At 37.6% G+C, this 144,179-nt stretch overlaps 1 protein-coding gene across 7 annotated transcripts; it reads left to right on the top strand.

The window, feature by feature from the left end:
- Window positions 1–34,205: 34,205 nt before the first annotated feature.
- STXBP6 (syntaxin binding protein 6) lies at window positions 34,206–137,860 on the top strand. Of its 7 annotated transcripts, none has more exons than XM_030452625.1 (6): window positions 34,206–34,275; window positions 71,585–71,770; window positions 113,199–113,329; window positions 115,032–115,197; window positions 131,035–131,192; window positions 134,706–137,860. In XM_030452625.1, the coding sequence occupies exons 2-6, from the start codon at window positions 71,617–71,619 to the stop codon at window positions 134,727–134,729; spliced, it is 633 nt and encodes a 210-aa protein (XP_030308485.1). In that variant the 5' UTR covers window positions 34,206–34,275; window positions 71,585–71,616; the 3' UTR covers window positions 134,730–137,860. The 7 variants fall into 7 exon arrangements, with proteins under 7 accessions (XP_030308485.1, XP_030308484.1, XP_030308489.1 ...); XM_030452624.1 differs by lacking the exon at window positions 34,206–34,275 and adding an exon at window positions 34,827–34,927; XM_030452629.1 differs by lacking the exon at window positions 34,206–34,275 and adding an exon at window positions 34,867–34,927 and having other exon boundaries at window positions 115,119–115,197.
- Window positions 137,861–144,179: the final 6,319 nt, after the last annotated feature.

Raw genomic sequence — 144,179 nt, 5'->3', positions numbered from 1 at the left:
CTAAGTTATATTGTTAAGCTTTCATTATATAATTACTATTACAGTAAATAATATTTGTATGTAGTTATAAGAAGCAAAATTTATGTGAAGAGAAGAAACTACAATATAAGCAATATTAATAACTCATCACCTTCAGTCTACAGCATCTGGCCTGACATGATATTCACTAGTGGTCAACTCAACTAAGAATCAATTACTACATGATATCAAGTTATAAATTCATTCTGGCTGCATATTTGCATTTTATTTTACTATAACTAAATACACGTGGCCTTTTTTTCCACATGAGGCTTCTGCTTCTTTTTGGAGGGGGGCAGGGAAAGGCTGCTCTGCATGCCCATTGCATCTATGGTGTGGCTATGGAGAGAGGAGTAGTTCTGGGAGAAAAAAAGCAAAAAAAATGTAAGTTGCCTTGATTTCCTGAATCGAGGAATCAGCTGCAGCTCTGAAAACCCCAGAAGCCAGATGCCTTATTTTGGAGACAAGACCAGCTGTCTAACCTTCCATAATTACCATGGACATAAGAACATATAAGCTTCAGTTCAAATATAAGCCTAAATTAACTTAGCATAGAACTAAAGAGAACATATCATATTTAAAAATCCAAGAGGGAAATTTGAGTCCAAAATTTTTATGCCTTTTTTCAGCAGTGCAGAGCAGAACAAAATATTATCTTCAGAAGTTATCCACTTTGAGGAATACTTCCTTTTAGCTCATTTAATCATCTCATCTTGAAATTCCTGTCTCACCAAAAAGGAACTGTAAGGCAACACATCTGACTGAAATGTGTTGCAGGCCGTGTTTCATTCAGTGACACTTCTGACGGCAAATAAGACTCAACATGCTGCAAGCAACTTGTTCATTTTCAGACTACACTTGCTGGAGAAAGGGGAAAAACAAATCCACATGAATCTCCACAAATTGAGGTTCCCACATTTAAACAGAAGAGGGAAGTAGAGAGCCAATGTCAGCCCGGCTTCAACCACTTCAGTTATTTTCAAATTGCGGTAATATTTCAAATTATCTGGAAATTAATGTTGGTTTCTGTGCAGCAAAGGTTGCCCAAGCAAGACTGAAGTGAATTTGAATTAGGTAGGTGATAGGGCAGAATAGAACAAATGCTTTAAAAAAACAAAGTAACGTCCCCTGCCTGTCCATCAGATACGAGAGGGCAATCAAGAGTGATTGTTTAAAGCATTCTTGGGGTTGACATCAAGCAGCCATAAGATATTTAGCAAGTACTAATGTAACATCTACAGTACATATTATGTAGAATATGATGCCAGTCTCAAGACAGCACTTTTAGGGGTTTTATAAAAGACCAAAAACTGAGAATTCATTGTATCAGAATCAAGGTGGTAGACAAACCACTTGGTGCCATTACCTGTCACAGTCACACAGTATAGAGTGATGCCAGACACTGCGTAATTATGTAACCAACACTGATTCCTTCCTCATCATGTTTCCAATCTTCAGTATAAAAGGCAAATGGGAAGTGCAAGGCAGAGAATGACAATCACAATGTCAGCACAATGGGCATCACACTAAGTAACCTGATAGCTGTCAGTTTTGAAAGGTGTCTGTGAGCTTTTTACAGACTACCAATTTATGTTGTCCTCTGAGTACTGAACACCTACTAAGGAAATATCAATGAAAGAGTCTGACTTTGAAAATAAGAATGGCAGAGAAAGGCTGAGGGCAAAATTCTCAAGTTGGCTTTTTCAAACACTGGATAGTAGAAATTGCACAGAAGAAAGTATCTTTCCCTTCTGTTAGGGATCTCCAAGCTACAGAGCCTGTGCTTCAAAAATGAAAGCAGGGAACAGTTACTTGAAGTATTCAGAGGTAATTTTTTTTGCTTATTGACAGAAGTCTTTTTTTGCTACTTAGACCCATTACATTATTTTTTAACCAATCTTTGTGGAGTGTTCTGTGGTTTTCCTGTTTACTTGTCTTCAGTGACTTTTCTGGAGTGTGGAAATACAGCTGGCATACCATTTTATTGATATTTAAAATCAAATATATATAGGTAACTTTTTCCTCATTGCATGGGCTGTAGAATTTTTAAACCTTTTTTACTGAGTTTCTCAGCATGAAAAGATGTAGACTGTGGGAACTGAGCTTTCAGCCTAATTTGAGAAAAGGCAACAACAGCAAAAAAAAATTACAAGAGCCAGCAAACTCCTTAGTCTAAGCAGTTAAACTACAGCAGCAGCAAGTGCAGTCCCTGCTGTGAAGGGAGCTTTCTTGTTTATTCTTTTCTTGAGTCTTGTCTGCAACTGAATGGTGGTGTTATTCCCTATTTGATTTACAAAAAAAAACTCGATACAATTGGACCAGCAGCCTAAAAATAAACCCCTAGGTTTCATTTTTTTAAAAAATCTTATTTAATCACTGCTCCATACCCACACTGACTTTATGACTTAAGATGAAGATTTAGGAATTTCAGACTTAAGTTTCTTCCCAAAATTATCCTTTTGATTTTTGCACCACGATTACTCCTAATAAAGTGCCACTGACAGTGCAGGAGTAAGGGGGAAATACTGAAGTCCACTGTCCTGAGACTGCAAAGACCAATCAGTCTCTCATTCCTGAATATGGAGGTGCAAAAAACTGCCCTTTCTTATTCACAGGCTATTTATATGATACTAAATCACATATATTGCCTATTGTTCCTTGTATACTTCTAAGGTTTTCAATACTTCTATTTACATCTATCCTTAAGCTTTTGAAGCATAAAGCATTTGAGGTGAAATAAAGGTTGATTGGGTCATACATGCTGTTTCCAGAGACTGCTCTGAGGTCATCATCTTCTTAAATCTCTGTTGCATAAGGCACACAGATATGAATAAATGCATCTTCTAGAAAACTTTCTGTGGAGACCCCCCCCCCCCCAGCAAAAAAAGCCCTAGAGCCACAGAGAACAAACTGTGGTAGCAACACTTGTTACAATGATCTATACCCTTTCCAGAGTGTGAATTTAAAGAGAAGAATATACCTTATTAAACCAAATAACAAAAAAGGGAAAAAATAGACACTTCTGGATGGATAAATCTCCTACATGTCCCTGCAAAGCTTCTCCCTAAAAAAAAATAAAAAGGGCTTGTCCCAAAGCCTAATAAAAATATTACCTTTTCCACAGTCTTAAGTTGGATGATAAATACTGTAGCAAAAAACCCTAACTTTATTTACGTAGTGTAGACAAAAAAATCCAAGCAATCAACTTTTTCTTTTAATTAAAATATAATGAATAGCTTTCTCCCAGATTTCACTGCTAAATTACATCCTCTCCCACTCATTACTTGCTATATGTGTAATGATAGTTACTTTGCAGGTTAAGAAAAATACTCAGCTGGTTTTCACACTAACAATTTCTAACATTAAGACCTGGTTCTGCAATAGATCTGTCAGGATGGTTTCATGTAGATGGGCTCAGTGTATTGACATTGGATTACTTCTACAGATAAAGAAAATGAGGCAGGCTCCTATTTCAAAATAACTCAAATGAAGGATTTTTGAAACAGTACATAGAGAAAAGAGGAGCTGAGTCTCTAATTAAATGCCTTTTATTTCATTATTTCTATTTATTTGAATTCTTTTTCTGAATTAAATGCATGATTAACTCTACATGTTAGCACACACTTATGAAATTAGCAAGGATTTTCTTCTATTATTTAAGTACCTTCTTCCAACTTTAGAAACAGATGTAATTTACTAAAATGTCTTTCTCCTTGATTTTAAAATCAAATAGACAGAACTAATTCCTCTCTGGAAAGAGAATGACATGGCTACTGTGACACAAAACAGGGAAAACTTCACATGGTGCAAAAGGAATGGCCACAGGCATTTCTGCTCATCTGTCCCTTCCCATCACCACACCATTCCTTGCTTTCTTCTGCAAGTGGAGAAGAAACCTCCAATCCTCCTGCAAATTTCCATACTGTGGAAGCTGGACATGAAAGGCTCCCACAGCCCCCGGTCTGGCATACAGGTGGTACCTACAGGGAGAATATAACCTATGGTAGAAAGAGACCTACTGAGAAAGGACATAGGCCAGGAAACTGGACTGGATAGCACGTTCTCTCCAGAACCAAAGACACCATGCAAAAAACAATTCCTCTTTATAAAGTGCACATGAAAATAACATCCCAGCCAATGGAACCCTGAACCCCTTTGCTAAACAAAACAAAAATACTGCTGCTTCACCTGCCTCTGGGTTGTGATGGCATCAGGGTGCTTGACTGAAGCTAGGGACAGGTGGCACCAGTGCTGTCACTCTGGGCACAGAAAGTCATGACCAAAGTGACTCCATCCCTGTCACATGTCACAGTTGCAGTCAATAACTGGGTGGCAGATGCTCTCTGTTATCCTTCCCACTACCATCAGATGGGAAGACAAAACGGAGAACAAGTGAGACAGACTTTAAGTTTGAAAAAAAAAAAACTAGACTAGGTTTAATAAAACGAAAAATAGTAATAATGATGATGGTGAGTTACAGCAAAATGCATATAAATATGTAAACACGGAATCCATATTCCTCAGTTGGTAATTACTGCCCATCCAGAGGCGCCCCAACCTCAATTCAGCATCAGATGAGGGTGCATGACTCAAGAGTCCCAGGAGGCAAAAGCCTTGGAGCAGCCAATCCAGTCCTCAGGGATGCAGGAAACCTGTCTTGATGACCAATGCTCTCTGGTAAGAAAACAGGATTCAGGAGCAGCAGAGGAAGCAATAGCTGACAAACAGTATCCAATCCAACCTGCACACCAACCACAAAAAGCAAAAGAGGGCTCTCTTAGGAGCTATTTTATAGTGAGCACCATGTGAAGGAATACTACGACTGGTCCATTTTGAGTCAACTGACCCATCCTCTCCTCCCCACTGGCACAGCTGCTCCCTCCATTGTGACTGTCACATCAACAGGTGACAACCTGGGGCATTCTTAGAAGGTGCTAAGTTAGTAGGCCTATAAGAAATTTTTTTCCTGGTTCTCTCAAACCAGGACACCATACCAGCCAGGCCTTGAATTACAGGCTAGCTCTGATCCCAAAGGGTAAAGATGACACCTCCAGCCTTAAGTTCAGTGGGATCACATCAAGTAAGCTGCCAGCTAGATAGAAAACCTGCCAGGTCTGCAGCCAGGCTAAAGGGATCCCTGAGCTCAACCTTACCCCTCAGCAACAGGAATGTCTGTACAAAGGAGGTTTCTAACTTTCAGTTTGGTCTCTTGTCCTCTGGGACCTGCAAATCTATATTTGAAATTCGGGTTTTAATTTTTTTTTGTTTAATCAAAACTCATTCATATTGCTTCTTTCATGAATCTCAGAAAAATAGTTTATATTGATTGTAAAAAGCCAAAATGCATTTTCCTTGTCAACAGAACTGTGCAGAGCATTTATGGCAGTTTCAGCAACATGATAGGCTTTGTTGAGATGTACATAACTCCAAACCTAACACAAATAATATTCTTATCTCTATAGCAAAATTGGATTAACATTTCTCATAATGTCTTTTCTCTTCTTTGGATAATTTTGATGCATTTTCTAGAAGAGGGTGTTTTGTCACTGAAATTGAGGGGGTTTTGTTGAGTCCTCAAGCAAGTCTTGGTCCTACATGCTCAGATCTCCTGTTTGGTAGCCAGCTTGACCTCTCTAACGCTAAGCAGCTGAGGTTCTTCCCTTTAAGGGTAAAAAATGTCAATTTTCCATACCCCTCTGTGTCCTAATATCTCAGCAGAGTTACTGTCCACATGATTAAACTCTCTAATGTCAGGCTATATTCTGCTCTAGTGGTCTGTACTGTTGGGTTCTCAGGAGAAAAGGTATTCTAGCAATGGTTTTATTATTTAACTTAGCTGTCTGGTACAAACCTGTTTCATGCTCTGTTCTTTTTCCAACTGATAATATGGATATTTGTTCTGAGTAATACTATGCATTTTAATCTTCTGGAGCTTAAAGAAAAGATAATTAATCAAAGCAAAAGCTTACAGATGTTTTTAAAATTATTCACAGGTATTTGAGTAGAAAAAAAATGCAAATGTAACCAAGAAATTTCTTTTATAAGCATAAGCCTCCAATTCTGAGAGCTGGACAAGGGCATCTATAAAAGCCTTTCTTGGCAGTTCTGTTTTCAGTAATTAGTCCTTTCAGATAGAAAGAAACCAAATATCATGCACCGAAAGTGCATGTTCTTGTGTTATCACCACCACAAGTGTTGGTCCTAGGTTTCAAAGAGAAGGCTTCTAAAGCTGCACAGAACCCACTGTAAGTCTGTAAGGTTTTTGTGTAACATCAAGTATCCAGAGATCTCCATCATTTGCTGTAGGAAAAGCCACATGAAATAGGTGACAGTGACGGGACTGAAAACTGATGTGATGATAAAAGGGTGGGCTATGAAAAAGCCAAGGTCAAGGGCAAAATATTTGAGAAAACCTTTTTTACATACACTTTGCATATTTTACATACTATTCTATATCTGCTAATTCTCCTCTTACACTGTCATTTTTTCCCAGCAACAGAAAATAGACGTTGGCATTAAGAAACCATTCTCAGACTGGGTAATAGTTATGCTGCTGATGTGCTAATAATTCTGTGAAGCAGTTCAGTGAAAACTAATTGTTATGGGTACTGTGGGTACTGCAAGAGGACGTGCTTCTAATGCTATTTTATGATTTCACTTTGTTTCCTTACACTTTGGAAAACTTCAAATAACATCAAGCTGTATTTAGCTATGTTCTTGCTGGGAAAGCGATGCTGGGCTTTCATGTAGCCATGAGACTACATCACACATTGACTCTGGACTGACACTGTCTGCTATATTTGCAAGTATTTAATTGCTTCTGAGAGAATTAATGCCTTTAACTGATTAACAAAATAGTATGTAATGAAGTAGTTTCTTAGATTTCATTCTAATAATGAGGGAGCAGCAGTCTTGGACAAGCTCTCCATCCCATATCTGATGTGTATCTTTTCATATGCAAAATACAGGCCACTGTCCAAGCTGTTGTTCTGAACATGAATTAGACTTTTCCAGTTTGGAATGGTAGGTAATTTGCTTGCCAAATCCCCTTCTTATCAGGGAAAAAATTGAATCAGGAAAGTCTAGCTTCTAAGGCCTAATGCATTCAAACTGCTATTTAAATATTAAGTAGTAATCACAATTATTTATTTTCACTGAAGTATAAGAATACGTTTTGCAGTCTGCTTAAAAGGGGGAAAGTTCAGGCTAAAAACGAGATGAATTTTTCAGAAGTTACTTTTTTATTTAGTATAATATTGTATTTTGTTATGTAAATTATATTAATTTATTTTATTATATCAAGTTTTGGAGTGAATTCATATGGGAAGAAGCAGCACTGAAATCTGAACAATTTATGATATTCACAGAGATCTTCAATTCTAACTAGTTAAGAAAAGCAGTGCTTTTAATCTGTGACAGAACATCTGCTTAAAGAGGTTGTTAGATAGCTTTCTCAGCATCTCAGCATTAACATTCTTTCAGCATAATTACTTCTTATGTTTTGTTTCTATTAGACTAAACTACTGGGTTCTTTAAAGAATATTCTTTTCTTGACAAATAGTCTCAATGATATGTCATATAATTTTAAGTGAAAAATTTACCAGAAGTCTATAGAAAGAAGAGAGCATAAAAGAAGATTGCACAGTGATTTCATCAAACAAGAAAAGTAAGAATAATTTTCAAGATCATTAACTCCTTTATATACTTTTCTTTCTCTTTTTTTTTCAGTTTAGTCCAATCAAATTATTTGTGTCTATCTCAGAAGAAGCATGTGTTGTTGATAGAAATTAATAATAAAGTCAAATTTCTTTCTCCAAAGACCAAATAAATCTACTATCTTTTACAGCTACTATATTAAAATGAAAACTAGTACAGTAAATATACCTCTTGAAAGCCATCCTTGGATTGATCCCTCCTTTCCATCTTTGGAAATATTAAAAAGCTGTTTCAATATAGTTCTGGACAACATAATATCCATGAACTCACTTGACCACATCAGTGGAGGTTTTAATCCTTACGTATTTAGGATTTTTTTTAAGCCAACACACCAAGAGTACATTTTAGTAAACTTCTGGGTTTTGACAAAACTTTCTTGGTTGTGAACTTTGAACTTAAACAACTGACTGGAGCTTGAATTAAGTTGTAATAAAATGAACCAAAATAAAGTAAAGTGAAAACTTCTCAGAATGCTGTATCATATTTCAGAGTATCACTTATGTCAGATTCTATGCAAAGGAGTGTCTCAGAAAATGTCAGCAACATACCATATTTTTTTTTGTTCCATTTAACAGAAAATGCCTTACAATCCTGCAGTCACTGAAGTCAAATTTATTACAGTTGAAAGGAACACATAATCCTCCAAACCACTTTAAATTCTTGCACGAGCATTATAGGGTATAATATATAAAGGTATAAAAGCATATAAAATTGCTTTTAAGAGCTGAGATGTAAATTCAAGGTTCTGTAGATCGATAATTCAATTTCATTACTATTCTTAAATAAGACTAAGAGAATATATGGCCCTAAATAATTCAGAAACTAAGAAACAAATCCCACCAAATTTAAGGAGGGGCTTTGGGCAGGCTCTGCAGTGTGACTGTAAGCTGCAAAATTACTACATCTGATTATTACTACTACAACTGTGGTTTTCTTTTTTTTTTTTTTTTATTTTATTTTCAGACATTATGAAAGCACTAATGCTGCAAATGTTGCTTAACATCTGTTTCAATTTAAACCTTCATGGATGTGATCTCATTGCTTGTTTCTTCTCCACAGTTAATTATTTTTAAACCAACAAGAATCTTAGAGTTTCTGAGAAGGCATTTTGTATTCATGTGAGGAAAACACTAAGAAGATAAAAGGAAGAGAAACAGGTAATACTTATCAGTTGCCTGAATGCTTTTTTTCAAGCTGGTAGACATATCATGTTTGCTCAAACACATGTAATATTTGTAATATATCAACTTGAATTGCTTTACATGAAAACTTGCTTGTTTTCCACAGTTTCACGCACTGAAATCTAAGCCAAGGCTGATTAAAAATATGGTGAATCCTCACTTCCAGAATGTTCATATCCTGAAAATTCCACATTCTGTATTTCTATACTCTGAAAGAATATTCTGAAGATTATTTTCAACTCTAATGCTAAGAGAATTATTCATGCCTGTTTCAAAAAAATTTGCAATAGAAAGATTTGTAGCTTCCTATATTTTTGTTATTTAAAAGGCCTGTGAAACATTTCTCCTTGAAATGAACCTCTCATACTGCAAGTTCTTAAATATTCAGTTGTTTCCTAGATGTACCTCTAATTTTTAGTAAAATGCAGTTGTAAAAACTCTTAGATGTCTTGATAATTATGAGATTTAATTTCAAATAATTAACAAAATCATTTTAATAAAGTTTAACACAAGAGGTGAAAAAACAAACAAACAAACAAACAAACAAAAAAAAAAGAAAACCACATTCTGTTAAGTAAAAAGTAAGGATAAGTATGCCTAGGGGCTCTGAGGAGCAGTGAGGAAAATGTGAGTGACTGGTGATTATGTAGGTGTCTGGAGTTCTATTTTGGTATAAGTGGAGAAAATGTTCTGGGAATCAGCCAGATATAATAGCCATGAGGTTTTTGCTTTGCTGTCAGTCTTTCTCAGCTCTGAGGTGGGTAGAATTTTCTCTTTCACTCTGCAATATTTTGTAGTGAAAAACTAAAAAATTACTCTCAGTGTTTCTGGACAAGCAGAAGCATGATGTCATCCTGGGGGCTTAAAAATATAAACTTTTAAATGCTACTTTAGATACCGTCTGAGCACTGTTTTTTATTGTTATCCTGTAGAAACCCCCAGTGAGCAAAGTCTTACTTTGCTGGCAATGAATGTAGCCCTGCCACAACAGTCCCACCTCAGGAATCTGATGTCCTCAACCTGACTTGTGCTTTTCAAGTCTTCACTAATGCAGGTTTAAGGATCAGATCTTTATCTGATCAAATCAACTACATTCTTGAGAAATAAATACCTTATTTTCTTTTATATCAGAAGAAAACACTGCTTTGTGCAAAGAGAACTAGAAAAGAGGGTAAAGGATCTAGTTTAAAGAATGTCAAATGTGGTTACAGTTGCAGATACATTTGCAACAGAGTTTCTCATGGATTTAAACTTCATTTACAGGTGGAAGATCTAAATTTATGCTATTTTTTGTCAGAAAAATAGAGTTGATCTGATTGTGAGGATACTGTACAAGCTACAGCATTAGCAAAAATCCCCTGATCCAAAGCAGTAAGTAGCAATTTGGACAACATTCTTTCCATTCCTTGGACTTTCTTTATGTAGAGATTTATCTGAGTCATTTTTGGACATTTTCCAGAAGCACAATTACACAGACTTTCTAATTTCCATCTGAAGAATAGTATCAGTAATTCCAATACACATCTCATATTTTAAACACATTCACTATTCCCCAAATTTTAATGGTGATTAGTGAAACTGACTACAAATTAATTTGCTCGACCTGATTGCAGAAGGTGTTAATGTTAAAGTTGGAAACCACAAATCTTTCATTTATTGAGCATTTATAAGTGTGGAGCATGAGTTTCCTATTCATTGCATTCACTGCTAAATATTAAAAATATTTTTATTGGATAATAACACATCTTTGCTACCAAGAAAAGTGACCCAGAGTGGAAAGGTTCTTATTTGACAGAATAAATTTTCCAGCTTTAAACTATCTTTGAAAGTCAACACCAAAGGATTAGTGTTTCTCATTCTAGGCTATTTCCAGTGCATTACTGAATCAAATCTGTAGGAAATAAAACATTAGATTCTTCTAAGTAAATAAGCAGGACTAATTGGTACAGATTAAATTGTTTCTTTTAGAGACCTAACCCATGGAAAAAAATAATTTAAATTACATTTTAAATTAACTTCCTTGCTCTGTTTCCTAATGAGTTACTGGAACTGCAGTTACAACTCACATCAGGGTACCACCCAGTTTGGCATTAGCCTCTATTTCAACTTTTAACAGACAAGAGGGCAGCACCATTTCAGAAATTAAAATTAAAGTGCTGCAGCTGGGGCACACAGAAGGATGCCTGAATACTTCCAGAATTCATACAGAATTCTGTATTCAGTCTTTCATTTTCACAAGGTGTAGGAACCAGTAGCACTAATTCAGTTAGGATGATAGAAACAGTGGGATAAATATTTTAGGAGAACCCAAAGAACTTCAGAACTTTGATGAAACTTTCACCCCCCTAATCCTTTCAATTAGCTGGAACTGCTACTGGCCAGCTGTATCACCAGATTCTCATGCAGCCACATGTGTGACAGCTTGTGCCTACACTGCAGGTGTAATTATTTGTGTAAAATGTTATCAACAGCTTCTCAGCCTCATGTCCTGTCAATAAATACTAATTCCACCCATACCCAGTTTTTGTGTGAATCTGTGGCTGTAAAGGTGATGGGCTGCATGGATGTGTCCCCCAGAGCCCATGGTTGGTAGCAGGTGGACTCCAATGTAATTCATGCATAAGGTAAACCAGTGCCTGGAGTTGCTATTGCAGATTTCTAAGCACTGTGTCTGGTTTTTCTTTGATCTTTTACTCGCCAGCCACTTCATTGGTTCAGCACTAGACAATTGCTCTGGACACTTAAATATGCATATAGCTCACCCATACCTATGAGGCTTTGAAGCAGGATTGATGACTTTCCAATATGCTGAAGAAAAGTTTCTTGATATATTGCTTTCTGTAGGTATGGCTCTGGCCTTGTTTAAGTAATGCATATAAACAGGAATTCTGTTCAGTAACATGGCAGATCTTTCATTTTCTTATCACCTGCTTGCAGGCCTGTAATCTGTAATACACGGTTCAATTTTCATAGAAAAGGTAAGAGTAAGTTTTTAATAACAGCAACTAACAGGTCTTTTTAGTAATAATTATCAAAATACTTTTTGTCCCACTATGGAATGGAGCACACTCTTTAGTAGAGAGGCAAGGTGACTTGGACTGTGCCATACAGAGATATGCATACACCAGTGCTATCTTATGCAACATACTTTCCTATGCTAAATAAAAAAAAAGATAAATACAACTACTTTTATTTCTAGATAAATAATTTTTCTCTAGAAGTGTAAATGCTATTTCTCATCTTCACTTATCTTTCTAAAATGAAAGTCAGTTCTTCCCTTATTGGTCATAAATAGTTGTATGGAACAATTTTCTTTTTTAAAGGGCAGTACCCAGATTTCAATAATCAGTAGAAACTAATTTTATTTACATGCACAAAGCACACTTCCTACCTATGTGATCAAGCCCAAATTAAAAATCATGTATTTATTTTATAACTCAAACACAGTTCAATATTCAATGTTCAAAAATTCTTTCTCAAGAACTGGCTGTGCTCATAAAATAAAGCAGAATATAAGCCTTCTTTCACTTCTTTCACTGCTTCCTCTCTGAGCATTGTCTGCACATATTTCTCTAAAATAAACCAAAAAATACATTAAAAGTATGTGCAATAATACCACACGTGAATTCCCACCATAATACACAATCAGCATTAGCTTTCCATTGTCTCTATAAAAGAAATTATTTAAAGAAGGGTACAGTGATGAAAAATACAGGATATCAATCTTTATACCTAGCTCTAATTGCAGTTAATGAATCAACAGATTTAGTAAGCCAATAAAAACTCTACAGAAAAATTTAATGAAGCCATGCAACAACAGAGAGTTTTATTTCTAATGCTATGATATATTTTTTCAAAAGTTTGGTAAGGAACTGTGATGATTCAGATGGTATTAAGAAGCAGAACTGTTAAGAAATTTGAAATCTGCATTTTTAATTGGGTTTCCTGTGGTGAGTTAACCCTGGATAAGGGTCAGACTTCCACTTAGCTGCTCATTTTCTCCTGCTACTCAGCAGGACAGGGGGAGAAAACAGGGTAAGAAAGATTGTGATTTGGAATAAAGACAGGGACATCCCTTACCAATGACTGACTGGGGAAAAATTAATTGTATTTATTTTTCATTAAAAGATATTCAAGTAGTGGGAAACAAAGACAAATACTAAAACAACACGCATTTCTCATACTCAGCTTTTTCACTTTGAATATGAGCTGTGGAAAGTTTAAAGCATCTCAGTTCAAAGAAAGAAGCCTTCTTCTGTAATGCTAATAACTCATTTTTTGTTTATTGCATATCTTTCAGTAACTGCTTCTCTACCACATGATCTTCATCTTACAAATGTTGGGGTTTGTTTTTCCCCATTCAAGGTTGATATTTTTCTAGGCTTCATCAAACTTTAAGGAGTTTTGCACATTATACTGAACTTAGAAATTCAAGTGCATAGCTAACTGCAATAAATGGAGCTCTGTAAATAGAGTTACTGAGAAAGCAGAACAGTTAAGCTACAGACCAGATGGTATCTGAAATTCTGTACTCATTGTGCTGGTTACCAGCAATTTTATACTCTTTTTCCAGATATAATAATACCAAAGTGTATGTAAAATTACAGTTTTGTGATTTATGTTGACATCTACATTATCTAGCAGGCTCTGGGATTTTTTAAGTCTATAGAATTTAGCATCTGTGTTAACTTGGAACCTCAGTTTTTGTGGCATAAGTATGATTCTTGTTCTCATTACTTCAGTGAAAAACTTCAGAACCTGACCCCATAAAAGCTAAATAAAAAAACGAAGAGACAGAACCCCATCTGGAACTGAAACTGACTTGTAAGCCGATTTAGTAGCTTTAGAAAGCTTTGGGATTGGTAATGCTAGATTCAGGCTTCTACAGTACAGATGTTGCTTTGCTTTTTTTGCTTTTTTTTGTTTTTTGTTTTTCCCTGGCTTGTTTGTTTGGGGGAGGAGTTATGACTTTGCCTGAATTAAGACATGTTATGCAGAAAAAAGCACTTCTGAAACTTGAATAGCCATTCAAGTTAAATAACAGTGCTGATAGCAGACATTGAGAAGGGTAAATGTTTGAAAAGATCAGTGAAAGACATCTCTAGAACAGTTACTCTCCAAGGAGGTTCAGAAGGTAATGTCAGATAGAAAAGAAAGATTTTTTTCAAGTAACAGAATAAAAGCCCTGGTAGGGCTTCCAAGTAGGAAGAAATTGCTTGCTATTGCAAAATAGGGCAAAATATAGGTCACATATATTTCTCTACAGTCAGTTGTATATTAAAATATATGGTACATTTTAGTTTAAATATATGGATAATATTTAACCAATTTTGTGTTTTTTATAATTTTTAAGACTTTTGACCAAAATATCCCTGAAAAACGTATATGAGCACAAAGCCAAAGCACTAATTAAATTTTAGATCAAATTTATTAGTCACCTAGGCTGTTCAATAAGTGCATTCAGTAAGGACAAACTGGCACAGATATTGGAAAAGCATTCTTGTTTATTGTTAAAGACATGGTCGTCTCTTCATTCCTCCTATCCCTCATACCAGCAGAATGTGTGTTTATACAGTGAACTGGGTCAGAGAGCTGAGCCAGATAAAAATGGAAAGGAGGTAGAAGGAGTGAGGAATCATTTTCCTGTCAGATAAGATTCTGCATCTGACTCACTGCTTTGACACATGAACCATTTTCTGACAAAACTGCACCTTGAGAACAGCCAGCACAGAGGTAAGGAGTGTGCAGGACTTCTTTAGGTGGAAGTGGTGACCCCTAATGGCTCAAATGGCCTCTGAGAAATTCCCACCTCCAAAGTGCCAGATGTGGATTGTTGTATGAGCTCACTCTGATGGTTCAAATATATTCTAAAATAATTGACAAGCTGATGTTTATTAGCAGTATTTGTTTGTAGCAGGATTATCTAAGCAAGTAAAACAGACAAACATCCAGCAAGGTTCAGGACCAATAAACTAACATAAACATTTCTATCTTACTGATAGATTGGGTTTTGCTCTGTGACAAGTTTCATTTTAGTCTGGATTTCACCATTTAAGATCTTTTAACTTTCTTAAGTATATGCAGGTTACCAGCCTGGTCAGCTAATGAACCCAGACATACTGTTGGTCATCATATTTATTTACCACTTATACACCAGTTCAGAATCCACTGTTGTGAGTAATTAACTATGGTGAATCTTCTTCAAAAGATATGTATCAAATGAAAAGCAATGTTTGATTTCTAGTCACTCCTACTGGATTGTTGGACAGGTAACAATTGTATGTCAGTTCTTTGACATGACTTATTTCTGGCAGCTGCAGAACCTGGAGGAACAGATCATGAGGGCAATTTGTGCTCTGTGTGTAGCTGACAAATATAGGTTGCTGCTTCTAAGGAAAAATAGCTTCTCTTTCCTTTTCCTCTCTCTTTTTGTAACATTTTCAATAGGAAATTCTTCTTTCTAGCAGTGCCAACTCCAATAGCAAAATACAATTTCTACAGGCCAGTGCACACTCTATAAAATTATTTAACTGAAACCTTAGTTTTTTTCTTCTGTTAATTTAATCCGGCATTAGCTTCCTTTAGGAAGGGAAAATATTTTTCTTCAGACAGCAATTTCATACTGTTTATCTGCTCCTTTATTGTCTGCAACCTTGTATGGATAAATAAAACCAAGCATATTTTGAGCCTCATGTGACAATAACTGATCACAATAAAATATAACCTGTTACAGACACATGCTCAGATATCCTGAAGCATTGACGAGGAAGAAAGGTGCTGTTGAACTTCACATAACAGGATCTTATTCTTTGTACATGAGAGTAGAACTGGTAACTGGATATCTGGTTCCATCTTAAAACTGATTTGAGAATCTTGCTGTTGCATGTACTGGAAAACAAGGCACAATGTGGAGGCCTTCACAGGCCAGAAAATGGCATACAAACAATGGTGTACATCAGAGTTCTCCAAATATTATATTATTTATTTTTGGAAAAATGGACAAAATATGCAATGTAGCATGTTCAGGGCTCCTCTGTAGTCTTCTGTTCTCTGTCACACAGTTTGATTATGGGACCTTTGTAGTCCCAGGTTAGAATAATTTATCATTAATCACTTTTACTAGAAAGAATCATAGAATCATAGAATCATAGAATCATAGAATCCTAGGGGTTGGAAGGGACCTCGAAAGATCATCTAGTCCAACCCCCCCTGCCAGAGCAGGGCCACCTAGAGTACATCGCGCAGGAACGTGTCCAAGCGGGTTTTGAATGTCTCCAGTGAAGGAGACTCCACGACCCCCCTGGGCAGCCTGTTCCAGGGCTCTGTCACCCTTACAGTAAAAAAATTTTTTCGAATATTCAACTTGAACCTCCTATGCTCCAATTTACACCCATTACCCCTTGTCCTATCACTGGTAATCACTGAGAAAAGCCTAACTCCATCTCCCTGACACTCGCTCCTTACATATTTGAAAACATTGATGAGGTCACCCCTCAGTCTCCTTTTCTCCAAACTAAAGAGACCCAGCTCCCTCAGCCTTTCCTCATAAGGGAGATGTTCCACTCCCTTAATCATCTTCGTAGCTCTGCGCTGGACTCTTTCAAGCACTTCCCTGTCCTTCTTGAACTGAGGGGCCCAGAACTGGACACAATACTCCAGGTGTGGCCTCACCAATGCAGAATAGAGGGGGAGGAGAACCTCTCTTGACCTACTAACCACACCCTTCCTAATGCACAAATAATAAGAACTTCATGAAGCTGGGTCTGATTTATGCATATTTGGGTTCTTTCACAGCTTATGAAAGCTTTTATTTGTTATGAGAAATGGGTAGCTGCTGGAATGGGCACTGACATTTTAGTGCCAGAACTGACCTGTTCTTCCACATTTCCTTCCCAGCAGGAGAAGCACTGCTCCATCCCATTCCCCTGACTGCTGTAATTTGGTCATTTCTCACAGCAAATCACAAGATCATTTAGGTTGAAAGGCATCTCTGTTGGCATCCAGCCCAACCCCCTGTTCAGAGGAGGTCTAATTTTATCAGATTTCTCCAGGCCAAGCCCAGTCTTGATCACTTTGTAGTGATCAGCAGTGATCCTCTGTAGTGATCTTGATCACTGTAGCCAAAGCTTCCAAAATATCTTTCAGGCCCTTTGTCTTCTTTATACAAAATAGTCCAAGAAAATTGGCTTATAATTGAAACTCTGCAGCCAATATTTTGTAGGGTTTCTAGTTTTTTAAAAAAAGTTAATAGTGTGCCAGGTTCTCTACATACATACACATAAAGGTTTTTCCCAGAGGAAAGAGAAAAATATGAAAAATAGATGATGAAAAATTTTCCAGTGCTAGGAAAAAAAATATCAAGAATTCCTTTTTTCCCCCTATTTTTACCTGCAGTTTTTTGGTTGGTTGGTTGTTTTGGGGTTTTTTTTCTGCCATTTTCTCAAGGTGGAAAAACTTTGTTCCCTAAATGAATAATATTTAACAGGACTTTTTATCTTTAGCAACATCAAGAGGAAAAAGCTTCCCTTTTACAGACAAATCCAGGAATGATGGCAGACCATGAAAACGAATGACATTCAATTTTATTTTATTTTTTTTTAAAGAAAACACCCAATCTGAGGCACAGGTTTGGAAAGTGAAGATGAGGTTACAGAAGGTGGCACTGTTTCCACTGGTGAGTTTAAATGCTACTGTGGTGTATAGAGCAGGGCACAGATGACATTCCATGGATTTGTATGAACTCCTTCACCATCCATTAATGCACAGGACAAGGAAAAATGCTTTTCTTATTGCTTACTGATATGAGTCAAGTTATACCCTATTAAAATTCCAGTTATGTCTCTTACCTGCCTCTCTGTGCTTATATATGTAAAATAACCTCTGTTTCACATTACAGAAACACAGACTATAGAATTTCATTTTTAATACCTTTTTTAATTGTTTTTGTCATGGTCAGGCATCTGTGATCTGTCCATTATGTTTGTTCTGCCCCCAAATATACACCAACCTCAGTAAAGAGAGTATCTCCTAACTACCTCTTATCTCACCCTAAACCATTTTACTATTGCTTTCTCCAACAAGAAAAAGACTATTTACAGTTTTCAGTAGTTTTTTCAGAAAAAAAAAAATAATCCACTTTCTAGCTGTAATGCATTAACTGAAAAACAGTAAAGTAACAGATGTCAGTGCAGATTGGATTTATTTTTCCAATATGCTTTTAAATGAATGAATGTGAAACTGTTAATACTTGTTGTATCTCAGAAAGTTGGTTATATTTATATGATTTTAATATCTGCTTTTTAATGTTAGAACTACAGTCACATATGTGGGAGGTAACTGATGTTTGCCAGTTTCCAAAAAAAACCTGGCTGCTATGAGCTTGTCATTTAGGATGACAGCCATCCTTTCTTTCCTATTTAGTTTGTGATTTCAGAAATCAAATCTTTTTTTTTTCCTAGTTAAATACTGAATGCAGTATTTCTACTCACAGTACAGCTGAATAGTCAAAGAAATATTCCAACAATACTGTATGGACAAATGAAGAAGGTCACGTTTTTCCTGGAAAAAGGACATTCTGGCCTCCTAAAGCAGCTGTGTGTTGTCATCAGAGCTGTACAGAGATATTTTCTCCTTGATACAGATAGAGGAATACCTGCTGTTTCATTACCCGTAGGCATCTTGAGGATCTGATAAAATGGTATCCCATAATAAGCTAACTTGTAGAGGTTATGATCAGGAAAAATAACAATGTTAAGAGTGATGTCCTAGTACACTGAATCTATATCTTGGAATGCTGTGGAGTCAGATATACCTACTTTAATGCCAAAGACAACCTTTTTCTGTTCTTTTTTTGTCATATCAATACAGTTATGGAAGAATGAGTTGGACTGCAGCTTTCCCTCTACATCATCCAAATTGTCAGCTTAGCCCTGCCTGCAGAGTCCTCATTAGAAAGCAGAGTGGAAGGAATGAACAGCTTGCTCTTTTCAGAATCCAGATGGAGTTTGTAATTCTGACAGGTGGGGAAGAGAAATGAGTGGGAAAGAAAAATTTTCATACTTTTGAAATGACAAGAATCTGTCTAGAAAGCCTTGAGAAAATGAATATTTCACAAACCAGAATTGTACTCCATGTCTTTCTTGAGTACAACAGCATTCGAGGGGTTAATAATTACAAAATGCTTGTAATAACACTCAGTCTGCAATTGGATATGTATCAGATGAATACAAGCTGAGATCCTTTTCCATGAACAGATACTTTGCATGAAGACTTGTGCTATTAGGTATTTTATTTGAACATCATTTTCCTGTATCCTCCATGTTTGAACCCTTCCCCTGCTATAGAAATCTGAATCCCACAGATAGAGCTTACTTGCTCATTTTTAAAATTGAACCATCTAATGTGTTTTCAAGGATCAAATAACTGTACAAGGAATATATTTTTTACTTTGGTTCACACAAATATTTCAGATTTCACATAACTTTTCATATATTGGGTTCCTTTTTAAGCTTGCAAGCATGAGGCTTGGATTTTCCAGATATGGGTATCAGACTGCAGTGTACAGGTATCTAAGTAGGCATCCCTCTTGCTTTGACTCAATACTTACCTGCTTGCCTACTTCACATCTAACTGTTCCACTTATCTTGAAATTAACTGGACTTAAATAAATACAGTGGTTAGTTTATATAAATCATACTTTCTGTCTTACACATTTGCAGATATAGGAGGCAATGGAAAGGTAATTAAGTTGAAAGCTTAAAAGCTAAGCTTTGTATTACAAGCCACTCAATTTCTCAGTTTCTGTATTTCCCAAATGTATTCGAAAGCAAAAGGTAAGGAAAGAGCACAGAAAAAAAATGAAACGAGTGTGTGATAGTGAAATATGTAAGACTGGAAGCCAAATTTCCTTTAACAGTTTTTGAATAAACATGTGGGTCTGTCTGTTTGCTCCAAGCAACCAGCTATATCCAAGTTAAGCAGTCATGCAACCCTACAGGCAGCAGCAGGTAGAGATGAGGTATATGGAAGCCTATGGGGCCTTGTGGAACAGGTTTGTGGAGGAGCTGTTGAGCTCTGAATCAAAACTTTGCTGTCTGGCTATCATTGTAGGAACACAAATCAGATTATACATGTGGTACCTTCCAGTCCTGTTTGGGAACAATGACAGTGAAATCCCTGACCCTCCTGAAGTATTTCTATTCATTTGAACATGCCTGGATTTAAATTTAATTTACTTCAATTTTCCAGGCAGTCTGTTGTATTTTCATCTTCGGATTTGCCTATTTATTTATATACACATATATTCACACTATATATAAAAATATATTCTATAGTGCCTATCTATATGTATGGTATGCACAAATATCTCTGCTTCCAGTTTGTAGTGTGCCATTCTGCTGCCTATAGCTGGCTCACAAGCTTCTCCAGAGCATACCTAGGTAAAATAAAGAGCTGTGTGTCACTGTGTTGAGCTCTCCAGTCGTTTATGGCATTTGAAGAGTCACAGCACAAGTAACTCAGGAAAATTCTTTCCAATCATTTATGATCCCAAACCCTGACCTTCATAAGAAGTGGCATACAAAAAATATTTTAATTTGATTGAAAGGAAATGTAATATGATTATCTTGAAACTAAGCAAGCTAATCCTGCATGATAGTATGTGCCTCTATAGAATTATTTCAAGATACTAGGAAAGAAAATTTACTGTCTGTTCAGCCTAACACATCTGTATTACACCATTAAAATGGAATTTAAAAAAAATCTAATTTCCTTTTCAAATTGATCATAGTTTTCCAGTTTTGTATACCACCGATTTTGAAATAATTTATAAGCTTTATATTTTCTCATTCTGAGTTTTCTTATTTCACTTGAGTTCTCATCCAGGACCTGCAAATAGCTAACAGTGGAACCATCTTCCAAAAATTATCTTCTCCTATTTTCTTTTAATTTATCAAAAAGATTTGTGTTTATTTTTTACTTACAGTGCTTTACCCTTAAGCCTTTGTGTTAGAGACTGAATCAAGATGACTGCACTTTTCCCTAAAAGAATGGCCCCAGAAGCTGTGAATCCATCAAATGATGTCAAAGCACCTAGAAAAGCTAAAGCAGAAAAAGCTATTTCTATAGTCCAAAATGGGCTTTTGGCAGGGCTTCAGAATCTGGATATAAATTCCTTCTGACCACAGAAAGCCTGCTTCTGGGTCACAGAAGAGCAAACTCTTTCAAGGAATATGAGATTCACAGTTTTGCTCCCAGTGGAGTGTAAAGTGCTGAAGGCTGCAAGCCTGCAGCCTGTGTTCAGCAAGAACCCTGGGCCCTTTGTATTCACAGAGGAATATCAAACTCTTAGAAATCCCCCGGGGAAAGAAGCTATATTCTGGGAAAATAAAGGTCCTGCCTCTGCCACAGGAAAGTATTATACTGATGCTTTTACAAACTGTGGAAGGATATTTGTGACCTGCTGTGCTGTGTTGTACACCATAAATTCTTCATTTTTCAGTTAGAGGCTGTTATTTTGACTTTAGTTGGATTTGGGAAGGAAAATACCTTGTAAGCAGTGCACAGAAAACCCCCGATTGTTTACTGGTTGACTGAAAGAATTCTAATTTCATTTGCCATTTTGTATCTTTATGCCTTAATCAAAGCTCTTCAGGAAAGAGCCATAATATTTATTCTCGCAGAGGCTCTAGGCAGAGATTTATTAGCAACATGCCTCTGGATACTTCAAAATAGTATATGACTGAAATGCAAAGTGCCCTTACTGATTATAGGAACTGCAGCCTATATAGCCAGGATAAAGCATTTTTCATAAACTTCAGCTGGAATGAAATGTCACTGCATCTTTATCCAGAGCATGTATCAGACACAGGTGGCAGGAGCTACCAGACTTTCATTAATTTGGTTTCCAACCAAAAAGCCACATATTCTAAAAATATACTTAAAATGTTACTTGGGCAGCCTCTAAGAGTGCTTGGCTTCAAATTAGTCATCAAGTACTGTGTGATAATTATAGCCCCGTAGCAGAGTGAGTGTGAGGAATTGTGGTTCTTGTTGATGAAGCAGAGACAATTGCTGTGAACAGCCTCTCCACCCTGGCCATTCTATAAGCACCTGTTTTGGCAGAGTGGTGAAGAGGCTGCTTAGCTTATTTCTGCAAAAACCCGTCCATGCATGGTTAGTTTGCTGCATTAAGAGGAAATTTGTTTTAGTTTAAATCTGTGGTAATTTTGGTGTCTTCCTCAATAGCTGTGTCTTAATCTGCCATGCTACCAAAAGCTTGAATGTGCTCATCAGTCCCTTCCCCTGCTGCTAGTAGCCTCCAGGTATCAGATAATACCTGATTTCTGCAGAAGGATCCACAAAGCCTCATGACCTCCTCATCACACTTCTCTCTCTTTCCATTTCAGTCCCAGCTACACTTCCAGGCTCCAAATAAGCCACACAAGAGCAGGATGAAAACCAACCCTCTCCTTGCTGGCCCAACACCCATGTTTCAGGTATCTAACAGTTGATGGGGATGAACAGGCTTTTATTCAGGCTATAAGTAACTATATCCAAACTCAGCAGCAAATTCCCAATTCACCTGTATTTTTCCGAAAAAGTCACACAGTGTGTTGGGGACAGGTTGAAAGTGATACCTCAGCAGTCTCTCTGTCTTCTCTACACTGGTGGCCCACAGTGGAACTCCTGCCATACAGAGAGGGATTTAACATCCAGAAGCAACTCTGGCTAGCACAAAAGTCTCAAAAAATGTATTAACAACTAAAAAATTCCAGAGTAGAAAGTCAGACGTGATGCCTCAGAGCAGAACACTCAAAGCCCCTCTGCTGTGAGTACAGCCCCCATTTCAGACATCCATGCTGGGAGTTTCCAACATGGCAAGAAAGTCAGCTAGAAGCTTGTGCAGAGCTCATTATTCTGGCACGTGTCTGCTAGGACAGACACAACAGATTAGCAGTTTTAGACTAAGAAAAGAAAAACCAGAACTTTCCTTTTTCTTTTTTGCTTATATTTCTTTGCCTTTCCTTCTTCTGTAGAGGAGCAGCCAGCATAAACATGATGTCTGCTTAACAAACCTGAATCTTCAGCTATCTAACAGACAAGCATCTAAGCTTTCTCATTGGAAATAAAAATGCACCTCTATAATCCTCTATCATCATCTAAGGCAATGGAAGAGATGTTTTCAAAGACATTGCTTTTGTGCCAGATGCATTAGCCTATGATGACATTTAAAAAACCCTAGATCTTATTTAAAATACTCTTCATTTATCTGAATTTAGCTTTTTGTTCTGTGATTTAAAAATCACATAAAATATTCTGGTTTTAGACTTGCCTACCGCTGAAAACTGTGAAACTGCATTCCTGTCTCATTCTTCATTTGCTCATGAAAGTCTTTGTTCTTTATTGTAAACACTGTGTTTTTCAAGAAATTGTATTTTATTTTCAGGCTTCTACATTTCTGAAGCAGAGCAAAACACACGTTTTAGAACTCTTTTTTTGCACATTAAGCAAATCGTTTTTATCATTTGAGAAGGGCTTTCATATGCGATGAAAAGTCAACAAGTATTTTCTTAGCCCAGTTCACAAAATTGGATCCTAATGGAATTAATTATTCCTCACATTAGAATCAGATGCTGGTAATGTGGCATCTTAGTTAGCAGAAGCATCATTTTAAACATGATTTTGGTATCCTTGTTAACATAAAAATCACAGTATGTCATATATATTATCTATATACAATTCTTCTTCCCAGATGAATTGTCATAATACAAAACATCAATTCCCAAGTGTTAAAAACACGACTGATCTGTTTATATTTTAAATATTTGTTTTCTGGCAATGACATTATGAAAAAGATGCTTTGGGGAGTAGTTTTAAGTGCCAGTCAATGTAATGTGTTTCTCATGTTGATTTTTCACCTGAAGACAAGCAACTACCTTGAAATCTTCACACTTTTTTCTCTACTGATCCTTTAAATATTTTGTGCACACTGCAAAGTAAGAGGATATTTTTAAGAAATTATTATTGTTGTCCTTTGTCACTATGTCCTGTCTGAAAAGTTCTGTAAACAGAAACTACAAAAAAATCAAGAGTTTTGAGGATTTTTCTTCCTTTTTTCTAGTGATTATCCAAAAGCACTGGCATCGTTATCAGTACCATTTATGTAAATTATTTCAACAATTTTAGCTTAAGAGAACATACCTGTTCTTACACTTAATCACTAACTTTGCTTCAGGCTGTCAGGATGAGTTGCTCTTCAAGAGACTTGTCAGAACTATAACAAACAATATTTGAGTTACTGTCTTGGTGAGTTGTTAGGTTTTGAGCAAGTGGTTCATCCTCTTCCGGATGCTCATTGGTGAAGATCTGAGAACTAAGAACAGATACTATGGGCAGCATCATGTACATAACCCAGGTATTTCTAGGGGGAGAATACACAAGGGATGAGCCCTTCTGTATTTGCCCCTCACAGACATGACATGCAAGAGCTGTCAAACTGGTGAATACCACCTCCTGCATGATTCTGTCAGACAATAGCCAACAGTAGACTTGCTGGCTGTCAGAAATGTCAGTTGTCTTCTTCAGCAGCTAAAGGGTGAAACCAGCACAGATTTATGTGTGTGGGCATGGAATCTTTCATCTGGAAGCTGTCTCTCCACTGATCACCACTCTCTAGCACTCAGTCAGCATCTTCCTCAGGGTCCAGACACTATCTGGTGTAGGTGTCTGGATGCTGATGAGACAGACATCTGGCAGGCAGAGGCACGAGTTGCACTGCCAGCTCTGCTCCCTGCCTCCCACTCTGCAGTTTTCAGGGAACAGAGCAGAGGGCTCCCCATTCAGTGACTGCACAACTCCATTTCCAGTACTGGGCTCGGGCTGCTGCCAGGCTGCAGATCTGGAAGGCTCCTAACAAGCACTCTGGAAATTACTGGGCTGAAAGGTAATGGCATTCTGATAGTGATGTGCTTCTCTATTGGGGGCTATTGTGCAGGGCTGAGTTTAGGAACAGGAGAGCCTAGGAACCAGCTGCCAAAAGCCTCCTCAATGCACCATGCAGATAAGCATAGGAAAAACACCAGGAAATCTGGAATAGCAGCCCACATGCCTACAGAGCATGCAGATGTAATTGCCATAGCAAGTGCTCTCCTTATTCATACCTGGTCCTATTCAACTTAGTGTTCTGAGGCCATAGGGATCCCCTTCAAACGAACACGGATGAAAGGCCCTATGTATTTATCTCCTAAAAGGTTTCCCTTCGTTAATTTAGCTTTTTGTTATGGTAGACACTCATTCTACCTCTAATTCCCTGACTCAGAGTTCTTATTACTCACACCTGAGAACAAAATCACAAATCATGGAGTATTTTTAGGTCAAATGTGTTCTGAAAAATATAGAGAAATCCATGAAGTTTTCAATTTACTTCTTTTAAAATACCTTAACCTCTTAAAGGACACGGTGTGGTTATCTGTGTATCATACTATGTATTATTGCAGTGTACTCTTTATTATCTTGAGCAGAAGGCTTTATTATCATAAGTACTTGCTTCTGCATTGTTGCACAGAATACTAAGGACATCCACATAAAAGATACCAGCTGAAAAGAAAATGTCTTTTGGATTTGGTCTACAGGCTGTAAGCAGTTTGGTTTTATATGTTTAGGTTTTTTTGTTTGTTTGTATTTATTTGGTATTTATTTTATTTTTGTTTTTTAATTCTGTGTATGTATGAAAAACTTCAGCTGAACAAAAAATGCTTTTCCAGTCTTAAAAATATTTTTACTGGTACACTGGTACATTTACTTTATCGAAAGGAAAATCAACAGAAAATGTTTGGAGCATTACAATATGAATGAAGAAGTAATCTCATTGAAATTAGCTCAGTAGAAAAGCACAGCAAAGTCAAAGTGAGCATTTCAGAGCACACCCTGTGAATATTTATCCCTGCTATTGATCATAAAAGTCAGAGGCAGTGATATACTCACTCAAGGAACTCTAATGTTTAAAATTAGCATTGGGATATTAACAGGAGTGTATCATTTCATAATTTTTCTCTTCCTCAACTGTCTTTTTTATTTTAGGAATTTTTGGCCTGACTACTTTCTTCTTCTACTTCCCCTTACAGAGAATCAAGTCTTAAGAGACAGAAGTTGCACAACAGGAATATTTTCTGTATTTTGTTTTCCTAACTTATTAAAAGTTTTTATTAAAAATAAAAAAGCCAAAAAATACAATAGCTATCCAAAATTTCTTTCACTTAGACAATGTGGTGTCAGTGAAAGCTAATTTATCCTAACTGTTTGCCAGAGATATACAGGTTAAAAATAGCATAGTAGTGAAACAAAACAAACTATGACAATGTGCCAGATGACAACTAAATGGCCTAGAAATACAATATAAATAAATTAAATAAATCAAATTAATTCTATGTACAATCACTTTTTTTCACATGTCCTCATTTTCTACATATATTTTCTTTTCTCAGTTATCCTGTGCTATGGCATAAGACTGAAAAGTGGAATAAGTAAAAGAATGCTGCTGAGATTTGCTAATAGATCTGGGGTTTGTGTTTGGTTGGTGAGAGAGATTCTTAAATTGGAAAAAAAAATTTGGATTTTATTAGTGACCAGTATTTGTCATTATTTCTCTTCAACAGATTATCAAAAAAGGCCACTCTAATATTTTGTATATCATTAGTTAAAATTTGTCACAAGGAATTTTTCTACTAACAATACTGAATGTACTTTGAGAAATTAATATATTTAGTAGATTTTTTGGTTTTCATATTTAGTTATCTTTTTTCTTTCCTAGGAAGAGAGTGTTTTACCATGTTTTTTCCTCCCATAGTTCACAGAAAGTAAAATGTAACTAAGAAAAATTGACCTAGAATCCATTTTTAAATTTTTTTATTATTATCAGAAGTGTTAACAATAAAGCCTAATGAGGACAAAGCTTAACTTGCAAAGGGGGTCTATCTAATTTATCCTAAGAAATGTTTATAAGCAACATAAATAGTGGCATGAAAGGAAGTTAGTTTGATTATTTTTATTATCATACAGAGAATGACAGCTTTTCAGAATGAACAACATTAAAATTTATCTCTGAGCACTGCTCAAGCTTTGAGTGCTTGGGAAGTTTACAGTCCTCCTTGGGAAGTTAACATCTCTGGCCATATATAGGTCTGTGGTGAAAGTAATTTTTTCATATGATGGAAAAGTCACTTATCCTTTTTTAAATCCTCAAGACTGTTAATTTTCAAAACACCTTTCCATAATATATGCTCAAATGCTTCAAAAGCTCTACTGTAAGTATATTCACTTCCTCCCCCTCCCGCCCAATATTATCTCTCTGTATATTGACTACAGCTTTCAAATCAGCATTTTCAGTATCTAAAGAAACCTGATAGTGCTATCAATTGTATTATTTGGTAAGAGAATTTAGGTCAAAAAAGATAGTATGGATAGACTTCAGTTTTGCAAGAAATAAAGAAACTGAACATCTATTGTTTAACCTTTCTATAAATATATATGTGTGTATAAATATCTGTGTGTGTTTGAGTATACATATCTGCATAGCTACTTATTTTGACAAAGAAGGTTTGACTAGTTCCCTCAGGGAATAGTGCCATTAATGAGCTAATCATGAGTGCAGAATTGCCCACTGGGTATTTCATTTGCTGTCAGAATATACAAAGCTATTTCATTTCCCCTAGTTGATTTTTTAAATGATTGGAGAGGCTGGGTACTATGCTCCGTATGGGTTGAAAATTATTTTCTTAAATACAAAATGAAATTCAAAAGATATTAAATATGCATGCTTGCTCTTGTCCTTTGCTGTATGCAGTGAGAACCATCAAAACTTTGAGATGTTTACAGTGCTGGATCTGACTTGAACCCACAGCTTTTCTCTCTGAAGTAACAATTGTGAGCCCAATTGCTCCTGACAGTCTTGGTGGGCACCAGAAAGCCCATGCCATGAGTACGTACACAGCTTTGCATTCCTTAGGGCTCACTGCACAAAGCTGTTTCACCTCTGTTGCAGAAATTGTCAGGACATTTGTACTGAGTCTTTGAGGATTTGGATGATTCCAGTAAAGTGGTAATGTTAAGCAGGATCTCCACAGGTACGTATCTATCTACACTTATATCTAGGATATAGATGCAGATATACCTAAAACCATTTAAAAACATATATTCACCTATTAATTGTTTTCTTAACACCATCAATTTGATTCTTTCTGCCTTTGAAGACAAGATTTAATTTGCCATTAAAGTGGGCATGTATCTTACAGCTTTCATGTTGTAACTGGAATCCAAACTAATAATCCTCACTGTTCTGCAAAAAAACATTCTCCCACTTACATACATTCCTGTCCAAGCAACCTGTCCATAAGGACTGTACCTAATATAATTTCAGCACAACCTCCAGCACTGGCAATTGGTGAACCTCTTTCAGTGAACTCCTTAACAGAGCCTGTGGTTGATTTTACAAGAAGCAGATTCAAATCTAGCCCTGAAATTTTTATTGTATATATTAAGTCTATGATACAGAGAACTGTGAAACTATTTTCAACTTGATGTGTCCTCACAAAATGCAGAGAGATGGTCAGTGGAAGACAAAAAAAAAAAAAAAAAATCAAAAAATCCCCCCCAAACCCAGAACAAAACACAGGAAATCTAATGTTATTACAGATTCGTGTTAAAAAAACTAAACAAAACTTAACACTGCTCAGTTGTTTCTGGGACCAATTTTCAGGCCTGCTTTATTGTGTCTTTGTCAAGACTGGCTGCAGACATAAAAGTTCATTAGAAAAATATATCTGAATTTCAGAGAAAACAAAGTTTGGAAAGATGTTGAAGCTCCTCTGAGATTTATGTTCTTTCAATTGTTGACTGATGCTGAATCAACTGCTCTGGAGATATGGATTTTCTGTTTTAAGTGTAAGCAGCAATTTTGGTGAGTGAAAATTTTCAGTAGATCAGTGTATATGTCAAAAGCATTACTTATTGTGCCCTGCCTACGGTAATTCTTTTATAAGCAGAGGTTTCTTACCACAATCCTGGTTTACCTCCTCATGCACACCCCTGGCACCATGTCAGGATAAAACCTTCCCAGGAAGGTTTTGAATTTCTGTGCTGGCCTTAAGCAAAGAATCCTTCCTGGTTTTCTTTCAACTTTAGAAAAGTATAAGGTCTTGTCCTATTTTTTGAGTTATAATCAAACATGAAGTATGTGATGCTCTCTTTTCAGTTACAATGTGTTATAACACAAGGATCCCATCACATTGCCAGTTTGCTGTAAGGATTTCTCTTTGTAACCTTGAGTCTCTCATAGGATTACAGTTTTCTTCAAAGCGTCTGGCTAACAATTTTTTACAGAAAACTGTGATTGAGGGTGTTTGAATGTTTCTGTGTGTGCACATCTGTAATTAGTTGTGCTTCCAGACAAGTGCACACACAAGTGTCAGGACTCAGCCATCTTTCACAGTCAACTGAAAGTGAGGGTAGTTTGACTTCACTTTTGTTATTTGCATATGCAAAAACAGAGGTCAGATAGAGCAGCTTTTGAAAACTTTGCATTTTCATAAACTATTGTGAAATCAGCATCATAATATTTATAAAAATACTACAATTTTTTTATATGTCCTTTCATTACTTCCTCCAGCACATAGTATATCTTCAGTTATCTATCTACTTGTTTTTAGAACCCCCCTCATAAGAATTGTCAGGCTCTTTCAAACACAATGTTTATTTTGTGGGAAATATTATTTTAATTTACATTTTATATTTTAAATATAAAACCATATAGTGGCTTACATCTGAAACAAAACTGGGGCCTATAGCTACTGCAGTATTACAAAAATCAAACATTGAATGCTTTTCTGGGAGAACAAAGCTTTTCCAAGACAATCAGATTTATAATTTTTTTTATTATTCACAACCACAAGTTAAATTGAAAAAGAACTTGTTTCTAAGGAAGGAACATATCTGTATCAGCTAATCCGGGACATGATCTACTACAGAGCTAATAAAACATTACGCTAGCGCTTTGTACAGGCAGCACAGTAAATTATCTTCTGCTGTCTGCTTTTTCTCTACTTTACTATGAAGGGAGTTTTTCAAATAATTGCTATAAACTTTCAAAGTACTCTTGACTCCAAGGAAAAATGGTTCTCAGTTGTAAAATTTTTTAGATTAACTGTTACAAAATCATGTTTCTAACCTTCCTTAAGTCCTTGAATTTCTTACTCAACCCCATGACCTTTAGCACGAGTCTCCACATGGCTGTGCTACTAACCACTTAGTGATGATAAACAGAAAGGCACGTAGTGTAAATGATATATAATTTTATGGTGCATTCCATATTACAAATCACACTAGAATTTCTGTGGTCAAGTCATACACTCTTTGTCAGGCCAGGCAGCCTGTGACGTCACTCCCCTGGTAATCATAAACATTATGCAGAGATTTTTATCTGCTGTTCAAAGAGGAACCTGTAATTAGTGACTAAGCCAACCAGATCTAATAAAAGCCTCCAGTCTTCCCAGTCCTTTAAGCACACACTAATCAAACCCCTTTAATGCTTCCACTGATGCCTAACCCACAGGATGGCTTGTCAGAAAAGTGCATCTTTGTCAGAAAATTTAGGAAAATGTCACAAATGGTTCCAAGACATATGAGGCTCACTTATGCTCCATACTGCCTTCCTGTGTGTCTGGAAGGTTTCCAAGATATCACCAGTCATGGGTGACACTTTGTCATCTAATTATTATGGAGCTGTTTTTAAACCCGTCTGTGACAACAAGAGGTTCCAGTACACTCATTTTAGGAAGCTGGACAGTTCTGATGTATCCCAGTAACTTGGGATTTGGGTTTTCCACGCACAGAGATACATATATAAAGAGAGAGAAGGAGAGAGAGATAATAATCTTGATGTTATCTTAATTAAAATGGGATTAGAGCTATTTCTTTTGGACAGTGTTCATACTTAATTAAACATTTTAATTAGCAATTGGAAATGTGGCTTCGAGGAGACCTGAGTTTGCAGTTAGGGATATTACTCTTAGCTTAAACAGGAAATAAATAAAAATTAGAAAATACCAATGAAGAAAGAGGTGAAAAACTACAACAAAATATTATTCTTCTTTTTGCAGTTCTTCATTTTGTCTGTTATTTCTTTTTATCAAGAAAGATAAAAAAAAATCTTGTAGAACATTATCCTCCACATGCAGGACTATTATTGATAATTTGAAGTATTGAAACTTCCTGATCCTGTTTTATGGTTCTGTTAGATGGGTGTCCCTTGATTAAATACTTGCTTTGCTTTGCATATCTTATAGATCCTGCCATAGAATATCCTAAGTGTCCAAGGTGTTTCTACAAAATGTTTTTAGTCCAATCTGACCTATTTCCCAGCCTCAATCCTTTTGGTTGATCTTTCAGCCTTATAGAAGTAAGTATTTAGGAGGCTCTTTATTATGTGGGAAAGGAAGAGTCAAAAAGAGCAGAGAGAAGGAATGTCTCCTTTGCTACCTGTCAGTAACTTCTGCTGCTCAAAGAAGTACAGAATTCCTGAATTCTCCCTCCATGGGTGGTGGCAGGCCTTTGTTAAATGACCTTATTATCATCCAGAAGTCTGTATCTATTAATATAAATTTATCTGTGTTGCAGTGCATAGATATCTCCTGCTTTTTTTTCAAACATTATTAAATTCTATTCATTCTGCGAGGTGGATTGGATTGTAGCAAATCTCCTTTTATTAAGCAAAACTTGCTACTACTGAGAATTCAGAAAATTTGACTCAGCAAGGGTTATGGGAAGCATAGTTTTATATCCAAAACTTATTTGTACCTTTAAAAAAAAAACCAACAAACAGATGCAATTTTGTCCATTTACTTTCTTACATATGGATGCATCATTCATCATTAGAAAAAGCTATACTGTTTATTTCATTCAGAAGCAAAAACAGTAACAGTCCTTCAGATGAAACATGGGGGATGTGCTGTAGTTTTGCAGCATATATACCTGTTCATTACAGATTACAGTTTCTTTTACCTACGTTGCACCTCCTGCTGTCAGCTCCCCACAAATTGACCTCTTGACTCTTTGAGGCTGGCTGCCTTCCCACTAGGCAACAGGAACACCAGCTTCCCTAGAGCCTGCCCAGGCCATCCAAGTCCCCTGGCTCACCTCATTACTTTTAATTACAGGCTTGGATTTCCCAAGTGGGATTTTCTGATCTGAGGGCTTGAACAATTAGCAAGAGGAGAACCCTGCACAGATGACAGCATTATTTCTGGCTCTTGTTGCACTGCAGCCTGAGAAATCCAAAGTCCAGGACACAGCTCCTCTCTCCATATGGTTCATTAACACATTAAGCTCTGCCTCTTGCCCAGAGATTGCTTCACGGAATGTTTAAGTTAGAGGTGTGGTTAGTTTGTGCTGAGATAACAGACTCTGAGTTGGAGTAGAAGAGACACAAACACATGTCCTGTTCTACTATAAAGATGGTAAACTCTTTGAATGAGTCTGGCATACTGCTGTGGGTATTAATCTTTCAAATATATTAATTTAAATGCACCAAATATTACTTGCAGAACCCTTAGGCACTCAAATATTTTTTCTTGGTTGTCCAAGAGATTTTTCTTGTGCTGTTTAGGGCTGCTAAACAAGTGGTGTGAACCCACTTGCTTGCCTAGATCCACTTGGCATGAAGGCTGAAGTCTGATGGACACAGTTTGGTGTGCTAAATCTGTCCAACTAATAAATTTATCCAGTTGTAGGAGCAGAACAATGGATGAGCACAAGCATGTCACTCAGCCTGACAACTCCAGGGATACTGAAGAAGACATTTTAGAAGAGCAGTACAAGTCACTGTGAATGACAGGCTACACGCTTAAATATAAACCAAAGCCCATCAATAGAATTTAGCGTCTCAAGCAGTCAATTTACCAAACTCAAATAATATCAGTCCAAAAGCAAAAACGAGACACATTTGAAAGGTCTGAGTAGCTGCAAAAATAAAAGCTGGACTTTAATTTCTACTCTTATCTGAAATATGTAACATACAGGAGAAGAAAAAATCAGGGCATAAAGCCCAAACAATTAAATCCCACTAAGTACACTAGAACTCAAAGAAGAGAAAGGGATAATTATAAAAGGGTTGAAAAGTGTAATTGTTAGTGTTTCTGAATGCATACTCTTTCTGTCTTCTTGGTTTCTAGAATCAGGCAATTAAACAACCATCTTGGCTTCAGTGTTACCAGGCTGTATGGCTGCAGAGAAGTTTGAAAATAACATTTTAAAAGACTTGGTATTTAGTTAGTAGATAAAAATGGATCACATATCTGGATGTTCCTAAGTTTATCTTTCTATAAAAGGTAGTGATGAACTCTTTGAGGGTCTCAATGTTCAGTTTCCAACTACCTCTACTACGTACATGAAAAAGTAACTTTGCCTTTCAGAACTGTGTCCTGCATTCCCTGTTTTCTTGTCATGGCTGTGCAGATGTCAAAAGTACATAATGATGGAGTTGTTGAACTCAATTGGCAACCAGACTCAAACAAGGGAGCTATCTTTTGGGAAAAAAATGTAATATATAGGGATAACTAAAGGTCACCGGGAGCCAAACTTCTCTGCATATAAGATGGGAACGGAGGCTGCTGCCTACAACAAAAGTAGATTGGCCTGTTTCCACGACAGCTACGCAAAATTTATTGAAATTAATGAGTCATTGAAAGGATTTTAGAGATTTTTTAAGAGCTCTAGAGATGCAGTAATACAGCTAAGTGTAAAAAACCTGAGACAGTAGTGAACAACCACCACTGTGTAACATCAACAACCATTACATTAAATTATGGGATCAAAATGCACACACAGCAAGCAAACAATCAACTTACATTTCCATTAATTAACGGAAACCGTAGTAAGTACAATTCATGTTGACAGTCATAGAAAAATGCAACCTTATAAATTAAACATTGTAAAATTAAGTACAAAAATATTTTGGTATGCCAGGAATGTTTATTTTCTTACTAACCAACTTATTGTTTTCAAGCATCACATTCCCAGTATTGCTCTGGCGAGCACGCAGCAGCTCCAGTAATGTGCTGCTGACACTGGACACCTCGCTAATATCCAGAGAAGTACAGTAGCAGGATTTGTTTCCAGATCACCCTCTGAGCACGGATTAACAGCCGATATTCACTTGAAGCCTAATGCTTCCCCGTGGGCCTAAGCATCCCTGCTCACCCCAGGGACCCAGCACTCTCCAGCCCCTGGATGAAGCTGATTTATCTTCGGGCCAGTCGGGAACGCCAGAACCGACTCCTCCACTGCGGGCTTTCTGTGACACGGGGGGAAGGTACTTGTGTTTCCTTCAGCACATTCAGCGCTGCCAAACTCCCGAGTGGGCTAAAATGACGCTTTACACATTAATTTTGGAGGTTCGCTCGCCTAAACTCTTTCAACCCAGGTGCCGGGCGCCTCCGCCCGCTCAGCGCCGCGGAGCTCCGGCCTCGGCGGAATCCCGCCCCCGTGGGGCCCGCCCCGGCCGCCCTCCACTCCCGCCGTGCGGTGCTGCCGCCGCCACTCCCGGCTCCGCAGCAGCCCCGCGGGCGCGGAAGCGGCGCCCAGCCCGCGATCAGCAGGGTTTGGGGTTTTTTTGTTCCCTCCCCTCCAGCGATCCCAAACTCCCGTCCCAACGCGCTTATTTCCTCCCGCCTCCCCAACCAGCTTCCTGCGCTCCCTGCCACCGCTTCTCCACGGCCGCCCGCCGACCCCCGCGCTCGCCACGCCGCGGGTTTCGCGGGCGGCCCGGGACGGTGGCGGCGGCGGGGGCGGGGGGCGGCCCGCGGGCGGCCCCGATTGGCGCAGCCGGCGCACGTGGGGCCGCCCTCACGCCTCGGCGCTGGCAGCGCGGCGGCCGCCGCCGCGGGGCACGGCACTCGGCGCATCGCCCGCGCCGCCGCGGCGAAGAGGGGAGCGGGGCCGAGCTGAGCCGAGCCGGCGGGAAGGTAGGTGCGAGGGCAGGAGCCCCTGTGTTGCGGGTCGCGGTCGCCGTGGGGCGGGCGGCGTTGTGCCTACCGGCTCCCGCGGTGGTGGCGGCGCCGCGCCCGTCCCGTTGGGGCTGACGGGGCGCCCGCGCGAGGAGCTCTCTGAGGGAGCGGGGCAGCGAAGTGACCACGAGCTACACCGTGGCGTTCCGCCGCCTCCACCCCTGCCCCGGGATCGCCGGCAGTGCCCGGCGGGGTGCCAGGCCGGGTCCGCCTGGTCTGCTCCCTCGAGGGAAGGCGGCTCTTCCCGAGCCGCACGGCGGGGCGGGCGCAGACCGGAGCCCGCGGGGCTCCGCAGCCGCAGAACGTGGTTGGCGGGGCGGTTGGGGTGAGGCGAGCGGCGCGTCTGGCAGCGCAGCCCTCTCTTCCCTCGCCGTCGGAGCGGGATGGCGGGGTGGGTCCCGGCCCTGCAGCCACCCCTACAGCCCCCCCCGTCCAGCAGGAGGCTGGTCTGACACCCACCCAAATGTCCGCCTGCTGCCGGGAGCCTGGGGTGCACCTCGGCGGTGGTCCTGCCCCATAGTTCCTCCATGGGGCGGGCTGTCCGGAGGGTGAAGAGCGGCTCCAAACCGGCCAGACGTTAAGGGGATCTTGTCTCTTTCCAGCACAGTGTTTTAGGAGTAACCTTGACAGTCCAGTGAAACGGCCACCGCTGCCTTCCCTGCAGTCGGTTTGAAGGAGCTTTGCTAATGGAAAAGTAAAACTTAGAACATCTGTCTTCTTTATCCTCTCATTTCGCACCGATGCTGCTGAAGTCGGAAGCTCAAGGAAATATTTACCATTATTTGCAGAAATGTGTTATCCTTTTTCTTCTTATTTTGCCCTCTGTCAAATGAAGGAGTTTACAGTTTAGGCATTACATCACTTGCAAATCCCTCTATCTTTCTCTAAATATAAGCTATCTGAAAAGGATGTCTTCAGCTTGGCTGCTTTCCTATTGTGAGTCAGAACTGGTATTTCTGCTTTTCGTTACTTGAACGGGCTCCACAGACCCATGACACCTCTCTTAAGAGTTCTAAGAATTGTTGGGGGATCATCTGGCATCTCTTTGTCCTTAATGTTACTGGGGCAGACAGGGCCCTAACCTTTTCCTTCCTGAAGTACTGGAAGATGACAATATAGTACCTTGATTCTCCTTGATTATATCCAGGGAAAGCTGCAGATCTGACTGCAGTTTTAAACTTAAAGAGCATAGGTTTAGGTTAGATATTAGCAGAGAAATTCGCTAGTGTAAGGATGGTGAGACACTGGAACAGGTTGCCCAGAGATACTGTGAATGTCCCCTCCCTGGAAGTGTTCATGGCCAGGGTGGGCAGGACTTGGAGCAACCTGGGCAAGTGGGAAGTGTCCCTGTCCATGACAGGGAGTTGGAACGAGGTGATGCAACCAGAAACCATTCTGTGATTCTGTAACTGTAGAGAAGGTCTCTGACCTGCTGTCTGTAAGAGGAACAAGCAGAGGGCGGGGAAGTTGGACCTTGCTATCAATGCATTCACACATCATAGGTTTCTTTTCCACGACTTTAGTTCTCAAACAATCTCTAACTCCTGAATTTTTCTGTAAGCGTATTTAGCTATTTTAGTGAGGCCTTTAGAACTGCAAATTTTGGTGTTTTTTCAAGTAATGCACACAAAAGAAGTAACTGCAGTAGTTTTTGAGGGTGCATAATCATGATGGTGACTAGGGATATTTTTTCTTTCACCTTCTGTGAAATATAATTGTACAGTTTCTTGCCCCTAGGAAGAATGATCCCCCGGGGGTTAATGATAGTCCGCTTGATAGATTCCTTGAGAAAGGGATCTTTCAGTGAAATGTTTTAGGCCCTTTCTGCCTGGGGGAGTGCACTTATATTGTAGTCAGGCCACACTAATTTGCCTGCATTCTCCTGATGTTCTTTAAGTATAAGCCCTAGAAGTTGGGTGGCACCTTTAAAAATGAACTAAGATAAATCAATGAAAATTATCAGAGATATATTTTATTTTTTGTTTCACTTTTATGTTTAGATCATCTAATTTGTGTGCATTTGGGATTTTTAGGCTCTGAAGATAATATAAAAAGAATCTGTTTGCAAAACCTTTAGTACAAAGGATTACCCCCCCGTATCCCAGCTGTCTGTTTTTTTCTTCACACTACTTCATGCTTACACTGGAAGTTCATTTCTTAGTTAAGGTTGCTAATCAATACATGCTTTTTGCATTTGTACTGTTGTTAGTAGATTAAAGCATACATTTTAGAGAACTTAATACCTTTTAAAAAAATTGCATTTTTTAAAAAACTGTTTGGGATAAGATGGCTTCTGTTTTATTTTGAACAAAATTCTGTGAAATGCTGAATCGGTTCTGTTTTGGGGGGAGGTGAACTGTCTAAATAGTGCGTTTGTTCTTTCTCTTCCTTTGTTCTTTCTCTTTTCTTCTCTGGTAACTTAATGTTTCCAGTGTACAGCTGGTAAGTTAACATTGCCAAGGTTGTATAAAAAAGTGTTTTAATCACAGTTTTGGAAGCCTGTGTTTGGATAACATGATGGTAAGACAAATTGATTCCTCCTGTTTTTAGCCAAACAGGAATGCTGTAGCTAATGTGTGTACAGAGACAAATCAGGCCCTTCAAGAGACACTTAATTTGCTAAGTCCTTGATTGGCAGTCTCTAGTGATGTTGAGGATTTGAAAAATGGATGAACTAATAAAAAGCCTTGGCAATAATTTGTATTGTAGTAAGACAAGCCAGCAAATTCATTAATACACATTTGCATATGACTGCAGCAGGCAGCGCTGTGTTACCTGTATAGAAAGGTGTTTAAATTTAGGCTTTTGGTTTGACAATTATTGTTCTGAGTCAGTACCCACACAGGCTGGGGTAAATCCAGTATCAGTGCTAATGCATGTCACCTGATTGTTTCTGGTTGCTTCTTGTGTAGTATTCCTTGGTTACACAAATCTTTAACAGGGAACAACTAAACTAGTTGGTGTTTAGTTTTTCAGGTTGTTGTTTGTTTGATTTTTTTTTTTTTGGTTGTTTGTTTGTTCTGTGTTTTTTTTTTTTAATCCCAGAAAAATATGTTAACAACAGAAGAACTGTTGTATTTCCTGCCTAAGTGGTAATTGAATGTTTAGACTGTGATGGGAAGGGGGAACCTCTGGTTTGTGTGATGGAAGAGAGGACTCTTAGTGCCCTTTCCCCCCTCACCTCTGAATAAGCTGCTGTCACAGAAATGAATGTTGGTTTCTCTGGAAGCAAATGCATTTCTGAGGCTATGTATAGCAGAAATAAACTCGTGAAATATACTCACTGGGTAATTGAGGGGAGAAAAGAGACCAGACCGTTTCTCAAAATCACCTTTATCAAACTCTTTCAAAACTCCCTCCATCCTAAAAAAATAAGTTCTGGTAGTCCATTTTCTTTCTCCAGTATGCATTTGCTAGAGGTCGAATTGACTTGTTATTTGTTGTTCCTTGTGACACTAGGGCTCACAGTTGGAACATTAAGGTTGCTTTTTTGCCTGAAGCTTAGGCAGACTGCCCTGCACCTGAGGTCTGTGATACAGATCCTCTGTGGAGGCTTCTTTTTCATAACAGATACTAGTTCCTTTGCAAATGGAATTGTGTGTCTGTAGGTTAGCTCAAGAATATTATGTGCTCCTTTAATAATTCTTCTGTGGCAGATAGTGTTGGGAAAGGATTCCTGGGTGTGCTGGAGTGCTGCAGGTCTGGGAACAGTTTGGACCATAATGTTCCAGGAAAGGTGGGGCTGTGTTCTTTACAAGATAGTGCTCATACTGGATTTCTGATGCTTGGAAGAGCTAGGTTTATATACGTGTGTGCCTAATGTTGTGAGCTTCTGATGTTTATGTGTAGGTCAGAGTTAGTGGAAATGAAATGACAGTAGCCCCAAGAGAAAAAATCTAGACCTTTCTGAGCTGTAGTGTTTTGGTTTCCTTAATAAAACAGGAGTGTTATGAGTGTTTAAGATTGCTTAGCTAGGCAATGGTGGTTATGAACATGAGTTATTAAAAGTTATGAACATGAGTTATTAATAAGCTGATATGGATTAATGTGCAGCACTGAAAGCCAAACTTTCTCTTTCTTGGTTCTACTCTTGCTGTAGACATGAGAGCAGTGCTGGCCCCAAGATTCTCTTCCCTCCCCCTCATTGACCATCTTATGTGGCAAACTTCACATACTTTCCACCGATTTTCTTCTCTTGGGCACTGAGTGTGATTTTTAGATCTGTGATGTTTCCAAATACCATAAAACTCAGGTGTTGTAATTACAAGCTGATCTGTTAATAACTGGGAAAGATCCCAAATTATATATATATGTATGAAACACTTTGGAAGGAGAGACTTTGGAAAAGAGGTTTCAGGGTAGGTTCAGGGTGTAAAACCCTTCAGTTAAACCTTCATTGATAATAAATAACAAACTTGTTTTGAATTAGATTTCAGCACAGGAAGTTAGCTTACTCCTACTCCAGTTATACTTAACCAAAACAAACCTGCTTTAATAATGAATAAAATTGTAATGCTGTGGAAATAATCCCTTTTGTTTGAAGCAGCACCATAATGTAAGATCAGCAATACAACTTCTATAAAATTCGGTGCTTGACAGCAGTTCGCCTGCAAAAACCATCTTGGGAGTACTTAAAATTTCTTCTTGGAACTGTGCTGGCCAACAAGTTTGTTATTTATGCACTTCAGTTTTGGGTCTCCTTTACTTAGGCAATTCTGTGCTATCCATACAGTTTGTTTTAGGAAATGCTGTCTTATATCTTGCAATAATTTGCTCACAGAACCAAAACTAATTCCCTGAATTTGCTCAGGCATTTTTTAGGATTGTTGAAGTGCGAACTTGGAAATCGTTTCATTTCCATTTCTACCTTTTCTCTTGCTGGTGTATTTTGGAGGAAGAACAAACAGTTGGCCATATCTGACCCACACTTGCAAACTCCCTCTTGGTAATTAGAAGTTCTAGGATGTTCACAAGCTTCCTCTTGAATTGTTTGCACTTGTGGGCCATTACCTGAGCATATCAACTTTCTCTATTCATTTAAAGAGACACAGTGCTAAGGTCATCATTGTTAGTCATGTGTAGAAAGAAAGAATATGATCAATTATTGACAGATTAGTATTACACTGTTTGAGTGAGTTCCTGGTAGTGCAGTTTGTTTTCTTGAGCTTGTATGGCAGGTTCTTGATACTAATAAAGTGTCCAAATGTTCTGAGATACCCAGAGATTAATGAATGACTGGTCTGACTTTAATTTATATTAAACACTTCAGCTAATTTTGTGCAGTCAGAATTTGTTCACTGTAGCTTAATTAACAGCCCTACCTTCTGAGAGCAGACTGAGCTGTTCTGTAGGACTTGGTGTCAGGCATGAGCCTTTCTGGCAGCATGCTCTGGAGAAGGGATGGATGCTCAGAGATGTGCTCCACTTGTGTCTGGAAATGCAGTGTGACATTTTACTGGCTTGCTGGTGGCTGTCAGATCCTTGTTGATTTGCAGCTCTGCAGCTGGGCTCTGTACCTGTGGCCTTTGCCACTTCCCTTCATTGAATGCAAGTTAGGAGATGCGCAGAGCCAAAAAAGTGTCTGGTGTCACTTTACAAACAAAAGAACTTAGATTCAGCTGCCCTCAATCTCTCAAAGACAGGTAAGTGGTAGGTGTTGAAATACAGAATTCACAACTTAATTTTGTAATTTTAAAATTTATAGCTACTTAGAAGTTATTACATGAAGAAAGAAATCTGACTTCAAAATTATAAAGAACAGAAGATCACAGAATCACAGAACAGTTGAGGTTGGATGGGACCTATTCAGGTCCCTTTTTCAGGTTTATTATACCTGTCTCATTAGAAGAAAAGCTGTTAAGAATAGTTTTTAATTGTTCGGTTTTGAGATGTAAGAATGAAATGGCTCTTGGTAAATTCAGATGTTCAGTAGTTAAGAAAGAATATCTAACAGGTTTTGTTTTGTTCTTTTCCCTTGTTTTGTAAACAGACATCTAAGTGAGGTCAGGGAGGCATTCTCAAGGGGAACAGATTTCTTGTTTTCTAGACCTGAAATTTTCTGAGCTTTTTTCTGAGCCATCTTAAAGTGGGACCCTTCAGTATTCTGTTGGCATCTTTCAGAAAAGTTAATGTTTTAATTCCCTTCTTTTTCCTTCTGGCTTCTCACCTTACTGCCTTGCTCTCTGTGGTGCGTTGGTCCAGGTTGGATGTCAGGTGCCCACCAGAGCCACTCTGTCGCTTCCCTCCTCAGCTGGACAGGGTAGAGGCAATGTAATAAAAGGCTTCTGGGTTAAGGTGAAGGTGGATATCTGCTCCATTGTGAACCTCTCTGGGCTGCAGCCTGCCTTAGAGTGGTCATCACCACAAGCAGCAGGGCAATCTCTTCTTGGGTGCCTGGAGCACCTCCTGCCCCTTCTTCTTCCCTGACCTTGGTGTCTGCAAGAGTTTTTGATCTCACATATTCTCGCTCCTCTCTCTGGCTACAATTGCACAGTTTCTTTCCTTCTTCTTAAACATGTTATCAGAGAGGCTCTACCACCCTTGCTGATGGGCTCGGCCTTATCCAGCAGTGGGTCCCTCTGGAGCTGGCTGGCTTTGGCTCTGTCAGACACAGGGAAAGCTTTTTGCAGCTTCTCACAGAAGCCACCCCTGTGCCCCACCACCCAGCTACCAGACCTTGCTACACAAGCTCAATGTACTCTCCTGTTTTTAGCAGGTCACGTTAAAGGTCCATACTGTATTAAAAATAGGGGAAGGATTATTTCATTTCTAGGCAGAAGGAATTGAGTTCTTCATTACTAGATCTGAAAAGTTTTAAGCCAGAACTATTAATTTTTGTCTTGATCAGCACAGAAATTCAGTAAATGTACTATCAGTGCTTTATTTGGGGAAGGATTATTCTTGCCTGGTTTTAATAAAACCCCACTTTAGGAGAATAGAAATCGTGCCAATTGTTCATTTAACTTTTGAAAACATCAGTTTTACTGTAGTCTTTGTGCATTTTCAGCTGTCAGAGAAGCAAAGAATGATTCGCCAGCATATGAAGTACCAATTGGCACATGATTGGTACTGTAGCAAGATACTTATTTGAAGAATGTGACTAAGGCTGAATATTTATATGTTTTTAATAATTTTTCTGCATGACCAACTACTTTGACTATGTTAGCAGACAGAGGTTACTTTAAGGTAGGGTATTTAGATCACTTTCAACTTGCCAGTGCCTAACATAGGCATACAGAAATTTAAAATTGAAGTGTGTTTTTTGAAGATTCTGACTTAATTTAACTCCTGTGGGAAGTAAAGAAAAGGCTGTAGTTGACTTCACTGGGACTTACAAAGAGAAGCTAGGCATGTTTTGTCCCATGGAGTTGCTTTACTGTTCTATATACTGTGTATTTAGGTAGCTTTTAGACATTTCTTTAATATATAGTTATGGGACTAGTTGACATACATTTCTCAGATGCTAAGCCTATAGTTACAGTATATACTCCATTCTCAAAATTCCCAAATCCGAGATGAAGAATTTTATTTATGATGACTGGTTGTATCTTACAAAGCTGTTAATTACCCTGCAGTTTGGCACAGATTGCATTTGTGCATCAATCTGAACTTAAAAGTAGAGTCTTTTCTCTTTCTCCAAGTCAGACCTTGTGCTGGTCCTTGTGAGCATGTGCTGTCTGCTCCAGGCTGCTGACGAGGCCCTGACCTGAGGCATCCCTGTTTCCTGTCTAGTCAGTGGAAAGAGTTTGAAGCCCTGAAAGCATGAATTGGAGCACTGTAGTGTTTCACAAAATAGGAATGTTATTACTTCAGTAAGCAGTAGAAAGCATGACCAGAAATAGCTTTTATGTGAGATGGGAATGAAGCACTACAGTTTTGTGACTGTACACGTTATGTGATGCAAGCTGTGATTGTTGGGTTATGTCCCATTTACACATCTTAACAGTTCACTGTCCCTGCATGCCTCAGCTTACCAAGGTAATACTGAGCTGTGGGTGGTTCCTGTCCCCAGCCCAGGGGATCAGTTGCATGTGGGTGTCACTTGGGAAAGCTTTGTGAAGGTAAGAGGACTCATTGATCTGTCAAGTTTGTCAGGATGAAGTTGGAATCTGTAAATTACATTACTGTTAATTCTTTGATGGGATCTTAAATATGACATTCAGCATCTTAAAAGTGAAACCTGTGTGTCCAGTGTCATATTTTATGTCAGATCCCTTATCTAACAGAAGATTAATATGCCAGCATTACTCTTAAGTTACTACTTGAAGCATTACTACTTAAAGGGAGTTAGATTCCAAAATGCCTGTACCTGGAATAAGGAATCCAGTATATGTGAGCAATATATAGGGCACCTTCACATCCCCAGAACAACACAAAAGACAACCAGTTTTGGGCTCTGTTCAGTTGCTAGACAATCTTTCAACTTAGGGGACAAGAAATTAAAATATTTTAAACTCTGATAGCTTTCTGTGGGTTTTTTTGTCATTAAAATCATGCATGTTAATCTCCTACAGAGAAAACTTCAAAGGTAATCTCTGTCAGCTAAGAACTTCTTTGATTCTGTTTACTTTTTTTGCAAAACTAAAAAGTGTATGTGTATATATATATATATAATATTATGTGAACATAAACATACATATTGGACTTAGTCATGTAAATGACTGTAAAATAAACCTTTTTTTTTTTTGGTGGATATTCTTGTGAAAGAGGCAGTGATGCTTTGGAGTAGGAGAGTAAGTGGTTATCATGGGGCTTGTAAACTCTTTTATCATGGTCCCGAATGTCTCTGGTCCAGTCCTTCACCTAGTTACTTGTGTATAAATCTTCTAGTTTATTTTTCTTATAGAATTGAATGCTTATGCATGAGAGTATTCATGTACAACATCCTGTTGTACTTAGTGCACTGACAGTACTTCTGCATTGCTGTTAGGGGAGTGATAGGAACTTATTTGCAACTCTGCTTCTCTTGACACCAGTAATTTACTGGGGTTTTCTTGGATGTTTGTGTAAGAAAACCCCTAAGAATTCTCCAATGGTAATGGACACTTGTTTGTGTTATGTTTGTCCCCTATGGAAGCTGTTCAAGCAGTGCATAGTAAAGATGTTGAAATAGCTTGCTGTTAGGTTCTTGTTTCAAATAATAGCAGCTGATGTCTTCAAATAACTTATCTGAAACCTTGGAATACTTTAAATATTGACTGTTTTGTGTGTGTGAAAGTACTCTTGATATTAATTCAAAAGCCAACTCTGTTCGACTGGGGATTTGTTCTTTCTACTGTGTGGTTACTGGGCAAAGTACAGGAATGTGTTGTTTTTCCCAGTAACCCAGGCACCTCTTTGAATGCTAAGTGAGGGTTCCTTTAAGCCCCCCGTCAGAGAGTGATTGGGCTGAGGTGGCAGCTGGGTGACCCTGTGGCACTGACCTTGTGTTCAGCAGCACCTGGCACCCCATGTCCCACGAGCTCTTGCCAGATGCTGGGCCCTTCCCTACATCTGTGAGCTGGGTGTGATGAACCCTCATTTGCTGCTGAACTAGCTGACCTTAAGTGAGCTGATTAAGGTTATGTTGTACTTCCAAAGTAAAACTGTGATAATATTCTGTCTTTCTGTTCTTGGTTTTATAGATTGCCAAGGTATGAGTCTTTTTCCTGTAAGCAATTCAGTAAGACTTGAAGTCCTTTCAGTGTGCATTCCAAGTCCCTTGTTATTTTGTGTATTTATACCATGGCAAATCTTTCCCAGTTGATAAGATGAACTTATTACCCTTTCCAGTTTATATCAAACCAGTTACCAACTTCGAGAGTAAAATAGGCAATGGCTTATATGGACTATTACCCTTTCTGCCATCTTCTTTATGCATCTGTTATGTCTTCCTCTGTAGTCTGACATAGTTTGTGCACCTACTCTGTCTCTGCATCAGAAGGAAATGAAATTTCACAGGTGGAGCAAGAAAAGCCACCCATGTGAAGGTGTAAGTATCATCTGGCTGTTTAGTAGGGACCTAGTTTGGCAACCAGTTACACCACTGCATTTGCTTAGTTCCTGCTGGTGACAAAGCAGTTAATCCAGGGCCATTTTTCTTTGTTATCTCTACTGTGTGGATTTATTTAATGTTCTTACAGTACAGACTTACATGAGCTTCATATAAGACATGCCCTGCTTTTACATGGGTGCTTATATTCATTTTTGCCTGATTATTTCAACCTTTCACCCCCCCTTCTAAAAGGGTGGTTAGTATGAGATAGAGGTGACAATTTATGCCTGTAAAACTTTGAAAGGGAGTCTTGTTCTTCTGAAAGATGAGTAAATGCATAATTTTGCTGGCAGTAACAGAAATACCTTTTTTATTTCATTCAGTGATTGGGGGCTGTGAATATTCCCAGTGAATACTGGGAGGGGAGTGAGGGTGATGAGGGGTGGCAGGAGAGTATCAGGTATCAGGAAAATGAACCCAAACCGTTGTATAATGCATTGTAATAAGCTGTACTGAATAAATTCTTCTGAAAATGGAAAAGGGATACTAAAAGTGCAGAAGTCTTCCTCAAAGCATGTCTGAAACAGGAGGAAGTGAGGCTGCAGTGCCACTGAAATATGGGGAGATGCAATCTGTAGCTTTCTTAACACCAAGGTGTGGAAGCTGTTAGAGGTGTTTATCTGATCAATGAACCAGTAGCACTAGTTCAGCATATCCTCCCATGGCCTGGTCTCTGCTGTGAGTTACTAAGTCTGATCTTGCTCTTTATAATTTTGTATATTCTTCTGTCAAGTCTCATCTTTTTGTCCTTTTTATGATCCTAATCATCAGGATGCTCTCTTTCAAACCTCATTTGATGGTTCCCTGGAGCTCCTCAGGGAGTAAGTGTCTGTTTCCTTATCATGCCTCACCATAAACATCCATTTGCATCATTGGGCAAAAATTTTTACTAGATGGATTCCCTCAGTTCTCACCTTTCTTAATTTTCTTATTTCCTTATCAAAATAATCAGTCTTTTCCAGCTTTTGTTGAAAACAAAGTATCTTTTGGGGTCAGTAACAAGTGGCATTTCTTTTCTAGCTTCCATTTATCTCAACTTTTCATTTTTCTTCCCTTTCACAAAGTTTCTTCTGTCATTCTAGTGACAGATGCCTACTAGGACAATGAAGTTAGTGATGATAAGGGGTAACTCTGGGGTATGTTCTGGGTCTTTCCAGCTATGTTGTTACACACTGTGACAGGAGGATTTGAAATAGTTCACACACGTTGAGAAAATTATAGCTGTTAGGAATAAATGCTCTTGAATTAGAAGAGCTGGATAGATTGTTCCAGAAAATCTTCATACAAAAAGCTGGAAAAAGTGTGGGTACAGTTGGGAGTTGAATGGGGGGATAGCCCTGGAATTCTATTAGGTAACTAAATCATAGAATCATAGAATTGGCTGGGTTGGAAGGGACCTCAGAGATCATTGAGTCCAACCCTTGAACCACCGTTGAGGTTGCTAGACTATGGCACTGAGTGCCACATCCAGTCTCTTTTTAAATATCTCCAGGGACGGAGAATCCACTACTTCCCTGGGCAGCCCATTCCAATGCCTGATCATCCTCTCCGTAAAGAAATTCTTTCTAATATCTAACCTAAACTTCACCTGGCACAACTTAAGACCATGCCCTCTTGTCTTGTTGAAAGTCGTCTGGCAAAAGAGACCAACGCCCACCTGGCTACAACCTCCTTTCAGGGAGTTGTAGAGAGTGATGAGGTCTCCCCTGAGCCGCCTCTTCTTTAGGCTGAACAGCCCCAGCTCCCTCAGCCTCTCCTCATAGGGTCTGGGCTCGAGTCTCTTCACCAGCCTGGTTGCCCTCCTTTGGACCTGCTCCAGGACCTCAGTATCCTTCCTGAACTGAGGGGCCCAGAACTGGACACAGTACTCGAGGTGTGGCCTCACCAGTGCTGAGTACAGGGGCAGAATCACTTCCTTGGACCTGCTGGCCACGCTGTTCCTGATACAGGCCAGGATGCCATTGGCCTTCTTGGCCACCTGGGCACACTGCTGGCTCATGTTCAGCTTCCTGTCAATCCAGACTCCCAGGTCCCTTTCTGTCTGGCTGCTCTCAGCCACTCTGTCCCCAGCCTGGAGCTCCCCATGGGGTTGTTGTGTCCAAAGTGCAGGACCCGGCACTTGGCCGTGTTGAACCTCATCCCGTTGGAATCAGCCCAACTCTCCAGTCTGTCCAGGTCCCTCTGCAGAGCCCTCCTGCCTTCCAGCTGATCCACACTCCCCCCCAGCTTAGTGTCGTCTGCGAATTTGCTGATGATGGACTCAATCCCTTCATCTAAATCATCAGTGAAGATATTAAACAGAACTGGGCCCAACACTGATCCCTGGGGGACACCACTAGTGACCAGCTGCCAACTGGATGCAGCCCTGTTCAGCATCACTCTCTGGGCCTGGCCCTCCAGCCAGTTCCTAATCCAGCACAGGGTGCTCCTGTCCAAGCTGTGGGCTGACATCTTTTTCAGGAGGATGCTGTGGGAGACGGTGTCAAAGGCTTTGCTGAAGTCCAGGTAGACCACATCCACAGCCTTCCCCTCATCCACCAGTCGGGTCACCTGATCATAAAAGGAGATCAGGTTGGTCAGACAGGACCTGCCCTTCCTAAACCCGTGCTGGCTGGGTCTAATCCCTTGCCCATCCTGCAGGTGCTGTGTGATTGCACTGAGGATGATCTGTTCCATGACCCTGCCAGGCACTGAGGTCAGGCTGACGGGCCTGTAGTTTCCTGGGTCCTCTTTCTGGCCCTTTTTGTGGATTGGCGTGACATTCGCCAACTTCCAATCATCTGGGAAGTCCCCCGTGAGCCAGGACTGTTGGTAGATGATAGAGAGAGGCTTGGCGAGCTCTTCTGCCAGCTCGCTCATCACCCTTGGGTGGATCCCATCCGGTCCCATAGACTGATCTCTCCTTATGCTATAGTGGAGCAAAATAAGCCAATGCCATGCTAGTAGTGAAAGGAGAAATTAGGAATGGTCACTAAAAATAAGAAAAAGACAAGTTTCAGATGGGTAGTGGTTGTTTGACTTGGAATAGGGTGGTGGCAAGCCTTATATATATATATATATCTTAATACTGCACAGAATATTCTGTATGTAATAAAGCTTAAAATTATAGTGATGTATGTTCAAAGGCAAGAGAACCAGGTCTGTTGTCTTCTAATCTTTTATTAAAAGGAGCAATTGATTTCAGTGTAGGATTATCTGTATAACAAGATACAGGACATTGAGGGGCTGTCTCTTCTTCTGGTTGGTGTTTTTCCAAAGTTCTATAACAGTTTGAACACTAAAAATGCTGGAAACATTTATCAAGGGTTATATTTAGGAAACATAATTATTATATTCCGTATATGTATAACTAGATATCTACCTATATTTGAGACCTCTGCTTTTTAAGAGATGAAGTTGTATCTTTGTGTATCCATAATATGCAGGTTTGTTGTTTGATGTTTGATATTAGTTTAGAAGTGGGACATAAACATTAGGTGTGTAAACTTCAGGTATCAGTAAAAATCTGCTCTTGTATAGAGTATGAAGCTGAATAAAACCAATTGTCTGTTTGCAGGGCTTCATTTTATTACCAGTATTCAGAAGGCCTTAGAATGGAAGTAGTCTGAGTACTATTAAGTTTTGGATTGATAATGTAAATCCTTGTAGTTTCTTTATTGGTCAGTCGTGTTGATAGAATTATTATTGTTTTTTTTTACTTTGCACTGAATTATTCTTATATGTATATAATAGATATTATACTGTTTATTAACAGTAGATCCTTGCCTGATTGCAGATGGAACTCCTTCAGTTCTCTTTATGATTCCTGTGAAATTGTTCTTTCCTACAGTAAGCAAATAGTCTCTCTCTCAAGTATATAAATGATGCTAGAATTGTCAAGCTGAGTGAGCAACTAAAAATAATGAATTGCCAAGAATTCAGTGTATGCATCTGGCTATTAGGGCTATACCCACATCCTTATATAAAAAACCTCTTGCTTTTTTCACTTGCTGTGCAGATGGCCATACAAAAGATTGCTATGTGAAAAAAGAGTGAAACATCACTTGACATCATAGCGAAAAGCACAAAATGCACTTAACTCTGCCCTTCTCAATTTCAGAACCTTTCTTGTGGATTTAGAAGCAGCTCTCATAATGTATCTCTTGACAAATTGGTATCCTTGTAAAAATGAAATTAAAGCCTTTTGAGAAGTTGTGAGAATATTTGTATTATGTGTGCCTTCACCCACGTCTCTTGTGTTACAGATGCTGATTTTTCCAGAGTTGCCTCTCTGATCTTTCAGTACTTCTGTATGAAATTTTCTTGGAGAGACAGAAGGTTCTCAAATAGTAATGGATCCTGTAGCCCTGATGTATTCTTTGAAAAATTAAATGCTTGTTACTCTCTTCAGGCAAACAGTGTAACATGTAGGGGTTTCTGGTTTGGCTGGTTTTGCTTCTCCTAAGGGTTTGTTTCTCCCAGAGCATTTTGGGAGAATAACTTTGAAAAATCATTAAACTCCTATTTTTTATTTTTTTTTTTTTAGCCTTTCTAACATATAAAGAGAAATAATAAAGATTAAGAACCTTGATGGTATCCCACTTTTTTAAAAAGCATTTCTTGTTACTGGAATCTTGATGAAAATATCTGAAGTTCATATTCAGCTACTGTAGCTCAAAATAACCAGAGGAAAGCAAGTGTAGATGTATGTGAGTACCCGCTGTGGATCAGATCTTTTTAAGGATGATATTTAGTTGTTCTCTTTTTTTGAAACTTCTTTGTCTGTATGTTTGTGCTGTGATTCATCAGTGCCCTCTGTACCTGTTATGCTGGATATACTTTATACTTTGTCTCAGCATCATTCCTCAAATACATAATATACATCTGCATTGAACATAAACATTGTAATTCAAAAACAAACCAAAACATTTTAATTCTTCTTATAGCTGCCAAGGCTTGAATTCAGCCTTTGAGTTTATGGGTCTTTTTTTGCTATGGCTTGGAATGAGGGTCCTGCTTTGATCTGAGGTTCATTTCAATGTTGATGAAAATGGAACCAAGTTCCTTAAGCCGAGTCTGTTTTAAAGAATAGAACTTTCCCTCTTCAAGTCTCAAAATTAGAGCTCTGGTAACAAAGTAGCTGATCATACCAGAGAAGGAATGCAAATACTGTTTGTACCGCAAACATCTCAGAAATCGATTGAGTCTGCCTTATCTTGGTGAGGTATGGGTATTTTTTTGTTTGCTTGGATTTCTTTGTTTCTGTCTTTTGTTTATATAGTGTTTAATGTATTATATTATTGCTGATGTCTGTTAAAAAGTGTATGGCTGAATCTTCCTTGCATATTGGGAGGGCTTCTGGAGGAGTTGCTAAATATAAACAATTATCTTTGCAGCTTGAACTGCCTGTCCTGAAGATCTCTCTGGTATTTCTGCAGTTGTTGAACATAATGAGCACAGAACATCATTAACTTTAAAGATACTTGTGTACAGAACAGGATCCTGGCTCTCCATTGAATGTGTGACATTTATGGGTTTTCTTCTTCTCTCTTAAGTCTACCCTGTCCCTGTTGCAGGCTTGTTTTAGTATGAAAAGTAACAGCACTCCTTTCCTTCTCAGCTTTCTTCTTTTCCTGCTGTCATGTATATGTCTTGCTTTGCTTTTATCTCCTGTTCCTTCCCTTTATCAAATTTCCACCAAACTGCAAGTGGTTAAAAGACAAGTTGCAGCAGGATGCCTGCTCAGGTTATGTTTATGATTGGTGTGAATGTTTAATGTTAAACGGAGAAGACTTTAAAGGAAGGAAAAAATGTTAAGCTACCAGCAAGAATGTATGAAATCTTTATGTTTAGAAAGATGGGGAATACCATGCACATTGCAGTGAAGAGTACTCATCACAAAGGTATATCAATAACAGTAATCTGAATAAGATTTTAACAATTCCAGGACAAGTTTCTAGTTGATTAAAATTTGGTTAAAAATACTTTCTTTTTTAACTTCAGCATACATTCTCACAGCTCTCTTCCCTTCCCACTGTATCTTAACAGGGCTCTAAAACATCAACTTAAGCCAATTCTCTTTCCTTTCAAAAATGATCAGAGTAGAGAATTGTCTGGCTGGTGAAGGCAGCTCTGGAGCTGTGCATGAGCAAATATTAGACCTGAATTGTTCTTATTGCAGTTGTGAAAAAGCACCAGAGCAGTAAATCTGTTGTTCAGCAGCAAAGACAGCTTAAGGACTGCTAACATTTGGGTTTGATCTTGAATCTGATATATATATACACATAGTTTATTTAACAAGGCTACCTGCTTTTAGATTAGAAGGGCAGGAACGTGTGACAGCTACAAGGGAGTAGTGATTTGAGTTTCCATGTATGCAGTCCTCAGGGCTTTGTAGCTGGGACTTTGTGGGTGTCACTTACCTTGAAGCAGTTAACATGTTTGCAAAAGCTAGAAGGAATACTGCACACACCTGAATGCTCAGCAAACATTTGCCCTTTATTTTAGGCAGTCTCACAGGTGCCAAAGTAAAGTTACAAAGCACCAAATGTGCTGGTTTACCGAAAGCACTTCCACAGCTGTACAAGCTGGCTTTTTGACTACTGGGAAATAAGATCCTGAGAAGGGTGAGTTGTCCTAACAAAAGGCAGAGAAAACCTGGCAGTGTTTGAAGGACCTTGTTCTTTCATTCTGGCTGTGAAGCATGGCTTGCATCACCTTTGCAGTGCAGCGGAGGAGAGAAGCAGACAAACTTCTTGTAAGAGTTTCTGAGGCTGTGTTGACTGGGTTTGAGAACATTCCATGAAAATCTCCTGCAGTCTGCTGGCAAAGCAATGGTATAGCCAGGGAGTAGGGCTGAAGTCCACTCTTTGTCTATTTGGAGTGTTGACTAATACGAGGATGAAGGGAAGGTGACCTTAATCTGATTTCATTGTCACTGAGGATGGCAGCAGTAATGGGAATAACCTGTTGTTTTCAAGCAAGCTGTTCAATGTTGATGTAAAAGCCCCTAAAGAAGTGCTCAAAAAAGAAGTTTACTAATATATTTGAACTGGAAGAAAGAGGTTCCAAGAACTGGTGATTTCAAGCATTTTTTTGGAAGTTATGTAAGAATTGCAAGTTGGTCACTTTTCTGTTATTTTCCTCCTTTACAAAGCACACTCAGAAAGTCAATAAATGCAGATTTGTGTGGGTTGGAGTAGGTAATGTTCCAAGGTTATGGCATTTTCTTCCTGCACCTGCACAGTGCTTCCTCCACCCCCTTCATAAAAAAAAAAAAAAGCCAAAAAAAAAAAAACCACCAAAAAACCCTGAAAAACAAAACCACACACACAGAAAAATCCCCAAGACAGTAACACAAAAAAACTTTACATACTGAAGATCCATCAGTTGGGGAATTTGAGAAATAATTTAGTTTCCTGTATTAGCTAACACCATTAGCTTTTCTGTATATTCAAGCTATGGAATGTTATTTGGGGCTTTGAATTGCTTATGGCATTCCTCAAAAGTGCATCCAAACAGTAGGGACAGGAGATCCAGCTTAACCGAGTTGGAGTAGAGGTAGTTGAACAGATTGCAGTGCTCTGGTGAAAAAACCCAGTATTTTCTTTGTGTGTGGAGTGTCAGAATAATGTTAAAGGATGTTGGTGCTGATTTAGCATGGAGACAAACTTTTTTCTTAAACTGCATAATAGAGAAAATGTTGCAGTAACATCTAAGAGAGAGAGTCCCTGGCAGTCACCAGAAAGAATTATAAATATATTGGTAATGTCTGTCATATGATTTTTTTTATTTTTTTTTCCCCATTTATGAGGTGGAGGTGGTAGATTTTTGAGATCTTCTATTGCATGTACAACAGTGAGAGCTAGGAAATTGTTCTGTAAGGCTGCAGTGTCTTAAGGCAACTGAACACTTCATTGCAAGCAGATGTTTTAATCTATCAGTAGTAGGCATCAGCACTGTGGGATTTGAGCTCATTATTGTTTAAATTTTAAAAGAGCAGCATTGCTGTCATACTGAAGAATGCATAATGCCAATGTTTGTTGATTAATGCAGATTATTTCTATGAGCTACTCTGGACTTCATTGGTAGTGCAGATGTTACACATCACCTTCTGGAAACAGAAATGATCCTCTCTTCTGCATTGTTTTCCATATCCTAATTTCAGAGTAACAAGAAAGTTCATTTGACTACCATTTTCCACCAGTGGCCACAGGAATGCTCCTTGGTCATTTCCAGCTTAGCAGAACAAGTTTATGAGGGTCATCGAAGAAAGACCATTATGAAATATCACAGGAGGAGAAAGGGAGTCTTCCTCTATGGATACCACCATGGCCCAAGTGAAAACAGCTTGAAAATTTGATGTTTGTGTACAGATCTTCCCTATTTTCCTTTTTTTTTTTTTTCCTTGTTTGTTTAATAGTGTGGGTATACTGGAATCGAACCATATAACCACCTGTCATCATATGTGGAAATGCTGTCACAGAAGAAAAATGGGGAAAACTTATGTTGGTCTGCAGAAAGATACCACTAATGAAGGTGATTGCCAAATCTAGTGTTTCTTTCAGTGTATTTTCAGTTTCCAGGCATTTATTTACTTGGAACAGAGTTACCACTGATTACTTTTAATTAAGATTGACCTTTCCATTTTTCTTTCTTATTATATCTTTTGCTTCTTTAGCCTAAAGAAGATGTGCTTTCATATGCTTTTCTGTGATTGTGATAGAAGGTGATAACTGGCACCATGCTTTTTAGTACAAGTTAAGAATGCTTTTTAATTTCCTGTGCTGTTTTTTAAGGTAATTAAATCAGTAATTCCAAAGAAGGTGAAAGGAAGCTAAATGAAATGTTACATGGCTCTTTCCCTTTAGGCAGTGTGCTAAGTAAGCCTGTTTCATCATCCCAGAAATTCTGTGCAGTCTAAGGCTAACTTTGAAAAAGAAGGAAAACCATTCCCTGCTTCTGTCTTAAGCTTTCTTGCTACAGAGCAGAAACTTTGTAACTGTAGGAACTCGCATTATTTTTGTTTGAGGAATTTAGTAAACATCAGGAAAATCTAATAGGGGTTGAAATCTTAACTTTTCCATTTGGTTTTGACTGTCATGGGAGAGTCACGCGCTTAATCTTAATGCTTCACCTGACTACTCTTTATGAATATGATTCTTCTGACCATGTCTCTGGTCTCCTTCTCCTTTTGGATATTTGATGACCTCATTATGTACTTTCAGTTTAGTGAAAAAATCAGCTTCAGTATAAATGACAATTTTATAATCCACTTTCACATAGACACATAAGAATTTTATTTGATTTCTTGTGGGTTGCATTAATTCTCTTGCACTGCTTTTGATTGGTTTGTGGGATCTCTTCAGGAGTCTGTCTTATAACACGTCAGCATCATCATTTATCAATGACAATTTTTTAATCCACTTTCACATAGACAAGCATTTTATTTGATTTCTCGTGGGTTGCATTAATTCTCTTGCAATGCTTTTGATTGGTTTGTGGGATCTCTTCAGGAGTCTGTTTTGTAACACATGTCAGCATCAGCATTTATAGTTTGCACAGTGTGCCATCTCCTGCTTGCTGCTGAAGTGCTGAGCTCTTCCAGCAGGGATCCTTGTGACCTGGGAGTCTGCTGCATGCCTTTCCCTCTGCATAAGCACTGCAGTCCCCTCATGCTGATGTGTCACAAGTATGGGCACTAGCCTGGTGTGTAATACAGAATATGATGTAATAAAGGCATGCTTGGCAGCCTGAGGTAATGAAGCATGATGCAAACAGGACATGTATCTGTCAGACATGAGCTGTATTCTCTGTGTATGCATATAATGAGTATAAATGGCTGTCGTTTGGAAGGAGAGATGTCGAGTGTTTTGGTCTGTCAGGTGCTAGATGACATGATTATCAAGTACTAACTAGAAAGCTCTTAATTTTTTTAGGATTTAAGTGTGGGTTTAGAAGACTGAGGTTTGTATTTCTTTTAATGCTGTTCAAACTAATTTTACATTGACACGTGGACAGTAGTTTCTGGTTTTAAAGTGCCAGGTTCCTAGTTTTAATATTACTTTTTAAGATGCCTGTGCACTGCTTGTAAGCTGACAACTTGGTTGGGTTTTGTGAGTTTGAACTATTATGTAGAAGTAACTGAGGTCTGAATGGCAGGAATTACTTCAGTACTAAGTAGGTTAACAGAATACTAAAAGAAGCCAAGGAATAGCTTGTTCCCTTTTTTTCCATCTAATATGCACAAAGTGAGGAATTCTCTTTGGTTTAGTTTGATTTAGGAATGACATTTCCTGGTTTCAGCTCCTGGAAGGAAGAAATGACCTCTGGAAGGAGCTTACCTTGAGATGGCATTAAAAATATCTTACAGGAATACCAGTTGTAAATGTGTGCTGGAACTGTCTCCAAGGGGGGAGTGGAGCTTCTGAAATACTTTCCAGACTTATTTTCTGAGTTTCAATATGAACTGAATTTCTTTCAGAATGAAAGAAATTTTAAGCTGTTAGTTTGCCTGGCAGTAGTGCTAGTTTATTAGTTTTACTGCTGTTTTCTCTTTCAGATCTCAAAACATTATCTCATGCAACAGAGAAGGCTGAGAAGAATCTGATTTATTAATAAGCAATTAAGAATGCTTGTTTACAATGGGTAGTTATTCTTTTTGTTTCTTACATCCACTGACCAAAAGTGGAGAAAACCTGTGGGAAATAATGAAACATTTGAAATTCACCTTGGGTTGTTATGACATAAGACTTCAACATTTCTCATAACTGTTCAGGGAGAAGTTGTAGTCTCTTATTTTATAAATACACAGCATTTGAGAAGTAGACTTCCATAAAATATTAAAGTTTGTAGCCAATGCTTACCAGGTGTTACAAGTAACACCTACTTGTAATCTGTGAAAGTTTTAACTCTTTCTGAACACCTGCACAGATCACTCAAAAATCTGATTTTAAATGTTAATCTCAGTGCTTCACTTACACATTAACAACATTAGCTGTTTGAACTTTTTTTCTTCTTTCTGTTTAAACACCCTTATAGGTTCAAGGATTTACTTATCTTTTTAATTTAAGTTTACAGACTAGATTTCCCCTGACATTTAGAAGGCTGCCCATTGCTAACATGAATGGAAAAGGAATTGTGTTGAGCCATGGAGCAAGACCATTGAATGAATAATTCTCCCTTCTGTCCTGCTCTGTTTTTCTCACTAAAATGGGTTTATGCACCCAAGATGTTGATTACCATTGATAAGGACCATTTCTGGTGTGAGCAGTTATTTCTGTTATGCATGAATTGTTGTGTTTGAAGAAGTAATTTTTATTGACACCACTCTATTGTGCTGTTGATAGAGTTATTATCTTGTCTTGGCTTAGAGTGGAGGAACTGGCAAGTCTTGGCAAGTCCTTTGCCTCCCAATTTGAATTTCTTGCCAAGGTCACCAAACCAGTTTTTAATACGCTCTTATTAGATTAGAATTGCTCATTATTTTTCATTCCCACTAAAACTCGGCTCGGAGCTTGTCAGAAGGGCAGAGTATAGCCCAGTGATGCTGGTGAGTGTTTCGAAGAACATCATTAGTCACTGGGGCTCTGGGCATTGGGGCTGCCTGCAGGAGGCATGGTGACTAAGGGAGGTGGTGTAGCCTTTCTAGATCAAATCTAAGTCAAATCAGGCTGCTGCTGTCCTTCTGCAGAACTTTTGCAGCCCTGCCTCTGAAATTCTCCATCTGGAGTCCTTGCTGCCCTTCCTAACTAGAAATAAGCACAAAGGTTTTGACTCAGTGGTATAGAATTCATGTGCTGTCTTCCTTGCCACTGCTGAGCAGTCTTGAGTAATTACCTTTTCTTCAAAAAATATCTCAGGCTGGCTACTGCTGCTGAGCTGGAGATACTGCTGTGTGCAAGTAGTGGTTTGGTGTTTCTAACCATCTCCCTCCCTCTGCTTCCCTGCTCTCATAGGTTGGCTGTCCTTTACTGGCACCTTCTCTACAGCCATCTCTCTCATGATTTGCAGTCCATAACTAAAAATGTTCTGAAAGAAGCAAAAATCGATTTTGTTTGTTCAGTCCCTTTGCTTTTTCCTTTTCCTTGTCACAGTGAGACTTGGAACAACTGTAATAGCAAAAGGCTTGAGTTAGTGCAGACTTTGGATCCTGCGTGCTGCTTAGTACATGTACTCAAGCTGTTGTTGATATATTCCTTGTGCAAATAGTTGCTGATGGTCTTGAGCTGCTCTTTTGTTTCTCTTGTTTTTGTTGGTTAAGCCTGCTTAGGTGGCTCTGGGCACCCGGAGTGGCTCTCCAGGGCTAGGGGCAGCCCTGTCCTGGAGCTGTGGGCACCTCCCTGAGGATGAGAAGAAGCCAAGGCCAGACCAGGACATCAGCTCCCCTGGAGGGGGAGGGCAGGATCAGGCCTGGAGAGCTGAGCAGTTGTCAGGCAGGGCTGTAGGGACAGGCCTGGACTTGGCTGGGGTATGGGTGGGCCCAGCTTGATGGGGCCCAAAGCCAAACAGGGATGAGTTGTGGAGACTCTGGAGCTGGAAATTGTCCCTGCTGCAGCATCACTGGAGCAGGGGATGGTGACCTTGGGGGTCTGACATGGGGTGTCATAGGCTGTAAGCAGCATGGGGGGAGCCCTGAGTGGGACTAGGTGGGACCAGTAGGGCATGGCAGGGTCCTGACAAAGCCCATGCAAGGTTTTAGTTAATTTAAAATACCTAATAAAACAGTTTAAAGTGCCTATTTAAATATGAGAGGGGTTTACAATAAAAAAGTAGAATATAGCAGAAGCACTCGTGGTTCTCAGGTGTGCAGAATGCTGGACTGAGGATATTTTCTAGCACAGAAAGATCATGAACGTATTTGCAGTCTTTTTTGACACCATGAAACATAGCTTTTAAAAAAATTGGCTATTTCTTTGACGTGCTTACTGTAAATCTCTTTTCTATAGCAATAAAATAGCAATTTTAATATTTCTACTTCCAACGTACAATTTTGGGGTTTGGTCAGATTGAATGTTGTGGAAATAACAGCTTGTCATCACTTGTTTGCAAATGTCTTCTTGCACAATTTTAGTCCATGTTTAAACCTTGGCTGAAGAAGATTACTTTTACTATTCCCTTTTCAATCTGTCTTTTCTTTCTTCTTTATGCTAAGTAAGAATTAGTACATGAAGAACTTCGTTAATCTAATTGTGCTACAGATCATATGGTTTACAGTAACAATTTAGGTATTACACCATATTAAGTAAAGTTAGACTGTTTCTTGCTATAGTCTGTATGTAAATATCTGAAGTTACTAGTGCTTTTATCTTACTATGGGTGCTGTGTAAAGTAAATGGGTTTATGAGGGTATTTTCTCTGTTACACCACAACCACCTGTTCCATTTGGGATAAATTTACTTGCTGATTTCCCTTAAGGTAAAGGGCAGACAAAAAGTGGGATGATTCCAGTATTGCTGTACATAGCTCTGAAACTCGATTAGCCTGAGATTTACCGGGAAGAATGCAATGGGAGTGTGACAAAATCACTTTAAACCCAGCAGTTCTCTGGCTATGTGACAATGACAGCTGATGGACAAGTTTGTGTATTGAACTTGGTAGGATATAGCTCACCTCTAGGCTTTTATATCTGTGCTTTTGTGTTCTTTGTCAAGTAGTTGGCAATGCCTTTAACAGACCTTAGTTTAGCAGTTAAATATTACTTGCTTTGTTGAAAAGTAGAAGATCAGTAGAAAGTGATTATTGGGGTGTTGTGGGTTTTTTTAGTTGTTGTTTGTGGGGTTTTTTTATATTGAAATAAGCATAGAGGTTGCTAAGGAACTGGTAACATGCATCATACCGTGGTACTAAACTCATATCTAAACAGCTCAAGTTCCAGCTGTTTCTGAGGGTCATTATTCTTAGCTTGGGCTACATCTGTAGCTCAGATGAGTAGAGACACACATTTGTTGGGTATTTGCCATAGGCTTTTTTCAGGTTGTTAACATTTCAGCTGCATAGATGCATTTCTCTTCTTGCATTTGGATTGAAAGCTGTGAGAAAGATCTTCCTTCTCCAATATTAAGCAGTATCTAGGATGTTGAATGAAAACCAGATATCCCCTTAAATGCAAGTGAAATAAATGATATTTAAGCATAAATAAAACAATTGGAAGTGAGGTGTGCAAACACAGTGAAATGTTTGCAGCTGGTTTCCAGTCCCATGGATTTCACTGAAGTATGGATACTTAGTTTCCATTAATGTTTTGGAGTTCTAAGTTTTCTTTACCGTCATGCAAATTAGATGCACCTTAGAGTAGTGTTACAACAGAAACCGGATAGGAAGGAGGAAGTATTAATGGTAGAAAACAATGAGCCATGTGCAGAGGAGGATACGGTGATGACAGATGGTAGGGGAGGAGAACACAGGTGTGCAATGTAAGTAAATTTATCTACGTTGAATGGGTTAATTAAGTGGGATTCTGTGCATTTTAGGGGTAGAGAAAAATAAACATGTTATTCACAGGGAGAAGAGACAAACGTTGTGTAGTGGTGAGTGTAACTCCACCGATAATCAGGTGTGTGGTAGGAATGACTTAAAAAATTAGTGAAGTAACAGAACTTCTTAAATCAAAGCACTCTGCTGTTTTGAGGTTTAATATCAAACTGAGCAATGCTGAAAGTTATTTCTGTCGATTTCATTATCTGTTAGTAAACTGTACTTGGGCCTTAGCTTATTTTCATGTCTTAAGAAAGAAATAATAATATTTCGTGCTGCGTGAGATCCACAGAAGTAAACTTTTAGACCAGAAATTTGAATATTGAGAAGTTACATATTTTTTACAGGTCATAATTGGGAAATCAAATTTTAGTGGCAAGATTGTGTTTTCTTTTTCCTAAATAATTTGTTCAAGCATTGGAAGCATCCATGCCATTTCAGTTTAACATAGAAGTGTTTCAGAAACAGTAAGGCAGGAGGATGACTGTAATGCTTTATTTTTTGCATACAAAGTGAAGCCTGATCTTTTTTATGAGCAAGACATGCTGAAGAAATTAATTAATCATAAACAAAACATCTGGCTCTCCCGCCTTTTTAGTTTGCTGGGATTGGAATGAGTCATAGGTTTGGAAACTATGCTGGTCTCAATGCAGTGAGATCACCAGAAAAAAAATATTAAAAATATATTAAGTTAAAATATTGAAGATAAAACATTAACATATTAAATATTAAAAATTTAAAATATTAAAATATGTTAAGTCAGTATAACTTTTTTTTTTATACTTGCACACATCCTTCTACTTTTGAGCCTTTACGGTACTAGGAATTCTCTTCCAAGAGAGTTTTCCTTTTCTTCCTCATTAAATGAATTGGAAGGGACCTGCACAAACTTTATATACTAGGAAAAGTAAGAATCTGAATGCAGTGAGAGAGAAGGAAGAATATAGCAAGAGTTGTGAGGAACAGCTTGTAGTTTCCAGTTCAGTATTGGCCTAGGTTTGTGTATGGGTAAATAACATCATTGAGGAAAAAACTTTGAGTGGCTGCCAAAGGTAGTAGAGAAATGTTTCAAAGAAAATCAGATTTTAAACACAAACTAGATGAAAAGCAGTTATAGCACTCCTAGACAGAAAATGGTTGTTGAAAATGAAGCTGTTCTTTCCTCTTGCTTTTTCTGAGGTTTTATTTGTGAAGCTTATTTATCTAGTTGAAGAACAATGTATTTCAAGTAGAAATTGAGGTGATTCAGTACTTCATTCTTTCTAACTTTTGTAGGAGATATAGTGGGTTTTGAAATACAGCATGTCCTTGCTAGACAGTAACTCTGTTCTCCAGATTTGGTGCTGTAGTTCATAAGGTGAAAACAGCAACTTTTTTTGGCAGAAATATCTGCAGGTGGGCTAGCATAATTACATGGCACGGGAGCTTTCCTTTCTAACATTTTATAAAATCTCTGAATTTGATATATATGGAAACTGATCCAGCCCCTTAAAATAATCTGCTTTATAACTCAACTGCTGGATCCCAGGCGTTTCCCAAGATCTTTTGTTACCATGGTCTGTAATCCTGGTTCTCATGCATGTATTCCCACATATAGATTCTCTGTGCAGCAGTCTCACCAAGCAATGAGCAATGATATGCAAATCCTGCACTCCAGCCTCTAATCATAGGGCTGGACATGGTCTTATTTTCTCTTTAGCATCTGATTTTTGTTGAGAGTTTGAAAAATGAAAGTTTTTTTTATTTACATTATTATTTCTTAGAGAGAGCTGTGTAGAAATTGAGGAAGGAGGCTTATCCAAAGACTTGTAAAGCATGATCAAATTCTTTTTGTAATTGGCAAGACCACTGGGGCACAAAAGTCTCATCACTGAGCTGCTTCTCCTGTCTTTGTGTCATCCCCTTGTCTAGCCAGCCAGCAGCATAGCGGTTGCCCAGGCTGGTGAAGCCCAAGCCTGGATTTCACAGCATCCTAATCACACTCCATTTCTGTGGAGGCTTGGCCTTCTCTAGCTCCTGTTCTTCTGCAGTAAGAGACTTGAAGCCATAGCTTGGCTTTCCTTAGACACAGCAAGTTTATAAAAAGAAATAATTCTTACGCTCTCAAAGTCTAGGTTTGGCATTTTATAAATTCAGTTTAGTGTTGGAGAGGGAACAGCTGTTTTTCCAGGTATTCTTTCAGATATTGTAAACCTAGTTAGAGATGGTGCCACCTTCTTCCACAACCCTATTTAATATCCATTGCCAGAGAAGCTGAACTGTCTTTCCTGGCATCTTTTGCAGGTGGTGTGTTTTGCTGGAGTCCTTAGGAGAAGCTGCCTTTTCCTGGCTTTGAGCAGGATTGCACTCAGATGGGAAAATTGTACCTCTTTGCATTTTCTTAGCCTGGGGGTGAGGTAGAGGGAGGGGAAAAAATATTTTCATGTTCTTGTACTTGGATAGAAAGCAAGGACACTTCTTTCCCTGCACAAAAGAGACCTTTTTGCGTAGAATCCATTTGAAGTCAATAGCCTTGAAACAATGGATTAACTTTTTTACTGGGAAGTTGCAGAGTGAGGATGATGACCCTCAGTGAAGTTCTCTACTTTGCAGCCACTGCTGTCTGAAAATGGCAAATTACTCTTTCTGAAAGAAGGTGGTGTGTACCTGTACACAGACATTTCCTGAACTGTCAGGAGTGCAGAGTTAAGCAGTTGTACATAGTGGGGGAATAAAAGCCATGGAAGGCATTTTTAATAATTTGTGAGATGACAACATCCCTTGAACAAGACACTGGAGCAGTCCAGTTTGGTTTTTTTTTTTTTTGTTTGTACCTTCAAATTGCAGGACTTCTTGTGGTTATGCAAGTTTTATTGGGATCACCCATTTTACAATTCCTAGGAAGCAGTATGCAGCCTATCAGGAATAAGTCCAACTTGTGTTATTTGCCAGAAAGAAAACTGTATTTAGTTACCTACTAGAAAATGTCAGGACACTACCAAGAAATGGCTTAACCCTTTTTTTACACGGTTCTTGTTTTCCCCCAAATAAGGCATTGGTCTAATACTTTATAGAAGGTGTCTCTGCTTTTAGAGATTCTGATACCCCCAGCAGCTGATATTTTCCATTCTTAAAAGACTTAAGCATTTTTCTAGTAGGTGATTTTGCTCAGATGTTTGGAGTGTTTGAAAAATATAGTTACTGGAGAAAGTTGATACATCTTGGATGGATGAATGAGAATATTTTGATCCGTTGATGTTATATCTTATCCCATTTTATCATTGTATTAGTCTCCTTCTGTATTCTTCCACAGCATTAAAGGAGCAGTTCAGAAAATTGGGAATCTTCAGTGTGAAAGACCTGGGTTTGTTCCCTGCTTCTCTTTTGGAATGTTCTGTTTAACAGATGACTACTGTGCAGAAATTTGTAGTTTTACCAGTGCGAGTTATGTGAGGTGGAATGGAAATGGAGCTGTGAGGATTTGGAAAATGTTTTAAGAGCTTAGTGAGGTATACTAGTAGGAGTAAGTCAGTGGCAAGAGTAAGATGTACTAGCTCTTAGCTGAAGCAGTTTTGTGGTTTTTTTCTTAAAAACACCTTCAACTACTACTGTAGTAAAACCTTATGTCTGGCAACTTGAATTATGATCCATTTTAAATGTTGGGGTTTTTTCAGTGATCAGACCTTAGTATTTGCAGACTTTGTCCTTATGCATTATCTGTGATTGTTCATGCTAATAAGGCAAAATCAGGTTCCTCCGAGATGCCTTGCCAGAGTAGCTGCTGTGACTTAGTGTGTTCTAGTTATATAGGACATACTGCAATAATAGCAATGCATAACATTCTGTATATCCTTGTATACATCTAGGTGTCATTTAGTGCAGAAATGCCACTACATGATAACAGAGCCTAACTTCCAGCCTGTCTTTTTGCTATGCCTCTCTTTAAAAAATAACAAAGTCAGTATATCAAGAAATTTGCTCCTGTCTTAACATGTTTGCTCTTAGTGAGGAAGCCTCATGTGGACTTCTCTTTTTTACAGTTTTTTACAGTTTCTTTTTTATTCAGTTTGGTTCTACATTACAAGTTCTGGTTTTGAAAAAATTTATCTTGATTGCCTCCATGCCATCTTTTCAGTCAGCCAGTTTCACTACTTGATGACCACTTCAGGTTCTGTCTTTTAACTCCAGTTTCATGATCCTTGTGAACTAATGCTCCTGGTGCCTAAGACAGACCTAATCTTACCCCTGCTCTTCCTTTCCATGTGCTGGCACACATCTGTGGAGTGAGCAGAGTCAGGAAGCTGAGCTGATTAAAACAAAACTAATCACTGTTTTTCTTCTTTTAAACTGGATTAAACCTGGATTAACTCTCTTGCATAGTTCATTGCACTACTGCATAAGCATTTGTGCTATCATAAGGAAGAAAAGTGGAATATCAGTCATTTCTCCCAACACAAGTGCATGAGGTGGGCATAAATTAAATGTGAAGCAACACAAAGTGCTGGAAGAAACTGCATGCTCCAAACTGCAGTCTTTCAAACCAGTTCTTTATTCCCTGAGGAATGTGGGCTGCTGCTTCTCACCAGAATTCTTTAACTTCACTTTTTGTTATTTTTCTTTGCCAAAATATTGAACAGTGGAACAGAGAGAGAACCCCAAACCAAAATAACACATACAACACCCCTTCCCCCCCTAAAAAAGAGCAAACAAAAAACTCCCAAGAAAACCAACACCAAAAAACACAAATAAACCAGAATTTGTTTCTGTGATAAAGTATTGGGCCATATGATTAAGATGGAACTGGTGGATAATATCTCAGCTTTAATGGTGCCTTTGATAACTGTCTTGTGATATTAGTCATGAGTGCACTAAGAAAATGAGGTTATATGGAAGTACCATAAGATGTAGGAACACAAAGTTTTATTGAAGTGTGTTCAGAGTTGGTATCTCTCTAGTTCTAATTGAATGAGCGAAGGTATTATGTGTTAGGTCTCAAACAATTTCAGCTGAGTAAAGTGATGAAACAAAATGTACATCCTGAGTTTTGGTGCATGTCAATCTCTACAGACTTGCGTGTGCTGAGGGACAGGGTTGGAATTTTAAATACAGTATTGGAGAAATAGACTGAAGTTAGTAAGTACAAAAGGCCACTATTAAGTGGGACTAATCAGTTACTTGAACATCAAATGTTTTGGGTTTTTTCAGAAAAATGATTGAAGAGCATGATAGATGTTAAACTGAAGCACTTGTCTTTTGCTCACTACTTGAAAAAGATCCACATATGGCAGCAGCCATATAAGCAGAAGTTTTCACTCTGTAAGGTGTATAAAGTATTGTAGAATATCTTGAGTTAAAAGGACCCAGAAGGATCACAGAGTCCAACTCCCTGCTCCTTGCAGGTTTACCATTGTCCAGATTCTCCTTGAACTCTTCACAGGTTTTGTTCCATGAGCTCTTCTCTGGGTCATTTGGATGGTGCTACTTAATGTGGTGTTGTCCATCCTTATTTTCAAATTAATACATTCTCAAACAATAATGACTTTCAGATGTCAAGACTCTTCTGATGAGAACCTCTCTCTCCAAGTGTGTTCCCATCTGTTTCTCTTCACTCAGAGAAGCCCCTAAAAGAATTTTACCACCTTCTACTAAGGTGCCTTTCGCTCTCTGGGGCATCCATCTCCCAGAAGCACACCCGTGTGTCCATACAGCATCTGGGAGGAGGCATGTTTAGGGAACACTGCTGCTTTTGACTGTTAAGAAAATGCTTAAAGAAAGAAATGTCCATGACTCCTGTATTAGTATTTTGTAATTTCTTATTGGTATTTTCTTGATCCAGAATGCTAAGGAAGCAAAAGCAGCAATTTTTCCTTCATATCTGTTTAGTCTACTCTCTGAAAGCTGTTCACACACAGAATTACAGTACAGAAATGTTACATCTCTTCTATTTGTGTTAAACTTTTCCAGCTTGAAGTTCTAGATTGCCCTTCAGAATTGACATGCTCTTGTGAGCAGAGTTTAGCTGGAAGCTGCCTTACTGTTTACTAGGACATGAGCTGCCAGATCTGGAATTGCTGCTTTCTTGTCAGAACAAGAAAAAATTGTTTTACCTGCAATATACTATAACCATCTATCAGTATGCCTCTTGTGTGCCTTCTTGTACCACCTCCTGTTTAACTTTATGTACTTCTTGGGGAGAGTCTGGGGGCTCAGTCTTGAGAATCAAGTGATCTTGTTTTGCTCCCATCTGGTTTGAGAAAGTATTGGTTACCATCATGCTGTCTGTGCCTCTCACCCTCTCAGCAGCAGTGCACTTTTACTAGAGCCAAGTGCAGGAATGGAAACAGCTGCTCAGCCTTCTGCATGGCAGAGGGACTGGTTCTCATTCACCCACTTGTGGGATTTCTGTGATGTCCCTGTTAATCTGTCATTGTAAGTAGAGTTTGGGTGTTTTGGGGGCTGATGGAGGAAGGTAAACAAAATTTCTAGGTGAACTTAATTTTTTTTAAAAAGGATTGTGCTATGGTATGCCAAATGGAGACACTGCATGGTACAAACTTTCTGCAACCCATTTTTTGATCGCTTTCTAAGAAACACATACTCTTACATTAGTACTTAGGTACTTAACTGCCTCTGTCTGACTTGAATGTATTACTGCTGTGTGCTTTGCCCCTCTTCCTTTCTATTTCGTGACTAAACCCATCACATGTTCTCAGGCCACAAAGTGTGGTTGCCAGTATATCCTTTCCCAATCCTTTTGCTGATTCTTAGAGTCTCTGAGAAATTCATTGAATCGTTCCAACCAGGCTGCTTTAAACAATGCCAGAACATTATTAAATCCCTGTAACCAGACCACAGCTTGATTAAAAACAATGTTAAGAAGGTTTTAATTTCTTACAGTACATTCTGCCAAACATTAGTCTTGGATCAGGTGGGTTATAGTGCAAAGCCTCTGTGGGCTCCACTTAAAAAAAAAGTCGCTTTATCACAAAAGACTTGAGTCTGTTTTAGGAGCCACTGCTCTTTGAAGTCTGCTTATGTCCAGTTCAGCTGGATTGACAGCTTACCTTGTAATTATAGATGTAAATGAAACCATATTTCTCATTTCTATTTTAAGTTGCCACAGGTATATTTCCATTATAATAATTTTCATATTTTAGAATTAATATTTAATTCAAATGAGCCAGTCATTTGAAAAAGTGAATTGGAATATGACTGCCTCTACAAATAAGTCCCAAGAGAGATTTTCTGCCCCACCCCCAGGAAATGCTTAGCAATGTTGTCAACTTGTGCTAGAAGGATGTGATATTTTGTAGGATATTTTATCTGGCCTCTGGACAGTAGCTGCTGCTATTATAACAACTTCAATGAAAATCTCTCAAGCAAAGTTAGATTTTGCAAACAGAATGATGACAAAGTTTTCCTATCTTCCAGTTATGTCCAAGCCTTTTGAAGATTTTTGCCTCAACTGTTTTAAGTAAGGTTGATCTACTCATGTTATCCTTGTTTGCAGAGATTGTTACACTTGGATGTTAGCTTCTAGGGCAGCATAAAGCTTCATAAGTCTATTACAGAACAACTCTAGAAATTGTATGTTCTCATATTTGCTTTTTGGGGATTTATACATTTGCCTTGGTTTAGCAATGATTTTCTGCTTCTCCAAAGTTGTGCTAGCTAATTGCTTGAGATGGCAACAAATACAAAATTCTGATAAATGGTAATATTAGATCAGACATGTAGTCTCAACACTTCCAGCAAGTAAATACCAGGCAATTACCACAAGACTTTCACACTGCAGGCAGCATTTCAGTGGTTAGCCTGTGCTGTGAGCCCATCCCTGTTTGTGATTAGACTAAAGATCCTTGAAAACAGAGAGACTTAACATACTGAACATTTTTTCTTTTATTGGAAAACATTACTTGCTCTGTGTTGTCTTTCTTCTTGTTACTTTTCTCCTTGGTAATTTAGTACTATTTATATTCTGCATGCTGAGGATTAGTTTTCCCAATTCCATCTATGTACCAGTACCTCAAGGAAGACACTGTAAATCTCCTTTTTACCCCACAACTTACTTGCATGGTCCTTGCATGGTCTCTTTACATCTACGTGTAAAGAGAAGTCGGCCATTTGCTGTCTGCCTGCCCAAAACCAGCTTGATATTTTGGCTGACCAGAAAACTGTCCCACGTTTTTTTGTTACTAGAAAGTGTGGGATCGTTGAAGGTATCAACATAAGTGTCTTGGGTTTATTTTAATTTTATTGTAGGGATTACCTCTAATCCCTGTCCTCTCACACGCACATGTGGAGGAATGGTCAGCTGTTCCAAGGGGAATTTTTTGTGACAGAAATATCATGGAAAATTGCAGCAGAGAAAGATTTGAGGAGGTGCAAACAAGCAGTGCATTGCAGGCAGTAATTCAAATCTCACAGGAATTTTCTCTTGGGCGTTTCTTTGGAGTGCTAGGGATGTAACTGCTGACATCATCTCCCATAACACTGTCGTGACTGGAGTGGAAAAATATGGGAGGAAGATGGAATTTTCTCCATTCAGTTACAAGCATGGTTGTAATCATTTGAGCAGAATTAAGCACATGGGAGAAAACTGCTGCTTGAGGCAGGAAATGTGGGCTCTCTATGGAGACTCTTACTTTTAATCAATTGTTTAGATCTCTCTTGCCACAGAAGGGTAACTGTTAGGAACAGTAATGCACTGTCTCAGAGTGCTCAGACATGCTACAGTAAAAGTTTCCACTTTTATGGTATTTTATATTCCAGCGTGGAGGAAGCTGTTTGCTATCTGAAGTGAGTGAATCCACATGGACCATAAATGGAAACTGCTGGGGGTTTGAATTTATCCAGGAAATTGTGCCAAGAACAAACATTACTGTGTAAAGAAATCTGCATGTACTACATGAAGTTTTGCATGATGCCCAGCATTTTTTATTAGGTGAAAAGAGGTGGTTTTTTTTGGAGAATAGGAAAAAAAAATAAAACTTATTCATGTTCCCTGAGCAAAGTTTTGATATTTTTAGTAACACTAATAAAAAGATTATATTACCCCTGCTTTGAAAAAGAATGCTGGAATGTTATACTTTAATATAGCCCTTGCTTTTCATGGAATTGGAGTATCTCAAGTTGAAAAGAACCCATAAGGGTCATCAAGTTCAGTTTCCATAGATAGAAATCTTGCTTATTTAAACCCAGATGCTGATTTTTCTTTGATCTATGAGAAACAACTCCACTCAGACTCCTGACAGCTCAGTCTCAGAAGTCTCTTTGCACACAGGCACAGGGAGTCTCTTTCAGTTTTAAATAAACAGGCTTCTGGGGTTTCTGAGCGTGTCAGTTTCCACATTAGATTCATCAGTAATATCAAGTATACTACAGTCAGATTAATTGCTTAATTCTGGCACCTGAGGCTGAGGAAATCCAAGTACTGGGAACAGAAGGATCACAACCTTCTAGGCACTGAGTTGCGTGCTTTAGTCAGAGGTTCTTGTTACAGCGTTTCATGTCTGCTCTGTGTACAGTTTCTGGTGGATGTAAGAAAACTGACTTAATTGCAAATATTAAGTCAGATAACAGCATGCAGCAGTAAAGGCAGTGTTTGATTTTTCTCTGTCGTGTCTTCTGGGGTCTCTACTGAAACAGGATATTTAATTTGTCTTGTATTGAGCTAGGCTTTATTTAAAGGTGGATTTGTATGTTGTATATGTATAAAAGTACTTGAATTGGAGATACAGACATGACACATAGAGATGTTAATTTAAGCCTCCTACATTTTGTATTTTTCATTTGTTGTGTATGTGGCAGTCATTCTAGTTCCATGCTGTAAGTTGTAGTGCACTTAAGAGGCAAAAGGATTTGGGAAATCTTTAAAATAAGATTTGGGTAATGTCTCTTTTTGTTTGGTTTACATCCTGTTCAGCAGAGTCTTACCAAAAGCAGCTGTATACAGTGAACCTATTGTTTGTAATATCCTTAAAGTAAATTTTGAAATACTATACGAGAATTTTGAAGCAATAAGCCAGTAACATTTTCTACTACATTGAAGTATTGTTAAGGGAAATTTATATCCTATCTAAATACAGGAAGCCTTTACATCACTGTCTGGTTTTGAAGCCATACTCAAACAAAGTGTTTGTGTGTGAACCTCAGGAAAATGTAGTGTAACGAGGCAACCAGGCACCACTAATTGCCAGGGAGTGAGCATGAGCTTGTGTCAAGCCCACCTGTGCCTTTTATTGGCCCCCTGGTCCTGCTCATGCGCAGTGGGGGCCCACCCTAATTGGGCACAGGTGGGCTTAACACAAGCTCATGCTCGCTCCCTGGCAATTAGTGGCACCTGGTTGCCTTGTTACACTACAGGAAAACATCTGAGAACATTGAACACCTCAGTTGCAGAGTTAACAGTAATAGGTAATTGCAAACTGGAGAGCAGTTTTTGAGTTGGATGTAACTCAAGTATATTTTTCTAACAGCATACGTGTGATTTTTCAAGTTAACTCTTTACTGAAATTCTAAATCATGTGAAGATCTGAGACTTAAGTTGCTTCTGCAAAGATTAACAATCTTTATGTCAGTCAGAGGAAGGTCTATGTGAATAAATCATACTCATTTATAGTGGCCTTGACTTTGAAAAAAATACCAAACAACAGAACTGACAGAAAACCAACCTCCCAGGAAAAAACAAAAACAAACAAAACCAACCCACCAAACCAAGCCAGTAGTCATAATGTGCCCACAGCTTACCTGCTGGTATAGGATATACTGTAAGTATTTTGATAACACAGAAAAGGAGAAAATTGATATAATAACAAGATGAAAACAACCTTCTCTGAGTAACTAGCAGGTATAAACTTATTATTTTAATTCCTTTTTTCATGTTGATACATTTTTTGCTAAAAGATAGGTAATTTACACGGCAGGAGTTGGCAAATAGTGTATTTTCAGGAGCTGCACGTTTTGTCCTTTTGAAATTGATTTTGATTATTTTTTTTTTAATATGGGGTCATTGTTTGATTGCAACTGACTTTTGTAAATCAATACTTAATTCTGAAACTAGAAACTAGGTATAATTTGCATACCTCTATACTGGCTAACTGCTGTATACTATTACAGATTATTTTGGCAGAGGATTCTCTTTGCATCCCGAGATAAATAGGTGGTGAATTTGATTTGGTGAATTGTGGTTTCTCACACTCCCATGAATGCAAAAGCTTTTTTTTTTGTTCTTTTCCTTTCTTTTTCTGTTTTCTCTCTCTCTTTATTTTTTGTTTGCTTGGTTGGTTTTGTTCTCTGGTGCTGTTTCCCTGAAGAGCCTGTTAATACCCTGAGTTCTCTCTCCCTTAGGCTCCACTGCAAGCTGTGCTCAGACCTTTCTTTTCCTGGATATGCCTGAATAAGCAGCTTCCATCCATTTCCTCCCTTTTCTCTGCATTTTCTTTTCTTTCCAAATGCCTCTCAAGTTGATGCTGTTTACTGATGAAATGCATTGAGTTAAAATTACTTAGGAGTTGTGGTTTTGTCTGCTTTAACTCTCAGTGATTTCTGTATGGACTGACCAGCTGCCCAGTTGTTAATTACAGAGGAATTAAGGGGATGAGGTGCTAAAACTGCGAGAGGTGCAGGAGCTTCTTAATCAAGCCCTGGCATCAAGAGCAGTGCTCCTGAAGGAACAGCCTTACCCAGCTTGAAGCTTTCTCTATCTCCTGTGAGCACACCTTTTCTGCCAGCACAGCCACAGTCAGAGGGGACAATGTGCAACTCAACCACAGAGTTCCTTCCATGAGCCCTTGCCATGTTTTCCTTTCTGTGTCACAGATGAATTCCCCTTCAGTTACCAGAGAGGGAATGGTTAAAACTTGGATGCAGCATGAAGTTAAAGGGTGTCCCTCTGAAGTGCTAGTGTGGGCAGCTTCTCCTCAAAAAACCCCAAGCTAGTTTAAGAGAATTTAGAAGTGTGGAGGACAACTTCAGTGAAGACTCTTACAATACTTTGAAACTGCCTCTGTGTGAAATTATCTTCTGAATTCTTTGAATCATTGAAAACTTTACTTGAAGGTCAGAGCTGATTGTGCCCTTGTAAGTTAACTGGACTATCACATAACTTAGGGGTTTCTAACATTTTTTATTTATGATTTTATTTTTAGAGAACCTCAGTCTGCCCTATCTGTGATCTACAATGAATGCCAAATCTGCAATCAGCAAAGAAATTTTTGCCCCACACGATGAAAGGATGCTGGGAGCTGTCCAAGTGAAGAGAAGAACAAAAAAAAAGATTCCTTTCCTGGCTACTGGAGGTCAGGGTGAATATTTAACATACATCTGCCTGTCAGGTAAGATTAATGATTTGACATTCAGTTCTCTGTTTAGATTTATAATTTATTAATTGATTAGATGTTATCTGTATCCATAAGGAGGTGGGTGACTGAAATCTTAATGATGTGCCCAGAGAATTATAGTGCTTATATCTTTAATCTTGAGAAACCACCACACACTCAAGGCTGTTAATATTTATACCATATAAAATATTGAACAGGTGATTTCATTGTTTAAAAAAAAAAATCAGACATTCTTTCACAGCATAGCTGCTGAGCATGAGCATGAGAATATTTGGTAACAGTCTTTGCTCCTTGAGGTTAAGATCTCTCTTGGAGGGATAAATTTTGCATTGTATTTCATTTTAATGCCCTGATTTTTAATTTATTTTAATTTTTAAGCAGTATATTTTCCATTTCATATTTGCCTCTGTATGTTACCAGCTCATTGGGCACTTATTTATGCAAGTTTCAGCCAGAATATTTTCAGTTTACTGAACAGAACACTTGTGCTGTTGTGTCAATCACCTGACTTCAAAAGAGATGAAAATATAAATATTTGCACTGAAGGAGAAAAGGATGTACAAAAACAAGTTTTGTGAGAGACTATGGGGAGCAGGGGGAAATGATCTCATTATTGCTAATGTATTCAGATGAAATTAATTTGAGTTTCTCCAAGGTCAAACCAGAACTGGTGAGAGTCTGGATTTCAGGAACAGGGTATAGACAGCAGCTACACAACATAATGCTTTATATTTTGACTTTTTCTAGTAAAAGTAAGGGTCCAATTAATATGTTTTTAAGTGTATAAATTAATCCCATTGTTCAGATAGACCTGTGGTATCATAGGTTTTTGTCTGGCTTATTTTTATGCTTTGAATACTTTCTTGTTACTGTAGTAAAATTTAAGATTACACCTCAGGGCAGTTGGAAGGCAGTTTGTGATCCTGTTTTGCCTGGGATCACATATTTTGTATTTGTCTTCAAATTTAGAGTGGAATTTTGTTGCTTGGAGGTAGGCATTTGGTGCAGTTGAAGTTTTCCAGTCCTTCCTTCAACTATCTCTCTAGAAAGGCAGAAATCCTGTGGTGTTTCTATGACTGTGGTGTTTCAAACTGTGTTCTTTGGCATCCTAGTGTGGTGTGGTCACTTAGGTTTTTAGGCATATCAGTTGCTCCCTTTGAATGGGTGCATCTTACTGGAAGAAGTGCTCTGTGCATCAGAAGACTGCATTTATTTTTGGACTAAATGGCAAATATTATTTGATAGACTTTCTTTTTTTTTCCACTGAAAATCATGTTCAAACTTTCAAAGCAGAGAAAGTTAAACCCAGTGACCCTACCACTAGTATGAGACATCGTACACCTCCAAACCAAATGTACTTTTATCAAATAGTATAGAATTAAATGTCTGTATTTATGCATATAAATGCTTATGTTCAAATATAAGATGCAGAGTATGTGCACATATGTACTGAGGACAGTGAGACAAACCAGAAGATTTCTTATTTCCAACTGAGTATTCTGCTAGTTGTCTTCCTCCCTATATACTTCAAGGAGGTCTACTTCAAGAAAGAGTTTAAAAATTGATTGACCTAGGCTGTCCTCTAGACTTGCAGTGGGGATACTCATTTTGAATATAAGGATCACAGCTTTCAAGGCACTTGGGTTGCAGAGGCAGCTCAAACTGGGTCTGCGATCTCTTAAAGAAATATTTAAATCAATAGCCTTTTTGAAGCAAAATTTAACTTGTCTTTCATTGCCAGTCAAATTTTTCAAGTATCAGTTCGGGTTTTTTTCTTAAGTCATTTATTTTGAAGAACAATTCACTTCCAGGATAATTCAGTACATTTTGGAATACCCAAGTGTCTGATGCCCATGTTCATGAGGAAAGGTTTGGGATGTGATCTGTGCTTTTAATTTTCTATAGGCTAACTGTTCCATAGATGAATTGATTTCTTTATTATTAATTGCCATTCTGGTGAACCTTGCCCTCCTTCAACTCCTCTGCCCTCATGTTGCTGTGTGGCAGCCAACATGAATTTTAAGAGATGGAATGATTTCAGATGCATCTATTGTCTTTCTGCAACAGAATAATATATTACAAGTAAGAAAGGAACATCAGATATCCTGACTTCAGCAGAGTTTCTCACCTGATGACAGGTAGAAGCTTTCAGAATCTAAATAAAATTATGGTAGGCACTAAAAAGCTGATTAATTGTATTGGAAAAGTTCTCATGCATCGTTTGCTGTTACTGGGGTTTTTGCAGGAGTCTGGCACCAGTGGTTTTATATATGTTTATATTATGGAACACATCATAGGACTGGTAATTTCAGAAGATAATATGCAACTAGGGAGGCAACTGCCTGTCTGTGCTTCTGTTTGAGTGCAACATTAGAGTTCCAAGCAATTTGATCAGAAAAATGATACAGTTCCGTAGGGTCAAGTGCAATTAGTTATTTAGTTGGAAATAATCCATAGCACAAAAGTAAGGGCAGGGAAATAGTGACAAGGATAAACATTTTTTCTGTTCCTCATGGCTGTAAAGCCATAGCGGTTTTGGTTGCAGCAACAAACTGTGTTACACATTAGGAAAAACCTTTTAATTATTAAGGGTAAATTCATGTGAAGGTGGCAGTTCTACTGTGTCCCCAAGTGGTCTAAGTTAAACTATATGTTGGGATGATAAAATATACTTGATGCCCTGCCATTTTTCCATTGATTTGGTACAATGTATGGGACGCAATGGTGGCTACCTCTGGATTTTAGTTTCCATATCAAGTCATGCATTGTTTAATGCTGAGTGTTGCAACATCGATCTTGGAAATACCTTTATAAGCCTTTGATTCTGTATTGGGTCTGTGTGGCAGGACTTTGATAGCAGAGGAGGGATTACAAGGGTAAGAAGCTGCTAGAAGCTTCTCCAGCTCCAAGTCAGACCTTCTTCTGGCTGAATCCGAGCCCAACAGCAATGATGATATTGCCTCTACAGTAATATTTTAAAGAAAAGGGGAAAAGAAAACTTCTAGGAGATCTAGCAAGAAGCAAGGAGTAGGATGTGGGAGAAACACCCATGCAGATATCCAGGTCAGTGAAGAAGGAGGGGGAGGAGGTGCAGAGCAGAAATTGCAGTGCAGCCCGTGGAAGACCACACTGGAGCAGATGCAGTCCATGGAGGACCTGCAGTCCATGGAGGACCCTCATCAGGAGAGGCGGCTGTGCCCTGAGCAGACCATGACACTGTGGGAAGCCCATGGGGGAGCAATCTGTTCCTTAAAGACTGTACCCTGTTGAAGGGACATGCTGGAGTAGTTTGTGAAGAACTCTATCCCATGGGAAGGACTCAAGTCTGAGAACTTGATGAATGACCGGCTCCCATGAGAGGGACCCTATGCTGGATCAGGGGAAGAGTGTGGGAAGTCCTCCCCCTGAGGAGGAAGGAGCAACAGAGACAGTGTGTGATGATCCCAGCACAACCCCATTCCTCGTGCCCCTGCACCGCTGAATGGAAAAGACAGAGAAATATGGAGCAAAACGGAGCCTGGGAAGAAGGGAGTGATGGGGGGAAGGTGTTTTTAAGATTCACTTTTATATCATGATCCTGTGTTGTTTTGATTGATAATTCAATTTATTATCTTTCCCCAAGTGGAGTCTTTTTTGCCCATGACCATAGCTGGTCAGTCATCCCTCCCTGTCCTCATCTGGACCCATGAGTCTTTTATTATTATATTTTCTTCTTCCCATCACACCAGGGAGGAAGGAGTGAGAGAGTGCCCTGGTGGTGCTTAATTGTCAGCTGGACATAAAATGCAGCAGAATCTTATCCCATTTCTCCCAGGTTTGCTCTGTATTAGGTAAACATAATGACTGGAACATCTTTGTGCTCTTAGTTTCCTTGCAGTAAATCAGTTCAACCTTTGCTAGAAGGAATTCAGTCATTTACTGTTCAGGACTGAATTTGTCAGTTGAAAGAATACACACAGAAACTGTCTTGTTAAGGGAATTACAAATATTTGAGGATATAAAATATCCTGCCTAATTGTAGTTCCATTTAAGATAGGATACAGAAAATACCAGCCATTGTGATAGTTACTTTAATTTACTTCTTTTGTGACTGACAAATTGCATGACTTGTTATAATTAGAGTTCAGTGTTTTCCTTTCTGTGCTGAATTGAAAATAAATCATATCATTTTTGTTTTCTGTCTGCATTTTTTGTAAGCATTAATAGAGATGCTGAGCAGGGAGAATGCCCTTAGGTCTCAAAGAAATGGGATAGTGAGGCATTAACAGAATCAAATTGTCAACAGAGCAAGATGGGAGAGTAAGGGCGATTCTTCCTTAAAATATGTATTCAAATATGTACAGAATTTTTTTAATGTGACAGTAGTAAAGACTGAATTGCTTAGAAGGATACAGTCATTAATGCCTCCAAAAGGTGTACCTGGAGTGCATGATCTGAAACTGGGCACAGGTTAAGGTTAAAAAGCTGTAGCAGTACTGCTTGTCAGATTGGTGGAACCTGAGCATCTGAGCAACGTGCAACCTTTTTAGCCTGCTGTAGGGGTGAGGCTGGCCAGGTCAGACTGGCAAGCAGAGCCAAGAGACATCTTTGGGGAGTTCTTTAGTTGAAGAGCATCAAGCAAGGAGTAGACAGATGGGAAACACAGAGGCAGGGTGGCTGTAGGCAGAACAGAGAAGATGAAAACTGGGATAGGGATACTTTTTTTTTTTAATGTGGAAGAGGATTTAACAGAGAAAAGACAAGAAATTGAGAACAGAAAGTTGGTAGTTATCACCTCCTCCACACTAGCAGACCTAGTGACGGTTATTGGATCAGATCTAAGTTTTGATTTTGTCACCATTGTCTTATGTAATTGAAACATAGTTGTTTAAAATAGTTCTTATACTTATTTAGAATTCTGATTTAAGTGTGAAGTACTTCAAAGGTCATTTCAGAAATGTAGGACACGGGCAAGCTCTCTTACTTGTGTGTGCACAGCTCTGTGTGTGTTATTTCCTTTGGCACCCTTTCATGACGTTTTTTTACGTCACTTCTAATATTTAAAAAGGTTTTTCATTTGTTATGGTGCATTGGAAGTGTTCCAGTTTGTACATATGGATGTGACACTGACCTTTCAGGACAAAATCTATTGCAGTTGGAGTGAACTGAATGAACCAGATGTTTCCTTTTGAACCTGAATTCTTGGCCTAGCTGCATCACTCTTTCTCATTCTTCTGCTGAAAAGCTTGGAATTGAACTGTAAAGCTAAAGGTTTTAAAAAAATGCGAGTGGAACTTCATTCCCCTGTGGTTTTAACTTAAATACTGCTCTGTGCTCTCTCCAAATGAAATGATCATATTGAGAGTTCAGGGGCTTTTTCTTTCTTGGCTTTGTTAATGTCAAAGAAAGACACAGTGGAGACTTTCTTCAGTTGGCTCTTAATCCTTCCAGAACCTCCTCAATGTGCAGAGTTAGTGGCTGTTTTTACTTTGTTGTTCAGATATCTAACCCACACAGATTTTGTGCAAATTTTGCATTATTTTTTACTAAGTCAAAGTGATACAATTTGCTGGTGTGGGTGCAGTTAAACTGATGTAATGTGTGTTTTCCACACGTGTAGTTAGCTTTGAGTTTAATGGCAATTTCTTTGTGGGCTTCTGTGCACTGATGCCTCTGACTGCCTTCCTTGTGCCTACACTGATGTCCCTGTGTTGGATTGACCACAAAATATGACAAACTTTTCACTATTGCTCATGCAATTGGTGCAAATGTGTGAGCAAATTGGTGCAAATGTGTGAGCAATAATCTCTGACCATGAAAACTTCAGTGCACTTTCTTTTGTATGAAACCATTAAAACTAACAGGTATTGCTGAAGATGCTATGAGGAATTTCTTTTTTTTCTTTAACAGTAAGAATAGCAAGTCATTGGTATCTTTGACAAGTTGTACATTATGTCACTGGAGTACCTTTGGTGGGAAAGCTGTGGAAGTGTTTCAGGAATGGTATTATACATGACTGGTTTTGCCTTTAGGATAAGAAAATGCTTTGAGAGATCACATTAGTTTACTTAAAGATAGATTTAAAAAAACAACAACCCCCCCAACAACCAACAACAACAACAAGCCCTTTATTTTACAGCTTAATTTTTTTCAGGGTAACTTCAACACAAAGGGAAAAAAATCAAATTACTATTTTTGGATGCATAAACTACTGAAGATACATATGCATGTAAATGTAAATATATACAACTTTAGTCAGCCTTCATATGCCATTTCATATATGCTGTATCTTGTTTCTGCATTTCCATTTTTTTTCCTGTTTGTATTTTCAGACTAGAAAGCCTGGGAAGCTATTTTCTGGGTGCATACAGCATACCATCTGTACAGTACCTAATTGATAATTGGAGCTTTTACAAGACATTTAAGACATTTGAATACTTGCTTTTATTTCTAGCCATAGTTCAGTGTTGAAAACTCAATTTTTCTCATCTGGGGAAACATTTCATTCAGTGAAGGAGCTTTCCAGGAAACAAGCTGCAACATGTTAAGCTCTTCAGTGAAATTTAACAGCATGTGTGAGAATTCTTTAGAGTGAGTCAGGAGAATGTGGCAGCATTGAAAAGGGTCAAGAACAGTGTCCTGTTTCAATACTGTCCTGGTTTAATCCCTTCATTTATTTACTAGCCCAATGTTAAACCCTAACAAATATGTGTGTTTTTGCCTTTGAGACTTTCAATATTAGGAGGGTGGAATAGGCTTTTTCCACTTCTTTCTTTGCTGTGTTCTCTTAATTTAGAAAAAATGTATTTGATCATTCCAATGCTTATCTGTTCTACTTCTGAATGAGATAATGCCTTCTTGGGATTGTGTACATAGCACATTACTCTGTTTTCTGTACCACTGAGCATGTTTTAGGCTGGTGCTCTTAATTGTGGCTTAACACAATTATTTCTAGCGATGATAGCAAATTAAAAGATTTCATGTGCTATAAAAAAAAAAAAACCCTCATGCTCACTGACTGTAAGAATTACTATAAAGACAATTTCTGCATAATGTAAATTTTCATTGGAAAACACATTTACATCATCAAATATGCAAGAATGATTATGCCTTTCATGGCTGGGTACACTTTTCCCCATGTCAACATTGCTTCAGAAGAGGCAGCCTGAGAGTAGTTAAAGTGTATTCTGAAGGCAATAGGACTGAAGCAAATAGGTTTCTTCAGCACCCCTACCTTGCCTGTTCTAGGGTTTATTTTAAGCTTGATTAACCATCATAGGAGTTTGGAGGAATTCTCTGATATTTACTGTGCCTTCTCCTTTTAAAATAGATATTAAAAAATCATCCTAAACATTTGGTGAAAATGTTAACATTATTTAATTTTTATTAAACCATTTTTAAAATAAGAAAATAAAAGCTTATGTATGCAGAGCCATAATATTATCATTAGCCTTTCTGAGGTGTTAACTATGGTCCATTACAGCTTTAATGTTTTTTGTTCTTAGAGAAATAAAAAATAAATAGTCCAAGAGATGCTTTGGACCTCCTCTACCCTACCTGGAGGCTCTGGGTTCAAGTGTTAGCTGGGCTTTTTGTGTTTTGTTTTAAACAACAATAATACTATTTTTTGTGGTGAAAACACACATCCTCTTTTTTGTAAGCCTCTCTTCCTTCCACTTATACTAAGGGTGAAGCTTGTAACATCACTGTCTCATCTTGGTAATGACTTCTTTAAGGTGAAGGTTTAATCATTCAAGTACCTGTAGGGCAAATTAATGTCCGGCCCCTCTTGCTGTATGCCCAGTGACTGTATTCACTGCCATGAACTGACCATGAAATGGGGTAAAGGACAGCACTGATATCTTCTGAATTGTTGCTTAGTCAGGTTACATTCATGTAGTGTAGGGAGTTTGTCTAAATAAATGTATATACATAGGTCTGATGTTTCCATCTACTCTTAGCTTCTCGCCTCAGGGCTCATAGAAACTGTGGGAGCAGTTGTTGCCAGCACTGCTGCTTGAGTGGAACTGGCTGTGCTCAGACTTACCACGTACCTCATGTTGTGGCTTGGAAGACTGGCAGTACAGGGAAGAGTAATTCTTGTCACAAACCCAGCTTCCTTATTGCATCACAGCACAGTGATTTGCCACAATGTCCATGCTTTGGGTGCACTGCTCATATTAAGCTGTCAAAATTTGTCTTCATCTGCTTATAAGAAGTGATGTTGCTATTGAATACATTTCTTAACCACGCCTCTTCTCCCTTCTTTATTAGAACATGTTTTGTCTTTCTTAGGTATTTCTAATATGTTAGCTCTTTGGTTCCCAAAAGGAGCCTTACAAGTCTAAATATCACTGGCTTTTAATGATCATAAAGGTCAAGTACCATTTCATAGAAGAATTTATAAAGATGAAGTCATGTGCAGGTCTTTGACAAACTTAATGGTGATCATATCATAAAAATGAAAAACTAGTAGCTTTGGGGTGGGTGCCAGGTACATCTGTTTTTCATTATTGATTTTTCTATTTAAAATAGCAGAGGGCAAATTATGGATTTCTTTGGCAAGCAGACTGTATTACCCATAATGTATGGTGATACTCTGAGCCCTCCTCACTCAGAGTAGTTCAACTTAATGTAACCAGTATTTTTTCACAAGAATTTTGTGTAGGAGAGAATCTTGTCATAGCAAAGGTACAAAATTGTGTATTTGAAAGCATCTATTCTAAGATTAGTGCGTTTTTTCTCTTCTTCTTAAAGTGGAAAAAGATTGTGTGTGTGCTCCTGTGCATCCTCCCGATTCACTATTTGATCTAATTTTCATGTAGAAAATGAGTATTTTCCAAATTGCAATCAGAAAGTGTGCAGTTGCCTTTCTGCTGTTCAGATCTTTCCTTTTATTTTTATTTTTTTCCCAGAATAAAGCTTAGCAGACTGATAAAACTTAACAGTTATAATTATACATCACTTCTGGCTTATAAAATGATGTGTCACTCCAGGGAACTTCTGTTACTAATGTTTCCTTCATTTCTATTCAGAATTGAGCTATTGGATTTGCTTTTGCCTCTACCTCATGCATACACAGGCTCCTTGAAAGGTTTCCAAAATTCCAAATGAGATTATCTTGGGGGAGGGAGGGGAATGAAAAAACATGAGCAAAACAAAACCATATAAAATTATTTAGTCAGATGTAATTTTGCAGTAATCTGAAGGGCTAGGTTTAATATTCATGAATATCTGCATTGATGAAATAAGTTTATGCATTAAACAAGTTGTTTGCAAAGCTGCATAGGAGTTGGAAACTGTAAACTGAAGCTCTGTGTGTCCCCTCTCATCATAAATGAAGCTTGAGAAGTTAACTTAGTTGGAATTTGTATTGTTTCCCATGAAGTCATCCAAAACCAAAGTAATTAGGGTGCAGCTTTCCTTTCCACCCTCCATGTTCAGGAGAGGGATGGTAGCTCTGTAGTCTTTAATCCCTTCATTGGAATTCCTTGTGCTGGGGAGGTTTATCTTCCCCAAGAGCTGGCAGAAGCTCCTTCAGTGAGTGCAGCACATTGCACTGCAGTGTTTTGCCCAGAACATGGCAGATGCTGGCCTCAAGTTTATTGCAAGGTTGTTTTAATGTCATGCTGTCTTTGGAAGAAGTTTGTTCTCTATCCAAGTGATAGAGGCAGGGCTTGGTGCTATCTTATATGTGATAAAAATTAAGAGCTAGAAGTAAGGATATACTAAACAATGTTGCATGGTAACTATTTCTTCAACTTGAAGTACCCCAGCTGTGGGCATAAAACCTGCACATATATCCCCTAATTACTGTCCCATAGCAGTTAAAACTGGTGTGTTTTGCTTTGGAGTAGGAGTAATTCTGAACAGAACTTTTTTTTTCTTTGTTTCTTTTTTTTCTTTGTTTTTTTTATTTCCTTTTTTTCCTTTTTTCCTTTTTTCTTTTTTTTTTTCTTCCTTTTTTTTTTTTTTTACGTTTTCATGGTACTGGAGAATGGTATTTATATTACTGTTCCTCACTGCATTATGGATTATTGAACTTGAATCATGCTGGGCAGAAAACATGTGGATTGCTCCCTTGCCTTTGCACTTCAGAAAGCATTCCTCTCAATTGCTGTTTACTTCTGTTCTTAGGAGTTGTATCAGCTTGTAAAAACCCTGACCATTGGTTGGTGTATTACAGTCTCTCTTAGTAGATAAACATTAGATTAAAATCTTATCCTTTTGTAGTTCTCTAAACTCATAGGTGTCTAATCTAAGAAGGAGTAAAAATCTGAACATTTTCACTATAATTCTGACCATTGGAGACTACCAAAGAATTTTCAGTGCAGAGGAACACTTAACAAAGGAATTGCTAAGCTGATTAGAATATTACTTGAAGCTTCTCTGTCATTAGGTAGGTTTTATTGTTGCCTTGACAAAGAAGAAGATGAATAATGCAGTAACAATCTCTAAATATTTTCTGTTTGTGACTTTAATCTATAAATAATCTTTTTAAAGCAAGTGAAGTAGAACAGATCAGAGCTGATGCCTTATTGTCTTTGATTTGTCTGTATCCCCGTTTACCCAAGCTGCTGCTACAGGAGCTCATATCCAGTCAAGTAGCATGCCACCTATAAAATTCAGTCAGAAAGGAACTGTATACTAATTCTGTCCAATTCACTCTCTGATGTAATATCAGAACATTTCAGGGTGCAGGGAAAAAACCAAACCAAACCAAAACCCCAAAACAAACAACAAAACAAAACCCAAGTTGGTGTTGTCACCTCTAGGTGTACACATGCTACCACAAACAGTTGTTCTGAATTTACAACAGGCAGTGTTTTTCCTACTTACATTGAGATTTTGACGTAGTTTGTTTTTTGTAGTCTGATTATGCATATCCTAACAAGAAGGAAAAAACAACATATGAAGGGTGGGGAGGCTGAGAGAATGTAAACTATGCAAAGTTTTGTTGGCCTTGTATCAGGGAGGAGCCTACCCATTTGTCCAAGTTAAAACAATCTCTAGTAACTGTTCAGCTGGAACAACTTCATAGAGAATGTCTGGCACACCCTGTGAGCTGCTCTGTTACTGTTTTCATTAGAGCTCAGTAGCACACAGAAGCTTTCAGTAGCTTCAAGGAATGATGGAGTTAAAACCCTGCTGCAGCTCAGATTCTCTTTTGAAGAAAAATTTTTGAAGAAAAATTCCTTTAGGTGAAATTTTCAGGGGGTGGGTCTGAGTTAGCTTTCTAATGAGGAAAGTATGTATCAGGAAGTGAAATTTCTTATGCAATTTTATCCCCTAAATCTAAATGGCCATTGGAAAATGGCTTTAAGCATCTAGTTATCCTTCTGCATTGTCTCTTCAGATATGTCTGCAGAGGACATGCTCAGCTGGAAGGGAAGCTGTAACATAAACTTCTTGCTGGATGAAATAACTAGTAAATGCTTTTCATGGTTAATATGGTATCAGCCCCTGCTGTGTTGGTTTTCTTAAACCTCTGCCTCTTGTCACTCTTTGTGGAACACAGTAACGATGGCAAGAGCAATTTTCTGTGACTGGATCAATGACTTGGAAGAGGACACAACTGTTAAAAGTATATGCTTTTGCTAGAAGCAAGAGAAGCATTTACTCAAAGCATTAAAAGCATTTACACAAAGTATGCATTTTCTGAGGGAGATGAAAATTGAAGGCTTAAATACACAAAAACTTTCAACCTCTAGTCATTATGTTTGTTCACGTGCATTAATGATAGATTCCTAAAGAAATCTTCACTGGTAAGTGTCTGGGAATATCTAAATTGTCCAAAATACCATCTGATAAGATTTTTGGCAGCTGAAATCTGTTAAACTTAGAAGGCAAACAAGAGCTAGGTAGAGAATTTTTGTAAAAGTTCTAGAATAATTTGTGTTCTGTTTCATTTTTATATTAACATATCACAGATTATTTTAGAAATACTTTCTTGAGTTAGCAGACATAAATTTAGCTTACAGACACACACAAACTATTCTTCAGCTGTACTATCTGCCTGAGGGAATGTTGGTTATTTACCCAGTGTTCATTCTGTAACAGAAGGTAGTAGGGAAGCAAAAACAAAAATTGTCCTCAACTATGGAGAACGTGAAATTGGAAAAGACTTGGGATGCTTTGAATTTTTTTAGGGACTGGAAAAAGGGATGGTTTATACTGTGGCATTTGAAAAATTCTGAACTGATACAGACTACTGTGTATTTTGACTGATAAAGCTATGAAGTATTTATGCTTTATTCAGTTGTACTACCAAGTGCAATTTTTTAAAATTTGAATTTTAGAAAAAGTTTTCCTGTTGTGTCCTGTTCCTGCCACTGAATCCTCTCCCCCCCCCAAAAAAAAGCCAACCACCAAATTCCCCAAAAAAAACTAAACTTGCCTTAAAATGTGTCAGTTACTTGAAGTATTGATCTGTATTCCTAACAGATTCTGTAATGCAATATGTATCAGTTTTAATCAAAGGTGAGGTTTGTTTTCTAGCTAGACATTTTCTAGCCTAATAAAACATTTTTGTGCTAATGTCAAATAGGTTGCTTTCTTGACTGAGCAAAGGATCAGGAGGGGAAGACCAGAATGGAGAGAATCAATATGTGCAACTACACAAGCTGGTAGAACTATAGATTTCTCTTGACTTTATTGATGTGTTGTAGCATCATGTTGCCATTTTGGAAGACAGGTCTTTCAGTCGATGCTGAGATACTGTGAGTGCTAAAGAGCATTAACTTCCAGTGGTAAAGAGGTTTTTGTGATCCAGGTGATGAGAAATAACAGATTTCTTTAAAGACTAATTGCCTTTTAAACATGACAAAAGTGTCTTTGTTTCAGTCCTTGTTCAGTCCTACATATTTCAGTCCTTACATTACAATACTCACAGAATGGCAAAACAGTTCATATTGGAAGGTATCACAAAAGGTAGTCTGGTACAAACTTTAAGTATTATGCTTATAAGAATAGTGTGTAGTGAGGCAGTGAAGGCATTCATGCTAGAATTATTCAGAGCAGCAGTCTAAGCAATAGAATTATGGTCAAGAATTTATTAAATTTAGATTCAGAGGTGTACAGTTTCTTTGGACTAAAAATTATGTTTGGAAAATATCGTAAGAGTTACTTGTGACTTTCTAAAGCTCTACTTTTCCTATTGCAAGCATTTACCCATAACCTATGGTTTCAGACTCTCTGCTCAATCATGGCTACTTTCTTAATGACTTTAATGAAAATTGTTCTCACTTTTGCTTACTGTGGTCCTGTTCAAACATTCATTCTTCCCATTTGCCACAAAAAGAAACAGAAACACCCAAACTACACAGTTGAGGGGAATTAGTTTGGTTTCATGATGTCTCCTCTTTTTGCATACTTGAAAACCTTGAAAAAAAAATTTGAAATACTCTTTTTCTGTAAGTAGCTCCTATTTTAAAACAGTTGTGGAGAGGGAGCTTCTTTTAGTCTTTTTAGTGTAGAAGTTTTACTTTGGCAAAGTTTCTGTTTATTCCTCCTACTTTAAAAATACTGATTCCTCTTTATGGTTAGTTATATTGGATTCTTTCTGCACCCATTGGTATTTCTTCTGTGCATATCAACTCTTTTTCTCAGCTGCTTCTATCCGTGATTCTCTGAGGCTACAAAACCTTCTTGGAGAAATTTCAGTCACTAAACATAGTTCCTTCACTTTGAGTTAATCCTTGTTTTAATTTTGCGCACTTCCTTCCTGAATGTGAATATTCACTAGTAACAAGCCATTGTCAGCTTGCCATTATTTCTACTTAACTCAATTTCCAGCTGTCCAGCTCTATACAAGAATCTACCCTTTCTTTTAAAAAAACAAATAAAGCATAACAATATTCTTCCTCTGTCAACTATTACTTATGCCAGCCTCTTCCATTCCTGGTTCAAAGTCGTAATGCTGCTGATTGTAATGTTACCCTCATGTGATGATATCATCCCCTTTTACATTCTTGCTCTTTTAAGCTGTCCACTTCTCTGACTCCTCCATATTACAGTCAAGCTCTTTAATTTCCAGTGCCTCACCTCTCTGTTGGACTATATTTTTATATTTTTGGTTTGCTTTTTTATCACTTTCCTTTTTTTTTTATTTTTTTAATCCTTCTATTGCTTTTAACCATGACTTCTGCTATGCTCTTCCCATGAAAATTTGATATCATATCCCTTAGCTTCATTCCCTACTCGGGAGGAATAATTTGGAGTGCAGAATTGGGCAAGGGCTGTCATGGTCCCCAGGAGCCACAGGAGAGAGAGGGCAGCGGGGACCCAGGAGAGAAAGGAGGAATTATTTAAGAAGAGCAGAAGAAAGAAGGAAAGAATTCCTGTTTTTTATTCTCCCTGCATGCTTTGCCTCCAGCCCAATGGATGTTTGCTGTTTCTGTTGGGTTTTGTGAACTTCGTGCTTTGTTAGTGAGTGAATGATGTGAGATCAATAGGTATCATTTGGCTGATTTGTGTAATACTTGATTAAAGTTACCCTAGCAGTTGTTTATCAGCTCTGAACAGGGGTTCATATAGTAGAAGGGCAGAGAAATTGTTCCTGAAAAATGGTTTTCATTCTTTTTGGCCGCAGGGGCAGGTTTTAAAACCATTCAGAAAATTAAAAAGTGCCCAGAATATCGAAGAGACACTTGAGTGTTAGAGCAGCCTTGGATATGTATATTTTTAACTGTGCATGAGTAGTCATCAAGAAGTTTGTGGGGTTTCCTCATATGAAACAGCTGTGTTGCATTCTCTTACAAGTTTGGGGATTTATCTATAAACCCCTGTACTAGCTAGTTTAGCTTCCTTTTTGCCTTTCAAAGCATATTACTCCTTCCCTCCAAGAGAAGATTTTTTGTTTACTGTTGTTCATGCTTTGTTCTCTTTTGCATAATAATCTCAGGAGAAGAGAATTTACAACTTGTTCCCCTCCTTGTTCTCCATAAATACTATCATGTCTACATGTAAAAAAAAAAAAAATAGTATGTGACATTTTTCATATGTTGAGGCTTCAGTGAACAACAAACATTTTAATTAGCTTTAGACTTTGTTCATCTATTTGTTATAAGTTTGCAGCATTTCTTGCAAAAGTGTGAATAAAAATGGAGTGATATTGTGGCTTAATTTTTTCTTTTTCATAAAATGCTTTATCTCTGATAATGTGACATGTTAATAACATAGTTTGTCAACATCTGTATGTGTATAGGAAAAATGAAGAAAAGAATAGCAAATGCTGTTGGCCCTGAAGTGCTGTGTAAGCAGACAGTTTCTGGTAAATCATAAAAGGAACACATCAGTTTGAGGGCTGATTCTAAAAATATTTTTCCTAAGCATAGAAGTGCTTTTTAAAGGATGGATTTTGTTTCATTTTGAGTACAATATGAATATCTCAACATTTGGATGGAACTGTTATTCTCCAAGTTCTGGAAACTTAATATAATCTATGCACATGCAACTTTGTTAAGCTATGTCTTGACTATGTGCTTTATCTGTCAAAGCAATCTGACTCAGAGTACACATACAGTATCCCAGAATAGGAACAGCTTGACTGACATGTTCTTTATTATAAGATGGTATTTTTACTGAACCAGTAGTTTCATAATTTAGTTATCAATATTCTTGAAACAAAGGCATTTATCACCAAGTTGCTAAGTGACTATAAGCTTGCATAAGGGGTAAGTAGTGCTGTAAGGAAAAGGAGTAGACTGCTCACTTCTAACATTCCTAATATAAAACCAACTGTGGTATAGGTATAGCTTGTGAAAAAATGAGTTTTATCTTACTGGACAGTGGGTACCAAAGGATATGTTAGTAGAACCCTTGAATCATAATGTAACTGATTGCAGGATTATTTTTTTTTTACAAAGTGGGCTGTTTTCTTACCTACTGAAACATTGGTTAGTGCTTTGTTTTGTTTTTTAAAGCAAATGGAAGCGTGGTCTTTCAGAGGTAGAGGTGACAGGGACAGTCTGGGACAAGTGATGCCATTCTGTGCAGGCTGTGCAAGTACTGAGCACCCTGGGGAGGGTGCAGCTCTGTGACTGCTCTGCTCTCCCCAACCAAGTGGCCAGATCTTAATCTCCAGTGGCCCCAGCCACACAGCTGTGAGGCTTGGAAGCTCTGGGACACGTTGTCATAGATTTGGTATTTTAACTAATGGTGTTCATAATTATTTTATTGAAATTGAATCTAGACATAAATTAAAACAAGCCAGAAAGAGAATGATTTGCTGGGAATGATGATGGCTGCAGAAAGTCCAAAATGTGATTGAGGTGTCAAGATGCTATTTCTGGATGTTTCAAATATGATGAGGATCTGTAGGATTTTCTTGACCCTAATAATACAGTATCAAAAAAAGCAAACAACAGAATTGCATGATTACCTTGCATTCCTTTTGGTGTCAACCATAATGAATTGAACAAGAACATTGAGATGGTTAAAAGGCCATTAATTTACTAAGCTGATGTCTGTCAAAACATCAGCTGGAAAAAAAAAACTGTGGAAACCCTGTGTTGGTAGGATCTAGAATCTGGGAAGACTCATAGCATTTGAGCAGTAAAAGGTGATTCTTATGGATCTCTCTAAAAAAATGGGTGTACTTTGAAAGCAAATGCTGAGTGATACAATGTGTGTTATTTCTTTCAACTTCTGCACTTCTGGGATGGTTTTGTTGCTCTGAAATTCAGAGTGTCCTAAATGATTTGGTTGTCTTACTCCTATCTTTTGTGTTCTACCAGTAAGTGCTTGATGTACAGTTGATAACTGTATTGCTAACTCCTGATGTCTTGTTGTTTTCTTCCAGGTTCAGTGTGTTAGTTTTTTGAGATGCACTGGCCAAGGAACTTGGTGAGGGGTCAGGAAGCATAACCCAGGCAAGACACAGATCTAGATATGGTATATATAGAGAAAAAAGCTACAGTTCTATCTGCAGTCAGTGTATACTGCTGGCAGTACAGCTCATCTATAAAATTAGGTGGATACTGCCATATCCAGCTCAACCAAGTCTGGTTTTATTTTATGACTGATACAATGTCTTCATTTGTACAGAACTTTATGAAACTTATTTTACATGGTTAGGTGTCTGTGGTGCCCAATCTGCTGTTGGATTGTGCTTGACCATGCTTACTAGTATTCCACATGAGTACTAACAGGGATAATCAGACATATCTAAAAAAAATCCCACCTAGTAAGACATTTGTATGTATTGTGCTAGGAAACTTTGACTTCTTATTCATATAAATGTTTTGATGCACTCCAGGAGAACAGAAGTTTGTTTCACCAGCAGTAATTCCTAGTCCCAAGAATACTGGACCCCTACTGTGCCCAAATGCTTGGTTATTCAGTGTACTCTGACGTACTGTCTGGGAAATCTCCCTTCAAACACTAAAAGGTGGTTATCCTGCAAGGGCCTGTTATTCTGATTATTATTTGACTATCTTTTCAGAACTGTTTACTTTCTGTTATAGATTATATGCAAACACTGAACAACCAAACCCTAAGCCCTAAATCCTGTTATGCGGAACCTACATCTGTGATAAGAAACAATACAATACCTGTGGTTCCATAACATTAAATCATTCATCAGCAAGATCTCCTATGTAATCTGTAACCCTACTCTGCAGAGTAGCATTGTTTATCATAATGCAGTAATAAAGTTTAATAATTTTCTACTCATGCATTGCTGTATTTTTTAACGCTACAGGGTCATCCACATGAGAATCACTCTTGGCTATGTCTCATCTGTATAATATATTCCACAGGATCTCTATTGGTAACATTTGTGTAAGCTTTCAAGATGCAGCTGCTTCATGTGTTGTTAAATCCTCTTCATTATATATTCTTCATAGAAGGATAAATACAAATAGGTTAAATATGAATGGCAAGGTAACTTGCTATTAGTTTGGGGCTATACAAGTACAATTTGTGTAGTATTGTGCAGTTGCTGTGTTCAGTTTTAAAGTTCAGCATCATTCATATACCATTAATATGCACTGACTTTGGGGTATAATTTCTAAAATTAAACTTAAGGCAGAGCTTTGTATAGTGATAGAATGACTTATTAAAAGGCTGGGATTCCTATGAAAGCTAACTGATTAGTGTAATATATTGGCAAAAGAAAACCCTCAGAGTGATACTAATCTGAGGATAGTAGGTACCATGTGAAATTCTGGTTTAAAAATCAACCATTTGAAAATCTATAAATCTTTAGTACTGCGTATCAGGATTCACTGTTCATGATGAATCTTCTACATAAAAGAGCCACCCCCTGCAAAACCCCACCTACGGTACCGTGCACTGTCTAATCTCTCAAGGTATGACCCTTTCTGAGAATTATTCAGTGCAAAAAATGGTTTGCACTGTGTACACAGAAGGTTAAGGAATTGAGGAATTTGAAGTAGATACCAACTTGTTTGATTTTTCTCCAAACAACTACAAGCTGGGAGTGAAAAAGTAACTCAGCCAAGTATCAGGTTCAAGTATCACTGCAGGTACTTGAAGTACCTGGTGTCATTCCAGGCCTGTTTCTACATAGCATTCCCAGACAAATATGTATGAAAGCACTTGCATTGCAAGTCCTGAATTGTGTTAGATGAACTGCAAGTGCACAATGGGTGCACACACTGTCCTGGTGTTTCTCTGGATCCTGATGGGTTTTCATTCCAGCAGTCTCAGCTGAGCAACAGATCGTTTGTGAGATCTCATGCAAATATTCAGGGTCTTCAGCTGATGTTTAGGGAAGACTTGCAGATGGAGAGAGGAGGTTGTATCTGAAGAAATGTCAACAGAGGGCTGTTGCTTTTCTTAGGTGTGATTTAATTTCAGCTTTCTGGAAATTTGCTTGCTTTATGAATAAGATGTTGATATAATAATACTGATAATGTTAAAATAGTTGGTCTGCAATAAATGATAGATACTTATGTAGAATTTTTTGAAAGCTTATTGAACCCTAAGCTAGGACTTGGGAGCTGGAGGTAAATAAGCCTGGATTTTCTTTTAATTCGATTTTCCCTATTAGAAAGCTTAATCTTCTTATGCCAGTTTGTAATCAAGTGCATCTAGTGGGTATGGGAAACACTGTACCTTTAGCAGCTTTCTAACATCATGTTTTCCCATTCTGCCTGAAAAGAAATGACCCAAAGAACTTGCCTCAGCATTGGTATCAATATATGCTGAACAGTTTGTAACAGTCCATTGTTTTTTACGGTTATGACCAAGTCCTAACTGGCAGTGCTCCCATGGGAAGGTGTGCTTTAATGCTCTATTGTCAGTGGTTTTGCTAAGGAGAGTAGTTTCTGCCTAATCTAGCAGTAAAAGGTAGATTAGATGTTACAGATGAATAAAAATCACATACTATTTATTTTAATGATACCATGTTGTTACATTGGTAGGTGAATTAGAAAGTAGGTAGGATCCTAAGGCATTAAGGGTTATTTAGTAATTGCTCTTCTAAAAGTTTCCTTTTAGGAAATGTGTTTGGCAAAATGTGTTTGGTAGCTCCAAAGTTGACTATTTGCTGAAATAAACAGTCCCTCCTTTTAATCTCATATTAAGATGTCATAATTTAGACTAAGTTACTGGGTGCAATATTTAAATGAATTAAATTCTGTAAGGTACAATTCAAGTAATATAAACTAGTTCAAAAAGTATAATAGGAAATGGGTCAAAAAGCTGTTTTAAAGTAATCAATAGGGTCAGTTTCTTTCATGTAAGTGAATTCCTATGTTGCAATTTTTGTCAGTTTCATGGCTGCTTTCTCAAACTGTTTGGTTTTAATATTATTTTGTGAAATAGTTTAAGCCAAACATTAAATCAGCAGGTAGGCCATAGCTTGAACCAGAATTTATAAAACATAGAAGAAACCCAGTCTTTAATCTGTGTAGTCTCACCTCTCCTGTAGGTCTCAGAATATTGCCCAGCAAATTGAGGTTGAATTGGTATTTAGGCTGGACACAGTCCAAGCCATGAAAGACAAGGAATTAGCTCAGTAATGTACTGGGGGATGTGTCAGAAGATATATTATCTCTACCATATCTATGTGAAATATAGGATTTTATTCCCTTGAGCTTCTGTTTTTTTATTTGCCATTGTTAAAAACATAGCAAGTAGCATAGTTGTAGATGACCTCAAATCTTTATATTTATTGCAATAAATTAGCTACCTTAATATTATATTTATTGCAAAAGTCTCTGTAGTGTATCTCCATCCACATCTTTCTTGGGAGAAATTTTTTTCTGACAGTATCAGTTGAGTTGGAGATATTTAGCTGTCATATTCTAATCCTTTTGGTATCACGATGGGATATAAGTAAAGGACAATACTTCCTTCCTAAGCAGAAGTATTGCATCTGATAATATCCCTTTTTCTGGCTTTTTATGCAAGTATGATGCTCCATGAGTTGGAAGGAAAGTTAGATAGCTTGAAGGTCTTTCATTACTGCACAGATTACCTTTCTGCAAGGCCTGTTTAAAATAAAATAAATGGCTCTTAGGTCTGGATAATTTGACACAAGGGTGAAAAGGTTTCTGCCCCTTTTTTAGATAATTCTTTAAATGCCTAATGTGTGGGAGATGTAGCTATGAAACGTCATGTGGCTGGTGATAGTTTTCAGCTATACTTAAGAGAAATTGGTTTGGTTCAATTACTTGCTTTGAAGTAATCTGATTCTAGTTATTTTCTTACAATCTTGCTGGTCATATTCAATATCTTATTCTAGGAATTGTGCAGCCTGTCTCAGCACATAAAATACAAATGAATCAGACATCCCTTTGAAGTATAGTTATAAACCAAGAGGCCTTATTATCCCCAAGGTATTGTCCATAATTTTTCAGCATTTGTAAACTGTTGAGAAGCTGCTTTAATCAGTCTGTTCCTCAGTACTGTATTTGGTGATATGCTTCATGCCATTGAGTTTGATTGTGGAGAGAGAAACATTAAGATAAAAACCTTTGAAAAGAATAGGGCTGCTCTGCTGCCTTCCCCTGTAATTTTAGTCCCTGAATCCTTTCAATCCCAATGCCTTTGCTTTCTTTCCCCGGTGCTGTAGTTTCTGTAGCTATTCTGGATCACATTCAACTTCTTGTGTTGGCAGCCTTTGCAATTATACCACATTCAGTAAATATCTGACAAGGCTAAATTTACTTCTGAAGAGCCTTTTGAAGGCCTCATTACCATCAGTTTCTGTCCTGACATGCTAACAGGGAGACATCCCTGTGCTTCTAGCTGTGCTGAAGAATTAAGTGCTTGAATACCTGTCCCTGTGCAGTATAAATTTTCTAGGACAGTGCTTGTTTCTTTTAGTTTCAAATAGCATATTCTTCACAGCTGTGATAGAGTGGGTCTGTGGAAGCCTGGCAGCAGATGTGTTTGCTTGAGAACTGTTAAAACAACTGATGTAGCAGCTCACTTCTTGTACATAGCTCTCTAGCTGGGAAAAACGTCTTTAGGTTCGTAGGTAGTCTTGTGGATTTAAGATTTTAGTTTATGCAGAATTCTTTGCTCATGTAAGACAAAACCATTTTTTGTATTCTCAGGCTTGGGGGAAGGATGGAAAGTTTCAGGGATTGTCTCACCAGTGACACAGGAGATTTGGCTGGCAAATGTTAAGAACAGCTGTTGCAGTAGTTAGGCAAGTCACATGCTAGGTACTAATTACTGTATCTCCCTGATTCCCAGATAATCTGATTGCTTTATCAACAAAGATTGATTTCTGAAAGAAAAGTTGCTGCTTCTTGTAAAGCCAGTGGCAGAAAAAGTATGGGGCAGGGAAGAAGTCTCAGGAACGCTGCAGTGGTTTTTATTGCATCATTTTAATGTGAACTCTTGATTTCTCAGATGGTGAGATGAAAAGATGGACAGGAAGAATTAAACCCCTTAAAGTGAAGGATCCTAGTTTTTGATCTTGTATTTATCTGTTTCAGGGGAGAAGCAAAGTAACTTTGGTTTTACTGAAGTATCCTGCCTAACAGCAGAGTGCATTTTGGCACAAATGTAAACAGAAAAAGTAGTGTTTGCAACAGGTCAGTAACTAGGAATAATTACTAGATGGAAAAGGTAATGGAAATCAGCACCTGTGAAACAATGAAACATTGAAGAGAATTAGCCTGTAGGGTGGGGTGTTTCCTTGCCACCATTTTGTTGTTTTAATTTTTTTTCTCTTTTAAGGTGCAGTGCATAACTGCTGCAATTAATGTATACTTCTGTAATTAAGCTAATGAATTCTGGTAAGTTTGTAAAACTTGTCTTCCTAGGAGGTATTAGTGATGCAATTTTCTCTTAAATTTCACTCATAGTTTTTTTCTCTTAAATTTGATTCCTAGCATTAGCGAACTATCTGCAAATTGTATACCACAAAACTAAGACAGGTTTTGATACAGTATAGGGAGTTTTTTCCAGGCAGTTGTTGCAGGACTCTGACAGGAATGGGAAGGGTTACAAGTCTGAACTCTGCAAACAGCAGTCGTGTGTAATACAAATGTGCAGTTCAGTTAAGCACTGAGAAACAGTGGTCTGTGCTATGAATTCCCCAGCCTCACTTAGTGAACTGCCTGTGGATGAGTCCAATAAAATAAACAACCTTTGATTTGAAAAGATAGGTACTTTCCCTTGCTTATATCAGTGTCCTTTAGACTTATATAGTATTCTTTTAATGATTTAGCCATCTGGAGTCCTTTAAGGACTTCAGAGAAGGCAGCTTGAGAAAGAATTATCACATTTTTATTTTATTCTTTTTTTCAGTCTTCCCTCATCGAAGTCAACTGAGCATTTGGTAACTTGCAGATTAGGATTTTATTCTGTAGTGGGTTTTGGTTGAATAGCTTGGTGCTTTTCTGTCCGGAGGAATTTGAGTGTTTAGTCTGTAACAGTGATACTTAGAATGATCCATGTAGCCCCATTTTCCTTGATACTGCATAATAATGAGTGCTTGGAAAGTGATGATAAGGAAAGAGTGAACACACATCAATGTACTCACTAATATGTTTTCTGGCTCCTTCCTAAATGTTAAACTTATTGAACCTGATAATCAGATCTTTATAGTTAATTTTTTTTTAGAATCCTTTTCTGCAAGCTTATCTAATCAATGTTTCAGCTCATCTTGGATTTCTAGTGTTGTAGGACCATGGCTGCATGGTTTAATTTTGAATTGCATGTGTTTCCTATTTTGAGTAACCTAATGCCTTTTAGTTACTGTGAGAAATTTTCAGGAAAAACTGAGTAGCTATTGCCTATTAAAAAAAATTATCTTCATGCCATTCTTGAGCTTAGGAATATTATACTCCTCCTTTGCCTTCACTCTTCCCACCATTTAGCTTTCTTTTTCTCTATTGAGAAATGATATTATTTATTTTCTAATTGCATAATTTCCTGGCACAATCTGTGATCATTTTGGTTATGTTACTCTGTATTGCTTCTAGGTTTACTTTGTCTTGTATGAGATGGAAATACCTCTAGAGTACAGTACTACTGAATGCATACATAGGTATCTTAATTATGTTGTAAAAACATTAAATAAATATGTAAATCAATATATGTAATGTGGACTGTAGAAACATGTAGTGCATTTTAATAAAAGACATGTAATTAGGAAGACAGTATTACTCTTGTAAGTTGGAACTTAACCCTGTGGTAATAGTAATCTATAGAGTAGTTGGTACTCTAAAAATGACTGTGACATGAATGTTAAGAATAGGGAATTTGATCAGAAGGAAATGCTGACACCAAGAGGGCAGTTAAGTTGAATAATAGAATTCTTTCTGAGTATTAGGTGCATGGTTTCTGTGTACTTTTAGAATCCATTCAAGCTTTCACTATGAGCTTACCATAAACATTACATTTGCAAATCAAATTTCATTTGCTAATCTGGTTAGTGCTAGGTGCTTAGACACCATGTGTGGTGTTACATACTAGGTCTGGTTTTAAGTGTTAGGCCCTGAGCCTTCAATAATTAAATAACACTAAAGTAAAATATTCTTGAGGGTAAGAATTATGTGTTATATAAAACTTACATTAAAAGACAAAAGATCTCTAGCTCTATATTTTGCATTACAACAGTAAATCAATATATTGATGCTTGTAATGGAACTATAAATCCTCAAGTAAATCTAAAATCAGCCACAATACAGGGACAAAGTCAAGTGAAGAAGTACAGCACAGCTTTCAGTGCTCTGCCTTTCCACCCTTGCAAGCATATAAGGTGTTTGTATGGAAGAGATGGACTGTGAGGTGAGGGAATGAGTTGGAAGGACCAGGTGGCTCAAAGGTGGGATTCTGTGTGGCACCAGTGGGATGGTGCAGAGGCCAGTACTGGATCGTAGTCCATGTCCTTGTCTATGACCAGGACAGTGGGATGTGATGTTCTTCCCTCGGAGTTGCCAGTGATACCAAATTGGAGGAGAGCAGTCAATGTACAGGGAAGGAGGAAGAACTTTCAGTAAGCTGACTCCAGATGGGGGAGTGGGACATTACATTCTACTAAGACAAAGGCAAAATCTTGCTTCTGGGCTGGAATAATCCACTGCTCAGGCCTGGGGTCTGGCTGGTTGAGTGGGAAGACAGGCTGGAAAGGGTTCAGCAGGCTACCCATTCAGCTCTGAAGACAAACTGTGTTGAGTCCTTTAACAGGAGCTCATCCTGCAGATATCGGCAGTGATTGTTCACCTCTGCTGGGCACGTGTACCTGCATCTGGAATCCTGTTTGCTGTCTCATAGTGTAAGGCATGTACACTTAAACTTGAGAGGCTGACATAACTCAACTAAAGCTCTTAGGAAGCTGTAGCAGAAGACTGGAGCAGGGACTAAGGAAACTGGTTTTGTTTAGAAAAGATCAAAAGAGAAGACAAGGTCAAGGGGGGGGCAGAGGAGGGATATCTTATTGCAGCCTTCCTCTTCCTAAATGTTTAATGGTTGTAAAGAAGGTGAAACGAGATTCTTCTTAAATGTGTACAGTTGGAAAGTAGGAGGCAAAGGTGACAAGTCACAGAAATCCCAATCTCTTAAAAAAAAAAAAAAAAAAAAATTAAAATCACTATGGCAAAGTGAATATTGCTCTTTGCCCTGCTTTGATCAGGGGTTTGAGTAGGTGACCTTGAGAAGTCTGTTCCCATTCTGTGATTCAGAACTGCACAAATGACCAGGCAGCAGTGGAGGAACTCCAGTGTGTTTAGACAAAGTAATTCCAGTCTGTCGTGAGATCACAAATGTTTGGGGAATCTGAGTTGTGTGTACAACAGGAGCTTCTTTAAAGCTTCATAATGGAATTGGAACAAGCTGTTTCTGAAGGAAGAGGAAACTATTAAATCTAGATTAAATCTCTACATGAACTTTCTGGGTGCTTCCCAAGGCTGTCAATTTTGTCAGTGGACTCTTTTTCCTGAACAGGTTTGGGTTTGGAAATATCTCTTAGTCCTGAATTAACTTTGCATTTAGGGATGAGTATACAACAAAAAAACCAGGATGCTAGTAAATGCAAGTTATTTAATGAGAGGGAAGCTTCTGTCAACGTAGAACTAAAGTGATCCTATCATTGCTCCTGATAATTGTTGGCAAAAGTATTGCTGCTCAGTGGTAAATTTGTTGATTATCTTTTCCAAAATTTATCAGGTGAAGTGTGGCAATGTTGTAACAATATCATGCTGAGACGGAAATTACATTTGATTTTAAACTTCACAGATAAAAATCCCTCATGAGGGAATTCCACAGTAAAGTTTTATTAGCATTGATACTTGAAGCTTACTTTAGTTTTTAATGATGGCTGTTATGCATTCATTCTGTAATTGGTTGGGCATACTTACATTTGGCATGTTTCTAGTGTAAGACAGGTGGACCCAATGTGCTTTGCTTTAGAATGTGTTGCAGCAGATGTATGAAAGTGAATACAAACTACACTGCATTTTCTCAGGACTTCTGCAGCAAGTCTGCTGAGCCGCCTTGCTAGATCACTGTGAACACAAAAAGTAAGTCTTAATTAGTCCCATTTTAAAGAAGGGAGAAGAATTATTTAATGATCTGGTCTTTCTTAATACTTCTAATGTCTGACCTGAAGAAACCAAAAGCATTTTCCAAATCAAGCATGTTTTCAGAGAGTTCATTGCAAGATTTATAGTGTGGTATAGGTTATCCCCTCTGCCCAGGACTGAAATAACCAGGCATGAGACAACAAAAGTCATGAGATGAGAAAGCAGCAGTGTCAGATTTCATTTTGGAGGTTTTGCCATCTGTTTTGAGGTGGTTGAGTTCTGAGAGTATAACTTCAAATATATCCTTTTAGAAAACCCACTGGAATTTATTGCATTTTTTTTTTCACAGTCTTCCTGTTTCCTAGATTTCTAAGGCTGTCTGTGCCTTATTTCTTACCACAGAGAAGAGATAAACCAGTCAGAAGAATCTAGTACAAGGAGACATAATAAGCAATTCATCTATTAAGAAATAAATCCCTCTCATTGCATTTTGCAGTGAATACACAGTGATAACAGTAGGGCCAATCTAAAGTGGTGCTTGTAGTATCAGTTCTCTTTATATTCAGACACTGTTTTTTCTGTAATGAGCCATTCAATGAAATGCAGATTGTTGGCGTTTTTTACAGCATTTTTGCATGCATAGATTTTTTTCCTCATGCTTGCCTTCTCCACCCCCTGGGTTTAAAATGATCCTACTGTATTTTTCCTGGTTTGGGGAGTTATTTGTTCTCCAGATACTACCATGGATTTAGGGCTTTTTTTGCACTGTTAAAGCATTGTATTTTTCCTCTGTAGAAATAACTCATTTTAATTTGACTGCAGTAGTGCTAATGCCCTCTGTATGACCACCCACCAAGGCAGCAGATAGATCTATTCCATTAGAATTCCCATACCAACAGTCCCAGCATGACTGGAAGCTAAGGGGGCACACCTGCTGGTACAAGTTCAAGCTATTGAGTGTCCTAGTTGTTCAGCTATCTAGCAAAAGTTATCCTGTTTTAAATATTTGAGAATCTTGATTTTTGTGCTCTGTACTTCATGTTGCACTCCTTTTTCTTTGGCGTTTTGTGGGGTTTTTTTTCCTTTTTTTCACTTTTTTTTCCTTTATCTTGTTTGGCTTCACATTTCAGCTGTGACTTCAGGGCTGGTCTCTTAATATGTCAAAAATTACTTCACGGTCTTTGTGTCTGTGAGCTTTCCTTCTCTGCTGTTATTCATTTTTGGTCAAATCATAGTGCTTAGAAAGCTTTATTGCGTGTCTTTTCATTAAACTGAAATGCATTTCACCAAAAACCAAGCTGAAGAGGACAAAATAATTGTGGGTTGTTTTTTGGTTAGGTTTTTGTATGTATGTATGCGGGGGGTGGGGGGACACGGGAGGCGTTGTTTGTTTGGGCTTTTTTATGGGTTTTTGTTGTTTTGTTTTACACAGCAATATAAATAATGACAGTATCCTAACCATAATAACAGTATAATAATAAATAATGACAGCATAATGACAGTGGTAGGTGAAATAATAGCAAAAGTAGAAGAGACTTTTTTCATCTGTTTAGGTGGTATTAATACTTTTGCCAGGGGGCTGTTTCCTGTGTTCTGTTTTTCTTTGGAAGTGTGTCCTGAGGCAGGTCAGGCATGGACACATCCCAGCTGAACTACCAGCACACTCTGAATCTGCAGAGACACAAACAGGGATCCTGTCGGATGTAGAATGTGAAAATATTACTGTGAGACATTATGTGTTTTTTTAACAGTCCTACTTTATTAAAATGTACAGGAAATTATGATCTTGGCATTTAGTAAAGTCATTGCTAGTGATCACTGCAGTTACTGGAAACAGGTTGGGTCTTTTCAGTTATGGCAAATAACATCTCTGGCGTGGTGCAGAATTTCTGCCTTGTTTGGAGAGGTGGTGTGAAATGTTGCCAGTTGTTGGGTTTTATGGAGTGTAGTGAAAAGGATGTTGTCCCTGACAATGGCACAGCACGATATGTACAGTACAGTGGAAAGATAAGGTTGGTGAACAGCCAGTGACCTGCGAAGGCCTCTTGCTGTAAGGATCTATAACATGCAAAGAAATAAGGTTTAACTGTTCTTTCTTTGTGCTCTAAAATAAATTTATGAATTTTGTAACACTGCCAATACAGATTATTTTTTGGAGTAATTTTCAGAAGAAAAAATTCCCACAATAGAGAACCTACTGAAAGCAGCAAAAAGTTACTTCAAGTTAAAAAATAATGCTTCATTGGCATAGTAAATCATTAAAAGGTTTTTAAGATACTGTATTTAATGTGTAAGAGTTACTTCAAGATTATTTTTTAGATATTTGCATGTCTGTAGGGTGTATATTTTTCTCATTAAGTCATCAGTCGTATCTTAAACCTGTTTTTGGTTTGAAATTTCATATGTTAATAATGAGGGGCTCATTCAGGTTAGGTTTTCACAGCTTTACAGCTGAGAGATAAAATACCATGCTAAGTTTCATTTAATTGAGTTATGAATAAAGATAAGAGCGTAGTCTTCTATGTTACTGGGAAGAATATGTGGAACCCGTAAGAAGTACCTGAAGTATTTTTTTTTTAAGTATACCAGTGAAATAGCAGTAATTAATCCTGTAGCATAAGGAGCTGTGCATTTTAAGATACATAAATCAGTCTCCTTCAAATGGAAAAGAATGCAAACTGAGGAAAGAGCTGGTGAGGAAAAAAAAGCTGGTGGCATTTAAATGCGATGTTTAATCTTACCTTTGCACACATGCCCACAGATGTACCTAATGTTGTATGATAAATACTAAGGCATAGTTTATGCTTTGATATCTTCTTAATTGAGGTTTTCTGTTCAATTTCAGTGATCCCTGTAGGAAATGGCAATAGCAGGTTGAGTGAATAACATTTTAATCACCTATTATTCATTATACTATACTGTATTAAATAGTGTAGATTATATCTACTAGATTAAACTAGATTAAATCTATATCTGTCACATGGAATCCAGTAGATTTAATGACCCTATGAACTTGCTGAAAAACTTTGAAGTGAGTAAAATCTGTGAAAAGAACTGCAAACATTTTTTCTGAGGTTTCTTATAACTAATTATGGGAAAGCACACAAATATGGACACTTCAGAAATCTATGTTGTGACTGACTTGCTCAGAGTTCATGTAAGAAAGCTGCAGACAGCCATCTGCCACAGCAGCTCTTGGCTTTTCTGTTGACTATCAGGGTATTTCCATACAATTAATTTTACTCTGTCTTATAACTGTGATTTTAAATGTTCAGCTTTTAATGTACCTTTAAAAAAATATATTTTCAAAATACTCTTGTTTCAGTACACCATTGTTAATCACTTCTCCATGTGACTTTGCAATGTTAGCTTTTCATGTGAATTTAGAAGATAACGCATAGGTAAAATTCCAATTTACAGAGGTGATTTTTGTCTTAAACTTGTGCTACTGATACAATCTTATTATCTGGGATATGGAAGCTGTTAGGGAAGTCCTTTAGCTGTCCCCTTATTGCATATTGAAGTGAGACACACCTGTGCAGAATTCTCTCATCATAAAGTGTTCCCTAGTGGAACTTCCGTTGATGGAGGTGTTGGTTATTCCTTGATTGCTGTGGCTTCATTTAAGCAGAGTGTTTAAGTTGGAGAAACAAAAGCTGTTAAAATTGTTTGCTAACAGTGCCTCTGCTTTCTTTTCTGTTCCGCTGTTAAACCTGCTTCAAGTTTTACTCCATAACAAATGTTTTCCCACTTTCTGGGGTTTTTCTTCTTTAAAGGCTAGGAAATAATCATGGTTGGAAATAGTAGACATATCTTTGGTAAGGAGAGATTACTGATGCTTTGAAGAGTTCTCCTGAAGAATAGTGAATTTGAGAAAAATGTCATTTAGGTCAATTTTTTGGTCCTACAATTGCAAAATTGTGCAATGGCGGATGAGAGGAGAGTTTTATATAATAAAACTATTTGAGTTAAAAGAAGCATATTTTACAGGGGTACTCTGAGATTCAGTGCTTTGCAGAGGACGTCCATAGTAGCAGTAGTAATTACTCAGTAATTACGTAATGTTACTATTATAACATTTTAGTTTCTGGTCCGGTCCCTTACAGTGAAACTCTTTTGTGTTAATAAAAGGAATTGTATGCAGTATTTCATATCGTAAATAACTTAAGATAATAACTGAATGGTATCTGCAAATAACACACTTGAATAATAAACTGTCCACTGCAGGTATGAATTTTGCCATAGAGAATGAGAACTTTTCTGGTGGTTCAAATGTGTTTCTACAGACCCTAGTAAGGGATATATTCCTACTGGTATGTTTGATCTTTGAGAATACCTATGATCCAAGTATTAAGAAAAATAAGTAGCTATTTATAAATGGGTAAAAACTGTGAAGCTAAGATTCTCAGATTCAAGCATCTGTTCAAAGCTTGAGAAATTATGTATCTTTACACAGTTGAGGTACATTGCCAAAGGTCTTTCTGAACTGTGCCTGCTTTTCTGAAAGTACTGACCCAATTAGTCAGCAGCTGATACTTGCTGTGTTATAAAAATAAAATAGCCTTTCAGGTGGTCCTACTGAAATTGATTCAGGTGCAATTGTAGTGTACTGTTAGCTCAGAATTCTGAAACTTATTTCTGATAACATTTCAATAAGTGTTATGGAGTGACCATTTGAAATTAGTCTTGCATATATGTTTTGTTATAAACTATTTGTGTATTAACAATATACAAATGGCAAATACACAAGAGTTCTAGGGTTTCTTATGGAGGCTTTTTTTGTTTGTTTCCATAACAGGAATAGAAGGCTGCCTTTCCTCAGTTCATACCATAAATACTTCAGTTTCTCTATTTCTTTACAGCATTTTAGTGTGACCACACAAGATATGTGTATCATCACTGCCTTAATGTGTCTGATCAGTGAGAGCAGGATCATGTTGATTATTTTGGGAGTGTGGAGACAGGGAGGGGGGAATTTAATTTGGATTCTCTTCTCTTTCCCTTCCCCAGCCTTCCCTCCCCCCTCCCCTTTGCTGTCTAAAGAGAAAGGGAAACAAAATACAAGGATTTATTGCCAGCCATGTTTTTCCTTCATGTTTCCTTCATGTTTATTTCTTAGAATTGTAGCCAATTGTTCAGTCTTTGTCACTCTCATTCTTCTGCTGATGCCTGGGACTGTTTGGTTTTGGTTTATGATGATGGAGCCTTTCAGTGTCAGTCTGCAAGTAAGTGCATTGGTATAGTAAAGTACCAGAGTACACATATTCTTTAGTTTCTGGACATTTTAGTTACCTGCAACATTTTAACAGAGTAAAAAAAGCTTAGTGGGTAGCTGCAATAAATTAATAATTGAAAGGAAAAAAAGGCAGTTTGAGAAATGTCATCATTGCACAAATTTAAAATGGAGTAGGAGAAAAAAACATAGTGGAAACAGTTCAGCAAGACAATTATTCCTATAAAATAGAGACTTTTTAAAATCAGTTTTTAAATCAGCATCACTGGAGTCTCAATTTGTCTTGCTTTTCAAATCCCTATTCATATACTGAAAGATTTTAATATTTTAGTCACATATTGCCTTCTATCTCATGGTCTCAAAGTGCTTTGCAAACCAAATAAAATAAGTGGAAGTGACTTCTGACCTTGAAATTCTGTTGCTGAACAGCACATGGAAATAGCAGTGAACGTTTTGGCAAGCGACCATGCTGCATCTTCTTGTATAGCTGAAGCTGTAGGAAATATTATGAAAGTTTAAGAAAGTCTCTGTTTTATTTGGTGGGTTATGTCAAGAATATTTGTTGGTTGATGCCACTGAAAAAAAGGACTTAACCACCAAACTCCATGAGCAAGAGCAAGAGTTGGAAAGACTTGTGTGCAGATCAGCAGAGAACTGATTTCCAGAAGCATGGAGGACAATGAAAGTGTGAGAAGGATGCTGTCTGCTCAACTGTCCATAAATACTGCACAAGATTCTGTCCTGTGTAGATCTCTGGGTTTAGATCTAAACCTCTTTAATACTGTTTAGTGTGTTAACTTGTGAAGGTCAGTGTCTGAAGCTAATTTTTGCATTCACACTTTTGAAAGCAGATCAAGCATTTGGGGGGCAAAGATTGCATTTCAAAAGTATGTTTATTCATATGTATTTAAATGCATATATGAAATAAGCAAATTAGTATGGACCACTGCTGCTTACAAAGGATAGAGATGGGAACTGTTAATAGGTAAAATATGGTAGGCACAGAAAACATGAGATGAGAATTCTCTCAGACCTATTAGTCTGATTTTTATGAACTTTATTATGAACAAGTTCAAAATATTCAGAATATATTTACTTTAGAGATGATTATTAGATTGGGGGTTTTCCCACTTTTGCATCTCAGGCTGAGTGTTATCTGAAATGTAAATGCTGCTTGTTGTGTTTCATTTTAATTGTCTGCAGAAAATAATTCAGGCTGATAAAAAGAGAGAGAGAGAAAAAAGACAGCATGTGAAAACATCCCTTCACAGTAATTATTGCACTTTCAGTGATAATAAGAAAGGCTGGAACCTGGCTTCTTATGAGTAAATGCATTGTGGGTTATATACTGTGGGTAGGATATTTCATAGCTTGAGTTACTCTTTTTTTGTTGTTGAATGGACAGGATTAAAATAACAGGCTTCACTTAAGGTAATGTATGGTGGTGGTATGGAATTGAAGCTGTTGGCCCACTTAGTTTTCTTTCAGGTTGATCTCTTCAATAGTCAGCACCTGTACTCCCCACAGGTCTCTTTCTGGGGTTTTGGTTGGTTTGGTTTGTGTGTGTTCATTATAACCTGAAGTGCTCAAAGTCTAGCAGCCTTTTTTAGTTGCTTATGTTGAAACTTGGATGTTATCATGCCACACATGGACATAAAGGTCTTTTATTAGTATTGTGTCAATCTGAAAGCCTAAGTCACAAGAACATGGAATAATTTGCCCACTGTTGTTCTTACTTAAGCTTTTGTATAGCACAAGTTAGGGATTTGTAATTGTCTTTTCTTGCTTTTGCTGTTAGCAAAATATTTTCTCCAGTAGCAGTCTTATCTAATATCATCAATTCAGTACAAAATGAAGAAAAGAGCTCAGTTTTCTAAGTAACTTTTTTAAAAGCTCCAGTATACACTGCCCTGTTACAACAGTCATCTTACACTGTAGGATCTTAAAAGTCATTGACCAGTTTGTTCCAGACTCTGAAGCCTGTCATCTCTAAGCCAACTTATAAATGGAGAACCATTTCTTCTTAACATCCCCTACTTTTTGTGTGAGTTACTGACTAATGAATTGGAACTTGAATTTTCCAGAGCCTCTTCCTGCCCCTTAGGGCACTTGCTGTGAAGTTCAAACATTGTTTTTAGGCTGGTGAGGTAATTCCCAGTGTACTCTCTGCATGCGGATGCACATCTGTTAACTTGTATGGGAATTACGCCAAATTCCACTTAGTGAAAGTAGGAGTACTTCTGTGGTATTTATTTTAATTGGTTCTCCGTAGTAGCAGGGTGCTGAAGTGACCAGAATGTGATAAAAAGATTATCTGAAGCCACCCGCAAAGATACTCAATGTGGTCTGGATCTTAAGCCTTGATTTCTAAACTCAATAGAAGTGAGATTTTCTGACATGTGCATAAATGCTTACAGGGCTATTTAAAACATCCTGTTCAGTAAATTCTGTGTAGGATGCTGCCCTCCTTTAAGGGAAAAGAGAGCTAAGAAGAGTGAAACTGTTAGATGATCCAGACTCATACAGAAAAGCACATGATTTTGAGGGCTGAAATTCTCAGTCACCAAATGCTTTCCAATTAAGAGCTGAGTGAGGCTCTTTCATCCCACGACAAGGTGAAATAGCAATGGGAAATGCTGTAGGCCAGGATCAGTAGGAGCTCAGAGCTGGTTGAGAGATCACTGATGAAGACTTGGATCCTTGGGTTGTGAGGTACGCATCAGTCTTCCCTGGGACCTGGCTGGAATACCAGTTATCTTCCTCTGCAGCAACAGTGCCTTGGTAGAGCTGTCTGACCACCATCCTGTCCTCTCAACAAGTTTTTATTTTAAAATGTATACACAACTCAGATTTGCTGTATTTGACTAGAATATCTCGAGAGTCTTCAAATGCAGCTATCTGGATGCAGGAAAAAGAAGGTAGAGAAAAGTTTGAAAGCTGGCTGCTTTGCAGTATGGAATAATAAAAGGCAACTAATTCCAACAAAACCTGGAAGCTCAGTCATCATTCTGGAAGTGAATATGTGTTTAGGAATATTTATTTCCAAACATTTGCTCTTAAGCAGAATTTTTTTCTTTGGCTATAAAATGAAGTCTGCCACTCTCTCCATTGTTAACTGTCTATCTAATTTTGCCAATATGAAAAGCAGTTGCTTTGATATAAATGCCTTAAACTATAGATCTGTATTATATAAAGAATAATTTAAGCAGACTATTAATTTATAACTGAAATATTTCTATCTTTCAAGCTTCAAAATTTGTATAGGAATTACAGAAGACTCAAAAAAATACAAAGACTGTATGTAGTGTATGCAGAATGATGGAGGCCTGAAAGTGTTTGAAGAGGCATAAAAATATTTTTATGAACATATTTTTACATAATTTTATGAAAATATAAAGGAAAACTAAGTGCCAATCTGAAAGGCCAGGTACTTTAAGTGCCTATAAGCAGAGTTGTTAATGCATTTAGTGCTATGTTAGTAAAATATACAAACTCTCACTTGAGGCTTATAGCACCTCACCGTGTCTTACAAATGAAAAACAAAAGGGTTTGCATTGCAATCCGAAGCATTTATTTACTTATTTATTTATTTATTGCCTATTTGAGGGCAACAAAAATTTATTTTGTCTAGTTTTTGATCTTGGGAATACCATATACCTTCATCTGAATTTGCAGGGTAACTGATTTTCTTTATTTTGGCATTAGATTTTCATTTTACTGTTCAGCAGATAAGGATAACTTGTATGTAGAAAGAAAAAAATACTACTTTTCAATACTACCAGTCTATAAGCTTTTGGTGAATTTGAGAAATAGTTATTTCCTTGATGGCTGGGAGTGAAGGGCCTTGCAGAATGACAATCAGATGTAATTGCACAAATATCTTGGAGGGAGAAGACAGCTTTTCAACACGTAACTGGAGAATTGGAAAGAGTAGAGGAGCAATTATTTCGGTCACAGTCTGTTCATAACCTGCTTTTTTTTCCTGAAGAACTGGCTTGGAAAAAAAGCATTTCTACTACAAATACACATAATTTTACCTATATCCTAATAAAATCTGTTTCATATATAAAATGTTATTTTTAATTAAAATACGCTTTTGCTTTTAAATATGCTCTTTTTATTGTGAATGAATCAAAAGCTATTTAGGAAACTCCTGTCTGTTTTTAGACTTAGTCTCACTTGGAAGAGTTTTACTTTAGGACAAAATTTCTATAAGAAATCTGTATCTATAAGTAACCATGAAATCACATCACACTGCCACAGCAGTGTGTTCAACTTTTTTCATCATCAAAAGATCTTTTCTTAAAAGGCTTTATACTGTCTTGAGTGTATTCTAAGGATTTTTTCCATCATTTATTATTAAAAGCCAGTTAATGACAAAACTTTTCATCATTGGTTATATGGGAGTTGAGAGATGAGTATCCACTGTGCAGGATTTGACATACAGATTATGCTGATCTAACATAAAAATTATTTATAGTTTTGAACTACCCAGACACCCCAGGCCTTAGTAGACTTCTGCAATCCCATGCAGGAGTGAGTCTCATCCTATAGCTTCACGAATTCATTTAATTTCATAGATGAAAGTAATTTTTTGTATGATCTTACTTTGTTTGCACTATTTTTAAATTTTTTTCTCTCATGAATTAGTGATACAAGAACAATAAAAGTTAAAGCTGCTTAATTTATTATTCTATGCAGTGCCCAGATAAAAAAAACTTCCTAAAATGTGGAGAGTTGCAGCACTCACTGCCTACTTCAAGACTTGATACTTTTAAATTTCTCAGTGTTATTTCAGTCATTCAGCACTTTAGAAACACACTGCAATGTGAAATACACTGCACTAGAAATTTTTTGAGGTAATCAAGCCATTTGTCTTAAGATTCCCAATTACCTAGATTTTCAGTTATTAAATACACAGATTGAAATTTTAAGGACATAAAAAAAAACCCCACTCATATTCCAGAGTCAAGACTTCAAGGGCAGATATTCTTTTTAAAATGTGCATTTCAAATCTGATAAATAAAAGCTTATAGTGCAGTGGTTTAGAACAAAGTCCTTCTCAAGGCAAGTTACTTTAGGGTAGATATTTAAAGATTAGCCACTTTTCATTATTTTAGCTTTGCCATTCAAGATAGTGTAGAAGAATGAAAAAATAAAATATAATCTGGACTGCTCATGAGATGAAGACTGATTTTAGTCTATCCTAGCTTTTTGTGTGGAGAGCTGTATTGATTTGCTGCTCAATATGCCAGGCTTATTAATGTTAATACTGTTTTCAGTACCAGAATTAGTGCTGTTTCTGATTTGACAACTTTTGATTATATGTTAATCTAGTGTTTCAAAAAAACAACCCCAAACCTCACAATGTCTTACATCATAAATTGCTGTGACTGACTTGTCACTCGTTCTTTCTTCACCAATAACAGTATGTTCCTTTAAAAAAAAATTTAAAATTATATTTATTTACATCTGATGACACATAGAAATCCATATACCGTCTATTGAGATCTTTCATATGAATTAGCTTTGTCCATACTACTACAGCTTCATATTTTGAAGGCATAATACTAAGTTCAATTACCAAAAAGAAAAAAAAAAAAAATTAAAAAAAAATTGGAAACAAAAGATTGCACCTAAGATTTAAACATAACTTAAACGCTGTGTTTTCTTTTTTTATTTTATTACAGTAGATAATGATTGTGGAATATTTTAGTGGCTACATCTGAATGACTTGTCAGAGAGAGAATGTGATTAGGAGCATGTAATTGCTTCTAAATTATTTTTTTTTTCAGGTTTGAGAAAAGGTTTCTTACTGATTTGCAAGGTAACACCCACTCAGTGGTTTGTGTGGCAGTGCTCTAGTTTGCAAAGCAACATAATGAGCAGCCAGTGTGGAGGGTTTTCTCAGCTGCCAAAGGGTTTGGCAGAGTTGCAGTGACTGCCACACTACTGCCAAGCTGTCATGGACTGAATGATGGTGTTAAAACATGGTTGGTTCATGTGTAGGAGGTTTTTTGAATGTTGAAGGAGTGATAGCTTTTTTCTAAAATATCAAGACAGTAAAGATGAAATGCAACTGGATCTGATTGACTGTGCACAATAATTACGAGCATGAGACCTGTGAGTGGGAGAGCAGCTGTTTTTCCCATCAGGTAACTTGGGACTGGATTCTTACCTAAGATGACTGAGATACACAAGACCCTTATCTCTTCTGTGAAAACAAGAGCCTCTTGGCCTCTCCCAAGGTTACCAAAGTCTAGTGGATGATATAGAAACAGTAGCCCAACCAAGGTGGTTTTCTGGTTGATCACTAAGAGGCATTTTTTAAGAGATGCTGAAGTTTAAGGCATTTAGTGTGATTTTCTATTGCTAAAGTACAGAGCTCCAGCTCAACACATAGCTGCTGTTCATTATTAGAAGTTCTATGCAGGGAAGTTTGATTTTTGGATACACCAAGTCAGCCTGACAGTTTCTAGAGATTTTGAGATTAGACATTTAGTATTTAAATATAATATATGTAAAATGTAATGTTTTCACCTCGGAATGTGTAGTGACTCCTGTTTTCAATAGCAGTAGAATGTATGACATGTAGAAACCTTTAGAGAAGTGAGAAGTTTGCTGGATTAATGTTTAAGTTTATACATCTCATAACAGTTCCTAAGGGGGATGTTTTTGATGACATAATTGTTCTGTCTAGTGCTTCCTCGTTTTGGATGCTTTATGTTACAATGCCATTTATGTTATGTGGCTTATGTATGGTATGAACAATTTTTTTTTCTTTTTAATACATCACTTATTTAGCTGTAGGTTAATGCCCGGTTTGCATGCAAAGGGAACAGTCCACAGGCTACAAATCTTGAGTCACTGTTAGGCAGCCCTCTATTAGCATTGCTTTGCAGAAAATCTGTGAAATTTGGTCTAGTGGAATGCTATAGAGCCTGCTGGGGGGAAGTGTGGATCAGCTGGAAGGCAGGAGGGCTCTGCAGAGGGACCTGGACAGAGTTGGGCTGATTCCAATGGGATGAGGTTTAACACGGCCAAGTGCCGGGTCCTGCACTTTGGCCACAACAACCCCATGCAGCGCTACAGGCTGGGGACAGAGTGGCTGGAGAGCAGCCAGGCAGAAAGGGACCTGGGAGTCTGGATTGACAGGAAGCTGAACATGAGCCAGCAGTGTGCCCAGGTGGCCAAGAAGGTCAATGGCATCCTGGCCTGGATCAGGAACAGCGTGGCCAGCAGGTCCAAGGAAGTGATTCTGCCCCTGTACTCAGCCCTGGTGAGGCCACACCTCGAGTACTGTGTCCAGTTCTGGGCCCCCCAGTTCAGGAAGGATATCGAGGTCCTGGAGCAGGTCCAAAGGAGGGCAACCAGGCTGGTGAAGGGACTTGAGCACAGACCCTATGAGGAGAGGCTGAGAGAGCTGGGGCTGTTCAGCCTAAAGAAGAGGCAGCTCAGGGGAGACCTCATTGCTGTCTACAACTACCTGAAAGGAGGTTGTAACCGGGTGGATGTTGGTCTCTTTTGCCAAACGACTTTCAACAAGACAAGAGGGCACAGTCTTAAGTTGTGCCAGGGGAAATTTAGGTTAGGTATTAGAAAGAATTTCTTTACAGAGAGAGTGATCAAGCATTGGAATGGGCTGCCCAGGGAAGTAGTGGATTCTCCGTCCCTGGAGATATTTAAAAAGAGACTGGATGTGGCACTCAGTGCCAAGGTCTAGCAACCGCAACGGTGGTTCAAGGGTTGGACTTGATGATCTCTGAGGTCCCTTCCAACCCAGCCGATTCTATGATTCTATGAAAATGATTCCTAAAGTTGGTAAGAAAGACTTGAGTAAATATTAGAAAGGTTGAATTTAGGGAAAGTAGGGACATATGCTTGTGGCTTATTCCTACAACTTTTGAATGCTTCCCAATCAGTAGATTTTAACTTTCAGAAAAGACAGAACCTGTCTACTATGTAAGAGACTGGATAGGATGCCTGTCACCTCTGCTTTATTGATATTGTTAGGCTCAAGTGCATAGGCCATTGAGCAATCAATGAATATTTAATGCTAATATCAGTAATATCTGGTCTTTGCATTTCAGTAGCTGTTCTGATCTAGTTTAGCTGCTGCCTTCCTGATACTACATTGATTTTTGTCTGTCCTGTGTAATTTGACATGATTCTGAAATCACAGGCTGAACCAACTTGGCTCTCAGTGGTTTCAGCTGCTGACTAAGAGACTTCTGGCAATCTGCTTATTACTTTCTTATCAATAGTCTGGTCAATACCCTGAGTCCAGCTGTGCTTTCTGTTCTAGTAACTTCTTAAAAACAATTATCCATCATGTGAATTGTTAGTCTGATTAAATTTTAAAAAATTTTTACTACCTACTAAAATTCTCCTTGGAAATGTTTTTCAGATTAAGTTCTTGTAAGGGTGCTTGGACTGTGTAATTACTCCATGTGTTCAAACACACTGAACTGAAAACATGTAAATCTTTTAGTGTTAATCTGAATTTGCCAGTTTATTCCCAAGTACATTTACAGCAAGACAGTGATGTGGACGCTGGTAAATTTTTATCCTAAGAAATAATATTAGCTTTTTAACTTTACAGAATGATCAATGTTTACTTATAGTCTTATTGTGCTCTTGAGTGCAGAGATCCATGTAATGTCCCTCTTCAGAGTGAGAGGTCTGGTAGTTTTCCTGATCATTTAGGTAAAAGAAGTGCACAAAAATCAGCGATCTTGCTATTGAGGTCTTGATTAAAAGCCTTCAGTAACTCCCAGCATCTATAAGCAGGGAAAAGTGGCTTTGCAATAGTACTCTTTTTGGAGTACCATATGGATGAAAGGATTTTTGGAAATAAAGAGTTAAAGGAGAAAAATAAATTTCACACCAGCTTCTGTAGATTTCTCTAAAGTATTTCTTCTCAAAAAGTGGAAATGTTTTTTTCAGTGACTTAGCATACAGCAACAGATAACTACCATGTAAATGAAGTTAAAAGTATGATTATAAAATTGCCTAAAACCAATTATAAAACTTCATGGAGAATAAAAATTAGAATCATAGAATCATAGAATTGGCTGGGTTGGAAGGGACCTCAGAGATCATCGAGTCCAACCCTTGAACCACCGTTGCGGTTGCTAGACCATGGCACTGAGTGCCACATCCAGTCTCTTTTTAAATTTCTCCAGGGATGGAGAATCCACTACTTCCCTGGGCAGCCCATTCCAATGCCTGATCACCCTCTCCATAAAGAAATTCTTTCTAATATCTAACCTAAATTTCCCCTGGCACAACTTATGACCATGCCTTCTTGTCTTGTTGAAAGTCGTTTGGCAAAAGAGCCCAACCCCCACAATTATACTGATGAAAAAAATTGTTTGTTTAGTGGAAAAGTCTACTACAGGAAGTCAGTCTTCCTGCTGTTGAAAACTTAGCTTTAATCTTTAAGTACTCCTTGAAAACCTGATGCTGAATTAAGGATGCACTAATAAAAGTATTTTATACCATCCAGGTTTTTTTTTGTTTGGTTTGGTTTTGGTTTTTTGTTTGTTTGTGCATTTTTGTTGGGGTTTGTTTGTTTGTTTTTTGTAGTACCTAATACTTTAGAGGGTGTCAAGGAATCTTAATTCCTTAATTCTTATAACTCTATTTTTCAGAGACTATTGTCTGATTTAATAGCTTTACTATCTCAGTACAGAAAGTGCTTATACTTATGTCTGTTGACTGGAAATGAAAATGTGACGTTGTGAAAAGACTGGAGAAACTTTTGTCAACATGAAAGTCTATCTAAAGCAACTGTTTGACTTTTTAAAAGGTGCCTATAGACATACAATCAACTTGCATGGAGATTATTTTTAAATTTAATAATGGGCTAAGTATGAGAAACCTCAGTTTAATAGCATGAGGAAAAATAACAGTAAAGTGATTTTAAGAATGTAGATGAAAAGAGCTTTGGTTTAGTTCAGTTTCTTACAGGGTTTTGGCAGTGTAAACTGATAATGGCTAGAATAGATGACATTTTGAGTAGTATAATGCTTGTTTAGCATCATGCCATCATTCTGGCAATAAAGATTGTGTTTTTCAGTATGTTATTCAGGAAAGGGAATGTGTTCTACTGTCAGAATTGATGACATGTATTTACTTTGTGGGGCACTATAGAAAATACACCAGCAAACCCACTACTGATACAATGAACTAAACAGCATATTCCTGAAACATTTAACCCTTTTCACTTACATGTTTTTTTCTTTTACATGCTCAGTGACAAACAAGAAACCAGCTCAAGCGTCTATTACGAAGGTGAAGCAGTTTGAAGGCTCCACATCTTTTGTCAGGAGAACACAGTGGATGCTCGAGCAGCTTCGCCAGGTCAACGGTATAGACCCGAATCGGGTGAGTTTGAACAGGTCTGGAAAATGAAAATCATAACTGATTTGTGAATTAGGCATTCCTTCACTGTTCAGAAGGCATCTGGAAAGATAATATATAGGCTAAGTGCACATTCTCAAAAAAAGAAGTAACTCAATTGGAATATGTGAAATAGATATTAATGGGAAAGACAGGAGGAGGCCAAAGCTCATGGTAATATGAGGTATTTTCTTCCTGTCTTTCTCAGCTCTTCTTCCAATTCTGTGAAGAGAGTAAAATAAGAGCTTTGTTGGCCTTGTCTTTGGCTACAAGCCTATTGGGGTCCATTTTGGAATGCAAGCTGTGTTTTGAGATAGAGCAGTAAGTAGGAGCAAAGACAGGAGAGGTTAATGAGGTTCAAGTTTGTAAAATTTTGTGAAGCTTGCAGTTTTTTCTAAGACAGCCTTCTCAGATCTTTCTGCATTTCTTATCTTTTTCTACAGAGGGTGGTGCTGTGGTTTACTTCCCAATGGCATGTGAATGCTGATTTAAACAAAATAGGCAACCCCAGGCACACTTAGCAGTTCTGGAATTATTTTAATGTGGAATATATAACCTTCTTTGAGCAGTCTCAAGACAAAGTTCTACTAATATATAATAGGCTTATGAATCCAAATCTTCAGCAGTAAATTAGCAGAATTCTAAGTTAGGAATGTGGCTCATACTGTTATCTCAAAGTGACTTACTGTGTTCATTGCACAACAAAATATGTTTGTGACTAACCCAGCTGCACTCTAATCAGCCACATGAGCATCTTAATGTCAGTGCACCAATTTCTGTTAAAATGTAATAGTCTGTTGTACAAAAAAGAAGCCCCCTAGCCACTGCCCTATGACATGCAAGGGGTGGAATTCTATGTTTCCTGAGTAAAGGGACAATCAAAATGAGAGCAACAACAAATACAGAAGGGACATGAGTTTTAGGCCCTTGCCCAGCATCTGCTATGCAGCTATGTAAATAACATATAGTTGATAGTCTCATATTGAAAGCCTTATCAAGTTTTTAAACTTAGGCATGCTCCTTTCAGGCTTGTCTTGTAGTGAACTTGTAGTGTCATCAATTCAAAAAAAGCATTTACTGGATTAGATTACAAATTTACAAATACATAGCAATATTTCTTGCTTTAAATCTGTTTGTTTTGGCACCTGACGTATGGTATAGAACCGGACATCAATTTATTCTTGGAATGCATGTTATCCTGAGACTTGTGCAATACTTTATGGTAATACATTAAATGCAGCAACTAGGACCTGCTATTTTTTTACCTTCTTTGGCTGATCATCAACAGCAAAACATCTTCTATAATATAGTGTGACAGTAGAGTTTGTGCTGAGGCACAAATCCTCCTATCATACCACAGAAGACATAAGTAAAGATGTATCTGGAGATACAAGGTTTTCTTATGAGAGTCCAAATTTTAATTTTTTTTGTCTAAAGTATTTTTGTTTTCAGTTACTTTTATCATAGCTGAATACTCCTCATTTAAAGTATTTGCCAGAGTAAAACTTCTGTCTTTATTGGGGGTTGCATATCCAAAAATATGCAAAGGATAAATAATCCCAGGATGGTCTTGAGCTGCATGACCTGTTTTTTCTAACATAATACTTTATAAAAAGTGAGAGCTCTTTATCTTTCTCCAAATCATTTATAAAACTGGAAAAATAGCTGTGTGTTTTTCTTCTTCTAGGATTCTCCAGAATTTGATTTGCTATTTGAAAATGCTTTTGACCAATGGGTAGCAAGCACAGCTTCAGAAAAATGCACATTCTTTCAGATTCTACATCACACTTGTCAGCGATACCTTACAGACAAGAAGCCTGAATTTATCAACTGCCAATCTAAAATTATGGGGGGTAAGTCAATTGCAGCTGGAGTACTTTGTGCACTGGGATGTGAAATTACTTTCACATGAGTTATTCTGTGTTCAGATGAGTTTGCCGCCTAATTACATCTTGAAATCATGGGTGAGAATATGCTAATTTCACAGTGGGAAACTTCTAGACATCAGCATTTCTCCATCAAGCAGCACTTCCCACTCTTCCACTATCTTTGTTTCTGTATCTTCAGCTCCAGAGGCAACATCCCCTACCTACCTTGCCAGAAGTCATTTTTGTCCCTCTTTTAACAACCTTGACTTTGATTTATCTCTCTAATTTTGTTCATCCAGCCTGAAATACTCTCCACCAAAAGCCTGTTCTGCATTGCCATTTCTTCATAGGTGTATGAAAAAGTGATTATTACTAAATTTCACATGGTTTTTTTTGGAATGTACCTTGATCTTGACAGAAATCTGTTAGTTTAGTTATATTACATTTCATAAGTCACACAACCTAAAGTGAATTTCAAGGATTGGAGTTAAAAATATCTGCTTATTTAAAAATGTCTGGCCAATATGTGAAATTGGTATCTACCGTCCAACTATTCCTATGAAAGAATTTTTTACATATTTCACAATGTATTCCTTAGAAAAAGAAACTTAGTTGTTCTCTTAGTCTGAAGTTTAATATTGTGCCCTCTAAAGCAATACTTTAAAACTCTTACACCTCATGTTCTTCACAGCTGGAATAAAAAATTTGTTTTCTCTTCCTCAGTGAGTCTCCAAACTAGAGAAGAGAAGTGCAAGCTGGCTTGGTTTTGTCTAGTTGTTGTTTCTTTCCACCAATAGACATAAATTATAAATATGGAGAGCCTTGCTCAATTCTTTTTGGTAATTCATACCAATAAATCTAGAATATGTTTCTGCACACTGTTCTTAGAACTATATTTTGTGCAGGAACTTTTATATGTTTTTTCTGGCTGTTATTTTGTCTTGCATCCCTTTCCTCTAAAAACTAAAGATAAATGTCAGGAAAGGGGAAATAATCTCCAATTTTGTGCTTATATTTTAGCTGCTGACACTGGGGTTACCACTAGCTTTGGTCATAAGTCAGAACTGTTCTGTCAATCATCCTTTTAGTGTCTTCTCAAACTAAGAAAAAAGGCCCAACATTTCTTATAAACTTCCTTTCTCATTTTTTCCCCTTCCACATTAATGGGATTTCCTTTGTTTTCTTTTTGATGTGATGGGAGGAGCAGTTTCTGCACTGGTTGGATATATTCTCTACAATTTTTCTTTTTCATGTGGAAGCAATCTCATACCAAGCCTTTGTTTGTCTTCTGTCTGCTAATGATGCTCACTTCCATCCTTCCCACTAATAAGTCAGTATTGATAAACCACACACATTTCAGCCTCTCAATTATTTTATTTTCATGAGCTTGACTTGTCCAAAATTGAGTTCCCTATTCTACTCACCCAAATATCAACCTTTATCCTAAAAAAGTGTCGTTACAGGGGAGAAAAAAAAATAATTGCCACTGAGGTCTGTGAACTTCTGCTTGACTTCTACTTTTATCAACACAAGCTAGACCTTAGTGCAACCCATGAAACATAGCACATTCTCTCTGTTGCAATTCTAGCTCAGAAGGGCTTATTCAGCCATCCTCTGCTACCAGGTGGTGACTGTCACCATATTCCTTGCCTGGCATTCTGATGCTGTACAGACATGGTGTACACACACAGTACAGACCATGGGCATGGTACAGGGATAGAGCTATGAGGCTATGTATAAATCTTCATGGATACAGTGCTGTTCTCCACACTGGTGACGTTTTCCTCACACTGGGTTACAGACTCCCATGGATAAGTTTAAATTTTACATAAACTATAATAATTGTAAACCAAATGGTAGTTGACCCTAAATTCCAGTGACTCTGTGTGTCGGCCTCATTGAGCAATGTGAAGTCTATCAAAAATGTTAAAAAAAATTCCTCTTTAAAAAAATTCCTCTTTAGTCAGTGCCAATAATTATAAAAGGCAATGCAATCAAATTATTGGAAGTTGTTTTCTAACACGTAAGTTGCAATAGTCTGTTCAAACATCTGCTGTTCCTTTCAGGATTCAGACTGCTATTCCTAATACAACTCTTTAGTTTTCTGCAGCAATACTGTGTCTATACTACAATTAGAAGCTTTATTGGTTTGTTTGTGCATACAGAAAAATTCAAATTAAGTTCCAAAAGCATTGTTCTAGCATCTATGCTAATATTTCTTGAAAATATAAATAACTAATTGGGAAAAAATAGATGAGCTTTTTGAATAAATTTTTTTGGAGTTGTGGGAAAATTATTTTTTCTGCTATTTTATTTAGTGTTTTTCCTAATGCTTCCTAATACATGGGAATTTCTTTCACTAATATTTCAATTATCTTCAAAGGCTTTTGTATTATTTTATATTTAAATGTATTTATCTAGTGGAGCCATGCTTCCTCCACTGATTAAAAATAAATTAAATAACTGTCATAGCAGATTTGAAATGTCTCCTAGTTAAAAGCAGGTCTCCTTGGTGATATGTAAATAATGTGAAGTTAGTTCAGACACTGGGTTATTTTTGTTAGTCTGTTCTTCTGAGCAAGTGGACTAAATGTCCAGAAGCAACACTGTCCATTGACTTTAGAAGCTGTTCTGCAAGTTTGTAGTTGGGAGGTTGAGGCACTGGGGAGATTCCTGCACTTCTGCTGGACCTCATTTGAAAGCCAGGGATAGGCCAACTTTGTACCAAAACGCCCCTTTAGTCTGAAATCTGTAATATCTGTGGGTTTTTTACAGAAAATGCAGTGCAATCTGTTGTCGATCTTGAGTTCATCCTGACTGGAAAAAGTGAGGTGCAGTGGTAGCTGAGTAAAGCTCATAAACCTGAGGATACAGTTTGAAATTAATTAAATCAAATTCAGAATTTGCAGCCTGAGGTTTTTGATGCTATTGTTTTGTTGGGATATTTTGCTAACTAGCCAAAGCAGCATATTCAGGTCATTCTTAAGCCTTAATGTGGTCAGATTTCAGATGAAGCATGTCACTTCATTGCCTCTACCAAGATAAAACATAAATGTTAAGTGTTACTCTGGTGAGCTTTCTGGTGTATGCAAAAATACATATTCTCTTTGGATGGTTAGGCACTTTAAATTCTAATACCCTTACAGGTATTATGAAAATAAATTAATAGATTATATATACACACATATGCCCCTGCTTTTGTCTGTAGTTACACAGATATTCACACCATGGAGGTAATGTGCATTTTGTAGCTAATGCATATATTCAACACCAAAAAAATTCCTCCCAAGTGAAAGTGAAAATGCAGGAACTTGAAGGGCTTGTTTACAGGCTCACTTACCTTACTGAGCCTTATTCCTTCCTAAAGCATAGGAAATTAAGAAAGTGAAATTCATGCAACTCTGTTTCTGCAGGAAGTTCTTTAGAGCTTAGCCATAAGTAATCATGGGTGTCCCTGTGGAACTGCAGACCCTCTTCACTGCCTTCCTCCTTATGCCTTCTCCCCCCCCCCCCCCCCCCCCCCCACTTTTCCCTATGAGCCAGAGCCCTGTCCTTGATTATTCTCCTCCAGAACCATTTTCTGCTTTATTTTCGTTTGAGTATCATGTAAGGATATAGTAGAATTGAGTAGACTAGATTGTTTTCTGTAAGTTCATTAATGGCATTATTAATTACAGTGATAATGATTAAAGGTGTGGGTGCTAATTCTGAGAACAAAGAACAAAATCAAATTTAACAAGATTCCTCCCACTTGTCTTGTATTACATATTTCAAGTTTGTCTTTGATTGGAAGAGCCCTCACCATAGCTTACTCAAACTCTGGATGTTATTTTACAGAGGGAAGGAAAAGCAGGCATTTGTGGGTGGAGGGCTTTTTGACTGAGGTAGGAAATATTTTCTGCTTTTGTATCTTTCTTACATGCAAGTTCTGATACTGGAATATGCCTACTCTGGGGTGTCTTTGTGTTATGTTGGTTGATACTCAGTGGCCTGGTTAACCAGGTTGTGTTGCTTTTACATCAGTGTGAAAACAACGTTGGAGATGAGTGGTGTGAGAAATTTTATGGATAACAACCTGTAATCTACAGGTTGCGTTTGTTAGAACAACTTAATTCTTTACAAAACATTAGGCTTACACTGAGGATGCATTTGACTCTGGAGAGAACTTTAAACTTTAAGGCATTTGAAGCTCTTCCAAGACTGATTCTGGGCCTATGAGAAAAAAATTGCTGCTACCTTTAGATACGCCTTGGAAAGGAGCAAGACCTCAGGTTGCAATTTATTGGTTTTATCTTCAAATTTGTCCTGCCTGTACGCCTTGGTTTTAACACTCATTCTGCTGGATTAATTAAAATATTCTTAGAGGCCCAAAGTAATGACATATTTGGCAAGAGTTATTAATGGATCATTCTTTTTCTCCTCCCAGAATGTATTGCCAGTGTGAGAATTGTAATGAGAACTCCTTTTTTCATACACTGCTGACTCAGCTCATTGCCTTTGAGTTCTGGTGAGCACATAGGGGTGTTTACAAAGCTGTGCAAGATTAATCACTGACTAAAGGAAATGAATGAAAACTTGCTGTTAGGAATCAGGATAGGAAGAAAGATGATTGCTCTTCTGCCTCCTGTTAAATAATTGGCAGTTGATGGTTTCAATTCTTACCTGATATTAAGAAGTAAGATTTACATTTAAATTAGTGCGTAATGGAACATATTCTTACAGATTTTTACTTGGAAATTAATTGTCATGCAAATTAATTTGACAAAAACAAAAAATAAAAATTAAGTATATCTTCCAATATTTTGGTGGTGTTCTGGTGTTTTGAAATTACGGATAAGATCAGCCTAGCAATGTGTCCATACAGGAACAATTTTCTATTTGATTATGATAATTCTTGCAATGTATACCAAAAGCTCAGTTGTTTGCTTTAGAGGAAATAAAGGCCATTGTCAGTCTATACATTGAAATACTAGAAATAATTTTTCTGCTGCCAAAAATAATTTCAGGTGCTTGCTGTTATACCCTGCATATTAATGTCAAGATTAATTTAACTTTACCTTTTTTATTTAACTGGATGGATTTTAGTTATCTTAAGCTTAAAAGCCATATGTTAAGATAAGAATTGATAAAAATAGTTGAGTGTTTGTTTCATAGAGATATTGCATATAATCAGAGCTTCTAAATTAACTTTCTAAAATGTGAATCTTAGGGAAACAGTAAATTATGTTCTTGCAAAATCTGTAGGGGTGCATAAAATAAGAAGGGACATTTATCATTATAAAAGTTGGTTCCTTTTTGATCTGTATAACTTATAAGACAAGATAATATAGAAAGTATTAAGCAATATATTTCCTTGCCTTCTCTGGAGAAGATTAAGTGAGGTGTTATCTTGAAGATGAAGAATATTACTGTTTGTCAAAGAAATGAGAAAAAAATTTATGTTGAGCTATCTGATTGTGTTATTTACAGAGCCGGAATGGAGTTTATGCTTTTTTAGTAATTACTGATTCTCAAAGCTCCTGGCTAGTTAGATTTTCAGTAAGTATTGAAAATGTTACTAACCTAGATTAGTATTGATTTTTATAAATGTATTGAGATCAGAGTTTGAAGTTTTCAAATTTAAATAAGTTTCTTAATTTGTAAGTAGGTAGAGGTTGTGGTAATATGAAATTGATCTTAATTAGATATTTCCTTCACTTACAGCCAGGCTGCAATATATAATAATGTTTTGCCCAGGAATTGATGCTGGTATTTAAAAATACCAACAGGAGAAGTACATTTGAAATAGAGCAGATACGTTTTTTTCTGAAAGACATTTGTGACCTCTTAATCTTTGTGCTATGCATTCTCCAGACTTTAATTATTAAATTCTAGTTCATGTAATTCTGGCTAAACTTTATACTTTGATACTGGTTTTTTGGAGGCAGGAAGGTGAAGACATCAAAACTATATGATGGTGTTTAACCTTAGAGGAAACTAAAGTGTGGGAATTTAATTGGCTTGAAAAAATATAATTAAAAATCTTACCCTTTTTTTAGTGGAACACTTACTAGTACAAAGACCAGGTCAAGACAAAAAGATCTGTTTGCAACTCTGTAGCTCAGAAGGGGTTATTCAGCCATCCTCTCATATCAGATGGTGACTGTCTCCAAGTCAAGACAAAAAGATAAAAGTGGATAGAAAATGAAAAAACACTTAGCTTATGAAAAACTTTGTTTTAATGTGCTGCCTGTGTAAAGACATTTCAAAGACTTAGCTATCTAAAGATATGAAAATAGTTATTATTAATGAGCAAAGATTGGAAGTAACCTGTTAGTCTCTTCACTAACTTCACTGTGTAGTTTGGCTATTGCCATATTGCATCCCTTTGAGAAGATGTAGTGCATGCAGCTAGACAGACCAGTAGTCTGATCCACTGTCAGTTCTGTTTACTTCTCTCTATAAATAAAATACTTATAATCTTCTTTTTGTTTATTTTTCTTTTTGTCTATGTGCTTCAAACAAAAGACCCATTTAGCTGGATTTTTCATCTAAAAGTCTGTTCACAATAATACGTTGTATACATTTTTCTTTTCACAGCTGTTCTTGGACACTATTGGCATTAATGAGTATTGAAAGATTCATTTGTGTCAGAAATTGCCTGCCCCACATCAAAATGGGAGAGTGTTCTAATCCATCTTCATTTGACTTCACTTCTTTCTCTGAAACCTGCTTTACTTTCCTGAGCAGGGGCAGATTTTTACAAATATGGAGCATTGATCCATGACTTGAGAGTAGTGACTCTTAATGTTGCATGGTCACTATAATCTAAATTAAGTGCAAGATATGTACCACTTATAACAGCTATCAAACTGGTAACTAGTGCTTTCCTCTGAAGGTCCTAAACTTTTGAGATTTAGGTTCAAAGACTTACAGAAGAGTTTCTTGTACTTTCAAAGAAAATGGGAGTCTCATGGAAATCTTCTTCAGTCTGAGCTAGGAGTCTTCTAGATTTTTAAGGCTCAGATATAAGTTGGGAAAGACATTATCCTTCAAATGTAAGCTGAGAAATTGATGTTCAGATTGAAATCTGCAGTTTTAAGTATCTCAAAGTTATAATTAATAAATCCAGTAAAGAGACTACTCCTTATGAATGTTCTGTCTTTCAGATCACTTTGTCATCCTTTCTGACTGATAATTTAAATATTGAAATTATCTAGAGAACATTCCATTCATGTGATATGGGAATTCATTAAGGTGTGAGAGGGAATTATCTAATAGGATTACAATGACAGAAATACCATTTCTGTAATCTTATACTTAATAACTCGAGCTGCTTAATAGGGCTTTCATGTGGCTATTTAAGAGAGTTCAGAAACTTTTGGTTTGGTTCTTTTTAGCAGCAGTTTCCTCTTCTATTCAAAAAAATTCCTAAATGAGACTGTCAGACACATGAAAGGATGTGTAACCATCACTTGGCAGGGAGAAGAAGGGATGTAGAAGGAGGGCAGGAACATGTTCATCCTTTTGAGCTGTTACAGTAGTGATGGAAAGTCTTGGGCTAATGCTAGTCTAGAAACTGTAACTGTCTAGCAAGGACGACTTTAACTAAAAAAGCATGTACTTGTTTTGTTAATAAACCTTACCAGAGACTTACAGCAAGGAGAAGCATCTTATGAAGTGTGGAGTGCCAGCATCAGTTGGAATTTCATCAGTCTAAATATTTCGATTGTCGAATTCCTAAGGTTCCTGAGTTGGATGTGTTGAGTTCACTTAATGTTGGAGTGTTTCTGATGAGTCATTCCAGACACAGATTTTCCTTTTTGTGAACAGTTTTCAGAATAGTTTCAATGGAGGAGAAGATTTGCCTTCATGTCTTCTGTGTTGTGTTGTACTAATGAACAACTGATATTTTTATTTTTTTTTCATGGCATAATTCTCCTAGAAAACCCGTTATCTGTTTGCTGAATCTGGCTAAAATGGGGCAGCCATGGGGAAACTTTCAGAACAGAGAAACTTATATATATCTTGGGGAAAAATTCCTTTCTAGGTTGTTGAATTGCCACCTCAACAAATAGCAGGTAAAGAACCTGAGCTTCCTGTAGCACCTTTCTTCTTTTGAAGTGCTGTTTTCAGTGTTTAAGTATATTAAGTGACTAATCAGATAGAAAGTACATTCAAGTTGATTTATATTGCTGATATAGGTCAGTGATCAAAACAGATGGGAGAAATGTATAGAATTAGCAGAGAAAACATTCACACGTAAGCATGGTTGTGCCACTCCTGAGTGACTGTGATGTTGCTGTGCTCTGAGGTCATTCTGTTCATGTGCTGCTTTCAGGTTTTGGTTAGCAGATGGTCTGCTCTGTTTCACTCTACTTGATTTCCTCTAATTTGTGTGGAAACAATGGAGCTGAACAGCAGAGATCATCCAGATGCATTTATTTGATATATTTGGAGATGATACTATTTGGCCAGCTAAAAGTGGGATTGGTTCTTTTCTCAGTGAAATTTATGAAAAGAATTGTTAAGATGGTAAGTGCTAAGATAACTCTGTCTTATTAAATCCCAAAACCCACAATAGTGCAAGATATAGTGAGACTTATCTAGTATATTTTCCATATATTTACCTTGCTTTAAAACCTTTTGAAAGCATCTGCTGATTGTAGCTTTCTTAAATGTCCATCATTTTTTTGTTAAAAAGTCTTCTGGAGTTTTCTCACAACACAATGAATGTTCAGATTAGATCAGACAGAAATCTAGTATTTTGTCTGATAGCACTGATAACCTTAATTCATGATTTGCCAAATAAAATTACCCATTTCTAACTCTTCTGTGGAGAGGGAGGAATACAGATCCTAAAGGGAGGTTTTAGAGCATTTAAACAAATTAATACATGGTTGTCTGAAGGAAATTGAACAGCTGGCTTCAATATAGTCCCTACCTGTAGCTAGACTGGTAAGGTGAAAGTAAAATAATATGAGCATAAGAGATGTTGCTGTTGGCAAGCACTAGTTCCTGGAAGTCAAGATCAAGACTTTGTGTGACTTGTTCTGCCTGCCATGAGTCCAGTGTAGGAATCATTCAATTCAAACTTCAGTTTTTCTGTGGAGAAAATGCCAGCTCTCATCTTTAAACGTGGAGGGAAGTTTTGCAGTGGAGCTGCTTGTGCTCCAGTAGATTTAAGGGAAGGTTTAGAGCCTACATCAGGGTGTTCCTGAGCTGCAGACTGCAGAGCCTCATTGCTCCCAAGCTGTTCAGCAGCCCTGGTGGTGGAGATATTTAGCTGGAAGGAGTACAGATTCCCACACTGCAGCCCACACTAGAGGATTACTTTCCCCTCTATTTCCTGCTGCTTGAGCACACAGTGCCTTCAGGATTAGCATAACAAACACCATCTCTGCCAGAGAGATAACCTCCCAGAAAGAATGCTGAAATAGAAGCCTTTCACTAACAAAAAGACACAAAAGGGCAAAAAGTTTTTTTAAAAAAATGTCTCCTTCTGGCTGCTGTGAGCTGCCATACTGGTAGATTTGATGGTTTTTAATTTTTTTTTTCTCCAGTTTATTAAAACTTTTTAATGCAATGGTGAATAAATTTGTCAAGGAAATACTATTGATTTATCTTTGCAGTAGTTCTGGGTGTTTTTTAAAACCTGTTATGAAAACCAAGATGGAGGTGTATAAAAGAAAGGATTGACAATTCAAAAAAAAAAAAGAAAAGGAAAAAACAAAAAAGAAAAGCAAAACACCTTAAACAACTTCTACTTTGAGGGTTTTTATCAACCCTGGAATTTGAAAATTAATGACAATTAAGACAACATGCAAAAAGAATAGCAATTTACTATTGATATTCCTTTCAAGTCAGAACAAAAGTCCCTACTATTTAGCAGCTTGGATAACAGGATTAAATCCTAAGAGAGGCCCAAGAAATAAACTGTAGTTCTTTAAGGTAAAAAAATAATTTAATTGTATTTTTTAAGTTAGTTTAAAAATGTCTATTGTGTTTTCAAGTCACAGAAATACTTGACCTGAAATTACTGTTTATCTTGAGTATTTTTCTATGCTTAGGTATCTTGCTGGTAAGATTTGAAGCCTGGACAGGCAGCAGTGTTTTTGATTAAAATATTAAAAAAGTGTATGTTTATTGAGTCTAATGATAAACATTTATGGGAAGAGGGGTAAGAAAACTGCTATAGCTAAGCAAAGAATTGAAAGCTGGTCTGTTATATGAAGTCAAAAGGATCATCATTAATTTTAGATTTAAATTGACAAGTATTTCTTTTCAGAATTCCCATTTGAAGCTATATTCTGTCTTTTACCCCTCCATTTCTGAGTGATGAGATAAAATAAATATTAATTTCTAGCTATAATTACAGACACAGTCTTAAGGTTTCTTCCACTATTTTTGTCAGGAAACCTAGAATTTATATTCATCGCTCCTCTTTTATTTTTTATATATATTTGGCTTTAGTCAATCTAAACCATTTTTCCAGTAAGTGTTTTGAAGTAAATTGTGAAGACAAATAATTCCATACTCTATAGTCTTTTCTCTCCGCTTTCCCACTTAAAAAATGCATCTGTGATGCTTCTTTCTTTCACCAGGATACATTCACTCACTATTGTTCAGCACCTTTCTCTTGTCCCTAGAGTCCTTTAGTTTTGTATTGGTATTTTAATTATTCAGTGCTTTTGTTATGACTGCACAGCCAGTTAGCAAAATACAAATTAGTGAAGGACAAAGGAGCCATTCTATGTATTCTTAATGAATGTTTCCAAATTTCTGTTGGACTTTCAGGGCAGCCATGCATCTGAGTGTAAACAGTGTATGTATGAGCATAGAGAATAATTGCATTGTGATAGAGGGGTCTTGTTTATGAACTTGAACTGATTGTCATTATGGTTTTAATGTTTATTCACTGTTACAAGACCAGTTTTACACAGATCAGTGGGAACCATAAATGTTTTCTTGAAACTGAAAAAAAAAAGTTTTCATGTGATAGACAGAAATTCTTAATTATCATAGCTAATTGCATTGCTTTCCTTCTCAGAAGAAAGAAGTTACTAAATGCTGTATTAATGCATATATAATTAAAAACTGAATGCTTGCCTTTAAAAATCAGTCACTGTAGGGTCTTATCACTAATGTACAGATAAATCCCTGCACTGAATAGAAATTCATTTAATATGGCTAATAGAGAATGTGATTAACCTCTTATGAATGTGTGATAAAACAAATCGTGCAAGATAAGTAATGGTATCTCTAGAGACCCACTGGTTTCTTCAACCAGATCTGATGCTGATTGATGATAGAATCTCTGTCGTTCAGGTACTGCATACAGTGGGTTAAGGATGTTATTTTCTCTTGCCCATGATAAAAGGCCTAAAGCAGTGTTGCCTGATTTCATGGGCTGCAAGACCCCCCAGTATAGCTGGTGATCATAAGGACAAAAAAATTTAAAAATTAGTCTGAGAAGAGCTGTGGTGATTCCTGCAAAGTGTTACTTCTTTAGTTGTTATGGCCGAAAGCAAGTAATGCTCCTAGGATAGCTAGGCTAAAGCATTCACCCAAGACCCACCCCCCTTCTGGTGTTTCTGCACCTTTAGGCCCCAGTGACTTTATATATAATTATACAGGTAACTAACTGAATTTTCTAAGGGGAGAAGGGAGTCGAATCCCAATTATTTACATTTCACTATAGCAAATTAAAAATAAGATGTATAATTGGCTTAACAAATTGGATTACCAAACTGTTGTGTAGCTATCGATGTGTTTGGAAATCTATGTGCTCCTTTACTCTGCACAGGCGACTTCAAATAGTAAGACAAAAAGTGTTATAGGAGAAAAATCTGCATTAGGAGCAACCTTGTTAAGCCATTTCTTTGAGTAACTGAAAATAAATTAGCAATATGTTTCTGTGCTTTTACATGCAGCAAAATTAAACTGAAGAAGCCCAGTGAATTAAACTTGATATGTTAGGCTTCAGACTGAAGTTAGCCTAAGCATACTTATTTTGTGGATAGAAGAAATTAATGTAGATCTGATACTTTACTTTAAAATCATTATGCATACATGTTTTCCCCATGTTATCTGGCAGTGTTTGCTGCACTTTCACAGTGAAATTACAAGTACTGGTAGACAGCGAAAAGCTGTGTGCTTTTCCTCTAATAGAGACTTCAAAAACACCTGTTTATTGAAATAACAAAATATATAAACTTTTTATTTTCCTTTGAAAATAAAAAAAATTTAAAAAAAATTTGAAACAGAATAGTCCATAGTCTCAGGTGCTGGGTTCTATTCTGCAGTGCTATAGAAAGATACATGCTCAAAAAATGGGAGAATCTCCACCTACCTTAGAAAAAGCAACAACAAAAGCATCTGACTCTTTCTGCTCACAGTGGAGGCTGTGGCCATGCAAAATTTGAGATCACAAGCACTTGGAGTTGAGCATTTTGGAAACAATAGAAATTCTTTCCTACTAAGAACAACTCGGAGCATCAGCTGACTCATCCTCATAGTTTGTTAATTTCTATCTTATCTGGCAAGTGCTAGGAAATTGCTTTCCTGAGCAGATATATGTGAAAAGCTGTAACAAGTCGTTGATTGAAGTGCTTGTGTCTCTAACAAGAAGTTCTGAAATTCCTGAGACTCTTCATAGAGGAAAAAAACGCGAAATTAAATAAAAAGATGGTTAGCAGTAGTCGTCTCACACAAATGGAAGTCTCCAGACTGTAGGAAAGAGATGTTGGTTGTCTCATTTCTTTAGGTTTTTTTGCAGTGGCTCAATACAGCTGGCATAAGGTTTTGCCTAAGAGGGTACAGTTCAGGCAGTTTTGTTGTTCAGTCATGGAACAAGCTTCTCAGGAGCTCTTAAATTGCAGTAGTTACCTCATGAAGAACAGCTTAAAAATTTTGCAGGTTGTAGGTGATTTGTTCTTGGGAATTGATTCTCCAATACATCCAGCACCAGTGTTGCTATTCTTGCAGTGATACTAATATAAGGACAAGGCATAGTCAGTCATACCAGCAACCACCTACACATGATCTAGAAATACACTGATGAAATTCAATAGACTACTGATACATGGGTTTCTGTATTGCTCATAGACTACAGTGGTGTTTTTTGTATTGATTGACTGACATTTCATTGGAAAGATTATCCAAATATAATTCTCCAAAACAGTCTCAGAATTACAGCTTCTGTAAGTTAGTGCCCACATTAAAATGCAGGAGGTTTTACCAAGACAGAACACAATATTGTGCTATTTAGAGAGAAAAAACAATTACTGCAACTGTACCAAACTTGCATGTTCATTCTCTGCTGAAAACAATGTGAAGAAGTAGATATCAATCTTTGCACACAAATCCTGATATTTTCAGTAATATAGAAAATGGAATATATTTTTGTTCTGCAATTTCTTGTTGACATTGACAGAACTTAGCAATGTGTTAACTTCTACTCCTCAGCACATTTTAGGACCTTAGAGGATGCTTAGTTTTATAAAGCTCTTCACATGTCCTCTTTCTCTTGAATTCAGCAAAAGCTTTGTGAACTTGTAAAGCAACAGCAGAGCTAATCCAGTGTTTAAAACATTTAAAATTCTCATCCTAGAAAACTGTCACTGATTTATAAAAGAAGTTAAAGCCTTTAGATCATTCCACCAAAAAAGGGAAACTATTTCCAGTCTGGTGTTGCCCAGTACATGTGTTTCTTGGAAGAGTTACCTGAAAAGAAGCCAAAAAAAGTCTTTAAACAAGCAAAACATGAACAAAATAACAATTGACTGAAAATCTTTGACTAAGAAAGTATACAATAATTAAAGTTCTTCAGTTTTATTATCAGACTCCTTAGTGTCTGAAGAGAAATCACTTGAAAGACAAAGTTTCAGTTCTGACTGCAAATTCCAGCTCTCAGTATTCTCAGATACTTGTCTCCTCAAAGTTGATGTCACTTGTTATTTTCCTTTTCTAAATGCACACATTTCCTAATGCATATACCACAGTATAAAATTATAAGATGAAAAAAACCCAACCAAACCAACAACCAAGCCTGTACCTGTACCACACTCTGTACATCCATTATCTTTAATTACTGAGGTGAAAACTCTAACAGTATAGGGATACAGGAGGCCGGGGTTGCTCTTTTCTTGGGATTTCTCATACTGACTCATCATATGTGAGTCACTGTGTGTATGTACCTGGGACACTTCCCCACCTCCACAGTTTAAGACTAGTTTAATCAAATTTTAAGGCAATTTTTTGACTCAAGAATGAGTTGCTGCATGTGTAGCTCCTGCTGTTCTTTCACAGGCTGCTTGGATCAACATTCAGTTTCACTCTTCATTGTTTGTTTGCTGTTTCTAAGGAAAGAAGCAATTTTTTTAAATTCAGTCTGAATAGGTTTTTTGTTCTTCTTTTTCCTTATGAAACTAATAGCAAAATAACCTCTCAAATGTTTGTGTTTTATTTTTTGAAGTAGACAGACTTTTCAGATTATAGAAAATTGCAGGTTTGGGGTTTTTTCACTTGTCTTTCTATGTCTGTAGGAGCAGCAGACTTTGTTTTAACAGCAGATTTGCTGCAGTGCTCATTTCAGCTTCGGGTGTTGAAATAGTCTTGTGCATGTACCAGTGTAAGTCATCTGAAAGTATTACATCTTTGATTTTAATGCTGTGAAAAAAGGTACCACGTGTTTACAGTATTTGGGGCCAGTTTAGAAAACTGGCAGCAACATTGTGCCTGGTGGTTAATCTGTATTGGCTTTGTGGCTCTCATAGTGCCTTTGTATATATCAAGATGACAAGTTCCTACATGGCAAATTCCCTTTCAAGTAGACAATTTTAAAGCTTGTGGAAAATACAAATGCAAAATCACAGAGACTACTCTATTGTGAAAAGCTGATTTTTACTTGTCCTTTTGCTGAAAAGATTGAAGGATCCATGTATTCTAATACATACCAGTTTCTACTGATAATATGTAGTTTTCTCTGGAGTTTTCAGTTTGTATTATGGTTCATATTATAAACATTCATCAGCAGTTCATACCAGAATGAGGATAACACCTCCTGGTGAGAAGTATAAAAAGGAGTGGTCATTTAAAAGGGGTAAATGCAGAGGGCAAATGCAGTGCTGCTGAAAACTTGAAGAAATTACTAAATTGTGTACCAGAGAAGAAACAGGGAAACTGCTAATTTAATTTCGATGGTAAATATAAAGGCTTAGAAGACACTGAGGCTGGCTGGGATTTGAAATTCTAAGGTTTAAATAAAGTATTTTGTCACATGAAACATGGCTGGTACTCTGTGTTCATCAAAGGTAAATAGATCAGAACAGCATAAAATAACTAGCAATAGTGTTTGAGATGGACTTGTAATGAAATGTTGTTATTCTAATTATTACATGGCAAAAAACAAGGGTAATTCATACATGTCCATCATTAACTCTCTAGGGAGATAGTGTAACTTCAAATAAAGTTAATCTATATTAATATGAGTGTTGTGAAGAAGCTGTGTGCACTTGTGAATAGTTTTATTGGTTTAGAAGAAAAGCTTCTTGAAATAATGTGTGAGCATAAGGCTTAAAATAATACATAGCTATATTCACTGCTTCCTTATATTCCCCAGGTGTATTGTGTTGCCATATGGTACTTGTTTATAAATTGCTAATAACAGGGTCTGAGTGAGAAAACAGTAATTCATCCCACTATGAAAAATGCAACTGGGTGGCAGACTAGCAGATCACACATCAGCTCTAGATGTATTTTCATTGCAACTGAAGATAATTTTTAATATATTTAATACACAGCATTATGTAAATATTCTAATAGGTCCTTTTGATATTTTAGGAAACAGCATACTCCATTCAGCAGCAGACAGTGTGACAAGTGCAGTACAGAAGGCAAGTCAGGCTTTGAATGAGCGTGGTGAGAGGCTGGGGCGAGCAGAAGAAAAGACAGAGGACCTGAAAAATAGTGCTCAGCAGTTTGCAGAAACTGCACACAAGGTAAGATTTTGGCAGGATAAAAGGTCTTGGGGGGTTAAATTCACACATTCCTTTATTTTGTGAGGAGCAGGCTCTAGAAAGAATCACAATCAATGTTTACAAACTGCTTGGTGTTTTCCTTCACACTGTTGTGCACTTTGCATATTTCTGGCTAATAACTTCTGTGCATAGGTCTGAGGTTTGCTGCATTTCCACTTGAATTGAAAGTACCTATCTTCACCTTCCTCAAGCATACTTCAAATCCATTTTCCCACTACTGTTTGGAGCTATTCTTCATGCTTTGTGCAGCATATAATGAAGTAGTAGTTAATAACCTTTGATAAGAAGTGATGGGTCTGTGACTGCCTGTTTTTGAAAACAAATCTTTTTATGTTTGGAAGTGTTATTTATGAGGATTTTAGGGCATTTTTCTGTCTCAGGAAATGCACTTTCCTTATTCTTGGCAGAAGGCACTGATGGTATGATGCCTCTTGCTTCTGCATGTGCACAATGGTGCTGAGCTTTGATTTCTGTGACACAAATTCCAGGCAACCACAGCATTTGATTTGGTGTCTGTGTAACACATGCACAGCAGACAGAGTGCTTTTCAAAAAAACAAGATAAGTTTTCTGAATGTGAGCAACAAGTTTAGCATGCAAGTTTGATAGTTCTGCTGCTTCACATATGTGTTGGGCTTTATCATGCTTATGCCAAAAATTCCTGGCTGCTCCATTAATACTAGAAATCCCAGATTGTATCTTGGAGTTTTATACAAGCCCCTGTCTCACATAGTTTTTAAAACATCACTAAAGAAATTATTTTAATATTTACTGAGATAAACCTTTTTTTGTGGACCATTTAGGTTAACATGGTTCAGCTTAATGGTCTGAGTATGGTATGAACTTGCTCTTGGAGTCTTCCGTCTACCACCACCACCTTCCTCCCATAACTCCCCCAGTGATCATAACTATGCCAACTTAGAAAATCAATCTTAAAAAGCAGCTACCACTGCTCCTATTCTAGAGTGCAAAGGTTTGCTGCTTTAGAGTAAAGCATAGAGTATTGCCTAGTAGGGAGTTAAAAAAAGAAAAATGCCTCTGATAGTTGAGCTGCTATGAGTCTTGATTAAGATATGAACAGGTTTCAGTAGCGTGTGTTGCACTTTGACTCCAAGGAGGTGATTCTGCCCCTATACTCAGCCCTGGTAAGGCCACACCTTGAGTACTGTGTCCAGTTCTGGGCCCCTCAGTTCAAGAAGGATATTGAGGTCCTCGAACAGGTCCAAAGGAGGGCAACCAGGCTGGTGAAGGGACTCGAACACAGATCCTATGAGGAGAGGCTGAGGGAGCTGGGGTTGTTCAGCCTGAAGAAGAGGAGGCTCAGGGGAGACCTCATTGCTGTCTACAACTCCCTGAAAGGAGGATGGAGCCAGGCGGGGGTTGGTCTCTTTTCCCAGGCAACTCTCAGTAAGACAAGAGGGCACGGTCTTAAATTGTGCCGGGGGAAGTTCAGATTGGATATTAGAATTTTTTCACGGAAAGGGTGATCAGACATTGGAACGGGCTGCCTGGGGAGGTGGTGGACTCTTCGTCCCTGGAGACATTTAAAAAGCGACTCGATATGGCACTCAGTGCCATAGTCTAGTGACTGTGGTGGTAGTTGATCAAGGGTTGGACTCGATGATCACTGAGGTCCCTTCCAACCCAGCCGATTCTATGATTCTATGACTTTCCACATGTGCAGAACAGATAAAGACATGCTGTGAACAGAAATAAATCTTTTCAACAGGTTCTATTAGGAAAATCTTATTTTAAAAATCTCAAGATCAAAGGATGCAATCTTGTAATAAAAATACATTCTTTAGTAGCCTGTGCTGTACTACATTTGGAAATAAAAGTTTACAAATTACTCTTGTAATAATTAAAAACAAAGATTGGAGGGGAATACAGCAAGAGTAGTGAAAAAGCTACAAACATCCACAGTACAATTATTTTAATTATTTTTTTTAAATTCCCAGTCAGGACTGTGTGATGGGGCTGAGATCTATGAAGTCTTCCTACCAGTCCAGTTCTGTGGGTTACTCTCCTTCATGAGCTTGAGCTGCTACTCAGATGTTTGTACAGAGAAGAAAACGTGTTACTTAAATAGCAAAACTATAACTTTCTGTTAAAATGACAGGGAAAAGAAAGGCAACAATTTTAATTTATTAGTGTTTGTGAACACTTTGTGCAGCAAAGCAGAGTTCCCGTTTTGGTTGGCTTAAGTAATACAGTAAAAGTACTTGAATAATTGTCAGCCCATAATTAATTTCACACTGTAATATAATGACTGAATAAAGTTTTCTCTTGCAGCTTAATTTGTATTTCTAGACATTATTGGGCAACAAAAGGAGTTGGAAGCTGTTATGCAGCTGGACAAGTCTGGTATAAGTAGCACTCACAGAGTGGTTCTGTTTTGGCTTTCTGAGATTGTTAAATGAAAGGATGTGTCTGTATGGGACTTCTTCACCTTTGTTTGCCTGTAAAAAATTCCATCCCCTTGATGGTGACTGCACAGCAGCTCAGTCTTATGGATTCTGAATAATAAAAACTTACTGCTAGAGTTGACTGCTAAAGACATGTTTTTCTGAAAAGAATCTTGTTGTTCAAAGGGACAAAGAAAAGTGTTGGCTGGAGCTTTTCCATCCTGAAATGCCTTTCAAGTACATCTCTACAAATAAGGAATTTTTTTAAATGGTATTTTTATGACCAGGCTCTTGAGTATCAAAGCATTATGTCAATTAAATTTGAGTCATTTCTCAGTCAACATTTCACTGGTAGGAAATGAGGAAATTTTAACTGGCCCTACCAGGTCTGATTCCTAGGAAACTTCCTAGCAAGTTCACTAATCTCAGCTTTGTTAGCATATCTACAGATACCAGTTTTTTTTATTATACAGAGCTTGAAGCTAAGTTCTCTGCTTGGTTTGCCAGTCAGTTTGTCTAAACTTTTTTTGTACAGGATTTAAGTCACTTTAGCTTTTTCTTCTCCCTCTTACTCTCAGTTTTAAGTCTGGTTTTGAATTATTTGAAATGGAAATAATCAGTAATCACAGAGGTAGAAAGGCAATCAGTCTTTAATTGTTCACTATTATGTGGTGGCAGAGCTGCTGAACAGGCATTTGAAATTAGTTGTCTCGAATTTCTGATCATGTTTAACAATCCAAATCATTAGCACTAAATGGCTATTCTTTTAAGTCTTTTTTTCTGGTATCTTGCACCAGCCCTTCTCACAGATAACAAAATTATGGAACATTGGAAAACACAGCTACGAAAGCAGAAAAATCTTGCTTCCTCAGCAGAGCAAAGGGAGACTTTGCTTTTCTGTCCCAGTAAAAGGAACAACTGCTTGTGTGTGCACAAAGAAGTTGTGGATTTCAGGAATCCTTTGGAGAATTCAATTTACAAACTCTTCTGATGCAGGCTAGCCAACACTAACTTGATTTTAGCTATCATTACATGTGATCTCCCTTCATTTTTTTATCTTTCTTTTTCAGCTTGCCATGAAGCACAAGTGCTGAAATACTGCCCAAAGCTGAAACCTTCTCGAGAGAAACTGAACAGGCTACATTCAACAACTTTTACAGGAGATCCAGACTTCTGTGTGCTTTTTTTCTTCCAGTACAGTGGAGATGCATTCTTTCAGTTTCTGTGCAGGAAAAAAGTGTTGCATTTCTACGTTTTTGACTTACTTCTGTTCCTCTTTTGTAATATTGCTACACAGTCCTGCAGTACTTTCTACCTGTATTTCAGTTGTTACAGGAGTGAAAGGAAACAGGGGAACTGGACCAAATGACAAGCTGATCAGGATTAAGATAGTAATATTATTCCCCAGTTGTACAGAAAATTATTTAACTGGTTGTGGACATTTGTGGAAATAAAATCCAAAGAAGGCTTATCCTTATCTTCATTTTATGTAGCATCAGCAGAATGTGAATTAAACCCCTGGGGTTGTAACTCTAGTGGTGAGCAAACTGCTTTGTCCTGGGAAACAGCAAAACTGGCTTCTCCTAACCAGTGTAGGAAGTTTTGCATGTGCCATTCCTGCATTCAGAAGTGCATATCTCCATTTCATAGGGGAATCTGTTCCCAGTGCTGCATTTTGAATATTCCTGTTATTGTTTCTCCATTGGTTATTTGGATAGTATAGTGAAACCTACAGAATGTATGCTTGAGGTTTCAAATTGAGAAAAAAAGTAATTTCAACATCAATACACATAGCTGTGCCTCAAAATCAATCTGATTTGGCAATCTGATATAAATTAACATTTCATTTTCTTTTTGCCTGTGATTCTGTGGCTAAAGGCCTATGTAAATGAGAATTCAAGAGCCTGGGAAAATATGACGGCACTATTTTCTAAGTCATCTGCTTTTCATCAATTCTACAGTAAGATTTTTTGGGTACACTTCAGAAATTCATCTGGTTAGAATGACCTTTGTGTTAGCTAGTCATCTGATTTTTAAAATATAGGCTTTCAAAAAGCATGCCTTGGTGCACTAGAATCATAAATTCTGGTTTGGGTCTCATTTTTCAATATTTCTTATCACTGGAAAGGTGATGCCCTGCTTTGTTCTGTATTCCTTTTACACAATATAGGCACTGTCTTCTCTTACAAAAATAGCTGGGTTACTCTTCCTTCACAACTCCTTAACAATTTTTTAAGATGTTCTAATATGATTCTAGAGTGAAGAAAATGAAAAAAAGAAAAAGATAAAAAGATGCTGCATTTTCTTTTTTTTTAATTTTAAATTTGTAAGCTAGAAACAGGAATCCTAGCACAAGTTTCAGCATTGATCTTCTGAAGATGCCTGCTCTTCATTTTTATCCTCATCTTACTAGAGAGCCAGAAAGCTGGCATTATATGAATGTACTGTAGTTTTCATTTTCTGTGTAAAATAAGATTTTGCATTATTAATGACTCTTTGAACAGTCTAAAATCCTCAGAACAGTGCTTGTAAGAGGGACGGAAGCATCTGTAGTGATTGAGAATGTTTTAGTTACTGCAAGCTGCAGTAATTGAAAATCTCTTGGAAATACCTATTTTGTGAAAAGATGTTTGGCTTGAGGAAAACATTCTCATTTTTACTAAGGACACCATTGAGTCACTTGATTGCCCTCAAACTTCACATGTTTTCCTCTAATTTAAGCACTTTTGTATAAAGTTTTTCATTGAATTTCACACTGAGAACTGAGAGAAGGAGTAAATTTGTCATCTGTGTAGTAGCATACAATCATCTGAACCTCTTTCACATCAGTTCTACCAGTTACTACTCCAGCACTATCAACTGAAGAGGAGTTTGGGCACATCTGTCACAAATCAGAACAGGCTCATTAACAACAGGAGTTCTGAACACTTTTTGGAGCTACCTACAATTAATGCTTGCCCTGGAAATGTCAGTAGCTTTCTGAACACCATGATAATGACTATGGATATTTCTGCAAATTAACCAGGAAAACAGCACCTCATTAGAAATTAAACTTCTGTTAGAGACAAAATGCTAGGCTACTTTTTAGAAATAGCTGCATAATGAAGCAGCCAGGGAGTATGTTTTTGACCACCTCTCTATCTTCTGTCATTGTTTCCACTATCACTTTTTTTAGCTATACTCTGCTGCTAACCTCACCAGTCTCTTTCTTGAGAGAAAGAAGGAATAGGTTTTGAACTGCTGCCATCTAGCTGGTCTTTTAAGCTTGCCAATATTTTGGAAGAAATGTCTGAAAACCCAGATCAGATAAATCTGAAAAGCACTACTCTAAATTCAGATAAAAAGGGATGGGATTTTGGGTGTTTACGTTATTATCAGCTGGACAGGACAAGGTCACAGTTGCACTGCTAAGTTCCAGATCTTTTGTGAGTTTGAACTGTTCTAAAACATTACTTCAGTCCCAATGGCAGTTTTTCAGCATTTTTTTTTTTTTGTATCTTCCCTTTAAGTGTATCGTGTTATGTATCATAACTCAGGACTTTTATCCAACCATCAAAAGCCATTTACTATGGGAATTTTAAGTAACCTAGTGTTATTAAATGAAGGAAAAGTGGTTTTTTCTGTGTGTTTACTCTGTTCTTGCTGTTCATTAAACTACATGATTTGGTAGTTTTTAGAAAAAAAATCAGAGGTGTATAAATGTCTGTCCAAAGGTAAATCTTATAGCATTGCAGTTTCCTTCTGGAACTTAGCTTTAGTGTATACAACCTAGTATTATTAGATAGCCGTGTACATAAGGTATAATATAATTCAGGTTAAATGTTTCATATGAAAGAATGTATTTGTAAATTGTAACATCAATAGTTTCTTTATCTTTTTAAAGTTCTGCAAAGAATAAAAATAATGTATTGTTAGACTTGACTACTGTAATGCAAATTCTGTCTTAAAAGTCTACTTTTGTGTCTAGCAAAAGTTGTGCATTATGTGAAATATTAACAAACATGTGCTCTCTTAAAGTGATCTTAAGGTAGGTAGGTTTTGCTGTGATATGCCAGAACTGTAATACCTGCTGGTATCTATTGTCACCAATTCCTTGAAAGTTCTCAAAGATCTAGAAATTATTTTGTGCCATTCTGGGGGGGAAAAAAAGTGAGACCTGCTCTCTTGAGTCATTACTGGAAACCCTGATTTGTCATTAAATACTTTAACTGTGATGAAAAGAAAACTGTCCTTCGTTTATTTAAGCTGCCTATTCAAAATACAAATTATTTTTAAATTACATACTCCACTTTTGAAAAACTGAATAAAATTTAGTTTCTACTGTAATGCTGAAAACTTTCTCTAGAAGAAATAGTATAATTTAAAAAGAAGCAATGGGAACCAGGTTGAAGGGTTTTATGTCCAAGGAGATTTCAGACAAAAGTTAACCCAAGTTTAAGTTAGTATCCTACCTAGAGACTGTGCAGGTTAAAAAGAACTACATGTTAATTTGTTTTCTGTTTACTGAAAAATGTTTATTCTCAAATAGTTACTGTTTTCTCTTGGCTACCTGATATTTTTTTATTAAAGCAAAAGCAGTTTTAATTGTCCTGTGGGAATAAAACTATAAAGGTAGAATTTCTCTGCACACAGAGTAGCAATCCCATGTGTATTTGAATGAGGGCTACTCGAAGAAGAGTATGAACTGAATTTCCTGCCATTTCTTTTTTTCAGGCTTAAATGTGGTCCTTAAGATCCTAATTTCAGAAGTATTCTTATCACCTACTATCACCTGGTTAAATTACTCTTATTACTAGGTAAATTTTGGTAGAATGTGTGTCATTCATCTGATGTTGAATGCTATACTTGCCCAATGCCTTAGCCATTAGGAAAGAGGTATCTGGTGGATCAGAAGCAAATTGGATTACAACAGCATTTTGTTGCAGTTCACATATAACAGTCTGACAGTTCTGTCAGTAATGTACATTTATCCCATAAGAATAGAGAAAGAAATTATTTGGTTCATTTTCTGAGCAGTTTTTTAGATCTACTCCAGCATGTTGGTGTTTTTCTTGATTTTATGATTTTCATAAATTGTCAGCCTGATCTGCTACTGTGTGTCATTTACAATAAGGATGATGGGGTTTTCTTTGTTATCTTTGGATCATACGAGAGGTTTAAGCATGAAATTTTCCTCAATCAATATATTAGGATTTCTAACTAAAAGGTATGCAAGTATCTTGTGTTGAGAATATTGTTGCTGCCATCCTCCTGAAGGTATAAAATTTGACTGTAAAAATCAAACTAAGATGCCTTTCGCCTTAAGCTGTGAATCCACCCTACCAGTGACAATATGCACTGCAAACAGTGAACAGTTCAGTAGGCATATCCAATACTCCCTAAAGTTTGCACTGTCTCAGATTAAAAGTTGCTGTAATTTTTTCAAAATTACTCCCTCATGGAAGTGCTCAACCAGCTGTGGGGTAATGACATGAATTTGTATAAGCACTATTTTTTTCCAGTTATTCCAAAACCTCAGCACTCACCTCAAAGCTCATCGTTTCAGCTTATTTTCAGCATCATCTGGAAGCACTTTATGGTATTTACTTTTTTATTATCATTTGAGTTGTTACTATTTTTTGTCTGCTATCACCTCACACCATCTCAATTGTAACATTTTAATAGATGATTGTGGTGGTGACTGGCTTTGGCAGGGGTTGAGTAAAGATTACATGCATAAAAGGTAATTTAATGTTTATTTTCACCTCTAAACTGAGTGTAAACTACTTTGCATGGAGGCAGAGGAGTACTGCAGACCATCAGTGTCAAGGCCAAGTATTTAGGGTATAAAAGTGACCTTGGTAGCCAGGGAAGTTGGATGGCTTTAGAAGTGTAGAGAACTGGTGTCTTAACAACATTCTAATTGCAATTTTAAGGAATTTTACAGGTCCCTCATAGCAAAAATGGTGATAACATTTGCAGAGGAACTGTGAAGTTCAAGCCTGCATTGAACTGCTGCTACAAAAGCAGAGGACAGAGAGTGTTGTTCTGTCTTAGGTGTCCTTGTCTGGATAAAACAGAAAAGAAAGGTGGCAAACCAGAAAACTTGATAGTATTTTATACTATACCAAAAAAGAAAATCCTTAACACATGCAAATAACATTAATCAGGGGTTTGCAGCCAAATCATTGACTGGGAATTTTTTTCCTGTTTCCAGAAGAAGAGATACAGTTAAGCTCTCTTTGGACTCTCTTTGTGATAACAAAATAAGGATTTCTACAAAAAGCACATTTACTTGTGGGAAGTACTAAGATTTTAATGAGAGTCCTTTCCGGAACCTTTACCAATTTTATTAAATACAGAACATGTAAGCATCTATGGTAACTGTGAGATCTGTGTTGCAGGTGTGGTTAGCTGTCTAACCAAAAGCCTTTACCTTTAATAATAGTTTGCTGCATACGTTTGAAGCTTTCAGGAGAGTTCAGCTCAGTCAGCAGCAGCCCAGTTTTGTTTTTAGGGAAAACAAAGTGTAAGCCCTGTTTGTGCTGAAAATAACAATGGCTTAATTTTGAGGTGAGGATGGGTGAGATGAAGGAAGGGTTGGAGACTTCTGGGTCAGCACATCAGCAGGTCAGAAGAGGAGATGAAATAACTGCAGAGTGAGCCCAGTGATGATGCAGCTCCCAGGGAAGGAGACAGCGGTGGTAGGGGGCTTTCCATGGGGTTTGCTCACAAGTGAGTAGAAAGCCATCTGCAATCGTACCAGCAAGTTCTAGAAAAATTACTTCAGGACAGTCCTTAGGGCTTTAAAACTTATCTACAAAGAAATGTGAGTACCCTTGTGTTTTATCTTGCCTGTTCTTTTCTGTTGCTTTCCAATGTTCAGCCTTTCAGAGTAGCCAAAAGCAGGTCTGCTAAAAGTGCACTGAAACTGCATGACAGGTATTATTCCTCACTAAGACCATGAACAATTACAGAGCTGCCAGCATCTGACTGAAATAATAGCTGTACATACAGGATCATTTGTAAGACAGATGGCTTAGAAAGGTACCATTTATCTACGAGGCAAAGTTTCATAACTCTTGGCACCCGTTCGTAAGGAAAGCATCATTAACTGTTAGCTATTGCTAATTGCCTCAACTTGGTAGGTGTTAGATTAAAAGTCTCTGTATAGTAAGCTTTGCAGGGGCACTGAAAGAGAAGTAGGTGGGAAGCAAAAGGTGATGTTTGAGTTCATTGACTGGGAATGCTTCACAGAATCTGCTCCTCTGTGCCTGGCACAGTGGATGTGCAAGGTTATTTAGTGTTTCCCTGTTTTCCAAGTTCCCAGTTTTGTGCAATCTTTAGATATTCAGTATCTTATTTTTCTCTTACTGCTCACTTCCAAGTCCCTTATCCTAAGGGTGGCTTCACAGCTAAACTGTCAGGATTTTTAAGGCCAACATGAGGTAGGATGTTTAGATGTTGCCCTTTGGGGGTTGAGCAGATCCTGCTGCGTTATTTATTACCTGCAGCTCCTTGCTGTTTGTAGATGGAGATGTAGACGTGTGCTGCACATACAATGAGGATACTTCACAAGGGCAAACTTGCAGTGAAGGTGTTTCAGTGTGTTTGAAAGGCTTTAGGACAGGATTTAATAGTAAGAAATTTGGAGTGCTAGATCACCAATCCATGTGTTTCTTCCATAATCTTGCTAAAAGCTTTTCTGCAAAGTCTGTGATGAAGATGTAATAATACAAGGTGTTTATCTTGAGTGTAGTATTTTTCACCTTCTATAACAAGAATTCCAAGAGAAATACTGTATTTCTTTTATACAGTTATAAATTAAGGACTAAAGGTAAGCCAAGTAATGTGTAGGAATAGAACAGAGATCTGAGAATATAAACTCCACATCTCTCTATTCCTATTAGAACATGTCAGGATTATAATGGAAACATTACTATTTGCTTGTTTTGTTAAAAGCATTAGAATCAAAAGTAGGCTTCTGATAAAGGCTTTTTTTTTTTCCCACTCTAGCAAGGTATCATCTTTCTTGGTGTGCAGCACACACTGACTGCAAAGCCCAGTCTGTTGCTGCAAAACATTTCTGGAGAAAGAAATATCAGAGGAAGGCCAGGCAAAGGCAGCAATAAAAGCTCTTTGCTTCTGTATTTGGATTTTACAAGTATTCCAAGAAGCTGTCTGCTTTCGGGCTGAGTGCATTTGTATCAATGCAATGAAAGAACCCAGTTTAAGGTATTTGGGAGAATTCTATGTGTCTATGTTTTTTGTTGCAGGCTTCAGCATCTATGAGGAAAAAAATGTCTTTTGCATACTGGTTAGAGTTCTCTGGCATTTTCTGGTTTAGAGTAAGGAACAAAAGCATCTCTGTGTCAGAGCCACAGAAAATGCCTTGTCAGTGTCAGCTTTCATTAAACTGCCCTTTTGAAATACACAAAACTTCCCTCCTAAAAGAATGGAAGAAGTAATTCAAAGAAAAGAAGATGAATCCTAATAAAGCATCATTTTCTGCAAGGGTGTTATAGGAATTCATACTGCAGTGTTTCAGGCAGCCTAACTTCAGCTCTTTCCTTAACTTGGCTGAATGGAATTTAAAAGCTCCTCTAAGTCTTTCCTGTTCCTGCTTTTGGAATTTAGAAGCTGATGATTGTGATTTTGAGTAGAAATGAGAAACATGCATTGTAACAGAATAATATGGAGCAGGATGAGAAGTGCTCTTAGAACTACCCATGGATGACAACAAATAAGGGTGTCATGCACTGACCAAAAAGATGTAAGGATAGACTGGACCACCTTGACTCTCAAAGGGCAGCAGAACTTGGCATCTCAGGTGAGAAGTGATTATCTGTGTCTTGTGGCTGTCACACAAGAAGTAATCAAGGCAGTAATGTAGAGATAAATTTCATAAAAGCACGCAGAAAATTTACATACAGAAATGTATGCAGACTTTGGTTTTGAACATCTGTTTAGGTGTCTCAAATGAACAGTGTGGGGCTGAATTTTAAGGTAAGCTCATAATGGCTTCAGCTCACCCATTTTCAAGTTTCATGCCCTAAGCTCTAAGCAACTTTTCCATTCCATCAAATGCTCGTGTAATGTCAGTTTAACCCAAACGAAAGGTAAACAGAAGTCCTAATTTTTATTCTGACTGGTAAAAGAAATAAAATAAGTACCCATACAGAAAGATCCTCGTAATGTTGGTAGGTTGTTATTGCACCAGCTCTGCTAAGATTCCAGTGAGGTTTTATGAAACCTCCCAGGGTCTGCTGCCTTCAAATCAAATTTTTCAGTCTTGAGATTTATTTAAAAATGTTGCTACTAAGATAATATAAATAATTTACTTCAATTTCGTTATTTTACAGTACAGTCTCTCTCTGAAGCGTATCACAGTGGGATTAGTGGCTGACAGCTCATGCTATGAATGGCAATGACTTTTCAAACCAGTGTAGTGTTACGAAGTTCCAATCAAATTCTTTGTATTGCTAAATTTGTGTATTCCTGTCTGACTAGAAATTGTAATTAAAATGTGCCACACTTTTGACATTCCAAGCAAGAGAGTAGCATTTTGCCAGGCAGGCAGTGATTCCCCAAGTCAAAATACAAGTGCAGCTCTTGGTGTCAGGGGAATCTAGAAATCTCTCCAAATAAAATAGCTTCAGGATTTTTCTGGATAAGAAGGCCAGGGTAAAACAAAGGAAAAGCATTGATAATTGTAGTAAGAAAATATTTAATTTTTTAAATTGAAGGGAATGAAGAAAATGGCTGATTGGAATCCTTAGAGAGCAGCACATAGCAGAGGATTTTTAGGAGGTGATGAGATTTGTATAAATCAAGATGTTGGCTTGACTCCTTGGGAAATTTTTGTGCCAAATACTTTGAAGCCCTTTTGAGATACCCAGAGAAATGCAAAGGTGATACCTTCCCAACGTGGTAAATGGAGTGACTCAGAGCTCTTTTGAAAACGTTGAAAATTTAATGTTCTTTATGTCTCAGGAAGGACCTGAAAAATAGAATACTTCTGTGAGCACCATAGAATGGTTTACTAACTGTAGGCAAGGTATGCAAGAAGGAATAAAATAATAGGTCTTAATGGTCTATGATTAAGATATGAAAGGTGAGAGAATTCCACAGTGTTTGTAGTGAAAGAAAAAAAGGGATTCCAGCAGCATCTGAGGAAGGGACATGAAGAAATGTATTTTCTTAATCGTAATGTCTGCTAAAGCCAGAATTCCAAGGTAAAGTTAAAATCGGAGGAAATAAAAATTCAATTTGTTGGGTAATGAAACTTTGGGTCACAAGGGAGTTAGACAAGGCAATGCATGTGCTGGGTCAATTTGTTGTGATCATTAATCCCTGCAGTCACTGGAGTCAGTTTCAATTTACAATAAATCACATCTTTATTGATTTGCAAACAATACAGTGCTGCAATGACACTGGCATGAGAGATCCTCTCTTTTGGGGTGTAGTTTTGTTTTCTTTGTTTTTTATTCCTATCTCCCTGGTTGTATATTCAGTTTTCTATGAAAATAACAATATTTCTCTTCCAAGTACCATCCCTGGAGTTT

This window comes from Calypte anna, chromosome 5A (genome assembly GCF_003957555.1).
Source record: "Calypte anna isolate BGI_N300 chromosome 5A, bCalAnn1_v1.p, whole genome shotgun sequence".
Lineage (NCBI taxonomy): Eukaryota > Metazoa > Chordata > Aves > Apodiformes > Trochilidae > Calypte > Calypte anna.
This window is presented reverse-complemented; position numbering and strand designations above follow the sequence as displayed.

Coding starts and splice junctions, on each gene's coding strand:
- STXBP6 (XM_030452625.1), top strand. CDS start 71,617: ATGAATGCCAAATCTGCAATCAGCAAAGAAATTTTTGCCCCACACGAT. Junction 113,330..115,031: donor ACGGTATAGACCCGAATCGG/GTGAGTTTGAAC, acceptor TTCTTCTTCTAG/GATTCTCCAGAATTTGATTT. Junction 131,193..134,705: donor TTGCAGAAACTGCACACAAG/GTAAGATTTTGG, acceptor TTTCTTTTTCAG/CTTGCCATGAAGCACAAGTG.